General features: G+C 39.3%; 2 protein-coding genes and 1 long non-coding RNA gene across 3 annotated transcripts; 1 reads left to right on the top strand and 2 right to left on the bottom strand.

Annotated features, from left to right (window-relative positions):
• Positions 1-8,888: 8,888 nt before the first annotated feature.
• LOC140229651 (ubiquitin carboxyl-terminal hydrolase 25-like) lies at positions 8,889-55,131 on the bottom strand. Its single transcript, XM_072309893.1, has 23 exons — positions 54,979-55,131; positions 39,631-39,892; positions 37,705-37,849; positions 36,522-36,675; positions 35,284-35,376; positions 33,396-33,539; positions 32,234-32,322; positions 30,733-30,824; positions 29,813-29,961; positions 28,654-28,781; positions 27,460-27,555; positions 26,067-26,312; positions 24,857-25,212; positions 24,235-24,305; positions 22,638-22,866; positions 19,109-19,269; positions 18,305-18,485; positions 15,893-16,002; positions 14,721-14,902; positions 13,807-13,968; positions 12,145-12,268; positions 10,219-10,408; positions 8,889-9,079 (listed from the first exon to the last, which is right to left on the bottom strand). The coding sequence occupies exons 1-23, from the start codon at positions 55,021-55,023 to the stop codon at positions 8,889-8,891; spliced, it is 3,600 nt and encodes a 1,199-aa protein (XP_072165994.1). The 5' UTR covers positions 55,024-55,131.
• Positions 55,132-55,800: 669 nt separating this feature from the next.
• Positions 55,801-77,137, top strand: LOC140230020 (Golgi pH regulator-like). Its single transcript, XM_072310227.1, has 13 exons — positions 55,801-55,939; positions 57,349-57,408; positions 58,561-58,664; positions 64,505-64,611; positions 65,468-65,575; positions 66,631-66,751; positions 67,896-67,976; positions 68,461-68,567; positions 69,772-69,860; positions 72,330-72,518; positions 75,915-76,004; positions 76,464-76,529; positions 76,928-77,137. The coding sequence occupies exons 1-13, from the start codon at positions 55,898-55,900 to the stop codon at positions 77,135-77,137; spliced, it is 1,374 nt and encodes a 457-aa protein (XP_072166328.1). The 5' UTR covers positions 55,801-55,897.
• Positions 77,138-111,284: 34,147 nt separating this feature from the next.
• LOC140230156 (uncharacterized) lies at positions 111,285-115,425 on the bottom strand. Its single transcript, XR_011901362.1, has 3 exons — positions 115,328-115,425; positions 112,219-112,643; positions 111,285-111,519 (listed from the first exon to the last, which is right to left on the bottom strand). It is a non-coding gene; the product is annotated as an uncharacterized lncRNA (long non-coding RNA).
• Positions 115,426-144,179: the final 28,754 nt, after the last annotated feature.

Here is a 144,179-nt window from a genome sequence, read left to right on the forward strand (position 1 = left end):
CATTTTACCAGACGCATGGCTCAGTGTGGATCAGTAAAAATCAATGCCTGATAATTGACCAATCAGATTGCAGAGATTCTAAAGCTCATTTTACAAAATGGATTATGTTTTGTGCCTCACTATTTATTCTGTAGATAGGCATTCATTTGCCAAGTCAGTCTCCTGTAGCATTGTTTCGATGCTTTTAGATGTTGATAGCAAGATTGTGAGGACATTCCCAGAGTTCATTAGATTTTTTAGAAAGCAGCAGCAAAATGGGCACCCCGACTTTTGTATGTGTTCCTCATAATGGTGCGGGAGGCTGATGTCTTTGAATTGTATCAGTTTCCTTTGTGTCCTAATGTTTGAATTCAGTTGCTGCCTTATACATTTTACCGTTGTATTGACAGTCGCCAGTCTATTGAAAGTTCAAATATGTGTGATCATGAGAAATGAAGTGGTTGCTGATTTTTTATTTATTCATTTTTTTTTTTTGGGGGGGGGGGTGGGATCGGGTTGAAGGGTAAAATATAATGGTCAAGATCAATATGATTAATTTTGTGTTGCATATTGCATGTTGTGTCTCAAGAGGGATCTGATAGACTACAGTCATGCATGATGCAAGTGTAGTCAGTGACTGATACAATTCTTGCGTGGTATTAGAAGACAGCGATTGTATGCCTTCGTGTCAGAGGTCAAATGCCAGCTTGAGGTCAGAGGTCAAAGTGTACTGGAGTTCTTGACCTTTTTGCCTGTGTCAAAGAATTTGTGATGCTGTACGTATTAAAATTATTACAAAGGAATGCCCTAGGTATTTCATGATTGTTATCTTTCGATTGTGATTGAGAGATAATCCTTGTTAATTGATTTAAATTAACCAGTGATTAGACTTTTGAGGTGGCGGCTTCTCACAAACCTGTGGGTCATGAGGTCAGGTTGAAATGTGTATCAATGATGGAATCATTTGATAATGATATCACTGAAAAGATGTGGCCGAGGATATCACAAGTCTATGAGAGCTGAGTCAAGTAGAGAGAGATAGCTGTACGGTCACTTACTCTTGGGAAGATTTTTATGTCATTTCGAGCCTCGCTGAGTTTCTTTTTGTTTTTGTTCCTCCTCTGATGCAGAAAAGTGATCTAGTATTAAAGGGATGGTATAGTCTTCATTCAGATGAAAATTCAGACTTTAATGTTTTGCAAGATGATTAGAAATCACTCATGAAATATGAAAGAGCATGCAATTCCAAGAGGAATTCAAAAATTATTTGATGAAAATCGGTTTTGAAATGGCCGAGATGTCCAAAAATAAGGTCAAACAAAGATCTCTTTGTTTCTGGATAATTTGGCCATTTGAAAACTGTTTTTCATCAAATAAAAATCTTAATTTGTCTTAGAATTTTATGCTCATTCATATTTCAAAAGTGGATTGAAATTATGTCACAAAAAGTTGGAAACCTGATGCCCCAACTCAACCAAAACTAAACCATCCTTGAACAGCATTACTTGTTAACTTACAGCTTTTCTTTTTCTCCATTTTGTGGCAATATGTGTACGGTACAAATTTCTGTGTCTCTCCCAGAGGCTCCATTTCAACATTCAAGACTTACTTGATATCAAATTTGTGCATCAGACAGGTACTTGCCCAGAAGGTATTGTAATTTGTGGTTTGTTAAATCGAGATGTCTGCTATACTACTGCTGTAACGATGCACATGTAGACATTTTTGTTTCTCCGTTTGTCAAATTCTGTTTTGTATTTTCATATTCCAAAAAGAAATAATTTGCTATATGGTTGAGAAGTTCTGTTGTAGTGGCTCAAATAAGGCATTGCTCAATTAAATGCCTGCTGATCTGTTCCCCCCCCCCCTTTTTTCTTTTTTGCAAAAACACAAAACAGAACCTACTACCCTTTGCATTTTATTATTAATATTATTCACATTTGTAGTAAAAGGTGAAGTTTTAATGTGGTAGATGATTTGACACGAAAATGAAGGCAGAACTTTTTTTGTGTTATCATGACACATGTATGTAATATGATGTATAAAATGATAATTGTAGAATGGACTATACTTAGCTGTACTGTACCATGACTAGTAATTTTTTTTTTTCATTCTGTTCCTTTGAATAGAAATCCAAATATATTACGAAAGAAATACTTGAATTGTATCTGTGTGTTCTGTCTTACTGCAAAATTCCTAGTAGTTGTGTTGAAAACAAATTTGTCCTGGTTTAATCTTAATGGGTGTTATCAATGCAAAAATCTGATTGTAATTTTTGGGGGACATACTGTATAAGGAGTTGGGACCTGCAACCTGCCTGAAGTTGTGCTTTATATCCGACCTTTTTATGACAAGGTTCCTACATACATTTGCCTACATACACAAACACAAACAGACATATGGACACATACACATGAATTTATGCTGTATCTCAAAGCCAACATTATGACCACTCTCTTGAAATGAGAAGTTTTCTTCGAAAAGAATATCCTTTATTCATAATTTTCAAATTTATGAGTTATGTTAGCACATAAGGTTCCATAGCATACAAAAACACAGTTGTCAAAATACATCGTACATCATAAACAATGTAGTACATCGTAAACAATGCAATAAATCTTTTCTCTCGCTGAAAATACACCTAACTCTCAAATCACAGTAAAAAGAAAAAGTTTCAAAATCACAGGGAAACTGTCATTTCAGATCCATAATCTCCAGGGAAAGAAAGCGTCAAGAAACAAATTCAACATTTTAATCTTATTTTCCATGTGATGGTTGAGGGACCATAGGATCCTATCGGTTTATGGACTCCTCCACAGAGATGTACAATGCATTACTAGACGAGCCAGAGTATCAAAACTTGCAGTTTGTCCCTTGATGAAGTTTCTATTCGTGAATGGTGCACTAGTTCACCATTACAATGGCAGTTAAAAATCTGAGTCTTGAGACTGTGACACAACATCCTTCTGTGACAATTTCTCCGGTCTATTTTCTCCAATGACTTAGGGTTTGGCTTGTGTTTATAGGTAGAATTTATGTTTGGTTCTAATAGCATGCAGATATTTCACTGGCGCAATTGTCACAGGAGCAAAATCGTTGCTGGGGCGACAAGATCTCGTATCTACAAAATGTCAAATGTTCAGGAGAGCCAAAAAACATGGCGGCCAAATCACTGTATCAAATGGAATAGCCTCTCCTTTGACATGCCGTGAGAGAGTTAGGATTTTGACAGGACATCGCTTAAAGGGACTGTGCAGTACTGGTTGAGGTGGGGATTCATGTTTTGAACATTCCTAAGTGAGATAATGAGAAACCTCTTATGAAATATGAAAGAGCATGTAATTTTAAGAAGGATTCAACGTTTATATGATGAAATTGGTTTTCAAATGGCTGAGATATCTAAAAAAGTGATAATAATAAAAGACGACAGGCCACGCCTTTTATTACGATCTCTTTGTGTCACCTTGTTTTTGGATATCTCAGCCATTTCAAAACCAATTTTCATCAAATAAACTTTTGATACCCCTTAGAATACTGCATGCTCTTTGACATCTTATAGAGTGGTTTCTGAATATCTCGCAAAACGTTAAAAGCAAAATCCTCACCTCAACCAGAACTGTACACACCCTTTAACCGATTATCTGACCATTAATAAAAAAAAGTCATTTTCATGAAAATTTGAGATACGAGGTCTTGTCACCCCAGCAGCGTAATGTCATGGAACTGGCCTTTACTGTTATGCGAGTGACACAATGTGAAAGCTAACTTGCTTTTCTTTTCTTTTTGTGTGTGCTGAGAAATTAGTTTGTCTGTAGGAGGACACAATGTTCCTGTGACCAGATATATGTAATTTACAAAATTGGCCTTTAGTTTTTGTTTGATCTTTTGTTTATTTTTTTAAAAACACCTTGTGAGATACGATGGCTCATTCTCATTGCACAATATCTTGTGATCTCATGTACAAAATCTGCTTCCTAAGGTGGTTCGCTTAATGCTGAACTCATGATAATGGCATCTGGTATTCAACAATGGCACAAGGTGGGTGATATACAGTAGCCTGCCCTCATTCGGTGTATATAATGATAGTGTATTGCCTCTGCACAGGTAAATTTCCTACCTATAGCTAATGCCAACTTCCAGCATGGCTGCTTCAAACACACAGCTATGATACTCAATTTACATTTAACCTTCAAATACACCATCTGATAATTATTACACTGTATCGGCACAACTGCTGCCAAAGCAGCAAAATAAAATTCACTAAATCAAGTGGATCCCAAGTGATTAGGCTGGTATTTGATCGTAACTAATGTTGGAAAATCTATGACAAGGAAACAAATTGCACCTGGATCAAACAAAATCTACTTGGTCACCACATTGTTCAATTCTTCTGAATAATTAATAAGGAACAAATGTCTCCTTCATTTAACTCTTCAAAGTTGCATTAAGACACTCTACTACAATGAGAATGAGGGCAAAATTGGCAATTTGAACAAACTGGTGGAATAAAAAGTCAAAAAAAAAAAAAAAGATAAGCAAAACAATAATGCTGAAAACTGGCTGTAAGTCAAAGACTACATAAATACCAGTGACAACGATGCAAAATACGTTTTGAACACGCATTTTCTACCAGTGGCATCCCTGCTCTTTCGCATACCTACTTCAACATAATTTTGATACACCACTTACGTGGATCTCCCAAAATAATGAAATACGTTGTTGCCTTTGTCACATACCTCTTCCTTGGTGAGAGACTTCAATGAGTTTTTCACACAAACAAAACAAGAACAAGTACTTATGCTATATCAACCAGAATTATAATCACTCTTTTCCTCTTCCAATGAGAATATTCTCAAGAAGAGAAGGGGTTTGGGTTATGGCAAATTTTGTGCTCACAAAAAAAAAAAAAAAAATAGTATGATCCATGTCTTCACAAGCTCATTCTTAGAATGTGTTTTGGCAGAATTGCAAACACATACATGTACATGTAAAATCCTAGAGAATGTTAGCTGGTATATGAATTCGTATAACTGAATTCTAGAGGTCCAGAATGGCCATGCAATTTGCATCTTCCGACATAATTACAGTTTGCCTTCTCTGACCACAAGGAAATGTCAAGACATACATAATATGTTGTAGTTGCAAGTGTCACAAGTGTTGGTAAAAGTGGGTAAAAAAAATCAGGTTTGTTGTGGTGTTTCACTTGAATTAATAGCATGAAATAAAGACAAATCTGAAAAGGGAAGTAGAATGGAGAAATAAAATTAAAACGGGTTTAAAAAACAAACAAACAAACATTTGAATGCAGGAACATTGATAAGTTTGATTATTTCAAGTGAGCTATCAAAAGACAAGAAGTTCTAAGCCCCAATCTGAGTTTTCTGCACATCATGGATAAGAATTTCTGCCCTTCTACAGCAAAATGAAACAAGTGACAAATCGTAAACTGAGTTGATATTCTTTGAGCTTACAACATTCTACCACTAACCAGCATGCTAAATTTTGAGTATAATACTAATCTCACCAAGGGATAACGTATCTAGAGTGGGTTAAGATGTTACCAACACTGCCCTAACACCAATGTCAATTACAAATACATTTTGCCCATTTATATATGAATTCCATTTTTGTAACTTACTTCCTTCTTGCCAAAGTAGGACAGGGACATAGGTACATGATAATTACACGCTAACTTTTCGCTATCAAAGCACGTACAAATGCGTGCATGAGCTGTTCTGGTCTTATTCTTACCAGGAAGATCGACCACAAACTTACTCCGAAGTTTCTTCATGGGGCTATGGGGTGTGAAGTTGTAAAGTAGCTAAGAACTTTATATGCCACTGTTTGCATGACCTCTACGCAGCGTTAAGTAATTTCTCTTCCACATTTGAAGAAGACAAACAAACAAACAATGCCATTTTACCACTATAACAAATGAACTGTAACAAATGCTATGCAGGTGATGGTGCAGTTTGTCTCTTAAGCAAAAATGAACTCAGTTATGTCATCGTACAAAAGTGGTTCATCACATTTTGAAACAATAATCTTTCACGACCATACACATGGATTCGTATATGATTTCAAAATCTCATGAGTAGCTTTAGTGTCATCGTGTAAAGTGCTTAATACTCTCCTGAAAGTCTATATGAATACATTAGAAATTCTTTAATAAACCTCTGTGTGTGTTAAGAGCAGATTGGCACAGAAAACCCAATAGCAAGTACCCTCTGTTCAAAGTCCCTAACCCAGATAGGGTTAAATAAAAAAAACAAGAAATATAATCCATATGAAAGTTGTTTTGGCTCTCGGTCATGGATTCATCAGGCAGGAAAAGTGCCCTTTGACGGACGGTGTCATCACCCGAGTTAAAGTTTGTGCATCTCTTATAAAGTTAGCAAAATAAAATCACACCCTGCATGGCACCTCAAAGCAGCCAAATTGTGGTTAGCGAAAGAATAATGATGTGTTAGCATCTGAGACATTGGGTAAACATAGAAGCATGTTGGGTACAATTTACACTTGTGTTTCAGGCTTATTTCCTAAAAGATTCTGAGAACAGAGCACCAGTGAGTAGTAAATACCATTAATGCCAACAAAAAAAAAGTAACTCACAGTATGAAAGTGCAGAGGCTCAACATAAAAAAAAACAACAACAACAACAAAGGTTAGACAATCCCTTTTTACCATTTAGCAAAAGGCAAGACCCGTTTAGGAGCAATATACTACACTATGTAATAATACAACAAAAAACGATGGAGAGAATAGAATTGCATCACAAAGTATTGGACACCTCTAACAAGCTTTGGCAGTGGCTTTTTCTCAAAATCTTAGGAACTTACTGGCTAAGCCATGGCATGCCTTGAATTATGCAGAGATACAAAACAGCCATCACATCTATTTCAACAGCATGGACCCCAGTTTGGAATAAGATGGCTCATTGTGTTTGCAATGTACATATGTAGCAATGAGAAATTCCAATTCTTGCATTGTGGGTAGTCACATCACAGGTCACAGGTCAATTTCTCACTACAAAAATCCCCAAATACAGGGTAGCTTGGATATGGAAAAAAAAAATGGGAGAGGGGGGATGTACCCACCCAACTTCTTTTCAATTGTGTGTGCTTCTAATGCATAACTGTGGGCCTGGGACACTAGAATATGACTTTGATCTGCAAACAATACACAGAAACATGTTTTTATTTATTTGATGACAATCATCTTTGCTTTGATTGTGTCATGGTTTCTCAACATCTTAAACTCTCACGGGTGTATTAAAAGTGCTAAGACTGCCATTGCAAAATCAAATTGGGATAGTAAACATAATCCTCCTGTCTTTTCTTGTGGTGGTGTAGGGGGAAGGGAATTGTAATGAAGATCTCGCCCACAGTGGACTTTTTATTCTCTCACATTCAAATGAAGAACTATCACCTGCCAATGCTATCATTCAGTAGGAATATTAGAACATGTATGTCACTGCACAACAAGTATACACCAAATTATTGATTGGGTGACTCTACTGATGCTTCCGACCTTTGACCTCTACAGAGTGACCCTGTGAAATCCTGAACATTTTTTTTTTTAAGTTCCCTTCTGTCCTGTCATATGTTCCATGTATGAGGGAGAATGTCAATTCGGCCATTGCTTGCAAGAGAAAGGAGTCTGAATTTGAAAGATATTTTTGCAAAATGTCAAGACTGAGAGAGCGAAAGAGACAGATACAGACAGACAGACAGGCAAACAGACAAACAGACAGACTGAAAAGAAAAAGGAACAAGAAATAAAAAGCAAAGAACAAATCTACAACATATATTTCCCTCATAGTGCATAATTGTGATTCACATAAAATTAATTAAATAGTTGTACACGGCACTGTGAAGTCATGACAACAGGGACATGGTTGAAAAATCAGAATTGAAAGTGTGGCTTCACTTATATTCACAAGATATTAAAACATGGTTTGAAATTAACCTCAGAACATGTAGTAGAACCACATCACCGAAATGCATCCAAGCAAAATCTTCATGTTACACTAGATGCTTTTGTTGCATACTGCCCAGTCATTCAAAGTGTGACAAATACCTCTACACCGTTTTAGTTCCTTCTCCTACAAAATAATATAAGAACCGACAGAATATAAATAGGCAAACGTTGGATGACGGTTTCTATCAAAACATTTCGTTCATCAGCAATGCCAGAGTGGGTGGTCTGGTGTCGTTTCTGGTGGCACTGACGCTCTAAGTTACTGGTTTACAGAGTTGATGACCTCCACAGGCACTGGTGTGTATTGTCGACGTGGGCCACGCTGTATAAGGCATCTCAACTTCGTTGGTGGTGCCCAGCATTTTTTCCTTCTTCTCCTGCATGGTCTCCCATCTATCCTGTTCTGTGAAATGGAGGAGGTCACACGTTTCACGTTTCTGAACTCGTCAAGGACGGGCTGATTTTGCTGTAACACACGTTTCCTACAGACAGCTACCCAAATATATTTGGGACTAGTCTTCAACAGGCTAAATATTCATGCGGGCGTGGCTAGCAGGTCACTTTGATGCAACTCATGAAAGATGTCTTCAAATTTGAAGCATGACTAGTCTGAAGACATGTCATCCCTTCATAGAGTGGAACCGTCAGGGCCAGTAGTTAATACACGGCTTGACCAGGAGGTGTGTGGTCAGTTTATCTGCGTGGCTATGACGGTGCCGAACCCACACATCGCTTGACCATCACTGGAAAGGTCACCACTCTTGATCGACCTGCCACCTGCTCGATGCATCGAGTCCCACAAACGAAGCAATCAGTGCTGCATCTTGTACAGTCGATACTCTCTTTGCAAAGGTGTGGTCATCTAAAAGGGCAGTGTAATCACTCAGGCATCGCTGGCATCACTGATAGGCGAGGGATGGGGGGGGGGGTTATGAAGGCCCCGCCGCTTGTTGCTTCTGCTCCTGTTCGAAATGATAAATGAGTTTCATTGTCTCTATATACTGATCACTCAGATCTACTGTCTGTGAGGAGCTTACAAGGGGCGGGGTCCGAACTTTAAGCTCCGATGAGCCGTCCAGCAGTCTCTCCAGAAAGTCCTCCAGTTTATCCTGCAGCTTGCCTGGGGAGAGACGATGGTGCCAGAAACAATTAAAGCGTTTGATCCCAAAACGAATGAACTACATTCCCATAAAGTTGAGATATTTGAAATTAAAGCTGCTAAAAAAAAATACAAAAATAAAAAATATGAGACAATTTAAATTATAACTTCAAAAATAATCTCTGTTGTGTTACAAGTGATGTATGACAGAAAAAGGATTTATTTCACTCTATTTGATGATAGACTTAATGTTAAGATCAATTAAATGGCACTTAAATCATTTTACAATCAAACTCTTCAATTTTATCCTGCTATGTCTCCCCCCCCCCCCCCCACCCCTGGAGGAAAAAAACAAACAAACAAAAAACACACCAACATAAACTCTGTAAGTGCTCAGGCACTCAGCTTGAAGCCAAAACATAGTTCTGGTACGCCTGCAAAAGCTGTCAAATTTCGCTCCCAAATGTGCCTGTATGCCTAAGAAATCTGTGGAATAACGCTGTAATAACAAGATATTCAATAAGTAACGACGAAAATGCGAAATATTAACCAAATAAAATCGCAGTCTCAGAACTTACCCGATCGGGGTCAGGCTAAACTCGGACCCGGGGACAACTCGGCCTCGCTTTGACGGCGGGGCCGAGTTGTCCCTCTGGATTGTACAGTGTTGTACTATGGGAGCGGCCTGTAGCGCTTTGCGTTCTGGCTAGTCGCAGTTATGGTCCGAGTTGATACAACGCGTGCATCAAAGAACCTCTATTGCACGCATGCAAAATTAATGTGCGCCTATCAAGCACCTATGTATAGAATATGGCAATCACGAACTGCATGTTAATTGTCTGAAATAGGGCCGAGTTTTCCCTGAGACCGAGTTAGTCTGGATCCTTCTGGAATAAAAGTCAGTATACCAACACTTATTCTTATTTTTTAGCTCGAAATACTCCAAAACAGCTCATCATCCCCGCAAATCGCGTCAGCCACATAAGTTTCTTGGCAGACTCTTTCGATATACTGCAAGCAAATATGAAACGGTGCCAGATGGGTTCTCAAACCCTTTTTCAAATCCTTTTTCATCAGCCATAAAGCTGCATACATCGTCCACAGATCCATGTGGAACTGAAAGGGTTGAACACCATCTCATCCCCTCCAAGTCCACTCACCGCTGATGTCCTGGCCAAGGTACGTGCACCACTTCCCCCGAATATCCTGCACGGCGTCCGCGTCCGGCCCCTGGCTGGCCGTCAGATGACTGATGCACGGCACCACCAGTTCGCTCATCACCTGAAGACTCTGGCTCGCCTCCGCGTCGTCGCCGGACTCAAACGATGACATGCACTGCTCGCTTAATTGCTGCGGGGGAATGGCAGGAGGGGAGGATGTAAAGACCAGAGTATGTACATTGTGGTTCCATGACATTTGCTCCTTGGACAATTGCTCCAATAAAATATCTGCATGCTGAGCCAAACATGAATTCTACCCACAAACATAACCCTAACCCAAATCATAATCCTCACATCTAACTAACCCCATAACCCTAACCCTAAATCTTTGGAGGAAATAAGACCAGAGTGACTGTTGCAAGAGCAAATGTCTTGTCACCGTACATGGTATTTTTGTCCAGCACCTATGTACTCAATTCAGTCTTGCACCATATTCTACTTCACAGCAATAAAGTATAAGTCTGAGGTGCAAAATCAGCCCTAAAACATGAAAAGTTATCATTCTTAGTTTCCCATGTTTACATCTCATCTTGATATTGGTGGCAAGCAAGACGCAAATTAGCTGAGGTGGTGAAGTTATCTAGTCAGAACTCTTGAATCAGTTTGAGCACTGAAGTATCATAAAACCAAGGAGGTTCTAGAGAATGGAGTCACAGCCGTCTTATTTCCTTTGCTAGATGTTCGAAGCCGCCGCTCACAAATATTTGAAGCATGTGCAAAACAGGATCTGCCGCGCAGATAGGAAGACAATTGACTTGTGTCTCATTGCATAATCACTAGCCACTTTCAAAGGAAGATATTTCTTTGTGATGGTAATTACTTTTCGCTATCCCTTCTTATAAAAGGTAGATGGTACAGACATGAGGATGCACGAATAGAAATTGAGCAAAAAATGCTGAAATGAAGATGAAAATTACTCGACTGGGCATATGCGGGCACTAATCTGATATATCTATCAATAAAGAATTATATTTGAAGATTATTCCATATTAATTTCATTTGTGGAAACTAAGCGGAAAAGTGATGAAACCAGCTTTCCAGGATGGTACAGTTTTAAACATTTTCACATGATACAGCTCAGATTTACACTTTTGCGCAAATTTCTAGACGGAAATGTCTTTTGTTTTACATGCTTTATCATTAATTGAAATTTCATTTCATTTAATAAATAGATAAGCAAAATATGGCCAAAATTATGATAACGTTCAAAATTAATCTTCAGAATGCTGAGCAAGACGGCGGCAAGGAACATCGATCATCAAAGGCACAAGTGCACCACCTGCGGAATTCCTTTGTACATCAATAGAAATCTGACAATTGTTTGAATAATCACAGCCAGTTGGAACTCCAATGTATAAAACCTCCTTGATAAAACATAAATATCTATCTCTTGTTTTAATGGTACCTACGATAATTTGTCTCATTAGAGACTTCATTGTTGAGTTACACAACAAAAACTTGATGAGAATGACAAATTTCCATTTGAATTTTGCAATTTCTGGCATGAAGAGAAAACATTATTTCTGTGTGTGTGTGTGTGTGTGTGTGTGTGTGTGTGTGTGTGTGTGTGTGTGCGTGTGGGGGTGGGGTGGGGGAGGAATTCAGTACTCTACCAAATACTTCACATTTGTCATAACATACATACATTTTCTGGCCTTGTTGCTCCGTGGAGGAATGCATATTCGTTACTCCAGTGTAAATTTTGGCTAACAATTATCCTTTAGTAAAGTACATAGCGTGCCCTGGGAAGAATTTTTCTAATCTCCTGAAAAGGCGTTTATAAGCATAACGGTGCAGCGCTCTGTTCCAACTACGAGCAAGCTGGACCCAAAGAGGCCATCCCTCTCAGCTTCCTCCTTCACTCACCAGCAGACAGAGGCGTCGGTATCTGGCTAGGAGGTCTTCGTCCAGTCTCTTGTTTGGTTCGCTCTCCCCAAACTTGTCGTTCACAGCGCAGGCGTGTATCAGGTGCGGTAGGGCTTCCTGGTACCTGGAGGGAAGGGGAAGCATTACGGAGCTTTAGATTTTGATGCTCGGACGTTCAGAGGGAAAAAAAAATGTTCTGAGCATGCGCAGAAGCGCCCATCAAGTCAATCTATTTTTAGCTTGCGTCGCCTGAGTTTTTCACTACGCGTACTGGGCTATTTTTACGTCCGCACAGTTTGCAACGTAGAGAACTACTTCATGCACCGATCATATGGGGGCGCCATTTTATTTTTTAGATGTTGCGTCCCAGCGTAATCTAAAGCTACTTTTCAACGCGACGCAGGGGAGAGGAGAACGTCCAGCGCACTTGTCGTTTAAAACGTCCGCGCGTCAAAATCTAAAGCTCCCTATTCACATTGATGCCGACAATCACTCATCAAAATTAGGGAGAGACTCCATGGGGCAATCAGGGAGACATTTGCTTAAAGGAGACCTCCGGATGATTTTGAGACTTTTACATTTGTTCAACTATAAATTACTGTAAAACATGATGTATTCGCGGCATGAAATTTTCGCAAATTAGAGCTGACAGCTTCTTTTGTGGCATGAAATTTTCGTGAATTACCACTGGCGTGCGATGCATACAGTGTACACATGAACTTTCACGTGTATTTTATTTTCGCGAATCTTGGTGCTCGCGAAATTCGCAAAAATTAAAATGCACACGAACAATCCTCGTTTTGCAGTAGTCATACTGAGTACAAAGTTTCAGAATTTATAGTAATAGGGATGAGGAATAAGAATGTTTTCAAAATTTATAACAAACTGCAATGAACAAGGATGATGACATGGAAGCCTCACCATAAGAATGCATGAGTTGGGTTTTGCGGAAGCAGAACAAAAGAAGATGGCATGCATACATTCAAAACAGGTAAACTTGTTAAGCAAGTGGTATGGTAATAGAATTACACTGCTACATTTCTGAATTATGTGAGGCTCCTATGTCATCAACACTGTTCAGAGAAATTTATTTAAGATTTTTCAGAGTATTGGTTTCTCTGCTCAAGGACCACAATAGATTCCACAACCTATAGTATGGAGCTGTCCATTTACGTACTACATGATGTGAAATCATGAAAATCGTCTGGAATGCCCCTTTAACACATGTAACATGCATATCAATGGACACATCCAAGGACTCTTAGGCCCGAATTCACGAAGGTGGTACAAATGAAACCATGGTTTAAACCATGGACAAAAACCATGGAGCGCCAGGTGTCGCATGGAATATTTTGTTACGAAATCAGTGATTTTGTCGATGAAATGATTATTTTGTAACGAAATAACAACATTTTGTAACTAAATGAACATTTCGTCCACGAAATGATGATTTCGTTAACGAAGCGGTCATTTTGTCGACGAAATGACCAATTTCGTAGCGAAATATTCCGTGCGACACTTGGCGCTCCATGGTTTTTGTCCATGGTTTAAACCATGGTTTCATTTGTACCACCTTCATGAATTCGGGCCTTAAAGTCCTTGGAGAAAATAAGACTGGAGCAAATGTCCAAGTCACTGCCAGGAATGCCATCCGCTACATACATGTCGTTCTTCAGGCAGTGGCTGATCCCCTGGCAGAAATGTGCTGCCATCAGGCAGAAGGTGTCGTACTCCCTGACCCAGGCGTCGAGGGCGCCCTGCTGGTTGCGGTACTTGGGGTCGCCCTCCAGCTTGCGCTGGGCTATCTTCCCGATGGCTTGAGAGCTTTGAAAGAAGCACAAAGGGGATAAGAGTGAGTTGGAGACAGATATAAGGAGAGAAAGAGAGGGAGATATCAAAAGAGAAGGAAATACCTATTGTTGTACACTATTGAAGGGTTGGTATGGTTTCAGTTGACATGGGGATTAAGATTTTAACTTTTTGAGAGATAATTACAAACCACTTATATACTAAAAAGCATATAATTCTAAGAGGAATTAAAGGTTTATTTACAGTACTTCTTCCGACTTATTTTTTGCTTTGTTTTGTTTTGTTTTATTTGTTTATTTTCTTATCTGTTTTTTTTTTTTTTGCACAGTTGACCCAGAATGGCTTTTGACATAGCAGCCTTCTTTGGAAGTCCCTTTGGTGTCATCCAAGGTGACATGTACACTCAGGAGTGTACAACAACACACAAAGCAGTCTTTTTCTGCAGTCCCACACACAGCAATTCATGCACACTCATGAAATCCACCACTTCATATATAGGAGCTGTCATCAAAGTATAAAAACTACAGAGATGCTTTCTCAAGCAATTGAATAAAGCTGTTGCTAAAACATGCTGCCTTTGTGTGTTTTTTTTTTTCAACTATTTTTCTATGATTTATGTTGTACTTTGCTCCTTTCCTCTCATTCCATCTATACACACCATATTGTGCCTGTCTGAAATAATCACCTCTTGATTCAGTCCCACGCAAAGGAATTCACGTGTGCAAGCAAAACTACTCTCTTTTTAAACTCCCCCTAATTGGCCTTACCCCAGGTCATTGGTCCTCATGCCTCGCTTCTTGATGTGAAGCAGGATGCTCTGCTGCATCAGTGCCTCGCTGGCTCCGTTCCTCAGGAGGTAGATGGGCAGACCCTCAAGCCGCCGGTCCTCGAAAGGCGGGTCTTCGGTCTGGGCGATCTCGTGGCACTGTTCCAGCATCTGACAGTACAGCTGAATGCAACAAAAATGAATATCAAGAGATGTGACACAAGTCTTCGTAAAATTCTGTAATTACCTGAAAAAGGAGGATGCCGAAATCGGGAGAGATGGCAAGAAAACAAGAGAGTTGTTGCTGTGAGAGCTGTGAGGTAAATCCGGCCATCCCCATTATCGGGGACAGACCTACATTAACACTTCTGGTATGATGATGATGATTTTTACCATATGACACATACTGTATGCTGCTCTTATTGCTGTTAGTAGCTATCAAGATTGGGTTGAAATGAATACAATCAAATTTATTTTTTTTTTCTTTTGATATTTCCCCATAGCAGATGGTGGACATGCCCACGGAGATATAAAGTGCTGTTACACATTTTGAAGGATACTAATTCAAATTCACTATGGTAAAATTCAACCTGAAAGAGAACATATACAGTGGCTGTCACAACACTGAACTGTGTACCTGAGTACTTTGGATAACACATGTACATCTCACTTTTGCTCATTTACTGATACTCTTGCATAACAGTAGTACTCCTTTGTAGTACTGCTCTACCACAGCATCAATACAAATACAATGTTTGTTGGGGGGTTTTTTTGATCGGCAATATAACTTCTCAAGTGGTGAATTGGCAGGTTTAAAAAGTGTGCTCTATCCCACCTGGCTGTTAAAACCAATCGCAGTGCACTCCCTTTGTAACAAACATGGTTATAACAAAATTCTCCTTACATTATAACACAGTAAAAATTCAGGTTCCAAAATTATCATCTCAATATCTTTATAAGATTTACTACTCAGCTGTAACGCAATTTTGATATGATCAAGGAAAACTCTCAGTCCCAAGGACTTTGTTACAATGGGAACCACCTGTAATACCAATCAATTAGCCACCGCTCCCATTAACCAGCCCTGCCCATCATGGAACCATGGACTACCCCTTTAATAACAAGGAGGAACCCTCCAGAGGACCCCCCCCCCCCTCCCCCTTCTTCCCTTACCTTTCTCATGGCTGCCTCTGGCCCCCCTTCCCCAAAGAAAGGAGCAGCTGAGACGGGGCTCTTTGGCGTCTTGGGACTCTTGGGGGTCTTGGTTTTGGGCTGCTCCGGAGCTACAAGGATCAGGAAAAGGTAATGAATAGATTAGCATATCGGTACACGAAAGTAAACATGACTTATATAAACGCACACACACACACATACACATTGTTTACCTTGTACAGACAAATCCATTTTAGCTCCTATCCACAGGCCTAAAGTGCAACCGCTATAAACTACACCAAAAAGGAGTTATGTGTAAAAGTCCAGAGACCTTCTACTCAGTGGTCACCTGTCTAACATGGTCAGCAGATACCTTATTTGTCCCCCATGAGCAATATTGTGCTCTATATGCCACCTAGACTAAACCTGACAAGCTGTTGCTATTACAGTGCATATTACCAAAGGTAAAGTTCCTAAGTTTTTATAAGTTCGGTATGATGGGCAGAATGTGCCTATACAGAGGCCTGCCACATTAATCTTCTGTCCGTAGATAATATGATTCATAATAAATACAGCATTTGTAATGCGCCATCGATCTAGTGGCCTATTCTGAGGCGCAGAGGGACATATACAGAGAATAACATACATTGTATAGTTGTACATAAGAAGGTTGAAGAACAAGAAAGAGACAGAAATACAATGTACAGGTTGTATATACCTAGTGAGCATATTCAAAGAATATTCAATCAAAACAAGATGCGAACATATATGACTTCAGAAGCTTTTTAAATGTTTCAATGGTCTCTGCTGATCAGATCCTCAGTGGAAGAGCGTTCCAGAGAGATGGGGCTGCAGAAACAAAGGATTTTTCTCTGAGAGTCGAGATTGTTCTTTTATCTGTTAATTGTTTACTACTACATGAACGGAGATTTCTGCCAGGGATGTATTCTGAAACAAGGTTATTTTGTAAATATGTTGGAGCTGAAGAAAGTACTGCTCTCCATGTATGGAGCAGAATTTTAAACTCAATCCTTTAAGATACATGTGTGAAGTTTGTGCATGTACGACTCATAGGAGGGTCAATCCCCAAATAATGATTGCTTCACAGATATCCACAACAGTCACAGTGTTAACCCTAAAAAGACTGGGCTATTTTGGTAGCTCGACTGGGGGGGGGGGGGGGGGGGGGGCCTAAAGGGCCCCCCCTTAAGATCTCGGCCGTGGATGGCGCGATCGCCGCGGAAATTTGCAAATTGGTAGTGTGCGATGTAATCTACAAGATTGTCTATTTAAATTTTACAAAATAGTCTTCTTTTATTTTATTTTGATTAGTTATGCTAATTTATGCGAGAAATCAGACTCTTTGATCTAAATCAGTAAATAAAGCTCCAAAAGTGCTCATTTTTGGTCTAATTATTCTTTGTGGCATTCTTAGCAAATGTACTTGAAAAAAAATTCGGCATCAAAATCAATTTCTTATTTATTTTATTGTTTTATGAATTTCTTATGTATTTCTTTGTTTTTTGACCTTTTGTTTTTGTTGTTTTTTTTAACAAAATTTGTGGCAGACACTTTTTGAAGCATAATACTCCTAAAACAAATTAATTTTAGCCATTGAGAGTAAAAATAAGCATATTTATATAAACCATGTGAAAAAACTCAATTTGCATTGACTTTGTACACAAAATCACATTTTTGAGCCATTTTCGGCCTCACGTGCATGTACAAAAAGTTATGTAACTTCAGAACCGTACCCCCGGGCGTCACAAATTTGGTGTCAAAATGTGCGGGAAACTCGAAAGAAAAAAGTCATAGAGCATCGCGGCGAGAGCATTGCGCGTTGCAGAGTTATCGCGCGAAATGTCGAGGGGGGGGGGGCTTTTAGGCCCCTCCCCCCCCCCCCCCCCCCCAGTCTTTTTAGGGTTAAAGGTGTAAAAAGTTCTGGGGTTACTGTGAGAGTGAAAGAAAGGATCCTCCAATGGCTATGCCTCAGGTTATGATGTTAAAGGGATGGTATAGCTTTGGTTGAGATGGGGGATTCAGATTTTAACTTTTTGTGAGATAATTAGAAACCACTTACGACATACTAAAGAGCATACAATTCTATTTAAAGAGGAATTCAAAGTTGGTATTTGATGACAGTCGATTTGAAGTGGCTAAGATATTAAAAAACAAAGTAAAACAATGCGGTTTTCATAAAAGGTGGGTTCCACCTTTTGTAAGGAGCTCTTTGCTTTTGGATATCTCTGCCATTTAAAAACCAATTTTCATCAATAAACTTTTAATTCCTCTTTGAATAGAATTGTATGCTCTTTAATATTTCATAAGAGGTTTCTCACTATCTCACAAAAAAAGTTGAAAACCTCAAACCAATCTCAACCACCTGTATTCCATCCCTTTAAGCATCTCTCAGTGCTTTCGCTGTTCACTCACGTGCCGTGTCCATGCGGATCGGGCCTGGTGGGTGCGCCCTCCGCGGTGACATGGCCTCCTCCTTCATGGGCACGTCGTCGAGGGCGACCACGTCCCCGTCTCTCTCGCTGGGCGTGGTGCTGGCCCCCCTGGATACCACTTTCTCTCTCGTCCCTCCGTCAGCCTGCCCCCTTTCTCCCTGCTATAAAAGGAGAATGACAGGGAGCATTTCTCAGTATCTGAGCGTACAAGAGCTGAATCTTTCTGGTACAATCGCACATCATGCTCACAAGTTGACTTGCATTCATAGAATAAATTCACACAAACTAGAGAGGGAGAAGTTTTAAAAAAATCAAACATGAAATAAGAAAGTCACAAAATTTTATCATTTCATCTGTTTTCTCCAAACAGTGAAATTGGTCACAGCCACACTGATATTACCAGTTTGTAGTTATGTCATCTTCATAACTATTCCAGTTTCTTGTTTATGAACATATCATCAAAATAATATTTGTCATCAATAACTTAGCATCAACATTCCTCAACCTTGCAGTAATCATAGTAAATACCCAAAAACTGTGATCAACACCCCCCTTTTTTTGGGGGGAATGATGTATATGTACGTAATATGTGTACGATATCCATACTAGTCGTCTCAGTCAAGCTTTGCAAAGCTTATGACGATCCACAAAGCTGTAAAATAACATACAGCATTTCGTGTACAAACTATGTGCATATTTGTGAATAATGTATGTATATATGCATTTTGTGAAGAAATCAAATCAAACCAAATCAAATCAAATCAAAAACGCCCGCCATGCATACCTGCTGCATCTGCCGCTCGAGTTGCTGTTGCCGCCGTTGCTGGACCTGCTCGTCCCACTGCCGCAGCTCGTTCTCGAACTGCTGGTTGTCGCGGATGATGAGCTCGCGCAGGTCCTCCGCGAGACCGTCGGTGTTGATCAGCCCCGAGTCGTAGTGGGTCTCTGGTGGCGTGGCACAAACCAATCAAGGACAGAGGGTATCAATCACCATCAAGAGACACAAATTGTTATTGCTTCCTAGAAACCAGGGAGGGTGTGGTTGGAGGGATGCACGAACTGAAATGCATGTATGAATTCCTCCTCCTTCTTTTTTTAACACATTCATTTGATGAGTCTATGGAATCCTGACCAGATAATAGAGGAAGCATTTAAAGTTCTTAAATAACATCTAAAAAGGAGCATCTAAACTAGACTGCCGGTGTCGACCAGCCCCACCCCAAAGTGCGTGTCTAAGGGCGTGGGCCTAACCAACCAAGGGGAGAGAAAGGTAACTGCACTGAGTGACATGGATTGCCATTGGTTTTAGGAAACCATGGAGGGTGTGGCTGGGGGAACACACAAACTGAAAGGTGTGAGTGAATTCCCACTCTTCCAAAAACCACATGCATTTTAGAGTTTACGAAATCCTGACTCTATGGACAAAGAAGCATCCCAATGGAGGGCGCACAATTTGCCATCAGAGGTTTATAGCATTACTCATAACCTGTGTGAAAAGAGTTGCACATGATTGTAAGATTGAGACCAATTCAAAGAATGGGTGTATGCGTAATGCACCAAGGTGACGTACAATGGTAGTGCAGCTCTGTCTAAAACCAGGCCAACAATACTTCTATCACTACCTTTGAACACAATCACAAATCTTTATGGTGACTGATGTTGGTTTTGACCCCCCCCCCCCCCCCCCTTCAGATCTCGGCCATCGATCGCGCGATCGCCGCGAAATTTTGCCCGAAGATAGAGCTGGATGTCAACTACAAGTTTACATGGTCATACAATAGAAAAATATCGCCTTTCTATTTTTAATAAATTAATTAGGCAAATTTGTGCATGAAATCATATTTTCACCTATAACTCCATTAAAAAGACTGAAGTTTTGCTAAATTTTTGTGTCAGAATTCCTCAAGACATATCAAACAATTTTCATTTAAAAAAATAGCACAATCAAAATCAATTTCTTTTGTTTTTTATTGTTTTGTTAATTTCTAATGTATCTTATTGTTTTTTCGACCTTTTGTTTTCTATTGTTTTTTTGCCAAAATTTGTTGTAGGCACTTTTTCAGGCTTATCTACACTAGAATTGATTAATTTCAATGGTTAAAAGTTGAAATAATGTAATTTATATCAATTTAAACAAAAAACACAATTTGCATTCAATTTGCACACGATATCATGAATTTGAGCTGTTTTCAGGTTGACATGCAACTGTATGCATAACATTACGTAACTTCAGAACGGTGTACCCGGACGTCACAAATTTGGTCTCAAAATATGCGGAAGACTTCAATGAAAAAAGTCATGAAACGACGCGGCAAAATCTTTGCGCGTTGCGGAATCGTGGCGCGAAACGTCGAGGGGGGGGGTCAATTTGACCCCCCCCCCCCCCCCCCCCAGTTAGAATAGGGTTAAAGGGTGCCAAAATAAATATTCTTTTAAATGAAACTGAACTTATGTGGTAGGCATTAAAGAGCTGTTTGCTTTGGTTAACATTTCTCACTTTTACTGGTGAATGTGCATTAGTCATTTACATGTAAGGCCAAGTAAAAAAAGAAAGTAGTTTCTCGTCCGGGTTTTTTGAGCAAGGCGATGAGGGAGGTCCTTACTATTTGATATTTTACTATTTTTTCGAGGATTGTCAAAATGAAAGTAATATGTGTTTCTCGTCCGGTAATTCTGAGAAAGGTAACGAGAGAGGGCTTTACTATTTTCTATATCCAATTTATGAAATAAAATATCACTCTGGTAGCTGTGTTATGAGAGACCAGGTCCCAAGTGTATGTCTTGCCTGCACTCTGTGCATTTTCAAACAAATATAATGTACCATACTTGAAATGAAACTTCATGCATGCAGAAATACATTTGCTTTTTCTTTCCACTACAGATGTCAAGGGAAAATGACCATCTTAAAACTGGTATTTAGTGTTGTAATGGCATTTCTGATACCAGTGTACTTGCAATTCTGATGTATTGTGCTATTAATTGAAACAGGTATAAAACATGTCTTTCAACAAATGTACGACTGAAATAAAGTCCATGACATTCAAAACACTGCTTTATTTATCATTGGTGTTTGTGACTTTTTGTGTCCACACAGCTGGTATGTATCTGCATTTCTTCACAGTACAATTGTAGCACATTCAACTGGAAACTGGCTTGTACAATTGCAAATGGATGTCAAAATGATACTGATATGGCATTATAGCATTAAACATTTAAAGATGTTTCTTCATGTTCTAAAAAGACATTTGATAATCACTCATCATTTGGATGATGAATGATTGTATACCACACTACAGATGATACGACTCACGGCCGTGTCCATGAATTTACATCGTAAAGAAAAGTATCCCGCAGAAATATGAGACAAACCAGAATCCGAGGAAAATTTATTTATTTTGTAGATACACCCATTTAATAATTCTACATTTGCTGGAAAAGCGCATTCATTTTACCTTCAAAATATAATAATACATCGCCGTCAGATGCAACGTTACAGAGCAGAGTGTACGGGTCTCTACACAGCTACAGACACGCACACTTTGCCAATAAACGGTGCGGCGGCACGGCCACTGCATTACCGTACCTTCCGACACTGCACGCACATGCACATAGTCACAATGACAGGAAAATGTATACAAACTCCATACAATCCTAACAAGCATTTGTACAGTACCATTCATCCGCTTAAAATATGAGAAACGGGGAAAAATACGAACAATGCGCGAAATACGGGTGGAATATCAGCGATTGTTCGCAAAAATGTTGCCGCTATCGCGCTCACAACGTACCGAGTGCGCTGTACATCACAGCCCAGGCCCGCCCGCGGCCCGCCCATCCAACTACAGTTCGACTGCTTTGTGGAGCAGTGTGAAATGCATGCGTTATTACATACGCACTACAGAAGCTACAGCTGTACTACAGCTAAGTAGAGGACGCAAGGCGTAATTAGAAATGAGACATCACCATTGGTAGGTGAATATTATTGTCAATTTCTTTTTTCAGCGGCCGAAGAAATAGTAAATATCAAAAAAGTCGATTTGGCAACTGAAAATCGATGTGTTCAGGGAGCGGGCTGGGACGAGAATTATGAATTTCTTGGTATTTTCAGCGCCATTTTGAAAATAATAAATAGTAAAAAAATCGATGCGGCGGCCAAAATCGATGCGCGCGAGGACGAGAAACTGGTTTCTTTTTTTACTTGGCCTAATAACTTTGTTTGATTCCAAATGTAAGTTTTCTCAAACTAGCTTAACAGCACAGATGAGACCCAAATATGTGGGCTCCCACCAAAAGAAAAAGAAAATGTTTCCTACCTTCAAACAGCGCTCTGTTGCCCGATTCCACGTACATGACGCAGTAGGCACTGGCGTTGCCGTCCCCGCCTAGCGAAACACGCTCCAGCTCCTCCCACGTTACCTCGGTGACCGCGATGTCGTTGAACTTCAGCCAGACGTTGCGCTTGTGGTTCAGGATGTAGGCCCAGTAGTGGCCTGCCAGCGCCTGGCCCTCGTGGACTAACACAGCGTGCAGACGGTACTTTTGCTGGAATTTAGAGAGTGACAACATATTTCTGTAAATCACAAATTTAGATCAAAACTTAAAACATATAATATCAAACCTTTAATTCTCTGTGCCATACATGTAAAGTATTTCTTAATGTTGTTACATTGCCTCTCTGTTCCTGTGTATTATGCCATGTGTAGTTAATTGTCTGTATTAAAGTGCCAAAAATATAAGATTGGTGGACTTGTCTGAGATACAAGTAGCCACCAATATTTTCTACTATCATCATTATGAACTCATTGATACCTACAATATACAAATGACGCACAGGTCCAAGTGCGTCAGTCGGAATTGTGTGCATAAGGTAACTATGGAATGCTTAACCCACGAGGCAAAGCCGAGTGGGTTTAGGCTAAATTCCATAGTTACCACATGCACACTTTAATTCCGCCTGACACACGAAAAGACATGTGAGTCACCTGTTTTATAGAATGGGTAATTTTCTTGCCAAAAACCCATTTTTTTATCATGTTACCCGATGACAAATTTACTGGATGCATGTCCTTTTGGCTTGCCATAGACGAGAGCCCCAAAACCATGCATCAGTTTTTACTATGGACGCATGGTTTCTCTTCAGAACCATGCATCCAGTAAAAACTGATGCATGATTGTTTTAGCCAATAGGCGTCTCGTACTGAGTGCGCGAACGCTTGCTTAATGCGCGAACCTTTGTTACAAGTGCGCGTACTCTTGCTACAAGTGCGCGATGACATGTTTACCACTGTGACTCAGCATGCAGCCAGTACAGAATCAACACATAGCTCTCGACCAATGAGATCCCCTTCTATAATATACAACTGTATTAACAGTTGTCTGGCAGGTTCTACTTCATGAAGAGTTTTACACTTGTAAAGTAAAATACAATCATTTTAAAATTTTATGCATATCTTCACAACAATTGTTGTTCCGAATCTGAATGAAAGCTTGCCAGAGACTGGTATGACATACATGTACATATAGCAACATTTTATTCATAACGAGTGACAATGGATTTTAAGCATTTAGTATTTCAGCTTGAATTGCACTCAGTTAAAACAGATAGAATCAATAACTCAGGGCCCAAAGTAAAAAAAAAAATAAATGCAATGTACAACATTATAGCCATAACAGTATTGTAACAGACCCTACTTGCAGTACCGAGAGTTGAAGCTACAATTTGTAGGCAAACAACCAAAGAGTTGAACACCTGTCTGCTGAAAGTATTTCAGCTGTCGCTCTGTTGATTGCAATTATAGTAGCTTGCAGCAACTGCTAAAAACTTCATGAAATTGGGACTTGGAATGGTTAAGATCTACAAAAGATGGATGAAATTGACCAATCTGGTGGCCAGTCTGGAATGGTACTCACATATTTCAGGTCGCTCCCTTCATAGGCCATGTGTATCCTGTCGTCTAGCCTGGCAATGTCCTCCTGCAACTCTGTGTGAATGAAAATGGACAGGACATGCTAAAAGTCAAACAAATCGCCTATGGTGTCCTAAAATCTATCACAAAGAAGATAAAACCCAGCCCATGCTATTTACATTGTATACTATTCTTCTTTAGAAAAAGCATGTGCATGGGCATGTGCTGGAAACTGTACAAAGCTCTAATAAATTCAGGAGGGAGAATGAACAGATAGTTGTAAATATGGGGGCCTCAAGTCAAACAGAATGCCAGGAACTGTATCTGAAAAGAACAGCAGATATGAAGATTATCAGGACTACCTGGTATTTATTCTCATCATTTATTTAGATATCTGAGAAGTAAAACTTTGTTGACTGCCAAGAAGAATATGACACCATGTAACAGAAAGAACTAACATACATGTAAATAATTATATTTTCATGTGCATAAATACATTAATTATCTTTCTATCAACTGCCACTAAATAGCACGCCATCAAGCTGTACTCCCCAGGCATCATGGGATAAAGATACCAAGCGTGTATAGTGTGGTGTGTCTAAAAACTGATAAGACCAACATCTAACCTTTGACCTCTCCAATGACTTCCGTCCTCCATCGCTTGAGACAGCTCTGCAGGATGTCCAGTTCGGTGTCCGTGATGTGGCCGGGCTTGGGCGAGGCCAGGCTCTCTTTCGCCGCTGCCACGCCCGATCCTAACGCGCCCCCGCTGCCGGGGGAGGTCGGAGGAGCGTTGCCCGGGATGTTGATGGGCGGCGGCTTCTGGTAGCGGGGCTTGGAAGACACTGTTGGTGATGCAGCCGGAGCGGGCGTCGCCCCGGAGGACGTGCCCGTCTGCGGCGACGAGGGGCGCGGGAAAGTGACCCTGGAGGGACTGGGTGGGGAGAAACTCTGCTGCATCGGTTGAAGGCCAGGGGAGGAACTGGTGGGTTGCAAAGTAAAAGAGTTCAATTATAAACAATAAACAGGAGTGGAGCAGAAAAGTAGGAAAAGCCATATGATTTTGAAAGCACTCAGTCAAAAATGTCCTTACCTTGCAAACCTAGCATCACCATTTCTTTGCAGAATATATTGAGGTCGTCATCTCTATCTCTGGTTCATGGTAACAAGCTAAATATCCATTTCCATGTTGACATAGTGGGCTATCATGTACATGTACACTGTACATCGTTGTGAAGATCCATGCCAAGGTTGTATGTCTCCTCTCACTAATCTACTCTCTGACTCCAGAATGTGCCCCACCGTGTATTTGCCATCAATCTATTTCTATTGTACTGAAGTTAGAATGTCAAGTACGGAATGACATCATGACGTTGCGCCATATTTTCATTATGTTCATGTACATTCTTGAGTAGCTCCGCCATCGTAATGACAGGAATCCATAAGTATTCCAGGAGTACACGGTCTTGGGTTGTTGATGTGTCAACTAACTGGACATGAGCAATGGTCTCATTCACTCATTCAAAAGGTCATAATTTCTCTGGTAAGATGCATCGTATGTCAGAAAGATTACTGTAAAACCCAAAACATTTGTGGCATGACACTCTCGCGAACTGCAGCCCACTACCTTTTATGCAGCATAAAACTTTCATGACCTGCTGACCATGAGAAAACCATGAGAATACAACATGTATGTGGACAAAAACTTTAGCCTGCACCTTACTTTCACAAATCTTCGGTCTTCGCAAAATTCACAGAATTTAATAAGCACAAAAAATTTCTGGATAAACAAGGACATCCTGAAGGACATCATGAAAGGTCTACTCTGTGTCTCACCCTGGTCTTGGACTATTCCGGGCCGACCCACAAGGGGATGCCATCTCCACGTCCTCATTGGCAGAGTTGTTATTGCAGCTGGGCTGGGGCTGGCCCGTCTCCACGGCAACAGGATGACCGGACCGGTGGAGCGAAGGTGGAGGAGAGGTGGACATCTCGGGGCAGCCGCTGTTGGCATACTCCAACGTGTATTGCAGGACGTCATAGAGAGGCATGCGCTTTGGACCCGACCCGTAGCATAGAAACCTGGAAAGTATGCAGAAAGATTGTGTCAGAAACTGCGATCCTATAATTTTTTCTCCTTCGCAGTATTTGGCATTAAAAAAAAAAAAACATATCAAAATAAACCACACAATTAAAACAATGTAAATATTAATGCTGTCTGCACATATCAAAATATTACCACAATAACAACACTTTGCCGGACGGGTGAAAACGTTGGTTACATCTTTTGGTAGCCCAAACATAGGAGTGTAGTGCAATGTAATGTGTCTACGCAAAATAGAAATATTGTTGCCTTCAGCCTGTTAAGATGGGGAGTAAATGCAAAATAGGGGGTTTTTGCTTCAAACTTTGATCAATAATGATTGACTTCACTGCCGAGGGGGAATAGACACATTCCCATTCTTTAGGGGAATGAACCAGTTTGCAATCTTTTTGACAGTTACACTCCATATTTGTGTAATGCATACAGTGACGGATCCAGGTAGGGGTGCACTGGGCGCACGCCCCCTGCTATCTTTTGTTAAAGGCATAATTTACCATTTGCAGATGAAACAAAAACCCAGCATTAGCGCTTCAAAATAGGTCTAAAACGTGAGTAAGGGATAGAAAAAAAAAAAACACGGTAAAATGCTAATCAGTGTTAATCAATGTTAAGTATTGTTAGATATACAAAATGTGAACAATAGTTAGAATTAAAATGTTTCAAGACCAAACTGTCTACAGTAAGGATCTAATAAGAAAAGGAGTGATATCTCCTTTGTTTGTATTTTAGGCTTTATTGCAAAAAAATTTATATGGTAGGATGTTTTGTGATACAACTGACCTACACATATGCATCAAAAGTGATACCCTGAACATTTTTTTAAATCACTGCTCCCAAAGGTAAACAGGGCCTTTAAAACAAAAGAAATAAGAAGAAAAATGGAGGGGGGAGTATGCACCCCCCCCCCTTTTTTTTTTACAGAATTCCTGGATCCACCCCTGGTACATAAAAAACAAATATTTTCAGTTACAGCAACAGTAGCTTGCAACTCCCAATCGGCTGCCAGAATTCAGGGTTGCTGCAGCAGCAATATGCAATTGCAGTGCAAACCCTCGTCCACTCTCCTGAGCCTACGAGAGCTTACATCGCAGGATTACTGTCGTAAGACTTTGATTCCACACTGACCTATTCAGCCTTGTCTGCAGTTCGCTGTACTGCTGCCTCAACATGGCCACCTCCTCGCGCTTCTTCCTCACTACCTCCTGATTGCACTCCATGTATCTGGAAAGAAATCAGAAAATGGTTAAAGGGACTGTACAGTTCTGGGTAAGGTGAGGATTAAGCTTTTAACGTTTTGCGAGAAACCACTTTATGAGATGCCAAAGAGTATGCGATCCTAAGGGGTATCAAAAGTTTATTTTATGAAAATCGGTTTTGAAATGGCTGAGATATCCAAAAACAAGGTGAAACAAAGAGATCCTAATAAAAGGCATGGCCTGTTGCCTTTTAATATTATCACTTTTTTGGATATCTCGGCCATTTGAAAACCAATTTTCACCAAATAAACGTTGAATCCTTCTTAAAACTACACGCTCTTTTAAATTTCATAAGAAGTTTCTTATTATCTCACGTAGGAATGTTATAAACCTGAATCCCCACCTCAACCAGTACTGTACAGTCCCTTTAAAGCAAACTTCCTATAAAAAAAGGTATTGTAACAGCCTTTCATTTCCCTATCAAAAAAAAAAATAGGTGAAACAAATCAGAAGGGAGACACAACCTTTCATCAATACAGACTCGGTGGCCCACGGATACCATGGAGTGGGAAGGCTGGCCTGGCTTGGATACATTTGTGAATCCCATTAATGAATTTTTACAGCTTCATCACCAATCTCTCTGTAAGTACACACACACAGTCAAAGAATTTCAACTGAAGTTGACTGTTACCAATGAGCGTACACTTCAGTGCACTTGTATGCTGATAGGCGCTATTTATGGTTTTCGAATGTACCCCTGTGAAAGAAGATCGCTTCAACAGGCCACCTGTGTTTCCCCATGCCATCGCGTCCTTAAACCTTACAGACCCAGCCCCCACCTAAAAAAAAAAAAAGACACAACGGATGTATGTGCTATCAAATATTCAAGTGTAGACAAAAATGAATTTTCGAATAAAAAGTAGAGACACAACAATAATCTGTCAAAACAGAAGAGTGATTTTAAAACTAAAATGATATGAATAAACAGGTAATGCGAGAAACATTTGCCTGATTAGGTGGTACCTCATCCTGGACATAAGAGGCACAATGCAATTGAGAGAGTGCAATTGCAACTTCTGCATTTCTGACATATTGAATAAAGTCGTGGATAAATCCAACTCACCTATCCATGTACAGTGTGGGCGGGAACAGAAACTGGTTGTGAATCTTCTCTGGCCGCCCCAGCTGCTGGTTGAATTGAAATCTTGATAGCTCAAAGATGAGGACGTGGGGTAGCCGGGTGAACCAGTGCTGGTGGGAAAAGAAAACACAACAGAAAATGTCAGTGACAGAATGCTTTATAGTTTTGTAGCTTTTCACAAAGGTTGTACAATGTAAGTTGATTTGAAAGTTAACAACTTGAAAATGAGGCTGTCCTGAAAGTATTGTCAATGATATTCCAACTTCCAAACTACAATTTTTGGAGACTTATCATGGAGCAATTAATATACAAAAATGCAAAATAAAATAAGGGACAATGGAATCCTTCTACAAATTCTCATGTTAATTTGAAAAGACTTCTAAAAATTTAAATAGAACTGACCATGAAAACCTGTGGCATAGTACAATTATATGTAAAGTTGATTTCAAATTTAAGATTGTCCTCAATTCTTAGTGAAACACCTGCACCGCTGACAATATTCACACATCATCAAAATCAGGGAGGTTCCACTGAACAATCACGGAGAAATTTGTGTACTAGACGTATTTCAGAGAGCAAAAATGATTCCCACACCAGGGAGACTTTTGTATTCTTCTTTCAGATCAAGAGGAGATATTCCAGGTTTATGCGGCGCCTCCTGCGGAATCAGGGAAATTTGATAGCTTCGCCGGTGCAGATTCCAGTCTCTACCCTACACATGTACGAAAGTCTTTACTGCATCGCTAGAAATGTAATCTGCCACATGTGCAGATTAGCCGATAAAGTTTTAACTAAATTTTGAATACAGCAGGAACATTTGCTCCATAAATATTTACTGGTTTCATACATTTGTCCTTTTACGTGTCCAGAAGAGCAAACACGAACAAAGCAACAACAAGTAACCAACCAACAAAGTAGCACACAAACCAAACAACTGACCAACAAATAAACAAACAAAGAAACAACCATGCAACCAACCAAACCAACAAACCAGCCAACAAAATATTAAACTAGGCATCTTACTATCAATCTATATGGCAAAGAAACTGTGACATATTGCAATGTCACATAGCTCAAAGACTTACGGATGAAAGCATCTAAAAAACATATTTCATAAAAAGACAACTTGATATCTGATTACCTCTTGGGCTGACCGATACGTCGCATCCCCGTTGACCGTTTCTATCTCGCCCTTGGACATGGACGCCTCCAGACTCTGGTGCAGGTCACTGTAGCCGTTAATCTGAAGCGGGTACTGACCGAACGTCTCTTTGTTGCTAAAGACTTTGCCTGCATGTGTATCAAACAAGGTAGCACGCTTTTAGGGAGCAATATCTTTCCTTCATCAACATGCTATACAATGTATATGCTGAATATTTCGAAAGGCTTTTAACTTCGCAAGGTTTGTGTGCTGGTGCAATCAATTGGCAAATTTAAAAACAAATAAAAATATTGACTCTGATTCTGACGGGAACTTAATGCGCATGAATAATGTACATTTCTCTCTTCAGTATTGTAATTCACAAATGTGAATTTAACCACTCACAAAATTGTCGGTAAAGACTTGAATCAAGAAAAATTAGACCCATTAAATATATGGTGTATACAGCACACTGATTACACATCTGTCAACCCCAAAAATTCAGTGAATTTTCACTTTCACCTATCTCCCATTACACCAACAGCATAGCAGGTGTTCACAAGAACAGGAACACAAGGTTGCATGAACCTTCTTCTTTCATAAAGAACAGAAATGTTCATACTACATGGGAACAGTTGGAAAGTTTGTGATCAACCTTGTCCATATGCAAATTATTTTGCAGCATTTTGTTTTTATACCAATAACAAAACAGTTACATGTATGTGCCTAGTTGCCTCCTTTTGACGAAAAAAAGGGAACACAAAATAAAATTTATCTTTAACAAAAACAATTATAATAAAACACACAAAAAAAGACAATAGTGCAGACTAGCTGAGTGGGTCTATAAAACATTATATTTGTCACTTAATGGGGGTGAGTAAGTAATGAGGCCAGACATATTTATGTAAGAATCCACACACCTTCATTGATTCCAACAGCCTTGAACTGCCCATAGAAGAGATCCAGCATGGGGTTGGTGGTGGATGCGGTCTCTCCTTCGCCTCCCTCAGCACTGGAGGGAAAAGTGAAATGCAGATGGAGATTGAGATGGAGACGGAGCATCAAAGTATTTGCTGCTGTGATTCTATCTCTCTCTCTCTCTCTTTCTTCAGTTTCTCTCACAAGCTTCGTGTCTGTCTTCTTGCTCTCTCCAATTTCTTTCTTCCTTTTTTTTTTCATAAATCTTATAAATTTTTCATAAATTTCTTCTTTTTTTCATAATTTTTTTTTACTCCATTGGCTCTCCACTATTGGATAAGCAGTTTTCAGCAGCCTTTTTTTTGCTACACTTTTTTTTTTCTGACACGCTGTCCCTCGCTCTTCTTCTTCTTCTTCTTCTTTTTCTTCTTCTTTCTCTCCATCCTATTCCTCCTCCCCTTCTTCTTCTTCTGGTTAAGTTAGCCTCCTTCAATTAGCTGAAGATTCTTGCAGACTGTGTGCATTCACTGTAATTCACATGCATTTGAGTGTTATTTACATTATAATCCAGTTTCATTACAGATATTTTCAAGTATATAGATAGAAAATACGAAGAACAAAGACCAGCCACTATTATCAACCATCAGTTGATTACAGATTGCTCCCACAGATGGTGCTGCAACAATTTCCGTGGACAGGAAATTCTCTTCCATGTGTCTCTCGTTTCTGATTCAACTTTCTTTCACTTTCATTCTGTCCCAGTCTGTCTGTCTGTCTGTCTGTCTGTCTGTCTCACTCACTCTCTTCAGTACTTTCACTCTCACCACTACCCTCCTCCCCTGTCTCTCTTTTACACACACTCAACTCACACATACACACACTCACACTCACATCTTTTCTACAGTACAACAGCCCCTGTGTTTTCTTTGTCTCTCAGTCTCCACTCATTACATGCTTTGTGTTCCAAATCAAACTGACAATGGAAACAATGCTTCCATGTCTTATCATAGATGAAAAAAAGGATGAATCTGAATCTGAATTAGCAATCCTTCCTTTTCTGTCTATCTTGCTCTCTCTCTTTCTTCATCTTCTTCTTGGTGTTTTCTTCTTCCCTCTCTTTCATCTTGTCTTGAAGATTGAGTGGACTTTATTACCACTAAATAGCAATAATGCAGCAGCAGCAAAAAAAAAAAAAAGAAAAAGAAAAAGAAAAAAAGAAAAAGAAAAAAAGTATGACAAAATGGCCCAAATTTACAAAGGCGGTTTAAAACTGGTTTAAACCTAGACCATGGTGCAAATTAGTGGCTAGTTTAAAATATGTGTACCTTTGTGTGTATCAATGCTCGTTTGTTACTGGACGTCTGTTGGCATACGCAATCTGTCAATCGTAATTACGGTTAAGAAATTTGCATAAACCATGGTTTAAATCTGTACCACCTTCATGAATTTGGGCCCATATGATTTCATATGAAGATAAATAGGAAAGAAGATCTCAGTTTTTACCCATCCTCCAGTGGAGTTTTACTGGGGGCCTCTGTCTTGAATGCATCCTCCAGCCATTCCAGCAGTTTGTGTGTGAACTCACTGACATCCTGGATGAAGAATGGGAAAAAGGGGAAGAGGGGAAGGAGGGGAGGGGGGGGGGGAGGGATAGAGAGGTGGAGTGGGGGGAGGGGTGGGAAGAGGGGAGGTAGATGATTGAGGCATAATTCTGATATTCTGATTTTCTTACAAACAAACTAAACATCAAAACAACAGACTGGCTTCGTCCTATTCACTGTACTGAACTGAGAAAACTTGAGTCTTGCATACAATTTGTAAGTGTATGTTCATATAGAAATTACTTACAGGTATAAACTGGTGGATTATCATTCATCCAGTCAAAATGTAGCCTCCAAATTCTTATGAATCAGAAAATGGACTTGAAATTTAAAGGGATGGTACAGTATTGGTAGAGATGAGAATTGGGCTTTTAACTTTTTGCGAGATACCAAGAAAATACTTATGATATAGTACAGAGCATACCATTTTAAGAGGAATTCAAAGTTTATTTGATGGAAATTGGATTTAGAATGACTGAAACAGCTAAAAACAAAGTAAAACAAAGCGATCGTAATCAAGTGTGGGTCCCACACTTTATAGGAGTTGCTCTTTTTTTTTGATATCTCAGGCATTTCAAAACCAATTTTCATCAAATAAACGTTGAATTCCTCATAGAATTGCATGCTCTTTCATATTTAATACGATGTTTCTCATTATCTCACCAAAAAATTAAAAAACCTGAAATCAGGTCTCAACCAAAACTATACGATCCCTTTAATCCATTGAGGATGGGCTGATTTTGCTACAATATGTATTCCCCATAGACACTTCCACGAGTATACTGGGGACTCACTCTCAACAGGTTTATGTCATGTGATGTTTTACCAATCAACAATCAGCTTCTTTTGGCATCCTCCCCGTGGAAGAATGCTACTTATGATCAGGTACATGTATATTTGACAAAGGACAGAACACTAAAAATATCACAAAAGCAGGCTGGTTGGAAAGTCCACACATAACTGTGTAGCTATTGCTCCAGTCACTCTACTTCACTGAGAAAATGAAGTTGTTCACATATTCATATAGTAATCACTAGTTATAAGGGAATAGGGAAGTGTAAGACCTGTTGGTTGTCGGCTCCACCACTGCTGAAAGCGGCCTTCAGGATTTGGACCGACTTGGTGGGGTCAACATACTTTCTCTTCGTTCCAAGCATCAGTGCAAACAGTGCCCTCAGTTCGGCCATGAAGAGCGGATTTCTGTTCTCCTGTTCATATCGTCATACAAAGGATCAAGATTTAGTCACAAGATTACTTGTCTAGATTGTGTTACAGCATTAATATCTCTCCCCATAGAGTCCCTCATTGGGTTGATTAACACCCATTTTGCAATGGAGGAGTCACTGTCTCTTCCTGCGATGCCTTAAATTGTGAGGTGTGTTCACTCCTACAACAGGGGTGTGGCTGAGTTGGATCAAACAAAGTTCCCCTGCACAGCGGACTACCATAACAAATGCTACAGAAAGAAAATACTAGCATCAGTATCCAGCAATTCCAAATATTCTGCTCATACAAGGGGATAGTAATTCATATGCACATGTCTCTGTGTATCAAACACACCAGTATTTGAAAAATATTAAAAGTATTGGAAACACGGTATCTTTACCTTTACTGCAATAAACATGATAAACATGTGTAATACCGGTAAAACAACTGGAGAAAACATCTTTTCCGTAAAACATGTAGTATTTTGGAAAAAGAAAAAAGCTGTATTGAACACTGTTAGAAAAAAAAAAGAAAAAAAAGTAGTAACATCTGTCATCTCTGTTACATACATTTCAAATGGTAACTGGTACTGAAAAGCCCCAAATCAGGGTGGCTTTCGAATATATTCATTTGTCTGGACACCCACAAAAATAAAGGAATATATAAATAAATACATAGGTTTCCAGAGAGTCTCCTACTAAATTATGAAGACTTGCGTATAGTAGCTCTACAGAAATGTACAGTTCTCTTCTCTTCCCTTTAAAGGTAGGGAATCCCATTTGCATGCCTTAAATGAAGAGTTGTATTTTATACAGTGGTATGTTGAAGAGAGTATCATTTTAGAAACTCCCATAAAGTATTGAAAGTGGAAGGTAACATTTAGTACATTTTTATTGACCGTTAGATTTTGAATTGAATTTTTTTCAGGGCTCACCGTAAATTCCAGTACATTACTAGGCTACCTTTGCAGACCCATGCACTGCATGTGTGTCCATCATGTATATTTTGTGAAGAAAGTTCATCAAAACTTACAAACATTTCCATAACATTCTTGCCACACACTCTATATGTTATTACATCAGCTCTTTTTATACTTTAAGATTTGAGTTTATATACAATGTAGATAAAAAATACAGAAGACTGCAACAAAAAGACTTAAGTGTGGCTGACACACAGAACTACTGAGTAGTTGAGTTTTGTGCATTATTGAAATTGTAGATAACTGTTGACTTCCAAATTTCTCAGCAGTAGCCTAAACAATTCCCCTGAGGTTCATATTTAATGTTTTGCTGCATTTTGGGAGGTCTGTAAAAGGTATCCCCTACCTTTAAGATTCTATGACAGAAGAAGTTCATAAATGAATTGAAGATTTTGAAAAATCCAATTTCTTTTTTGATGTACATTATGTATATATGTTTTTGTTCTTGTAAGCTTTTGCAATTCTTCTTTCTTTTCTTTTTTTTTTGCAACAAGACAAGATTTAGAGCTTTAGAGTTGACTTATAAAATGGTCTTAAACCCAAGGCAGCCTCTTCAATGTTAGCACAGCTCTTACAGAGGGCCCTGTCATTATCATCACCCTAGCACTGCCAGGTACATTATACCCATTTATACACCTGAGTCGAGAGGGACATCGTGGGTAAAAACACCTCGTCCAAGGATGTAAGCACTTGGCCAGGCTCCAATTTGGGAGCTTCATTTTAAAGTCAAGAGTCTCATCCACTATACCACAGTGCCCGAAACTTACTGCATTGGACGCATCTCCGCTGGTCCCAGCCGCCGGCTGCTGGCTGTTAAAGCTGAGAACGAGGTGACGGAAGGCTGGTAGGTGGAATAATGACTGGACAAAGAGAGAGAGAGAGAAAGAATGAAAGAATGATACAAAGACAGGCTTTAAAGGGTGTGTACAGTTCTGGTCGAGGTGAGGATTTAGCTTTGAACGTTTTGCGAGATATTCAGAAACCACTCTATGAGATGTCAAAGAGCATGCAGTTCTAAGGGGCTTCAAAAGTTTATTTGATGAAAATCGGTTTTGAAATGGCTGAGATATCCAAAAACAAGGTGAAACAAAGAGATCCTAATAAAGTTGTGGCATGTCGCCTTTTATTATTAGCACTTTTTTTGATATCTCAGCCATTTGAAAACCGATTTTCATCAAATAAACGTTGAATCCTTCTTGAAATTACATGCTCTTTCATGTTTCGAGGCTTTTCATTATCTCACTTAGGAATGTTCAAAACATGAATCCCCACCTCAACCAATACTGTACAGTCCCTCTAAGGAGAAGAGTACAGCTTTTAGAAAGCAAGCACAAAACACCCTCCTCCCAGGTGCCCAGCAGTTGTCCATCTGAAAACAAAATTCACAATTTTCATATTTCTCCCAGGAAAGATTTTCCTCAGATCTGTTGTTGGTATGTGATAAGAGTAATATATTTTTGCATGTTCTCCTCAGTGAATAAGTATTGTCTCAGTCCAAATATTTGAGAAAACAAAACAATTTAGAGAGCTGCTGAAGACCAAAATCACACAGAGGTGTCAATAATCTTACTCTATAAACATTTACAATATTTTTGTGTGCCTGATTTTTTGTCCTCAAATTTTCATTGATTTATTTCTATGAGTTTTATGTTTTCATGCAAAGCAACATACAGTGTAATATCAAGATGGACTTCCCCTTTAATCTCCTCTGATGACATTATCCTTTGGCCTCTACATATAGATTATACTTTCCCACTTTCATCTTCCCCTGGATTTTGTTTTACTTCTTTGCCTTCATCTTTCATTTCCTTTCCACACAAAGTCATGTGCTTCACAACCAACGAGAAGAAGCTTAACAAATATAGTACTGCTCACCAATCTGCAGCCCCCGGCACATACAATGTACAAGTGTAAAGGGTTGAAGAATTGCCCGATTCACACCTTCAACTGGTTCAAGAGAAGAGGGCACACGCACACACACACACACACACACAGACAGACCAACCTGTATGACGGCGCTGAACCAGCACGTGTTGCCGACGTTCTTGAGCCCCACGGGCCAGCCCACCTCCCTCTGTCTGTCATGGGGGTTGAGGGGGTCCACAAACCAGCTGTTGTTGCGCCCCTGGCCCGCATCACGGATGCTCTGCTCCAGCACCCTGCAAATACACATTTCTCCTTTAACCATTGTGGTGCTTTCTTTGGCAATTTGCACAGGTGTCTGGAGACCAACTAATGAATTGAGGTTACCTAATTCTCTGAATATCTATTGCATCACCATGGAGTTCCTGTCAGACTAAGGCACTCTGATACACCTGAAAGGGCTTGCTACAATTTGTATCTGAAAATTGTTTCAAGTTTTGAGGAATGAACAGAATGCAGATGAAAAAGCAAGAAAATCACAGCTACGTGCATGAGCACACACAGGTCTAAACCCAACATTTGCACTCTTTTTTTGGTACTGCTCCTCCCTTTCAATTATACAACTGATGCATACATACAACTGATGCAGAGACATTGTATATACATGCATAAGCTATGCCACACACTCAAATTGATGCATGCTAATTAAATTCAATAATTGTGACCTGTCTCTGTTGTTGAAATTATGAAACTTCACAAATTTCAGTTTCAAGAAAGTCGTTGAAATATGAAAATTCTGGTATATTTCTATAAATATTTGTAATCATGATAGTGACCTGCTGTAAATGATTGCCTTGGGCAAATATTGGTCAACACTTCATGTACTATTTGTACTACCATCCACACCCTCTGAAGTACCAAATGTACCTTCTGAATTGCATGCTGATCCAGATATCAAAGTATCGAGTGTACATCTGTACCTTCTGTAGTGGTCGCTGCACCTCCTACTAACAGTGCCACCTGTGTTACTTTCATATTATGCAAGTTGTGCCTCGGCATTGCAGCACTAAGTTTTCAAGAGCCTGTTGCAAGACACTGAAAGTCTAAAATCTTACCAAACTGATTACTGCACTTTCTGGATTCTGTAAAGCTCTATTTTCCTCAAGACATCACCAGATTCTGTATCATTGACTGCACCCTCTGAACAGTCTAAATACACCTGTGAAGTGTGGACTGCACCTTCCGTGTGGCAACTGAGGTGCCTAGTGTACCCTCTGAAACCGCCCACTTAACACATGGTGCACCCTGAGTCTGCCCATGGGTACCTGCTGATGTCCTGCTCCTCTGCGGAGACGCCGATGCTGGCCTGGTTGGTCTCCTGTAGACTCAGGGCGATGGCGCGCTGCAGGTCCTCCTTCTCATCCCGATCCTGGGTGAGGTCGATGACGTCCGACGATTTACCCCCATCACCTGTGGCATTGGGCAAGATTTGAATCTTAGAGTGACTTTAGCCCTATTCTAACTGGGCTATTTGAGACCAAGTTTTTACTGGGGGGGGGGGGGGGGTCAATTTGACCCCCCCTTCAGATCTCGGCCGCCGATCGCGCGATCGCCGCAAAATTTTGCCTGAACATAGAGCCGGATGTCAACTGCAAGATTACATGGTCATACAATAGAAAAATTTTGATTTCATATTTTTTAATAAATTAATTATGCAAATTAACGCATGAAATCATATTTTCACCTATAACTCCATCAAAAAGACTGGAGGATTATTAAATTTTTGTGTCAGAGTTCCTCAAGACACATCAAACAATTTTCTAGTAAAAAAATAGCGCAATCAAAATCATTTTCTTTTGATTTTTATTGTTTTGTTAATTTCTTATGTATTTTATTGTTTTTTCGATCTTTTGTTTTCTATTGTTTTTTTGCCAAAATTTGTTGGAGGCACTTTTTCAAGCTTATCTACATTAGAATTGATTTATTTCAATGGTTAAAAGTTGAAATAATCTAATTTATATCAATTAAACAAAAAAACACAGTTTGCATTGGATTTGCACACGAAATCATGAATTCGAGCGTTTTTCGGGTTGACATGCATATGCAAAACATTGCATAACTTCAGAACGGTGTACCCGGACGTCGCAAATTTGGTCTCAAAATATGCGGGAGACTCGAATGAAAAAAGTCATGAAACGACGCGGCAAAATCTTTGCGCGTTGCGGAATCATGGCGCGAAACGTCGAGGGGGGGTCAATTTGACCCCCCCCCCCCCCCAGTTAGAATAGGGTTAAAGGCATAATTTACCAATTGCAGATAAAACAAAAACCAAGCATTAGTGTTTTAAAACAATTCTAAAATGTGAGTTAGGGATAGAAACAACCACTGTAAAAATTTGAATCGGTAAAATCAATATTAAGTATTGTTAAATATACAAAATGTGAACAATAGTTATAATAAAAATGTTGCTAGACTAAACCGTCTACAGTTACTTTTTATTGGGAAAAATACAGATATCTCATTGTATTTTAGGCTTTATCATGAAAATTTTATATGATAGAATGTTTTGTGGTACGAGAGACCTAAACAAATGCATTAAATGTCATATCTTGAAAATTTCTTAAATCACTGTTCCCAAAGATAAACAGGACCTTGAACATTTCCCTCACTTTGCCCTTCTGAAACAAAACAAACATGGATACCTCTAAACCAAGATCCCCTAGGAACTTCATACACAACAAAACATAATTGAATGTTTCTAAATTATCTGTGCTGACTGCTTTCTCAATATTAATTTCAGCATGCTTAACAGGGCTTGACACTAACTTTTTAACTGGTGGCCTGTTCGGGTCACTAAAATCTTTAAATCTGAAACTTTGGTGGCCCAAAAGAGATATGTAGTTGCCCAAAATAAGAACAAAAGAAACACTTGAATCTTAGTTACCTGATCAGGCCACCACAAGATAAATTTGATGGCCCGACACCAATTTCTAGTGGCCCTGGGCCACCAGGCTACCAGTTTGAATGTCCAGCTATGCTTAAAGATACATATTTATATGAATGCTTGTGATAGCTTCTGGACAGAGGTCATTTAATATCCTTTTACAAAATCAAAGACCAAACATTAATACTGGACACATGTTTGAAATAAGATCTTAATGATCTCACTATGGTCAACCTTCAGTGTAGATTTAGATGTAAAGCGAGGTTTGTCCTCTTGAGTAAGATTGCTCAATTACACTTTCACTTACCTTGAGTCCTATTCCGCGGGCCGCACAGGGCTGGGGCGTTGGCCGGCTGACTGACGGGCGCTGCCGGCTGGGCCCCGCCATGCAGGGCAGCGGTGTGGGACGAGGAGGGGGAAGGGTGGGCGGGGTCGTGGTCATGCCCCTCTGTAAGGAAGGCTATGGCCTGGCCTACATCCCCGTTGCTGGCTTCATAGGCGTGCTTCAAGGTATCGGGGTCTTGCACTCCTGTGATCTCCTTCAATTGGTTTATAACAGTCTCTTGGTTCTGGGCACATAGGGGATTATAGAGAGAGAAAAATAAAAGGAATTGTAGCCAATCAACAATGAATGAGGGCAGCAGACAGTTATCCAGCAGCTTAGCATTGAGGGCAGCAAACATCAGCAATGAGGGCAGCAAAGAAAACTGGGCAAGCAGATAGAGTAGAGGAAGAATACATACATAGGGTCCTAGGGAGGATAAGATTAAAGGAAAGAAGAAATGGATGCTAAAGAGAAAGAATAAAAGCTGATACCTTATGTAAAGTTAAACAGAGAAATACATTGTAAGTATGCTAAAGAAACAATAAAAAACAGAAGAAAAAACAAAACAAACATGGAAAGCATCAGAATAGGGGAAAGAGAAGGAAAGAGCTACACTGTAATAAGAATATAAAAACAATGAAGGGATTCAGATTAAAGAATGAAGAAGAGGACATGGGGGGGGGGGGGTTCAAAGGGGGAAAGGGGGCAATAGAGAAAACAGAGCAAACCCCTGACAGAGCACCAAAACATAGAAAAAAATAATGTCTCCGGCCACTTCGTTGGCGGAGGCATAAAAATGAAGAATCAAAAGGCAAATACAATGTATTCCAGCACAGGGTGCCCAAAACCCACATGCCCGGGGCAGGTGAAACTCACTTTTATAGGTGAATACTTCTAAAGTGAATGAACACTTGCTTGTGAGGGGCCTTTGTCCAATACCAAGTTGGGCAAGTAGCACAAGTATTTAGAAGAAAAGAAAAAAGAAAATGGGAAAATACAATCTTACGGTTTTAGAGTAGAAGGTCATCTGTATTTGTACCAAGATCATATGATTTAAAGTTAAGGTTTTGATCTAAATACATAATGGACTGGAATTTTCAGTTGTCAACCTGACACCTCTCATCAGCGGCTGCCCGACAAACTTCACAAAGTTTATGACCCACTAATTGACTGTTGCGTGATCAAGGTCAAGATTGGTCAGTCCACTGACAAAAGCTGCAGAGTAAGCAACTGAAAATTCTGGACGTAACTAAATACTTTGTACTGTGATGAAAATTGTATAACTTTAAATCAAAGTTTGTTTGTTTGTTTGTCTATTTGATTGTTTGTTTGTAATGCACTGAATACACTGAGGATGTACAGATAAAAGAGAGAGAGAGATCTTGTATAAAAATGGAGAAGACATTACAACTGTCAAGGCAGAGGGATGTAAGGCAAGAAAAGAAAAAAATGTATCATTCATTAAGAACCTCTTTAACAACATATATACAAAAAGTGTACCAACATCCCAACTTCTGTACACATAGTATCTTATATGTAAAGCTTTATAAATTGTACAAGCAGGACACTTAACTATACAAGTACACAAAACCACCACAACACTAGGGAGGGGTATCAGGAAAGCCCTACCAAGTGAATGGAGTGAAACTTTCTTCGGAGAGTGTACGTTGACTCCTCCTCCTTGTTCCTGTCGAGCAGAACTTCTCGCACGGTCATCGTCGAGCCTGTCTCTAATCCCCGATTGATATATAAATCCTCAAATATTGCTGTATGCTGAGCCGAAATTTGGCAAACTTTTGTCACACACAAAGAAAAAAACAACTGAAGAAGTTTATTACCCTCACACGAGAGTCACAGCAAGTTTTCTCTGCGTTGGCGAGGACATGGTGTGGAGATTACACTAGGAGCATGTTAAAAATAAAAGTTTGGTGCTGTCGCGATTACAACACAATGAAAGCACAGTATCCACGGATAGGAAGTCAACGTTTTCAGCATATGAATCACAGTCAGAGGTATCGCAACCAGACCTTCCAGAAAGCATGACGAGCGATCTCGCATTGTATCAATCAAAGCAGTCTTGGTTTCCACACTGCACTGCCCGCATTCATGACTACAATGACATCACTTCAAATAGTCTACATCTGTATGCTATTAAATTCAATACAAATCAATGATAATGAACACTCTTCCTCCCACTGATAAACAAAGGTTTTTGAAAGAAAAAGAGAAAGTTCAAAGGAGGCTAACAATGTATGGAAACCAGAGCTGTCGAAGGCACAATGGATAAAGTCATTGATATGATACCTACTGTAAATTTGCATTCCAGAGCAACACTGAACCCACTACTGGACTACATTGCAAGCGCACTATCAGTTTCATTTCTAAAGTTGTCAATAATTTCATGATTGCGACATCGGCACCAGCTGGTTTTGCAACATCAACAGTGACATCACTAGAGGGCATGATTCCACTAGAAATATGTTCAGGTCACTAAACTTTTTCTCCACATGGACATGTGCATCTCTCCCTAGCACTGACAGTTGATATCTTTGGCAGATAAGACAGCGTGTGCCAAAAATTCCCTGGCCACTTCATGAAATGCTTTTCAAAACCAGAGAATATCAAATTATGTACCGTGACTCCTTTAAGACACCACAAACAGCAATGATGCAACAAAATAGCAATGTGCCACAAGCACATCACAGCTCAACATATTCTCATCTCTTGACTTGGGGGGATAGCAAAATATCATCTAATGTCATTCATTTGAATACCAAAATAGTACTAAGTACAAGTACGTAGTAGCAACATTGCAATATAAATCAATAATTTCTCCTCCTTTTCTTTACTCGTGACAGTTTGACATCTTCCAGTTCGATAGCTCTGAGCTCATCACACTATGCTATCTAATCAAGCCAACCTATAAAATGCAGTTGTTGATTCATTTTTTACTTCAGAATGTCAGCACACGGCATTACGACGGGGGTCGTATCTCATCATGACAGTTTAATGTCTTCTCACATCCAAGCTGCGTGAAGGTACTGCTGAGCACAAACAACATCAGCAACAACAAAACAAGGAAAAATGATTACGAAATCATAAATGCTTTGGCAGTTGTTCGTGTCCTAATGCACGCAGCCAGCCAGCACAAGTCTCCCATTGAATCTTACACCATGAGGCAGCCAGGTATAGCTAGAGAGAAAGAGAAGGTGTCTGAATTCCACAAATTGCTCGGATTCCAGCATGTCTCTCATATCCAGTCAAAATTGACTCGGTCTGTGATGGCGGTCATGTTCTGCATGTCGGCGATCCGCATGTTACACATTGCACATGCAGCATTTCCTCATCCAAAGCATACAGATACATACAGTACATTATATAAGTGCAGTGTGCCCATGGGGCCGGTATTCAATGTTCTCACGTGATGGAGCTATTTAATGCAGGTATAAATGCGTAAGATCCAGCTATTCGTATCCTCTGCTCATATACAGCTGTACACACACACCACTCTTCCGCCGCTTTCCTGCACAGTGATGTAAGCGTACCACGCCGAGAGGAAACCCTACTCTCATCCGACCCTCAACATCCCGGTTGAACGGTCCCTTAATCGTCTCGGCGGATGCGGGGATTTACATACGTCCGACTCCAACTCCTCCTCCTCCTTCTCCTTCAGTGCCCAAATGTTGCAGAGGAAAAAAAAAATGATGAGGAGGCTTTGAGCATTTCCTTCCTAATAGTTCACTGACTGTCTTCTGCACATGCAGGACTTCTGTCTGAGAGTAGACGAGGAGCTATAGAAGCCAAGGGGGATGTGTTATCCCAGATAACATTCCATAGATTCTCTAAGGTCACCATTGGTGATGTGGAAGGCAGTGGGGTGGATGAGGGGATAACCGATGAAGGGGGTGCGGTGGGTGGGATGGGGAAGAAGGGGAGCGAGGAATGGGGAGTGGAAGGGGGCATGGGGGGGGGGGGGGGGAGTGTGGGAGGAGAGGGCAAGGCAAGGGAGGGACGGAAATAGCCGAGGCTTTCATGGTGATCTGATCTTGATTCTCTCCCCATCTTGATGACCCCATCTTGCTTGATGTGTACTCTTGTGTATTATAATGCAAAGCTGCCTCAAATAAAGTGATGCTGATCTGTGTATGTCAATATTCTATTTAAAAACACAATCTTCAACGATGAAAATTTTGTCATCCCAGCCAGGGGTTACCATGTGCATTACCACCTTTTTCATGGATGCAAAGGTCATAAACTGTATGTGTACATCTTTAACAGGTTTGCAAGAATGACATTCACCTGAAATCAGAAATAAATGTGTTAACTTGCCATGAAATATAACAACATTCATAGCAGTGTCATTGAAATAATGATACTAGTTATGAAAAATAGAGAGAGAAGAACTAGAAACCCAAATTTTAATATCAAATCCATATCCACACAATCTCTTTTAGTGTGTCTTATGCTCTTTCGTGCCACAGGACTTTCACAGCATATTTTTTACAGAGTTCTAGTGACACCGTCTCTGACCCAGTCCCATCGTAGGTTTCAAAGGGATCGTATAGTTTTTGTTGAGGCGTAACTTCAGGTTTCTAACATTTTTTTGTGAGATAGTGAGAAATCTCTTATGAAATATGAAAGAGCCTGTAATTCCAAGAGGAATTCATGGTTTATTTGATGAAAATTGGTTCTGAAATGGCTGAGACACCCAGAACAGAGTGATCTGAATAAAAGGTGAGACTTGCCTTTTATCACGATGCCTTTGTCTTACTTTGTTTTTAGATGTCTCAGCCATTCCAAAACCAATTTTCATCAAATAAACATTGAAATCCTCGTAAAATGGTACGCTCTATAGTATTACATAAGTAGTTTCTCGGTATCTCACAAAAAGTTAAAACCCCAATCCTCACCTCAACCAATACTATACCATCCCTTTAAACTAAAGAGATCATGTTTAAAAGAGATCATTTGTGTGTGATGGAGAGGGAGGATGGGGGCCATGTGAGTGAGTGAAGAGTGAATGGGAGGATGCGGGGAACCACAATGGATGAGAGAGCTCTCTGGAATCTTGGATGAAGGTGAACTCTCGTCTCGCCCATCTTTACTCCTGTTACAAGGGGGAAGGGCAGGGCACATGGATGGGGGGGGGGGGAGAGGGTTATGGGGATTGGATATTGATAATAAAAAAAATATTCAAAGGGTGGGAGAAGCAATGGAAAGGATGATGAGATGAGATTAAGGTCATCAGAGAATTTTGTGGACATTGAAAGACAAAACAAAATGTTTCCTTCAAATGATTTCATCGCTGCCTGCCAAATAGATCTATGCCTATATGTATGTCTGGCAGCTGCAGCACTTTCTTCCGGGATGTCACAGAATTACTCGCACCATTGAAGGATTAACTGTACCTGCTCCAGATCTACGCACTCACGGAGACAGACGAGTTGGGTAGATGGTACATGTAGCTTTGCACTTTCACAACACACTAAAGATTTTCCCATATGTGCACATACTGTACGATGGAAAGTGTGAAGCATACATGCAAAGATAATGTGTGTGTTTGTGTGTATGCAAGGAGGAGGGAGAGGGAGTTAGGGGTACTTTGTGTATGGTGGGATGGGGTATGAAGTCAGATGTCACAGCAATTTGTGGCGGGGGGGGGGGTGGGGGGGGGGGAGAAAGTGCCCTCCTCCCTACTGACCTCCTCACTTGTACTCTCAGCAGATACCACAGCTGGGTCTTCCTGTTGAAACATGCACATGAGAGCTCTAGGCAACAGACTACAGAGAGATTGACTAGCAGGCCTGTTGGGAGATACCCGAACAGATTTCGACATCATATACTCAGAAACAAGAGCTCATAGTATTGGCATTATCATGATCAAGACAATCATAATCCTCCTCCTTCTGTACTCCTCTTCAACGCATTTCCATCATTATCTCCACCGTTGTTGCCTTTCTCTTCATCAACTTAATTTTCATTATCATCACTGCCATAATGAAGTTATTTCATCATCATCATCATCATCGTCGTCATCATCATTATCATCACCAACATCACCATCACCATCATCATCATCACCATCATCACCAACAACATCACCACCATCACCATCACCATCACCATCACCATCACCATCACCATCACCATCACCATCACCATCATCATCATCATCATCATCACCATCACCATCACCATCACCACCATCACCATTATCACCTTCTTCTTCTTCTTTTTCCTTTTCTTTATCACTATCATTGGTGAAATCATCATCAATACAACATATCTTTTACATCCTCGTCATCTTCACCTTCATCATCTTGTCAAATTACCTCTTCCTTGTGAAAGTGACACTGCAGCTTCTGGGCCTCATTTCAACAAAGACGTTGGATAGCAACTCTTGCTGGAGTGGCAACTTCCAATAGCAACAGCTGATTAGGAAGCCAGATTCTTGTTGTTACCATGACAATTGCCATTCCAGCAAGAGTTGCAGCATGTACTGTATCACATTAACTTTTCATGAAATGGGGCCCTGGTGTCTGTATCTCGCAGTTTCTACTTTAATCATTCAATGCCATCAATATTATCCTTTCTTCATCTTCTTCCTTGTCTACATCCTTCTCCTCCTCCTTCTCTTGTTCCTCCTAGGCCCATTCCTCCTCGTTAAATCATCTCCTGATCTATTCTTTTTTCTTTTCCTCTCTTTCTCATTAGGAATGTTGACATATTTTGCATCACTGTAACTGTTATCATCATATCCATCATTGTTATCATTCATTATCATCATAAGCATCATAATCATCGTCATCATCTTAATTATCATCATCATCATCATCATCGATATTATTTTAGTTTGCTTTGGGTATCTGTGGTTAACCATTTCCCTCATCATCTTTCTACTGCAGGGACATGAAAAACCTGAACTTTGAAACTGCCAGGACCTGAATTCAGGCTTTGCCTGAAAACCAGCATCCCTGCTACTGTCTGACATTTGTTTGTTTGTTTCGTTGGGTTTTTCTTTCTTTCTTTCTTTTTTTTTTTTTTTTTTTTTTTTTTGGGGGGGGGGGGGTCATTCTAATCACCAACGAGGAAAACATTTTTACATTCAACCCTTGTCTGCCTGCTCACTGACGCACCATGTGAACAATGCACATTTGCACCATCACGTCTCCAAAAATACACTGGTTTTCCCTCGAGACAAGAGGGATGATCCATGAGAGGGATGCAGTTTCCGTGGATACCCCGCATCCTCCGCCACCATCCTGCGGGGTAAAGAGCCCAACATGAGTGTGTGTATACGATACTGGGACTGTGTAGTCCCAGCCCAAGATCTTCCAGGCGTGGTATGTGTGGAATCCGAGTCGACCTAATGCAGGCATCTGGCTCCCTCCTTGTCAGCTGTTATCAATGATCCCAGAGAGAACATTTTAAAGATCTGCTGCTGAGGAGTAGTCTCAGCTGCAGACCCCTCTCAGCAGTTTTCTATGCCACATCAGGCACATGCTACATGTATCATGCACATCCACTCAGTGACATCATCTTTATTTATATTCCATTCATTCTTCTCAGCCTAGCACCAAGTGATCAACTCATTTCATGCACTTATTTTCATTCTGCATGGGAATAGATGAAATATATAGATATATTGATTATATACTAATATACTTTTCTCTTTGAGGTTTGTTATTTCATCAGTTGCAACTACTCTTGTATATTAATCATACAAATGTCTTTCTCCATAGTCAGGGCAACCCTTATAGCCATGTCACGAATAACCTTTGCGAAGGTCATACGCACACAATTTGCATAGACTACTTGAGTAGTGTCTGGGGGGACATTGCATTATATTTCCTTCCCCATAAAACTCTATCTATAGAGGACGTGTGTTCCTCCTATGGTGTGTCCCAGTTTGGTTTGGTTTTAAATAAAATGTGTTGTGAAGGATTGGTGAATGCTCCACTGCAGTGTAGAGGTGCTTTATCAAAGCTGCTGGTCTTTCATTCAGAAGTGCATGGAGACATTTGAAGAGATTGATTGCAAAACAAATTCTTGTAAAATACATGTATGTGAAACATTTGCCATTCGTGCTTCCAAAATATAAAGAATATAAAGTAATAATAACATGATATGGGATATTTCAATTCAATACTTCAAGAGTACTTCTTGCTTAAAATGTAACAGGTGAGGTATCAACTGGAAAGATTACTATAAAAGTGGATATTTTCACGCAACCTCTAACTTTTCGTGCTTGGCCAAGCAAGAAGAGTTGTGTGTGTTTTTGATTCCGCAGAATCAAGACATTAACTACTGGAACATACAATGTGTGTACGGGCAGCAAAAATATTCGCATGCTGTTATTTTCGGGCTAGTTCCTGGTTGTGCGAAATGTGCAAAAATTTCAACATTGCTAAAATGTCCACTTTTACAATATTTATTTGGCTCTATCGTGATGAAGGAATTACTTGTTTTAAAATGGCACTTATGCCATTTTGCAATCAAACTCTTCAGACATTGTGGATAGATAATGAGTGGCAGAAAAAGGTGGAAAAACATGGAGTGTTCCTCAATGTAAAGGTTTGTGCTTCCTCGAATAGCATTCCATACATTCCCAATGACACAGGTGTACTGTAAAGCCATTATTTTCATTAGGGTTAAATCTTCTTGAATTTTCGCAAATCACTCTTGGACCGCAAATTCAACAACAGGGCCATTCTTACTTGGAAAAATCACAAAATGAAACTTGACAAAATTACGAGTGTCCTTTCACAATGCAGCAAAATTTTGCAAAGTTACGAACCCGAAGAGTAATTACTGAAACTTCGCATCGCATCACATTGAGCATGCGCGAGGGACAATAGAACAGGTTCAAGAACATGCAGTTTGGTTTGGCATAGGTTCGACTCCGAGCAAAACTCTTCACTTGTAATTGAATGGAACTGAAGCCGGGTACATACTAAACAATGATTTGTAACAACAATGAATAGAAGAACAATGTGTGTGCATGGAAGTACAGTATCGATGTGATGTACAATAATGTACATATTGTGGCCTACACAGTTGGTAGTCATGCGCAGTTATGTGTCATTCTTCCCTCCTACACTGAGACATTACATTGTGCATGCAATCTGTACTGCTCGCTTGCGCTATGATATCTAGTACAGTAGCGTCGCGAAGACCCCACATAAACCTTCACTCCCATTCACATTCACATTGTGCGCGCAGAGTCTCATGAAGCGAACAGGAAGTGTGCAAAAGTCACATGATAAACTTCGCTATTGTCACGTGACAAGCGTTTGCAATACAATTCGCAGCAGCAACTTTGCTCGGAGAGCGAAATTTTGCACTTCTGGCGAAGTTTTTTTTTTGGGGGGGGGATGTCGTCAAGTTGCCTAGCAACTATCTCCCAAACTTCACAAAATTTCACTGGCAATATGAACGGCACTACTACCAGAAAATATCGCCACCTGATCTTGATTGTGTTCATTTTGTGGCACAAAAATATTGGCATGCTCATTTTGCAGCATTTGAGGCGAAACCATGCCCATGGCTGGCCGGATACGCACATGTGTGCTAGTACATGTCTGTCTTCACGTCACGCGCATCCCTCCTTGATATATCAATAAACCTAAATTGCAAAAGGATGCAGTGATATTTATTGCAGTACAGTGGTGGTGTGAATGGACAGACAGTAGGGCACTCACTTGACACTACAGTATTTGTCCAATAGCCTCTGTGTCAATCGCGAAAAACAATATCAAGCGAAAATGTCTGTGACCTCTCATTCACTATAACATCTTTATTTTGAGAAATTAGCAGCTTTTACAGTAAGCCATTCTTGTACACCTACAACCATGAACCTTGTAAAACAGCACTGCAGCAATCTGAGGGTTGTTAGGCATATTTTCGGTGTCCGAAAGATAATTAGACACGTGTGTTGTAATACAATTTAGGGAAAGCAGTAGATTCCATAAAACCTGCTGAATTTTTGGTAGAAACCTGCACAAAATACTACAAAATTAAGTAACAGTTGGCATCTCTGTACCATCCATGCAAGTACAGTTGTATCTAGATGGATCAATCAAGGTAGCTTGCAAGAATCCATAACCCAAGTACATGTACAACTGTATGTCATTGTTTTGCATTTTATTTTTTCCATGTCTTTTTTTAAACAAATTTTTCATACTACCATTTATTCATACTCATGGATGCAGATCAATAACAAAATGTTCCCCTTGAAACTGGACACTATTTAACACTAAGCAATGAATAGAGTCAATTTAAATCAAATTGCAGTATGGGAAATTTCATGTGTGCACAGCATAATTGTACATGTACACGTAACAGGCAATTAAGCACATTCTGCATTCCTGTCAATGTACAGTGTAGAGAGCTTCTGTGATGAATTCAGATGTTGACAACAATCTCTGCCATTCAAATCTTTCCCTGGCACTTGAAACAAATCTACAATGTAACTATTCAGTTAAAAATATCTGTTCAAAAATGGAAACATTATATGGTACATGCTTCAAATAACTACAATGTAGACTTAAATTACAGCTGTACATGTACCCCGGTATACTTGAAACAGAGAATTTATGAGAGTGAGAATTTGAGTCTTTGAATCTAGAGATTCATCCCAGATATACAGTTTACTAATTTCAAAAAACAAAACAACCACTTTTCACTTCCGTGATTACTTGCATATCAAGTGGCGAGTGGTCAAAAGTGGTCAAAAGTTTCATATCAAGTGGCAGGAAACTGGTCAAAAGTGGTCAAAAGTATCAGTGAGCAGTCAAGTAGTTTTGTGTGATAGGATAGCCTATTAGAAACTACTGTGTTTGAGAGCTTGTAATAAGATGCTGGTTGATCATGTTACTGGCTGGCAAGCATTTTATGCACTGTACATCACATGTGCACATTGTGCAGTGTGCTGAAACAGCACACATTGCATTGGGTCACATTCTTTCATTTATTATACATTAGATGTACGGTACATTGTATGTAACATCGCAGATAATGTATTTGTCATTTCATGTTTTTCCTTTCCTTTTTCCTGAGAGGGGATAGTTTTTCAGATTTCTTTTACTTGCTGTTGTTTTCTTCTCTCTCTCGGGGGGGGGGGGGGGGGGGGGGGGGAGGAAATCTTACAGGTTTTCAGTATACTTGATGTGTTACCGGTACATTGAAATTTTGGGTGATATTGTTTCTAAGACGTACACTTCTTAGAAACAATAACACCCAAAATATGTGTACAATGTATGCGTTATGTACAATTGTACAATGTACGAATAATTTCATGCAACCTCTAAAAACATTGATAGCAGAGATGGCACAGTATTATAATAGAGAAAGGCAGCCCTAGGCATGAGATTATGCATCTCCCCCACCCATCCCCCCCCCCCCTCCCAGTAGTAATGCGCATTGGTATTCCAAGTTGTAAATCACATGATAATATGGTGCATACAAACATAATATTTTGGCCTAAATGCAGAGATTTTTTTATTTCTTTTTAAGTGGAAATTCTGTTTGTTTCTGTTTTCACAGTCTTTTTTTTTTTTTTTTTTTTTTTTGGTGTTGGCAGCATAACCAAAACAAGTACATGATGATACACCTCCACACAAAACTTCAGAAAAGTTTGTAGAGTGCAGACAATGAGACACTAAAAAGTAAATAATTTTGTGTAAAAACTACACAAGCAAATGGTGATACCACTAAAAGTTACAGGCAGTAAGAAGTTCAAATGAACACATTTCCATACATATGGATCATAAGTCATGCTGAGTTTGAATAAAATCAATCCAGAAATGCAGCCCATTGGCCACACACAAGACACTGACCGACTACAACATTGTAGATAGGGCCATTTACCCATCAACGGTGGAACACTGGGGCAGCATCATCAAAAAGAAAGACAAAAATTACAATGATGCACCTCCACACTGCTCCTGATCTCTTTTTTTTTTTCCCTTTAACTTCACATCAATTTTTTCGATATATTGAATAAGAGGAGTCAACAATAAGTTCTGGTGCTGTAAACACCTCTCACGCATCGGAGTGGACCAGGCCTCTTCAGGCTGAGAAATCTGCTTAACACACAGAGCCAGATTGTCAAAAAGATACAATCTCTCTCCCCCTCCCCCCCCCCCCCCCCCCCCCCCGAAAAAAAAAAAAAAAAATGAAGAAGCAAAAATCAGGTGGGAGGAAAGTTTCACTATACTGGACCTTGGACCCCTCATAACAAGTAATACGAAAATAAGCCAAAAAGATACAGAACTCCGTACATTTTGATAGATGGCATCAATTTTTGGGGCACAAATCGTACGCTAAAAAAAAATCAACAATCCAACAACCTCCACACAAGTTTTTTACATGAGTATGATGTAAATTGGTACATAACAATGTAATGTCAGTCATGTGCTGCCCATGTTTACTTAAAAATATGACAAAATTACAAAATGGGGGGAGGGGGAACCTTTGGTAAATTATTGTAGTGTCAGACTGATAAACAGCCCAAACCTTTCATTTTTATAATTTGTTGGTTCATCAATATTCAATGGTAAAAATCTCTAGCTACTATACAATTACAATGTACATTCACTCATCATTGCACATTCAGTTGTATGCTTGGGCAATATCAAATGCAAGACAAAATGACACCAGAATACAGTAATAACAAACAAACAAACAAGCTTTAAAAGTACTGCAGAATAAAATACAGTACATGTATTGTATGTTAGGTCTGATTTTGTTTTCCAGTGCTTTGAATCAAATCGACCAGTACAGTACACTGTAGGTGGAAGTAGTTCATGCAATCAATATCTTATTAAACCCATTTCCACCTTTTTTGTGTGTGTCTGTGTTCTTTGGTCTACAAGAACTTGAATGTTAAAATGTTAGTTCAAAAACCTGCACCAAGGTTCGATCTCCCATGCCAAAGTTTGACCGCGCGCAAATGCATGGGTTCTACATAGCGGGTGGTCAAATTGTTATGGTCAAATTGTGGGCAGTTTGCTTAACATAATCTAAACAGCTTGCGGTCAGTAGTAGACAAAGTAATCAGCCAGACACATATTGTACCACACAAGTGATTGCTGATGATTGATGATGAACACCACTAATAAGACAGTAACGTACAATTGTAGCCAGTCAATGCACACATTTCAACACTTCATGAATTTCTGAAGAGGAAAATGATCTATAGTGAACAGAGAATAATTTTCCTGGTATTGCAATTTGCTATGCATATTTTATAATATGATTGCTACACAAAATTTCTTGTGTGTAGCAGCAGGTTTTTCACATAGGAGATTAGGACTGTACTGTAGTCTGTACACAACAACTCTGACATGACATCGAAGTATTTTCCCATTGATCAAAACTGCTAATCAAATTTGAGAAGTAAAATAAATTCCCCTGGTAGAAACTACCTACAATTGTATGTGTAGGCCTACAAAAGATGAAAACAAATTCAATGACGAGTCAAAAGTGAAAAATGACATGTCCTCATTTTTTAACAATTAGAGGTCTAGAACTAATTGGAATTGCACTCCTGTGTTAGTAAACAGTTACATTTTAGACCTTGGTTTTAAACATTTAGATTTGGGAGCTCCTGAAGACTGCTGAACAAGATTCTGTATTTCATTTGTATTTGGAATACAAAAAAAAAAAGAGGTAAATTTAATGTTACACAACTAAATCGTTTACTAAACATTATTATAAAATGGGTTCAAGAACGTAGCCAATAGGAAGCGCTGAAATGAGTCACGTGGGCTTTGATTACTTTAGTACCATTGCACTGCAGTACCAGTGCGCACTCAATCAGTTGTTACAAGTGCGTCGCGCGCTACTATACGCGCTGTCAATACCTGTAAACAACTTCTAGTTCGGGCTGCGTATGCCGGCCGGCCTTTCTTGTGTGCATAGCATGTTATGTGGCGTACGTATACAGTACTCGATACGTACAGTACTTACATGTGCGGGATTTCCGAGTGCGACGTGCTTGACTCGACTCTCTCGAGCGAGTGCTACATGTAGCTGACTGGACTATTGACCCACAAAGGTACGTGAAAATGCTGTTAGTTTTCGACCCATTTTATAAAACAAATGATGCACAGGATTATTTCGTGGCGTTAGTGGAGATGCAGCTCACTCTCGGGTATTTACAATGTAGTGCAACATGCACTCAGCTTCGCCTCGTGCATGTTTCACAATTGTAAATACCCTCGAGTGCGCTACGCCTACACTAACGCACTCTATCCTGTGCATCATTTGTATAATTTATAACCACGGTACTCGGTAGGACATCCTATGCTATGTACCTCTAAATTTTACATAATTTTACATGTATTTCCTGGAAAATAGGCGCAAAAAAAAAAAAAACGATAATAAACATGCACGTCAAAGGCGAAGAATGGGAAACTGGGAGTGGAGATTTAGGTTTTGTCTAACTATACACAGCCCAGTCGCCGCTGTACATACGTAGCGCGACAGGGCTGTACCAGCGAAGCTCCAAACACGAAGAGGGTCCAACGATCACATGCGATCGGATTGAATTTTGATACTTTAGATCATTTTTTTGTCACTTCAAACTCATCTGACAAACAAAATGATAATGAGACTTCATATCTATGCTATGAATATTGAAATTTAGATTTAATAACTTACCTAAAATGATGGTTATATGCAGCATGTGTGAACGTTTCACGAACGGTACATCGTCTTTCACTCCAGGCCATTTCCAATATCCGGGAGGTCACATGATCTGAATGCCCTGTCAAAAGGTCGCGCTGTCGACCGTGCTGCTGCTTTACACCAACACTCAAGCAGCGCATCGCACGCACGCAAAAGATTTCGGCAGAGATCAAGGCGCCATTTTGAATTCTGCAACGATGAACCCGACGGTGTTAGGGAATCCGCCAGAAAGTATCATTTTTTGGTTCCACGGACTTATCACGAGGGCTCTCAATGGACTTACGAACCTTCTGTAATACAAGCATGCACTTAACGTGAGTAAACTTTAATGTTTATAAAGAACGTATAAATTTTCATAAGTTTTGTAGTTGTGTTGTGGTTCCCCACTTTGAAGGTGCCCGCTCGCTGGTCAGACGCTGTATTCGCGTAGCGTATTAACAGCGTCTGGTCGGGCTAGGTTTTGTCATGCATGTTTACTTTTGACACCTTTCCACACCACAGCTCACAGCAACACATGAAATGAAGCAGCGCAAGACAACTGCTACTCACGTACACACACGTAATAACACAAGTTGCAATGTTTGGGACTATGCACATATCTAAAGCGTCAAATGCCCATTACATCTCTTAGTGCCTTACCTTTGAAGGTCTGTGGGTACGAAGTACATTTTGTTCTACCGTCATTTTCTTTAAGAGTTACTCAGAATTAGCGTCTCTTCAGTATCAGTATTTGCCATCAGAATTATGGAATCTGCGACAGGATAAGCTACGACTTCTTTCGCAGTAGCAGAGACATTCATAAGCACGCATTCTTCCACCGGGTTTTACATATTTTCGTGTACAAAATACAGCACACTGCATGCATGCATGCACTGCGCTTGTGACGTACGTACACACTACACACTGCGATGGTTTCGTCCGTTTGTGAATTGTGTGTGATCTGATCTGGTAGCTGAATGAATGATAGGGGAGCGGAGAAGCTGTGTTGTTTACAAGACTTACTCCCAAGCATCATCAACTTTATGTAGATTCTCCTTGAATTCACAAGTCCATTACAGATTTTGGTCACAACCATTTCAGCAATATCAATTTTTTACAGGTATTCAGAAGAAGAAATGGTCAGATACACACAAAACTCAATATCATTGTCTAAAATACATGAAACTACAATTTCATTGCCTGATAACAGGAACACTGAAAAATACGTTTCAGCTAGTCTTAATTAGGTTCTACTTTTCTAATTCTGCCTGATGAACATGTTGATTTTACCAAGTTCTAAAGTCCTGAGACTGGCTATCTTGTAATTGAAATTAATCTTAATTTTTCTTATGCTTAATTTTGTGTGTTTTTTACCTAATCAATCCAAAGGAGGACCCTCAAATAACATCGAAGCCCTTTGAGAATGACAAAGGGTCTAGATCGAGAAGGACTAGATGTGAACCAAAATGGCAGCCCCCGTGTAGGTCAACAAAGTGTGATGTGCACCGTGGCATTGATTGTTGAGTGATGAATGAGGTTTAGCGATTTGAATTGACACAGCGGTGAAGTGCTAGACACGATGGCCTTCTTTCTCGATTCATTTGTAATGTTCAGCACTCAGGTAAATGGCATTTATAACCAACCGAATTTCCCCTATTCCTATTTTCGCTAACATTGAGCAGGAGCATCGAGTTCTCCTTGCTTGTCTGCTTGTGTGCATGTAGGTGTACGCCTGGCTGGCTGGCTGGCTGGCTCCGCTGCTGCCGCTGGCAGCGCGCTAGGCGCTGGGCCCGGGCCGGGCGTGCGTCGTCGGCCGGCTGGTGTACTACTGTGAAGTGTGAGCTGTTTCCACGTCCCACCAACCTCCTATAGCCCGGCCCTGACCGAAATGTATGCACATGTAGGCTACATGTACATGTATGTAGGGAGTCTTGCCTCTCAATTTGTAGATCAGTGACGTTACACTGTGTTCTGATCAAGTCAACACAGACAGGGTATCCATTTTTGTATGTACAAAACAATGTAAAATTATGTGTGTGTGTTCAATGTGTGTTCGATGTGTGTCTGTGTTTGATGTGTAAAATTTATATGTGTGGTATTGATTTGTATAATGTGTCTTTGTATAATGTAGGATTGACATTTTGTACAATGGTTGTGTATAAGCTAAAATGTTTTGTCTTTCTATAATGTTTTGTTTTTGCCTGTTTTTGTTTCTAGTATATTGAACGTGAATTTTTTGTGATATGAAATTGAACAGAATTCAAATAAAAAGTTACATAAAAAAGTGGTCTACAGAAAATGTTTGCATTAAGATAGAGCATGCATTCTGAAATTTGTGGTTTCTATAAAGTCAAGATTGTAGACTGTCTAACAACTAGAAGCAGGACAAGTCAATAACAGAGTTACGTGTACATTGTAGATCTGCATTTGGTTTAGTTCTATAACAAGGTCTAGAATTTTGTGGCATTGGATACCCATCATGTGAATTGACAATTTATAGTCTAGACCCTATGTTCGTTAAGGGAGCTACATGTACATCACAAATTCACACATTCACACATTTCTTCTTCTTCTTCTTCTTCTTCTTCTTCTTCTTCTTCTTCTTCTTCTTCTTCTTCTTCTTCTGTGATACTGTCAAACACCCCTAGAAGTAGGGGCCAACCAGATGGGGTGTGTTCTTGTTAATTGCGCAAAGAGAGAAGTTTAGGGTCTAGTAGTTGCTTTGCTCTTGGATGTATGTTATGAAGGATTGCTGCTTTGAAATGTAAATTTGTAAATTGTAAATTTGGGAGGATCAAGTCAGTGTGAGCCGTCCAAAATTTGACTGCCGGCTACATGTAGAATAGAAACCAATCCAATCCATTATACATGTTATCGCATTTTGGTATTTGATGGGTACTGATAAAGTTTCACAGAACACAACAGCGTATTAATTTTATGTACATTCACTGTCATATTAACATTGTTAAATCTTAACTATCTTATTTTATGTTTGTTTTTACTTCTCTTATTTTTTTACCCTTTTCAAAGATCCTCTTCTTTCTGGGTGGCTGGATATTTTTCATGCGCAAGCTCTTCAAAAATTATGAGGTAGGTGCATTCCTACATTATTTGTTGATTGCCATTACCCTTTACAGTATTTGCTAAGATTTTGTTTATGGCTTTGTTTTTTCTCTTGTTTGAGTGCTATGTGGAGTTATTGTTTCAAGACTGATCTATAATACTGTGAAGACCAAGTAAAACTGCAAGAAAGAAGGAGCCAGCCTGGGATTTGAACCTGTGTCCCCTGCTGCTTACTGGGCAGCAGCACTACCAGCTGTTAAAGCTGCAGCCAGTTCATGGCAGTGACATGATGGAGTTTGAATGGATACCCAATGTGTCGCCTCTCTGTCATTCTTTGCTGGTCGTGTCCATAATTCTTTATTCTCCAGAAAGGCATGTTATGAGAAGGAAATCGTCATTAGTTGTTGTTGTTGTTTTTTATGACTACAGGGTGGTCCACGAGGGGTTTCAGCATGTCGCTGCAACATGCTCAAATTCTAGTGCAACATCCTCAAATCTTGGGCAACATCTTCAAAAGCCAGCAACATGTTGTGCAAAGTCCTCAAGAATTTGCAACAAGCTCAAAATAAAATGTATTCAAACAGGTGCAAAGCATAAGAAACATCAAACTACCTGGTACTTAGATGTTTGTGTGCAAAACATGAGAGAGAATGTACTCATTGAATGTAAGCAGCGCAAAGAGATAAGCTGCAAAATATTGCTTCCTACATGCTCATGATGTGCGCTCTGTGCACATACAATTTCTGCAATATTCTCAGATTCTTAGCTTGCAACATGCTCAAATTTCAAGTTGTGGACCACCCTGAACTAGTAAGTTATGGGTGTTTCCTTTTTACTGATACTCACCGTAAATAAGATAAATAAGTAATAAGCAAATGAGACCGTGGCTGGAGAGTAACAGTGAAGAGAAATCATCTATGACTAATTTTCTCTTAAAAAAAAAGTACATAGATGAATTTGAAAAAATCAGAAAACAATTCCCTTCATTTATTCATGCTGTAACCATCTTGAACTCGGCTCCTTCAGATTTAGTTGTGATATCTTGCGAGCGGGTATCATTATTGAAGTACACGTAATTTGATCTTGCAAGAGGAATAGAGAAAATTATACCACGATGCTACAAAAAGTATAGCTGAATGCGATTCACACTGATTTCCCTTTCCTTTTGTTCTCAATCAGGTCCACCATGGCAGTGTACAGTTGACCTTTTCAGTGACCTTTGCCCTCTCCTGCACCTTATTTGAACTCATCATCTTCGAGATCCTTGGCATCCTTCATTCAGAGTAAGGGCATTTGTCTTCTCGTTCTGCTCCACAACAAACCCCGCTGTGATGCATGGTGTAGCGTACTGATAACAGTACAAAGACCAAACGAGTTTCAGAGTTCTGGAGGAAAAGAAACTTGATACAGATAGACTGCAAAGATGGGAAATTCGGACTGATGATGTTGACGCAACAATAATTCCAGTTACCTATTAGAATAGGGCATATGTGGTGAAGGGCGTTATTCAGTATTGGAAATCATTCCACAGAAATGGCCAAATGTACTCAAGGTAACATCTACATTATACCGTTATGTGATGCATCGTCACAAAAACCATATGTGACCATGCATCACAAAATGAACAAAAAGTCGCACCCCTTGATTTTATGTGAGGACTCAAAAAAGGTGAAATGGGTCAACTGAGTCAATCTTGAGTTTTTCATACTTTCTGAAAGAGCTATCCTTCTAAAATATTCTTTAGTTTGGGATCATAGCATGAATGGGAAAGTGTGTTTTCAGCAGTTTTTCTACAGCCCATTTTTGGGGGAGAGTAGAATGATCAAGTATGTCTCAGAGCCCCCTTTTTATTTCTTGAAATCCTTTGCAAACTCTTCACTTTCAAGTCTAATAACTTACAGAATGTGTTAATAGAGCATGCTCAATTTCAGCTTAATCTGATAATCCCTTCATTGTTGTTGCTCCAGTGGTTTACATCCTGTGTTTTGTCCCTTTCATCACCCAGCTAGCACGGCTTGGTAAAGATTAAGTGCTTGAATAGACTCTGTGCTTCAGAACCTCTTTTATCAATTCACACTTTTCCAGAGTGTGTGCTTTCTATCCAGTATTTAGATAGGTTAGGGGAGTCCATATGAATTGAGTTATACATCATTTTAAAGCTCAGAGTCTGCTCTTTCAGAATCTGCCCTTAACTAAAAATCCACGTCTGGCGATTTTTTTGTTGGTTTTGTGATGCAGGGTCACATATAATGTCGGGTAAACCATGTTTTCGTTTGTTTTTGTTTGTTGGTTGGTTTTTTTGTTGTTGGTTTTGGGGTTTTGTTTTTTTTTTTTTTGGTTTTGGGCAGATATGAATTCATTAGATGATACAATGTAGCTTAAATTGATTGCCCTATTTCATTACAATGACAATATTTCTGAACGGTATGAAGTCGGCGTTGAGCGCATTTCTCTTCCTTTTATGACTTTCAACTGTTCTTTATGTGGGTAACCTGATGATGCATCACAGTGATCTTCAAAGGACATTGAGAAGGGCAAAATGGAAGGAACCAAGCTCAGATTATATGATAATTATGCAAGGCCGTGTCACACCTTTCCGGGCAAGCCTTGCGTGCGACTTGCAAAGAGCATTTTTGACTACCCGGAGGTACCCGTAGATGATCCGCACATGACAGTACCTAGCATGTATCTCAGCCGTAGTCGCCCGGAGGTGCGCACGCATATATTTTTACCCGCAACTGTGTTTAGGCCCTGTCACACCTTTCCGGGCAAGCTACTCGGGCTTGTTACGTGTAGGGATTTTCTAGCATACCGGACATTCCTGAGGGCGGAAAAGGATTTGAGCGAGTCAGCGCATGTGTCTTACTTGCTGGACGCGTTCTACTTAAAGACACCCAGTCGCGAGGATACATGGACATATTTCAGCCGCGGGCGGCAGCACGTAAACTCGCTTCCGAAGTTGCTACGAAGCGAAATGTGTGTGTGCGCAAGACATCCCTAAAGCAATGTATCGCGCTATAGTATCTCGTTTGCTCGCTTGATTGATCTGAGCGCGGGGAGTACGTTTTGTGTAATGTGAATTGAATGTATGGTACGGTACTGTGTGATGCAATGTTCGCATGAGCTATAGTAGCTAGCTGCCTATACTTGTACGACTACAGTGTACGCCTTCTCTTCATCGCACCGTCGATCGTCGTCAGTCGTTAACTACACTGTAATCGTCAGATCAGATTATATCATAGGTAGGGTGGCCATCATGGACGATGACACATCGTCATGGGTAGCGGATATTACCGCCGAGTTGTCCATTCTGAACGCGGACGATTGGGTCGGAGACCCTGTGTCTTGTGTAGCCCTACTACATATCGACCACCCTTATTGAAACCGACCACGTATAATTCGCGCACTGAACACTTAGTACGCACTTCTCTGCACGCAAAGCACATAAAAATGGATTGGCTTTGAATGTAGATGAGGATGGTGTGGGAAAACGCGATAATTCATTGTTCATTAATGGTTTTAATCAAGGACAAAATTTCGAATGAATATTTTCACCGAATCGTAATGACAGCACAATGTAACGTCTATGGAAGTTTCTAAAAGGCTTCTAAAAAGTTTCGTACAACACGGTGTTCAATACAACTCGGTTTGCGTGCATTGTCAATGCAAAAACAGCGGTCGATCCTATTAACGCGATTTACCGCGGGGAGCTGAAACGAGGTCACGCTAGTTCGTCGGCGATATTTTTGCACTGAAACTTCGAATCGAAAACGGAACAACGGCATTTGATAGAGCTGGATTTTCTCAATCACGTAGGTCAAGTTTTTTTACGTGAATTTCAGTGTTAAATATTCTTATCAAGCAGATAAACATTAGGCGGTTGATTATTAGTAGGTCCAACCATACTTGCCCTGGCGTGTGTAAATTCAGGACGGGGACCGGAAGCGACTGTGCCCGTGCAGGGCCAACGGCCACAGTTGCACTGCACAGTGTAACTGTGGCCGTGATAACTATACACAGCCCAGTCGCTGTACATGGTACGTCGAGTTTTCGCATAGCGTAACAGTGTCTGGTCGGGCTATGGCCGTGATAGAAGGGGGCCGTGCACCAACCGACATACCTTCAAGTCGAAGTAGGGCCTAAACTAGAATCTATTATTGTTAGATCTATCATCTTTGAACCTTTAGTTCCCCTGTTTAAACGTTAGAGTTCTACCAGATCTATTGGGTTAGACTACATGTATGATGGAGCTTGCGATAGATCTATTCATTTTTTTTTTTATTTATTTGCAAATCCTAAATCATATTCTTGGGGAATTTGCATAACATGATTGATATGAAAAACTTCTCATTTAATGGGACTAATGACATTAAACTGACCCAGCAAATGTCATTTCAATTACGGCATTATCATAATTTGACATAAATGAGAACGCGGAATTATACATAGAAAAATAGGCCTACTTGTCGATCAAACGCAAATGCCCTAAAGTTACTGATACTAGATTAGAAAGAGTCATTCCACTTCAATCACTGATTCATGTGTAGACTTCTACTTACACATCATCTGGATCTGGAATCCTTGAAGTTGTTGACTTGGCCAGCTGGGGTTGCTTGATTGGCGTAAGCCGTGGCAACACAATTCCACCGTGCATGTCGTAACACAAATTTGCACATTCTAAATAAAAATTCCTGCAAAACTGTTCATGCAACTCCAGCAAGTGGAAAGCAAAATTTTCATCGGCACGCTGACGCTGAAGCCTCCCCCTCTGGTCTCTTACTTGTCCTCCAGCTAAGAACACGTCTCTCTGCGTTCTCCACTCGTCGATAGCGTCAAACAAGTAGATACGTTGCCTCGAGTTGGACGGCTGTTTGATCTCCATTATGAGGTTTCATTACTAAACCAAAGCCAAGGCTAAGCCGAAACAGTACAGCACTTTTTATTGCAAACAGTACTCGCATACCACACACAATATTGATACTGACATACCGGTACCGACGACTTTCTATCAACTTTGTTATGTTACGATCCGGCCCAACGTACTGTAAGCTGTACGTATAACACATGCAGTTGACGCAGCAGACAACATTGCACGATGAGATCATAACAACCTGCCATATGGCCATATGCATTGCAACTTGCTATACATGAAGCTTAGAGTTTTAATATTTCTTCATCAAAGCATATTTATAAATACCAAATATTAAACAACGTAATATATAAATAATTCATGATATTGTTATATAATATTTTCAGACATTTTTAAATATTATTGCCTAGATTGCTGAAATTGGCACCATAGTGCATATAAACAGAGACTGGAGCCAGATACGTACGTACGTACACCCTACAGCTCTCACTACTTGTGTCGCGGACCGGGAGAGATTTTCATGCGCATGGCTGTTGTGCGGTTTTGTGCATGCACCCATTCGGCCCCATTCGGTAGGTATTCGGGCGTCCATGTTGAAATTACAGTGGACAGCTCGCGCGGCGCTCGTGCCCCATCAGGTTTTCGCTGGTGCGCTGCGTAGCGTCGTGTTCGGCATTCGGTACGTACGGGGGTACAATAACGGGAGGAGCAGCTTGTCGTGCTTTTCTACTGAGCTGCGAATCGCCTGCGACGACCGGCTGCCTTTAAATTATACTTGCAAGTATACTGTGTGACCTTTGTACCAGTCGCGTGGGGGCTGACAACTCAGTGAAGGAATTCCTCTAATGGAATGGCTGAAATCCCACGGAATTTCATTATCTTGGCTGCATACGGGACTGCGAAGTACCTGCATGGGAGTTGCCTGGGAAGTGCTGCCGCTAAGGACCTCCTACTGGCGTTCTGTGTGGACCTCTACGGGCATTCCCACGACTCACCCGGAAAAAGTTTTGGTCATGCTCAAAACTTGGCTGCAGTTAAATCGGACTTGCGTGAGCACCTCCGGGCAACTACGCGCTAGATACTGTCAGGTGCGGACCAACTGCGGAGAGCTCCGGGGAGTAAATTTGTTTCCCCGCAAGTCAAGCCGCAGAACTTCCCCCGTATGGTATGACAAGGCATGAATGAAAATTGCAAACATTCTTGTTCGCCCGCTGAAAATCTTCTACGTGCTGGAAACTACCTTCTCGCCACAAGCCCGTGTAGTTTGCTTGGGATGGTGTGACACGACCTTAAGGGACAGATGGTTTAATTTAATGGTTGGAGCTTGAGCAGTTTAACACTTGTAAACATGTGCAAGTAACTGTCCTGGGGGTTGAATGATTTGCTTGTGTAAGACCAAACTGTACAGAGGCATATCTGATTGGTTCCTGATACATGTAGGTGTATAAACAAAGGAGTATACATCTTGTGTTTATACAGAACACACAAAGTAACTCTGTAGAAGGCATTGATCGTGATAATTTCAAATCTTTTGAGGTCCAACAGAAAGCATGTTTCTCACAACCTCAAAAATTTGCATTCTATTTATGAAGGTCACAAGAACATACATGTACTGTGTTTAGTGAGTTTCATTTAAAGTGTTTCAACTGTATGTCTTGGATTTTCAGCCTAGATCAGTGTGGAAGTGATTCTGTTCCTATCTTTGTATGAATAGAAGCATAATAATAATAATAATAATAATAATAATAATAATAATAATAATAATAATAATAATAATAATAATAATAATAATAATAATAATAATAATTAGCATTTTTACCGCGCTTAATACATGGTTTCTAAGCACCTTACACATATCATAATCATATCGAAACATAATCTTACATATCATTCAACATAACTACAAACTCTACAATAATTTACATTACTTAGTATAGCATAGGACCTCTGATTTAGATGTGGTGTAAGGAAGTAGATCAGTAAAACCAGACATTTTTTAATGTATGAAACTTATGCAAATTTGGCAAGGAGCCAAGATTTGCAAAGGTAAAATGCACACATTTTTTTTTTCTACATTAACCATTGAATGCCAGTGTCAATTCACAAAAGTTTTGTGCCACAATAAAGACCATTGACAGCTCTAATTCACAAAAGTTTCATGCCCGCCAATTGTTTCTGGTTTTCAGTACCTACAGTACCTCTTCTTTTGAATACTAATGACTACTTGTGTGTATTTTATCCCACCCACTACAGTTCACGTTTCTTTCACTGGAGGATCGACCTGTACGCCATTCTGTTCACTCTCATCGTGGTTCTTCCTTTGTACATAGCATATTTCCTCGTTAGTGGCATCCCTTTTGGTAAGAAAAACAATTCAGTTCCATTCATTTCAATTCAACTCATCCCAACCAAACCCAATCCACTTCAATTCACACTAAAATCATTTTGGAAATGCAGTATACAATGTTTACAAAGTGTAACAGATATGATTCAGTAAAAGCCAGTGACGTGTTCAAATAGGCTGTACCTGTATGTCATTGATCGGTGATAAGAAATCAAACCAATTGTAATGCAATTTCTACTTTTTTTTAATTGCAATATATACTTGCTGTCAAGCAATCAGTGGTTTCATGGGAAACGTACTCCATTGGAGAGAGAAAAAATTCTGAAAAAGGTAGTGTGGCATTTGAAGGAAAAACAAATAGCCCCATCCTAATGTTGTATAAAAGGTAATAATTGATGATTTATTAAAAAGGAACATCACACAGTTCTTGAAATGAAAGACTTACTGGTACACTGTACATTGATGTAATAAATGGGACCTTACCTTCTGAAGGACTGAAATGTTTTTCTAGTGGTGTTTGTGTTTGGTTTCGTGCATTGTAGAAAAGTCTTTGTATATTAAGAAGTCTTTATAAGAAGTCTTTTTAAAGTCGTTATAAAGAATTCTATTGAGAAAACTTGCAGTGAAAAGATATTGAGCAAAAGCAGGTTGTTACAGATGCTGGCTGAATTACCAAAAGTGTTTAGCTTAAATGCCAGTTTTCAAAAAAACAAAAATACTTTGTATTCAGATGAACCGTACTAACTTTCTCACTACATATTTATCCTGTAATAGGTTTGCTAGAAATCCATAAGAAATATAGCCTTGACCAGACTCTTGGTGCCTGCAGTGTCTGAAATAGTTTGATTTCACTTCACTTCCTTCGCCCTCAGTCGCCCAGCGGCGGATGACTCTGATCCTGACGTTTGGGGCGTGGTTTGTCTTCATCTACTTCTTCTGGAAGCTGGGCGATCCGTTCCCCATCCTCAGTCCCAAACATGGTGAGTGCTCTCCTCTTCCCACAAATTTGTTGCATCTGCTTTAACAATAACGATGTACATGTATGTTCAGCAGTTGCACTGTCTTGCAAATCAAGTTTATGTTTGGACTGTCAGTTTTAAAATGTAATATTTTTGGATTGGCATTTCTATTAAACTAGATAATTTTATACAACACCTATTTAGAATATAGCTATCCGATAGGTCGATTGCCCATCACGTGACATTTAGTGAAAGGTTCTCTTACACGCTCTGGCTGTCTCAGCGTGCAATTTTGGTTCGATCAAAATGTTCTATTGCACGCGCTCTGATGTCAAAATAAACAAACATGTGCCACGCGCACTCAACAACTACAAGCGCGTACTTTTGTCACTATTTTTTGTAAACAACTTCGTGTCGCATACGTACGTACACGTTAATATGTGCATACACAGTGACTGCGACTGTGAGGCTACTCCTTCGTCTTTCACGGAAAATGGTTGCCATTTCTGTGCTAAATTCAAGAATCTGTGAGTACCAAATTCGTTGACGTTCGAGGTGTTGTATAAAACAAATAGTGTATGGTCTTTACTCGTGCAATGGAACAAGATGTCGCACTAGGTGAAGGATGAGGCGCACTTTTCAACTCGGCTTCGCCTCGTTGAATAGAGCGCCTCCATCTTTCACCTGGTGCGAAATCTCGTACCATTGCACTCATGACCATTCACTATTTGTATACTAAAACACACTCAGAATATAACAAAAGAGACAGTGTAATCAACTGAAACATCCAAACCCAGTAGTACCTTCAATTTATTTCCAGGGCTGCAAGGAGCAATATACATGTATGTCACAGTAATTTTGCATCTCTGTATACCTTGAGCCATTCAACACTTAACTTAAAACCAGGCTTTTTCATATTTTTCTGACACATCTTAATTTTTTTATCGTTTATGTCTTGCTGTGTCGAGTGATTGTGAACATGCGATGTACATTAAGAAAAAATACTTTTTAAAACTGATGGACTTGACATTTTGGCTAATCATTTCGGATCTGCTGCTGTCTAATTTTGTTTTCAGGCATTCTGTCCATTGAGCAGGTCATTAGCCGAGTTGGCGTGATCGGGGTGACACTGGCAGCCATCCTGTCTGGCTTTGGTGCCGTCAACTGTCCATACACATACATGGCATACTTTACCAGGTGGGTGAGAAATTTTCTAACTCAAGGTGCCAACAAGTAAATCTGATGAAAGGAAGCGATAGAATTTGAACTAATATTTGTAACATGATGAAGGGTATGTAGTATAAGTCTGTGTGTCCCACAGTAGAGTAAATTGTTCTTTTACTGTTGTGAAAGAGAAGATTGTCATCTATGTTATGAACCTGTTTATTGGATGGAATAGGAGTCCATGGCACACTATGTCTTTTGACACACACTTCTTAAAAGTTCCATGCTGATGTTATCATTTCATTACGATACACCAGTAGAGGAAATGGGTTAGTGTGCAGCCCTGCAATAGGAATCATTCCTAATGCTTTGACAAGGTTTAGAAATGGGCAAGCTTGCCAGTGTATTTCAATTTGTGGACATATGATCTCTGTAAGGACATGGTAATTTGCTATTCCATCCACCAGTGCACTCACAGTGTACTGTATGTGGTGTGCATGTGCATTAATTCATGTATTGATGGTCTGTCTGCAAGGCAAGCAGTGGAAGGACTGTCTGTTTCTCAGGAACAACCCATCTTGCAATAGGTATACACAACATTTTAATGCATGGGTAAGGAGTCACAGAGACTTGAACAAGACTAATCGACCTAGAAGTTACCTAGCAGGGCTGACCAGATTTTATCACCATCATGCACTAGGTTTTATCTGCCCAGCCATATGAGAGCAGACTGCTCCCTGCGCATAATTTAATTGTTCAGTAATTCATTGATTTTTTAGTTTGTTTTTGTTTTTTGTGAAGTATTGATTTTATGAAGATAAGGTCCAAATATTCAAATATGAATGACGTGCCTCTCAAATTATCAGCAACAACAACAACAAATACCTTTTATGACAACAACAATAACATTTTCATTTTTGTATATGTGTGTTTTCTTGTTGTTGTTGTTTTTATCAGGGCCCTGTTGCATCAAACATAAGTAGGAAATATCAAATATGAGTCTCTGAATACTCAGTTCTGATTGGCTGACGATTGACTGGAGTTTAATTTTCTGACTAAAGGAATGTGTAATTGCATCTTTTTATGCAGCCGGTCCCAGATTGTATTGTTACATGTATGCATTGTGCATGCATCCTTTGACAGTTTGTGTTCTTTTTGTGTGTCGCTTCTTATCCAGGCCAGTGTCAGAAAGCGATGTCCACAATCATGAACGAAAGTTTATGCAGGTCATGGATATGATTCTAACCAAGAAGAAAAGGTATTTCACTTCATTTCAGATTCTGTCTTAAGTAAAAGGTATGGTGTAGTTTTGGTTGAGATTGGGCTTCAGGTTTCCAGCTTTTATGTAAGATAATAAGAAACCTCTTATGAAATATGAAGGAGCATACAATTCTAAGAGGAATTCAAAGTTTTTTTTGATGAAAATTGTTTACAAAATGGCTGAGATATCCAAAAAGAGGTCTCATTAACCTGTTGAAGACAAGTCCGGAGTATACTCAGGCAGGTGTCTATGGGAAATGCGTGTTGTAGCAAAATCTGTCCGTCCTCAACGGGTTAAAAGATGGTGCCCACCTTTTATGAGGACCACTTTGTTTTCTTTTGTTTGTTGATATCTTAGTCATTTCAAAACATTAATTTATTTATCTATTCATTCATTCATTCATTCATTCATTCATTCATTCATTCATTCATTTATTCATCCATTCATTCATTCATTCATTCATTCATTCATCCTCATCCAGGTTGGCCCTTGCACAGCGTGACCAGCTCCAGAGGGCATCGACAACACCGCGGGCCAGCGGAATTTGGGGGATGATAAAAAGTGTGACCAACACAGGAAACAATGCCAGTATCCTTTTTTACTATATTTCTATTCCATTGATGATATACTGTATATTGCATATGTGTACATTCATGCAGTTGCATAGGTCCTTTAACCCTAACTGCACTGGGGGGGGGGGGCTCCCAGGCCCCCCCCCCCCCCTCCATACTTTTGGCGATTGCATCGTGACCGCTGGGAATTTCGGATTCTTGCTTCATGACTTTTTCCCCTGAAGTCTTGCACACATTTTGATACCACATTTGTCCATATCGGACCTACCTAGGGGGTGTTATGGGCCAATTAGTGTGTGCATGTCATTAAAACGGCTAATCGCTGCATATATTTGTGTACAGTTACATACTGTCAATAGACCATGGCTTGCATTACTTTATAAATTTTGCTCAGGAATTGGTTTTCCACTTGGTTCATGCTTCTAAATTGTTCTGAAATAAATTGGGCAAAGCTTAGAAACAATGATATACATAAGGAATAGAAAACATAAGAAATAAAAACAATACAAAACATAACAAAAAAGTTGTTTTTTTTTTTTCTCGTTTTTTTTTCTCTCTCTCTGAGGGGGAAATTGAGTTTTTATCCACATAGATGATTCAAATAAGTCTTATCCTTATGCTGAAATTATGAAAATATCCCCCAAATGCATAAAATACGCATTATGAATAATTAATTAGCTAATTATGAAAAAAAAATTGCATAATTGATTAAAATAAATTACACCATCAGATTCAGCACGCAAAGATCTATCAGCATGCAAATTTTCAAGTTCATCGGACATTGCGTTTCCGAGATCAATGGGGGGCCTCCCAGCCCCCCCCCCCCCCCCCCAAGTATTTTCATGGAGCCAAATAGCCCAGTACAGTAAGGGTTAAAAATTACATTTGTTTTTCCATTGGATTGGCTAATGATCAAGGAACATAAGATTGCCTTTGCTTGTGCACCTGTTTCATGAACATCTTAAATTCCCAACTCCAGGTCATTGAACCCCAAATGAATTGAAAGTCTAGTCTGTGTATTTGAATATACAGCAAATTATATAGTATGAGGCTGACTATTGTTGTCCAAAGTTTGCTGTGGAGATGTTATGGTATTGTCACAATTATTGCTTCTTTACAACATAATCATTGTGTTCTGTTTTGTTGTTGCTGTTTTGTTTTACCATTTTTTTTTCAAAAATTAGAAAGAAAGCATCAATGACCTTAACAGCATGCCTCAGATACCAGCCAACTCCAGCAGGAGATAAAAGGCTATGAGGAGTTGTCACGGCAACTCTACATTGAGCTGGTGGATCTCAACAGCACAATGGTACACAAACTCTTCTTTCGTTTGCCAATGAAGATTTCTTGCCTCTCTTTCCTAGCACCTGTTTGAGTGTGTAGGATAGATACAACCCTCCTCAGAGGAGACTTTCAATTCTTTGATTGCTTCTTGTTGATTGGTTCTTGTTGAGTATGTAGAGTCTGCTAAATCTCACAAAGGCGTCATCTTCAACTTTTGTTTGTACTCTATCTCCCCTGTAATTAGCATTAAAGGGTGTGTACAGTTCTGGTCGAGGTGAGGATTTAGCTTTTAACATTTTGCGAGATATTCAGAAACCACTCTATGAGATGTCACAGAGCATGCAATTCTAAGGGGTATCAAAAGTTTACTTGATGAAAATCGGTTTTGAAATCTCTGAGATATCCAAAAACAAGGTGAAACGAGATCCTAATAAAAGGCGTGGCCTGTCGCCTTTTATCATTATCACTTTTTTGGATATCTCAGCCATTTGAAAACCAATTTTCATCAAATAAACTTTGAATCCTTCTTAAAATTACATGCTCTTTCATATTTCATGAGAGGTTTCTCATTATCTCACTTAGGAATATTCAAAACATGAATCCCCACCTCAACCAGTACTGTACAGTCCCTTTAAAGTTTTAGTACCTCTTCTCTAAAGGCCCGGTCCCACTGCACTTACGGATGCAAAGAGGATGTAAAGCGTACAAAAAATCTTGCCATCCGTTGGAAAACGCTACGAATCCGCTGTGTACCCATCGCATACGTGTTTCATCCGCTCTATCCATCGAGCATCCGTCCACTGTGATTTCATCCGCGCAAAAAGTTTTAAGCTGCTTAAAACTTTTAGAACGGATGAACTTTCCGTTGTGTACGATGTAAATCCGCGACATACGAGCAACAAACGTTGTATGTTCGTGCGGCATCCCTTAAACGTCCGCTGCATCCTCTCTGCATCCTCTGGGCATCCTCGCAACTCACATCCGCTGCAGCTAAAAACGGAAAGAGGGAGGAAAGATATGGTACGTGGAACGTCTTTACATCGTTAATAGCACGTTAATAGAAAGGATGTAAGCGTATGCATCTCGTATATAAAGCATTTCGAAAGCATCCCCTCTGCATCCGCTCTGCATCCGCTCTGCATCCACTCTGCATCCGCTTTTTCTGCTATGCGTCCGTTTCGCAATTATCTCCGGTAACCCCTTCGGAGCTGTCATCCCCTTCCATCCGCTTTCATCCGCTAGGCTTCCGATGAACATCCGTTTAACATCCCCGCTACATACTACCCACGTCCGTTCTATTTCCATTCTATTACCGCCAATTTTCGCCAATTTTGTCAATTTCTGGAGCGGATGAAAGCGGATGAAGCCATCCCCGAAATTTTGCTCGTCCGCTGTGTCCTTTCTGCATACGCTTTGTGTCCGTCGGCCAGTGGGACCGGGCCTTTAACTCACTTGCTCCGTAGGATACCGTAGAGTACTCTCAAAGACCAGTTCTTCAACCTGTCAGGGTGATTCTTCCCCTTACAATTCCGCGAGGATTTTATAGATAATGACATCTTTGACAAGTCTTAAATAAAACTGTTTGAAATCCTTTTCAACCCTTGAAGGTAACCTAGTCATTATTTCACCCTTCAGGATCACACACATAGAATACCCAAAAATAATCTACAGCTAGATAATACAATTGATGGGTACTTCCTCCATATCCCTATATCATTGACCCTTTGAGAGCGTATCAATGCTTTGAACACTCTTTGAAGACCCAATAGCATGGGGATCCATGGAGTGGGGAGGCTGGTTCAACTCACTTTGAGAATCCCGTAACAAATTATGCATAGCTTTATCACTGATCTCAATGTAAGAACACGCACAGCCGAAGATTCTTAACTGGAGTTAACAGTTACCAATGAACATATGCTTCGATGCACATATTTGCAGACAAGTGATATTCATGGTTTTGAATGCAGTTCCGATGGGCAGTGAATGAAGAGCGAGTTACTTAGACCACCCGTGATTTCCTGCACTAACCAGGTTTTTGAAGCTGTCCGTTAAAGGGATGGTACATTTTTTTGTTGAGATGGTGCTTCAGGATTCCAATTTGTTTTTCGATTATGATATTTTGAGATAACGAATAATCTTTTATTAAATGTGAAAGGGCATATAATTCTAAGAAGAATTCAAAGTTTATTTGATGAAAATTGTTTTTGAAATGGCCAAGATAGCAAAACAAAGTGATGCTCGTGGGACCCAACTTTTATTAGGATGGCTTTGTTTTACTATGTTTTTGGATATCTCAGCCATTTCAAAACCGATTTTCATCAATTAAACTTGGAATTTCTGTTAGAGTGTATGCTCTTTACCATTACATAGAGTGGTTTCTAAGTATCTTACAAAATGTTAAAAGCTGAATCCTCACCTCAGCCAATACTATACCATCCCTTTAAATCCTTTTTCTGTACTTATCTGTACTTCTTCCATATCTTTTGCTCTTCAGGAGCGGATAGAGTACTCCAAGACCCTCAAGGGCCAGTTCTTCAATCTCTCTGGGTACTTCTTCTCCCTCTACTGCCTCTGGAAGATCACCATCTGCACCATCAACATCATCTTCGACCGCGTCGGCAAGACCGACCCCATCTCCAAATTCTTCGAGATATCCATCAACTGGCTGGGGTTTGACTTTGATGTAAGCATTCTTGTGTTTAGTAGCTCACTGTAAAACCAGAAATTTTCACGTGCATGAAACTTTTGTGAATTTCACGAGGAGCCAAGATTCGCAAGAGTAGAATACGTGCGTAAGTGTTTGTCTACACAATGCATTGAATGCCAGTGGCATTTCATGAAAGTTTCTCGCCACGAAAGCCCATTCGGCTCCAATTTGCGAAAGTTTCATGCCATGAGTGTTTCTGGTTTTACAATTTTAAGTTTGCACATCTCTAATCCCCAGCTTTGCTAGTAGTTTTGCAAGAGGCCCTATTTCAAATCACATGTTCTATTCTCTCCTTTTTATGCATCCGCCACGAAGTGGTGCCGCAGGCATTATGTTTTCGGGTTGTCCGTCCGTCCGTACGTACGTCCGTACGTACGTCCGTACGTCTGTCTGCTTTCGTTTACGCGATAACTTGAGTAATATTTACTGGAATTTTACCAAACTTGGTCCAAGTATGAAATATGATGGGGCAATTATTTGATTAGATTTTGGGTGAAATCAGCTAAAGGTCAAAGGTCAAAGGTCAAGGTCAAATCATGAAATTGTATCCGTTTACGCGATAACTCAAGACTGCATCAAGCAAATTTCACCACTTTGTTGGAGGATGATGTATGATAAAACAATTACTTGATTAGTTTTTCAGTGAAATCGGACAGAGGTCAAAGGTCAAAGATCAAGGTCAAATCCTAAAATTTATCTGTTTACGTGATAACTCAAAACTGGATGAAGCGGCTTTCACCAAACTTGGTCCAAGGATGATGTATGATGGGACAATTAGTTGAGTAGATTTTAGTGACATTGGCAAGAGGTCAAAGGTCAAAAGGTCAAGGTCAAATGCTACAAATGTTGCAATTTCCCCCATATCTATGCAATGCCCCAAAGGTATTTTCTTGAAACTTGGTGTGGACATGTACTACTGCATAAAGATTCTCCAGAGAGAGTTTCATGTCATAAGGTCAAAGGTCAAAAGGTCAAAGGTGAGGTGAAAATGTTGCAATATCACTTTTCTCGCAAATGGTTCAATGTATCTTCATGGAACTTGGTAAATATGCATGTACTGACTGGCAGGGATTATCTAGGGAATTTAGGGGTCATGGGTCAATAGTCAGGGGGTCAAAGGTCAAGGTCAACTCCTCAAAATTTTATTGTGTCCCTCATATACTAGTATACTTCTATGCAATGCTTGCATTATTAGTTTCAAAACTTAATACATGCATTACCTAATGGAGATTCTCCGGGAAATTTCCAGCCAGAAGGTCAAAGGTCAGAGGTTTAGGGTCAAAGGCCAGGTTTCAATCCCCCCCCCCAAAAAAAAAAAAAAAAAATATATATATATATATATATATATATATATATATATATATTGTACCATCATTACACTCTTTCTTCATACCTTGGAAATTACTCAATGCATAAACTAATAAAAAGGTCCATCAGAATTCAAGTAAAAATTCTCAATTTCCCAAATATGTGTACCTGCACTCTTAAAAAAATTATAGCAAACCCAGATCAAGACATTTCTGACAGACCTGTCATTTCAATATTTTGCCAGTTATGTGAAACTGTCATGGATTACACATTGTGAAGACATTGTACTATACGCCTATTGGGAGAATCATGCATTATGGCGGAGGCATCAGTCGCCATAGCGACATTTCTAGTTTCTTAATTTCATACAGATAAGATGATTTCATCCATACAGCTAATTCCTTACATATGGAAACAGGACTTGTGCAATAATGCTGCAAGAATTACAGTATCTGGGATTTTGATTTGATTTGATTTGATTTGATTACTGAACCTGTGCTGGACCTACACTTGAGATTCGGTGGACAGTTCTAGCACTTATATTTACATACAAATACAAAATATAGACAAAATATACAGTAGATTATAATTAGAAAAAGGGGTCTATATAAGAGACTTATCTTTGATATCAAGTGAAATATGGGGGAACAACAAAAGCAGAGCTTGTATATGTGCATTCCAGGGAAGAAATAACAGTGTGAATGTGTTTTGCAGTGGAGATAGGACACAGATTTAATATTAAACACATAACTTGGAACAAATATTGCCAAGAGGGGGAAAAAAACAGGGCAAAAAGTACTGAAAGGAAAAAAGGAATGAGAAGAGGATGATGAAGAAAAGTAAGAAAAGTATACACACCTAAATATAGTCACTTTCGTAGCAAATTCTGATTCAAAAAGACTGTGAAAGTAAAACTTTGAGACCAGATGCAACCAGATGTACATTTCAAGTAAATCTGTAACACGTAATGTTGTTTTAGAAGAGCATCTATATATTAGTATACAAATAGTGAATGATCACGAGTGCGAAATCTCGTTCCATTGCACGAGTAAAGACCATACACTATTTGTTTTATACAATGTCCAAGTAGATCTTTGTTATTTGGTTGGAGGATTGTTGGGTAGGTCTAAGTAGGCCTAGAAGTCTATATATGTATGAAAAATATAGCCATACTTACATGTGGATCCACTGCGATTCTCTTTCTGGCTTGTGCAATCAGTGTAGATACAGGTCACAGCTACTCATACACGTACACTAGCACTACGTAGGCCTACATACGCGCATGCATGTACCGCACGCGTACACTGCGCTATAGCTGCATGTGATCCTCAATATGCAACACACAGTACATGCAGTACCGTACAATTTCTCGAACCGTGGAATAGAACGAAAAAATCGAACCAAGTTGCACGCAAAAATAGAACCAAAATTGCACGGCGCGTTGAATGGAGTACTTATTGAATATCACGTCACCAACAATCCTCCAATCAAATTACAAGGATCTACTTGGACGTTGTATAAATATTACTAGTCAATGCATTCATAATAACAATTCTAGTCGGGCAGTGTATAGTCTTTGAGTAGCAATAATTTGAGCTTTTGTTTGAAAATGAGGCTACAATGTATCTCTGAATAAGAATGCTTTATCACAAACTGGGACTTGCATGAAAATTCTGGATTTGTTCAGTTTGTGTGAATGTTTTCGGGTATTGAATATTGATTGTCTATTGCATTATAATAGGCAACACCGAAGTAGATAATGTGCATTCATGTATAGGTGTTATACTTTGATGTATTCCTAATTTGGCAAATATCAAGCAACTCCTAGAACTCACTGAGTTAAAACCACAGTGACATGTAATATGTTTACAGTGAATGAAAATTTTGGTACACTAGTCAACTGGTGGACATGCTAGCGACATATTGTATGTTACATAGAAAACAAAAGGAGAAAGGTAGTGTGGCCATAAGGGTCATGCAAAGTCCATATTGTTTGCTTTTACCTTTTATTTTTTGTGCTGTGATTTTTTTCTTCTTTTTCTTTCTTTCTTCTTTTCTCTGCAGGTAAAATTCTGGTCTCAACAAATTTCTTTCATTGTGGTTGGAATCATTATTGTGACACAAATCAGAGGATTACTCATCAAACTCACAAAGGTAGGAACATTCCTTCACATGGATGAGTATCCAATTCTTGTTTTCCCCTCACTCAGCAGTGCATGATGGACTTTGTCCTGTTGAGGACGAGCTGATTTTACTATAACAAATATTTCCTGTTGACATCAGCCAGGGTATACTCGGGACTAGTCTTCAAGGTGTTAATATATTGCATGACAATATTACCCACATATTTTGATAAGCAGGTATTGACCAATTTGAAAAGCAAGTTTACTGGCTTATTCAATTTTACTCCCCTGACAGAATTTGCAGCTGATATTACAGTTTCAATTTCCATATTGGGCTGAAATTTTCTCGTGCAGTTCTTCTATACTATGCATGTCTCATGCTAGAAACCAAAATAAACCAGAAAATGTTAATTTCTAGAATATAAATATACAGCTTTTGTCAATCTTGAAACAATATTATCTTGCTCCTTTATTAAACTTCCATTTACAGTTCTTCTACACAATGGCAAGCTCCAAGTCTTCCAATATTATCGTTTTGGGTCTTGCACAGATCATGGTAAGTTCCTCTCTCACTGTACTGTGCACCCTTTCTCCCTGAAAATTGCAGCAAAGTTGTAGAATAGATCTGCCAGAATCCTGTTCCATTTGGTCATTCTTTGTTGGCTCACAACCATATCTTGTCAGGATACACACAAAAAACGAAACCAAACAAACAAACAAACAAATATCTGGCTGAGTAATTTTGAATTTACATGTAAACTTTTATGGTGTTTTATTCTTTATTATGTGTGTGTGGTCTTTTTTTCTTTTTGTTTGTGATTGAATGTCTTATCCAACAACCTGTAAATGACACTGAAAATTATATACACTGTTCTACCAAAGCTCATGGCCTATACTTTTGAGAAAAGGCTTGTTTACATGCGTAGGCATCTTCCCCTCGCTCAATCCATACAGGGTATGTACTTTGTGTCGTCGGTCCTCCTGATGCGCATGAACGTGCCGCCGCAGTACCGCATGATCATCACTCAGGTGCTGGGCGACCTGCAGTTCAACTTCTACCACCGCTGGTTCGACAACATGTTCCTGATCAGCGCCCTCTCCAGCATCGCTTTCCTCTACCTCGCCCACAAGCAGGCACCCGAGAAGAGTGTTTCGGGGTCTTGACGACCGCACGCATGTGGTCGCGAAGAATTTCCTTCCTCTCTATTGTCGTTCTTTTTACGTCATGTCGTCATGTTGCTGCTGTTGTTAATGGACACTTCCCAGTGATTTTTATATAGATGTTTGCATTTGAACATTTAGACATTGGTTATACTGGTTGCAAAGTTTCAGGATTTATAGTGATTGGGATGAGGAATGAGGATGTTTTCAAAATTCATAACAAATCACAGTGGACAAGGATGATATCATACTGTAAAACATAATATGTTCGCGGCGTGAAATTTTCGCGAATTGGAGTCGACAGCCTTTTTTGCAGAATGAAAGTTTCGCGAACTGCAATTCACTGGCATTCAATGCATATGGTGTAGACAAGAACCTTTGCGTGCATTTTAATTTTGCCAATCTTGGCGCTCGCAAAATTCGCAAAATTAAAACGCACGCGAACATTCCTCATTTTACAGTATAGCTGCAGTACGTGAGAATGCATGATTGGGTGCCCAAGGAAACAGAAAAAAAAAGAAGAAAGTATGCATAAATTCTGCACGGGTGAACTTGTTGAGCAAGTAGTATAGTAATGGAATTACATTGGCGAATTACTAGAATATGAGAGCCTCCTATGTTATCCTTGTTCAGTGTATTATGTTTTGGGTTTTTCAGAGCATTGGTTTATCTGTCCAAGGACAACAATGAATTCCTCATATCTATACATGGCATTATCGATTCATGTAGTGCATGATGAGAAATTATGTAAATCATCTGGGATGCCCCTTTAGAATGTTAGTGCATATTGCACAGGTCTAAAGCTCTTGCGGAAAGCAATATTTTCACCTGCTTGAAATAGTTTGCTGTGTACAGAAGTGTTTCATACATGGAACATGTCCAAATGTTGTTGTTGTTGTTGTTGTTGTTGTTTGTTTGTTTGTTTGTTTGTTTGATAGCACATCATATTTGGAATGCACAGAGGTTTGTGAAGTGAGACACCCGCACCAAGTTCCAACCTCCCGTGCCGAAATTCAGCTGTGCTCAAAAGCATAGCGTCGCTGGGGCAACAAGACCTCGTATCTACAAAATGTCAAATGTTCAGGAGAGCCAAAAAACATGGCGGCCAAAGCACTGTGGCAAATGGGATAGCCTTTCCTTTGACATGCCGTGGTGGCTTCATTTTTGGAGTAAGATCGTTGGGATTTGGACAGGACATCACTCAATCCATTATTTGACCATTAATTGAAAAAAGTCATTTTCACCCAAATTGCAGATACAAGGTCTTGTCACCTCAGCGACAATAGGTTACTCATATGGCCGTCAGATGAATTTTGGACGGCATTATGTTTGAATTATGGGCAACTTGCTTTTTTACATTGTACATACAGCAACAGAATTTCCACAAAATGGTTTTCAGACAATGGCTGCAACAAAAATGTCAAGGGCAGGGACTAAAGCATCGTATGGCTGATCAGGAATTACAAGTCTACGGTACCACAACACCACTAATATGGTTATGCTGACCCTGTTTTTGTTTTGTTTTTATATATTATATTGTGATAGATTTAAGTCTCCAGGTTCGATTCAACAGCACTTGTTATGACATTTGACATTCTGGCTCATTTGTTTGTCCTTCACTTTTTATGCCTCCGCCACGAAGTGGTGCCGGAGGCATTATGTTTTCGGGTTGTCCGTCCGTCCGTCCGTCCGTCCTTCCGTCCGTCCGTAATGAATTTTGTGGACAAGGTAACTATCAAAACCTGTTGAGGTATCCTAATGAAACTTGGCATGTATGTGTATTAGGGGGTGAAGTTGTGCCTATCAACTTTTGGGTGCACATGCTCAAGGTCAAAGGTCAAAAGGTCAAGGTCAAATACATAAAATTTCACTATTTCCACCATATCTATTGAATGCCTGAAGATATTTTCTTGAAACTTAGTGTATACATGTATTACCCAATTAAGATTCTCTGGTGAAAGTTTGGGTCATGAGGTCAAAGGTCAAAGGTCAAAAGGTCAAGTAAAAATATTAAAACTTTTTTTTTCTCCATACCTTGGAAAATTGTTCAAGGTATCTTCATGGAACATAGTATATACATATACTGACTGGAAGTGATTATCTAGAGAATGTAGGGTTCATGGGGTCAAAGGTCAGGGGTCAAAGGTCAAGTGCAACACTTCAAAATTTTACTATTTCCCTCCTATCATGCTATGCCAACAGGGTTATTTTTTTTTACACTTGGTGTATGCATACATGTGTAACCTAATAGAAATTCTCTGGAAAGTTTTTTTTTCTTCTTTTTTTGCCTCAAAGGTCAAAAGGTCAAAGATCAAGTGAAAGTGCTGAACTAACTTTTTCCTCCATATCTCGGAAGTGGCTCAAGTTATCTTGAAACTTAGTACATATTATGCATGTTCTACTTGAAAGTGATTATCTTATGAATTTTAGGGTCAAGGGCCAGTTGAAAATGGTAACAATTTACTATTCAATTCAGAAATTGCACTTTTTCTCCACACCTGTACCTTGAAAATTACTCAATGCCTAAATGTATGAATGGGTCAAAGTCGAGTTAAAGTCCTTAAATCCCTAGATACATGCTCTCCTATTCATCCAATTAAACCTAGGTCAAGGAAGGTGAACATTCAACACATTTGTGACAAACTTGTCATTTCAATATTTTGCCAATTTTGTGAAAATGTAATCGCAGATTGTCCACATGTACTATCTGGACCTATTGGGAAAATCATGCATTATGGCGGAGGCATACCAGTCGCCAAAGCGATATTTCTAGTTTTTTAAAGAAAAGGAGGAAGAAATATTAAGAAATATCTCAGTTGGAAAAGCTTTTGATGGGTATACCTATGCAGTGTACTCCAGGTGCCTGTTTCCTAGAAAATGATTTGCCTGGGGGGGGGGGGGGGGAGAAACTCTGCTAGGAACTAAAGACTCAGGTTATTATGATTCTGCCATTTGCTTTAATACCAGGAAAAAAAAAAAAAAGAAGAAATTCTGTTAAAAGGTAACTTAAGTTTTGTAAGATAAAAAAAAGAAGCAGGCCTTTGATGGTGGAGGAAGGCATGGCTTGTTTTATATTTGCCATAATTCATCTTGTGTAAATGCTCCTGCCACAATATAAATTCTTTTTTGATACTTTCCTTGTCCATGGAAAAAGGGCAGATACATTTCTCTGAGAGGAAGTGATTAATAGTAGGATGTGGTACCATCATCCCCTAGTAATCGCTAAGGACGTACTGAGCATTATCTGCAAATGTTAAAAGCCATGGATCTGCCAATGATAATTTTAGCGATATGCACTAGGTATTAAAGTGCGCATTACATCTTCTTTTTTCGTCATTCGGTAAATCTTACAAATGATCCAGCTCAAGCTGTAATCCCATGCATGTCTATGTACAATGTACCTGAAGAGTCCCAGCTTTTTTTTTTTTTTTTTCTTGTGTTAGGTTGGAGGGAGATGGGGAAACCCCCAATTCTCCCCATGCCATTGTATTCAAATTCCCTGCAGGTTAACACACATCTGCCTAATCTGAAGGACGGAATAAGAATAACGGAGTGTGATAATGTACGTTTATAATTCTGAATTCTGACCTCATCGGTGTGGCATCATATTATTGTCTACTACTAGCTGCAAGGTGGTAGATGTGCAACTCATTATTCCACATGTTTGGTTTTTTGCAGTGTCTGCATCTTTTTAGACGTAGATAACAACTGTTGCTTTTGATGAACTGTATCAAGTGAATTTAGCATGCTACATGTAAACACAATTTTGATAAATTTTTTATTGGTGTTGGCAAATCAATGTCAAGAATGTTAATGTTAATGTTAATGTTAATGTTAATCAATGTCAAGAACCATGCTTATACATTCAATTTCAAGTTTTCAGCATGCACAATTGTAATGGTCAATTTTGCAAAATGACAAGTCACTGAAAATACTGTATCAGACAAAAAGGATATACGTTTGTACAATGAGAATCTATTCAGCAGAATGTGTCACTGTGGACATTATTATTCCTCTATGTATGTGATCCTGCAACGCAAAACCAACAAAAAGTCGCCAGTCACGGCTTTCTAGTTAAGAGCTGACTTTAAGCTTTAAAATCATATATAACTCAAGTCAAATGGACTCTCCTAACCTATCTAAATATTAGAAAGAAGGCACACACCCTGGAAAAGTGTGTCTTGAGAAAAGAGGCTCTGAAGTTCAAGGTCTATTCAAGTGCTTAATCTTCACTAAGCCGTGCTCCCTACCTTGAATGGGACAAAAGAAAACAGGATGTATAACCTCATAGCAACAACAATGAAGGGATTATCAGATTAAGCTGAAATTAAGCATGCTCTATTACCACATTCTAGCCATGAGTGATACAAACTTTCAAAGTAGTAGCATCATCCTTTCAGAACTTGAAGAGTGTTTAAAGGGTTTTTAAGAAATGGAAAGGGGACTCTAAGACACACATAATCACACTATTCTACCAAAAGAGTGCTCTAGAAAAATTGCAGAAAACACATTTCCCCATTCGTTTTTATGAGCTCAAACTTAACAATAATGTGGAAGTAGTACTACTCTTGCAGATAATGTGAAAAATTCAAGATTGACTAGGTTTTGACCCATTTCACCCATTTGGAGTCACCACACAAAATCAGTGAATATGAATTTTTTGTTGCTTTTGTGATGCAGTCACATTATACAAATGATGCACAGGATAGAGTGTGTTAGTGAAGGTGCAGCGCGCTCGAGAGTATTGACAATGGTGCGACATGCACGAGGCGCAGCCGAGTGCATGTTTGCAACCGTCAATACTCGAGAGTGCGCCGCACCTTCACTAACGCCACGAAATAATCCTGTGCATCATTTGTTTTATAAAATGGGTCGAAAACTAACAGCATTATTCACGTACCTTTGTGAGTCAATACCAGTCAGCTACATGTAGCACTCGCTCAAAAGTCAAGATGTCCGAAGATGTTCGTCCCAAACATTTACGCACATCGCACTCGGAAATCCCGCACATAAGTACTGTACGTACGTATAAGAGTATACGTACGCCATGTGTTATGCACAAGAAAGGCCGCCGGCTGTTGTGGCAGCCCGCGGCCCGAACTAGAAGTTGTTTACAGGATTGACAGCGTGTATAGTAGCGCGTGACGCACTTGTAACAACTGATTGAGTGCGCACTGCTAGTGTAAACATTGTGACGTACGTCAGGCCAGGGAGGTGGAAGACAGACTCTTCTTAGTGCATTTACTAAGAAATTAATGCACGCACACGTGACTCATTTCAGCGCTTCCAATCGGCTACATTCTTGAACCCATTTTATAAACATGTATATGAAGACTCTTGATCTGTGAATGTGAACTATGAATTGTTTCAAATTGATAATGAGATATCTTTGCTGCTTTATAGTGCTATCGAGTCCTATGAAAGAGATGTACGTACATATGGTAGCATTGAAGTATATTGAAATACCATATCACAGTGTCATCTTAGTGAAGATTGATGTTTCCTCAGCTAGTCACCTGTCATGTGTTGATGTATAATTATGTATGTGTGTGTGTGTGTGTGTGTGTGCAGAGGCCACAGAACTTCTTTTTTTTTGGGGGGGGGGATGGGTCAAAGATCACTGCTTCAACTGGGCAAATGTCCAGATGGAACATTTGGAAAGTTTGGGGGTTTTGTTGTGATTTTTGTTTGTATGTTTGTTTGTTTTTATTTAGATTTTTTTGAACAGTAAAAATGTGTGTTTATGTGTGTGTGTGTGAGTGTGTATATGTGTGTGTGTGTGTGTGTGTATGTGTGTGTGTGCATGTGTGTATGTGTGTAGATAAGTGCAAGTGCAGTGTGTCGGGGTGTGCACCCATCTTTGCGACCAGATCTCCATCGTGCAGACTTTGGCGGCATGTTGAAATGTTTGCTTCGTGCTTGGCAAGCAGACACTTTTTGAATAAGGTTTGTGAAACTGAGGGTATGCCATTTGTGTTGGAGGATGGAACAATCTGTTTGAAATACATGTACTGTATTAAATCTTATTTCCCTCACTTTGTATTATCTATGAGTGATTATTCAATGAGCGGTTTCTGCAAATTTCTTTTATTTATTTGTATATTTCATTTTGAGTGTGACGTGAGAATTTACACTTTGTGAAAGTGATTACACTTCTGATATAAGTGGCAGAAGTGAAGAATATTTATATGTACAGTGGACTCCCGTTATAACGAAGTCCTCGGGACCGGCAGTTTTCTTTCGTTATAACGAAATTTCGTTATAACCAAATGAATAAACAATAAAAATACATAGAGTTGATAATGTTGCGGTCCTAAATTTTATTTCGTTGTAACCGGAATTTCGTTATAACCGTGTTCGTTATAACGGGAGTGCACTGTATACATTTTAAAGTTCCCACTGCTTTTGCAAAACCACTTCAGCCAGCTTTCATGTGTGTCAAGGAATTTATAGACATGCTCCTTCATATGACTCTATTCTGATGAATATGTTTGATCAGCAAATCAAAACATGTGGTAAACCACGTTTTTGTTTACAAAAAGGGAAAATTGCACATGGCTAAATGAAGTTGAAGAAGAAACGTTTATGATTTTCAGTTTCTTGCTTTGATGTAGGGAAATAAACTGAATATAGAGAAAAGAAATAATCTAGTTGGCAGCTTTGTTGTAACATGATTTTAGTGCAATGAGTTGTATAAAATTATTAACCATCTTTATGATAACTCTTCATAATCATTGTTTTTAGTGACTGTATTAGATCCATAGTTTTTATATTTATTTTTGTTGTGTTTGCATACTCAACAACAAGGTTCCTTATAACATTGCTCACATTGTTGATCAAACGGTGAACAAGATTAGCAGGTATTATTTTCCTGTGGCAATTTTGGAAAATCATTTGCACAACAGTAATATCTGCCAGATAAAAATTTCCACATGTTTGCCTCTGTAGAAATGCAACCTTCTCCACAGTGCTGATAGTTAGACAATCACATGTTGTAGGATATTCAACAGTTATTACACACATTTTGAATTGCTTGAGGGCACTTGGCATAACAGTTACTTTATGTGCAACATTTGCACGCCTGACTCGGTCGATGGCTTGCCAAGTTGGCATATTTTGCTCAAACGCACCACCCTGCCAAAACTGATAGATAAATCACCAAACACCCGCAATTCCATTCTTCAAACAGATAGCTTGTGTTGTGCGGTGATTATTTCTTCATGTGCCATGGTGGAAACCCCCTTTGTGCCACACTAACGGTTTCATGCTTTGAGAAAACATTTTGTTTTTAAAGTCTATGTAACTTTATTAGATTTCTGTTAAGTTGGGGCAAATCATGAGTAAAGTTGTAGAGAAAAAGCAAAGCTTTGCTTTGATGTATTATTGTATGACAAATTTATGATTGTTTTTCTTTCACATTACCAGTAGCTACATTACTGCAAAGGCACGACTTTTGCTCACAAAACAGTGACAAAAACTTAGAAATTACTCTCAAATCCAGTAGAGAACACCTCTTGATAGTCAATCACTACATGAAATGCAAGCTATATGTGAGAGTAACGGAAGCGCGAGAAACACTTTCATTGTACCGCGGCATTTGGCGATTTATCGATCGGATTAGGCGGATTAGTGTGTTTGAGCAGAAAATGCGAAGTTGGCACGCCGTCGACTGAGTAGAACGTGCGAATGTGGCACATAAAGAGTTAAGTAGTGGTGTTCTGTAAGGTTGGTTTTTTTTTCCTCCCCAAGTAAATTCTAATTTTCTATCACGGTTGTTCCTTATATGATGTCGGCATTCATTGTCTTCTCATCTAGTAGTGGCTATACCAAAAAACAAAATCATTGGTTTTAAACACAATTATCTGATTTTCCTCATACTTCGCTGATGTGTTCTTCTAGTAATGCTGCATTCACTCAATCCACACATTTATTTGGGTTCCATTTCCCTTAGTAATTTTGAAACCACACTGGGCACCCTGCTCCCTCTGTTGAACTTCAAAGCTTCAAGTTATATCTGCATTGTCAATCCATTGCACCATTCAGGAACTGTTAGATGGCAATACCCTTTACCATCTGCACTGCATGTTGCAAGTTTAACATCTAAACTGTATTGTTATAAAAGTGATTCAAAAAAAGAAAAGAAAAGGAGAATAAAGGAAAAGAATGAGAGTTTTGTCTTCATGTGTTCCTTGTCCATGTACAGGTGTAGCTCCATATATGACCCCAATTGTGACTGTTTTATTAAGAGTTATCTGACCCAGACTTTCCTTATCAACTCTCTTCAATCACTGTCTTGTTTGACAAGAGATAATCTGCAAATCGCTCTTTCTCGATGCCAATGGTTCATTCATCAGCTAATCTCCAGGTAGCTGAATATTAGATGTCTTCGTGAAACCTTAACTGGCCCGAATGTCTTCGTGAAACCTTTAGTGGCACCATATCTTGATAAGCATAGACATACTATCTGACATTTGACTTTGAAGTTACTACAATGAGTGTGCTGGGGCACCCTTCTGCTTCAAAGCACAATTACAAGTTATATCTACATTGTCAGTTTGTCATGCCAGTTAGGAATTGGTATGTATGTGGCAAGTGTAACATATAAAGTGTATTGTTTTAAAAAAAGTTATAAAAAACAGGAAAGAATGTTGTCTTTTTGTGTTTGCTGTCCAAGTAGCGTGAAATATGACACCTATTGTAAAACAGGAATGCATTGTACTGTCAGTAGTTTGCTTGATGTCAATACCCCGCCTCCTGCTTTCAAAGCATCCAATCACATTCATCTGAAAAAAAAAAAGAGTTTCCATCTTCTACAATATTATATTATCAGTCATATATTTTTGTTTCAAATGAAAAATCAATGTTCCTGAAATACATATCATTATTTCTGATTCATTAGGGATTTTTTTTTTTTTTTTTTTTTTTTTGGGGGGGGATAGTTTTTTTTTTTAAATGACATTCAAACTTACATGTTTTTCCCCTTCCACAGAGATATATGTATTTTATATTCTTCGTCACAAATTCAATATTATTCAAAACATGAGTTTGTAGTACATGTACTGTATCACTTTTGTTTCATATCTCAACAAAATGAAATGGGACACTATTAAACAAAATGACATGCCCGTGTCACAAAACAAATAGACCGATTACCAATGTAGTCATGTTTTTATTTTTATATTTTTTTTTTTTTGGGGGGGGGGGGGATGGGATACAAATAGTAACAAGCTTTCAATTTGTGTTCCTGATGAATAAAATTCATGAACTTGGAATCTACCCTGACTACATAAGTTGTACTCTGTCAGGCAAGCCTCTGGAAAGCATTCTGGTTGTCAGGAACAATCTTTGTGTTTATATATATATATATATATATATATATATAAATATATAAATATATATATATATATAAATATATATATATATATATATATATATATATATATATATATATATATATATATATATATATATATATATATATACATATATATATATATATATATATATATATATATATATATATATATATATATATATATATCAGTCTATATGCATGAAATTTGAAGGTTAGTAAACTGGCATAATTATTATCACAAAATAATGTTAAGAAAACATTTCTAAAATTCTGTTGGACACACTGCAACACACTTTTTCATTATAATATTCCCAAATGATATTCTTGCACAAGTGAAATTGTGGTACAACAGTACACTGAATTATTATTTTAATACTATTATTTTTTTAAAGATATCAAGTATACTCAAGATGTAGTACTGCCCGTATGTTTTTTCTTTAATCCAGATCTGTATCAAATCCTACCCACCCTCCCCCCCCAAAAAAAAGGTATGCACACACACACACACACACACACACACACACACACACACACACACACACACACACACACACACACACACACACACACACACACAACAAAAACAGCATGTAAACTTTACAACACACTCGGTGACCAGGGCGTAATAAGGTGTTATACCTTCCTGAGAACTAGCCATGTGGTGCTATATCTCAACTTTAAATCGCTTTTTCAATACCTTTCCCCTCCTTCTTCTCAGATAATACAGCACACACAACAATGAATGGCATACAGAACCTGTTTAATTACAGAACTACAGTGTAAACACTTCAGAGGTACTTCAGCATAGCACATCCTGACACACCCGAAATTTGACACGTGACCCGTAATGGGTTGTGAAAGCTAAAGTCAGTTTCAATACTTAACTATCAAGGGCGGCAGAATATTTTGATTGTATCATATGAAGTGTACCCATGCAGGTATACTTGAGGTCATTATCTTTATCAAGTATCTGCTTACATGACAATGGTCTCCTGCATTTCTATTACATGTACAGCTAGATTTGTTTAAACAGCAGGTACGTTAAATCTTATTTTTATCTAATGTGTAAAAGACACATGCCCGTAATCATTTTGTATTATTAAGAAAATAAAGTGCTGTACATTTAAGTCAATCACCATCACTATTTTCCATGTAATTTACTGTTCAAAATATTAGGTGCCTCGGAATGACTTTGTTCAATTTGCTTCCTGTTATATTCTTTGTATGAAAAAGGAATGTTGAAATAAAGCAAAATCATATCAAATGTGTCTAAAAGAAGAATATGAAAATGTGAAAATCAGACTGCGCTCTCAAGATGAAAATGTAAATATATTTCGCCCTACCTTGGTCGCCCCCCCCCCCCCCCCCATCCTAGGCCAACCCTAGATCTGCCATAACTTGGAATGACAGTCACTAATATTAATCTGTACTTACTCATGTACTGTACGTAGCACTATTTACTTTGCTTAGGCCTTATCACTTCTGGTTCTAGAGAAGACGATTTGATTAAAGAAAAAATAGTAATAAAATAAAATAAAAATAAATATTCATTTCAAGGCAAGTGGGGGAGTATGTTGCCTATTTATGAGCCTACAGATATCTATGCCTACTTTATCACCTTAGCTGTAACACCTGGCACGTTTGGTAAAAACCTGAAAATGGATTTTTAAAGGGATAGTACAGTATTGGTTGAGATGAGAATTGGGCTTTTAATTTTTTGCAAGATACCAAGAAAACTCTTATAACATACTACAAAGGATACCATTTTAATAGGAATTCAACGTTTACTTGATGAAAATCGGGTTTTGAGTAACTGAAACATTCAAAAACAAAGTAAAACAAAGCGATCGTTACAAAGTGTGGGTCCCACACTTTATTAGAATCGATCTTTTTGGATATCTCAGCTATTTCAAAACCAATTTTTATCAAATAAACCGTTGAATTCCTCAATGAATTGCATGCTCTTTCATATTTTATATGACATTTCTCATTATCTCACCTTAAAATATTAGAAACCTGAAATTAGGTCTCAACCAGAACTGTACGATCCCTTTAAGAAGATGAAAATGGACAATTTGGGGCCCCACTTTGGCATGGTGCCCATTTGAACAAATTGAGATCCTATGATCCCAGGTATGCTCTCTACCAAATTTGGTGAAAATCCGTCTTGGGAGTTTCAAGAAGAATCTGAAAATCTAAAAAGCTTAGGCATGATGGACGATGGACGCCGAACGCGACGCCGGACAATTAACCGGTAATATCGGCAATATACTAGTACTTGTAACTTCCCTGTAGCTCAGCCGCTGTGAGGTGATCGAAAAAGGAACGCATGCAAAACGATTCTTCATGTTTTGAAGTGCTGTAGCGCCATCTATTGGCGTACACTACCAAACAGATTATAAGGAGGGTCCGACTGCAGCGCATAGTAGGGCCTATAACTTACAATGCCAGGTGTTATAGTCCATTCTGAAATTGAGAATAGCGGCTGCTATCATTTCATCATTCAAAACATGCAAAACGACGGGGGGGGGGGGGGGAAGATAAACTAACAATGATAGAACAAGTACGTAGTCCACGTACTCATACAAGCAATGATAACTAATAATTAGTACGAGGGCAATTCGTTTGGTGAAAGATGCAAACTTCCATATGGTTGCAGCTGTGCCACGTTGTTAATTACTACTTATTACGAATTGTTTTTAAAATCTTAATTTACCAAACTGCCAGCCATCTGGCAAAACAATAAACATGCACCTCCCAAAACAGCTACAAATTATTGCACAAACAAAAAGAATGCAGGCGTATTTTATATTTTCCTTTTGACACTGTGACGTGCTTATGTGTTCTCGCCATAGGACGGAGAGCAGGCAGGTGTAAATACTGACTGCATTCCAGAAGCCGTGTCCCGCGACAACTTTTCTGCTTCGGCGCGGCACCTCTCAACACGTTATACTAATCTTGACGATGGGATGGAATGTCATATTAATTAAGGAACGACCTTTTACCCCGGGATCTCCCAAACAGTGCTCATACTTGTGTTTCACACGCGCGATAAGAACAGAATGCGGCGGCTTATATTAATTGTAGAACAATATTGTCGGACTTGTTTCAGGTACGATTCCACGCCACGTTGAAGATGGGCTTGAATTAATAGAGTGACGTCAACCGAAGAGCGTGATAGAAGTTCCATCATTTTTTTTTTTTTTTTTTTTTTTTTTACATAAAAGAAAGGTGGAATGTGTCAAATTTTGCAAGAAGCGATATTGGTCGAAACCATGTAGACAAACTTGGAGATGACGTCACCCCATCCCCACTCTCTCATTGATCAGTACTATAGAATACAGTGCACTCCCATTATAACGAACACGGTGGTTGTAACGAAATTCTGGTTACAACGAAGTAAAAATCCAGGTCGCAAATTTATCGGCTCTATGGTGTTTGTGTTGTTTATTAAAAGTGTTCGGTTAAAACGAAATTTCAACACAACGAAAGAAATCTGCCGGTCCCGAGGACTTCGTTTATAGGGAGTCCACTGTATCGTCATTTCTCTTCTTCTTTTTTTTTCTTTTAAGTATAGAAACAAAAGAAGAAGTTCTTCGCCGGATATCTCGGCCCGCAGTCCTTTCCCCATCGTTGTAGGTTAAAAAAAAGGGACCACAGAAATTCTATGATGATATTCCACAAAGGATCTTATACACTCGCCTCGTCTATTCAGTGAAGATTAAAGGGTGTGTACAGTTCTTGTCGAGGTGAGAATTTAGCTTTTAACGTTTTGCGAGATATTCACAAACCACTCTACGAGATATCAAAGAGCATGCAATTCTGAGGGGTATCAAAAGTTTATTTCATGAAAATCGGTTTTGACATGGCCGAGATATCAAAAAACGACGCGAAACAAAGAGATCCTAATAAAAGACGTGGCCTGTAGTCTTTTATTATTATCACTTTTTTTTGATATCTCAGCCATTTGAAGACCAATTTTCATCAAATAAACGTTGAATCCTTAATAGAATTACATGCTCTTTCATATAAATCATAAAAGGTTTATCAGTAGGTCAATTTCCTTTTATTTTCTTTTTTTTTCTCAAAACATTTTCCCCCTTGGCTCTGTTTTACTTCAGCAAATTTGAACGTAACACATTGCATATTGTTATTCCTCTCTCTCTTCTTCTTCTTCTTTCTCTCTCATTCTTCGGCATTTAAAAGGTTTGACATTAAATAATATCAGTATGAAAAGGAAAATCACAAACCCAGCTCAAATAATTGTTTGACTACTCACTCTTATTTGAATCTCTCGTTGTGTTCAGAGGTGCGGAAAAGTACGATTTTGGAGCAAATTCTAGGGCATGCCATCGGAAGCTAAAACATAATAATTATTGTCATTAAATAATTTCCCTACACGGCTTTCAAAGTGACCACCATTCGACACCATGTGGATGAAAAACGTGCCTTGATACGAGTCCGGTTTGTAGCTCTTAAGGAGAAATGGGGATGATGTATAAACTAACAGTGAAGTAAAACAAACGGTGAGTTTGGTCAATATAAATCATAATAAATATATAGTATCACTCCTTTGAAATTCAAGTGAAGGGGAAAAAATAGAAAGAAAACGATTAAATCTTCCCCGTTTAAAGTTTGTTCTAATTTGCCTATCTGTTTAGACATTGCTATAAGTATTATACAGACGATTGGTCTTTACGTCATTGTAGTGGCGGATCCAGACGGAGACGCCCCCCCCCCCCTTTAATATCATTTCTAAAAACAAAAGACATAAAAAGAAAAAATGGGGGGGGGGGGGGAACGGGCGCCTCTTTTAATTTTGTAAAGGCGCCTCTCCGGACGGAATTCCTGGTTATGCCCCTTTATGGTCCGACAAGAAAGGGACAGACCAGGGAGGTGGAAATCCACCTCCCTGGACAGATTATTGCTATCACAGAGTGTGCGTTAGAATTCGGTTTACGCAATCGCATCGGATGAAACACGTGTGCTGTCTGGCATTACGTAATTTCATTATCCCATGTCTAGCCGGTTAATTTGGCCAGCACAGTTATATGGTAATCGCCGTCCACGTATCATTTGTCCAGGAAACAGAGAAAGGAAATAATTTACGAGCATCCTCGACAAACTTAGGCAAGTACTTCGCGGCTATTACGCGATGGTCCGACAAACCCGCAGGTTTGTTGTGAATATCGCTGGCGTGTCCTGTTGATGAGTCTAGCACCTATAGGGTCATTGCCCTTTGTGGAACCATGCGGTGACCCGAGTTTGACCCCAGCGTGGACTGAACTGCGGGATGGTCCTGTTCAAAGACCTATTCGAAGTATAGTAGGCCTATCAATGTATGGTAGAATTAAAGAAGACAGGTCTCGGGAGACCCCTGCAGAACAGCACAGTTATGTACCACGACACACACACGGTGTACTTGTATGCCTCCACGATGTACATCGTTACATGCAAGGCTCGACATTCATGGTGGACCAGAAGGGCCCGGGGCCACCAGAAATATATATTGGGCCACCACATTTTCAGAAATGAATTTATATGTTCTGTGAGTGCGTACATAGTTTTGAAGGTGTCTTTTTTTCCCTCTCATCCAGAATAGAGAATATATCAGCTCCCGGCCCATGCAGTTACTCACTGCTTGACAACTTCAGCAAGTTGCCGCTACAATACCAGCGTTGCCAGATTATTTCGCTTGTCGGCCAATTCGGCTGCATTATCTCTTTTCTCTCCAACTCTCTCTCACGACGAAATACATCAAAATAAATAACAGAGATAGGACCAGGTGTTCCCTTCTGCCAAAACAGTTATTTATATAAGGCGTCCTTATTTACAAAAAAAAAACAAACAAACAAAAAACAAAAACAATTTCAATGATGAATATGTCGGACTTTATAAACTTTGTCACAGTAGGTAGCATTTGAAGCCCTTTTTCATATTTACAGTTTTATTCTGCTTTATCGATTGATCTTATGATTATGTTTTCCCTACTTCTTCCAGGGCACTGAATATATACAATATATATATATAAATATATATATATATATATATATATATATATATATATATGACGTTATTGCAAAATGAGCTATTATGTTTTTAAACATTTTAAAGTAAGTCCATCATAATAGAGTAAATACCTCACTCATGATATATAACGAATATTCTAGAAGTTATGATTTAAAAAAAAAAGATCTCTATTTTCTTGTTCTTTTTTATCACAAATATCTCAACAAGAATGGAGTATTGTGATAAATTTGTGATAAAACTCTCTCTCTCTCTCTCTAATATATATATATATATATATATATATATATATATATATATATATATATATATATATATATATATATACATGTGTGTGTGTGTGTGTGTGTGTGTGTGTGTGTACACAATGTATTATGTAGTTACCTTATACCTTATGTTGGATGAAAATGAAGTATAATTGAATTGAACTATTATTGAAAACCAAGGCCCTGTATACTGTATGTCAACCACTGAACATTAGTTCAGCCTCTCTTACTCTGTGGGGGCGCTGTGGCATAGTGGATAAGACTCCCGACTCCCGAACGGAGGACCTCGAGTTCGAATCCCGCCCAGTGCTTACATCCTTGGACAAGATGTTGTTACCCACAATGTCCCTCTCGACCCAGGTGTATAAATGGGTACCTGGCAACGCTAGGGTAATAATAATAGCAGGGCCCTCTGGTAGAGCAGTGGCAACACTGAAGAGGCTACCCTGGGTAAATAAGACCTTATTATTATTATTATTATTATTATTATTATTATTATTATTACTGATTGTGTGTGCACATGTAACGAACATGCACACATACATAAAAAAGTATTGCACACTGATAGCACACACACACACACACACACACACACTCTCTCTCTCTCTCATCAAACAACACTATCCAACCATCTCCGTTGCTCAGCAGCTTTCATATTTCACTTTTATCTCCTGCCGTGAAACAATTTTTTTTTTTTTTTTAACCATTATCTCACAGTGCTTAATACTCCGTGGCATTTATCCATCTCGGTGCATAAAAAGCCGGACCTATTTTTTGTGGAACAAGTACTAGTAGCCATAAAAAGAAAATGATTCTACAAGTACATTACTTGCCTCTCCATAAAAATACTAATGCGACACACTCACACGCAATAGACACAAAAGAATGAAGGAAAGCACCAGGATGCTCATTGATTTTTCATAGGCTTGTTATAGGTCGCGTCTTTCGCGGAATTCCACATCGCATCCCCTGTTTTTCTTACTGCAAACTTGTACATTATTACATGTGCCTTCACAGAGCAGATAATATGTTCTGCTATCAGCAATTCCACAAATTGTATACTAAGTATATCATTTTCTCGTCGCTTTCAACGCTCTACACTTCTAATATGGCTAATAGTCTCTGTTGGTTTGATCTTGAATGTATCGATTGATTTAGGCTTTTTGTTTTTAGTTGTCTCGTCTCTTTATTTGTATTTCTGCTTCTTCCCTTTCCCCTTTTCCACTTTTATTTTTCATCCCGCACACTTGTAGTTAAGTTTTCACTTTTTTTTTCCTCCTGTGAGGTGCCCACGTTGTACAAGCATAGTCTTTTGAGTGGGTACCTCCACTTTTTTTCGCAGAATGTATGTCTGTATGAAAAATACCTAACTTTGTAATGATTATTGACAAATGTTATTCTTTGCTATCTATGTATCATTCCTTATCAAACGCATGTCGAATCTATATTTTTTGTACATTCTGTTGAAAGAAGTGAAAATAAAACCTTTGAATTGAATTGAAAGGAAAAAAGAGAGAAAACAACAACAGCCTTGGAATGTCACTCTGGCGACTGACCGCCATGTCACGTTTCTCCCATACAGCTTGCCTACACGTGGATATGCTTCACAGGTGATTGGCAATTGATCACTTTTTGTATGGTACATAAAAATTATACCACATACACATATTCCCATAATACTTCCAGCTTTTCGTTAAATATGGGTAACAAGTTGATTATAGCATTTTCACTTGACCTTTGACCCATGACCCGATTCTTTCCCTACAGAATCATTATCCAGTAATGCATTGTACTAAATGATCAAGTGCATACCCGAGCCATTTTGAAGGTGTGCAGAGAATACTCCTATTTTAGCATATCTAACTGAACTTTAACCCTTGGCCTTTGACCCAAGACTTCCTACGGGAATTGTCAGGCAATTTTATATAGTAGAGCCCACAAAGTTTCATAGAGATGCCTTGAACCATTTCCGAGAAATGGCGGATGAAGTGACATTTTAGCATTTTCACATGACATGTGACCTTTGACCCTTTGACCCCAAACCCTTCGCAGGGGCTCTTTAATATTAATTTATCATGGGGGGGGGGGGGAATAGGAAAATTGTATAATTTGACCTTGACCTCTGACCTTGGGCATTTGCACCTAAAGTTATCATTTATAGCCCAGCAGCTCGTCCACTCATACATTCACATGACAAATTTCATTTAGATACTTCAAATGCAGGCTTCAAATGATTCTACTACAAAAGTTACATCGATCACAAAATATATTACAGCTTGAAGGATAGACGGACAACCTGAATGCATTAAGCCTTTGGCGACACTTCGTGGCAGCAGCATAAAAACTCACAGGATCCTCACAGAGCTTCAATATAGCCAAGTAGTAAATCATATATTAAATCCGGTCCAAATATAAGTTACTTTGATAAGAAAGAGTAAAATATTAAGAGTTCAATAGTAAAATTTTGATCAAAATCGCGTGAGAAATATTAAAGGAAGTTATGACATTTTGAAGTTTCGCTAGTTTTTCAAGAAACAGTTCTTGAACGGTCAATATAAATACATGTATATGCAAATAGCAAAGTGAGCATGTCATCCCCTCACAACTTGCCATATAGTTTGTACATAAAATTTTGGAATTTTCAGTTTTTCATTCAGATGCAATTATGCCCGAGGTTCAAATCCTAGAACATATATCGGAACTGATCACTACTTAGTATTCTGAAGTTATTCAACAAGGAATAACATCATTTTTCAGGTTTGAATGATAGAAACATTACATTTTTGTCATTTTTTTTTGCACTATCAATGGAAAATTGTGGTTATGACATGGTCAGCTCATTATTGCACATTCATATCCACTGTACAATCACTGTTTTGCAGAAATTAGTAGTAATTTCAAAATTTCATAACTTCCCTATTTTTATCCGATTTCAGTCAATTTTTTACCATTGAGGTCGTAGATTTTACTCTTTTTTATCAGACTAACTTATTTTTGGACTGGATTTCAAGTGGATTGGTATGGTTGGCTATAATCATGTGCGAATAAAGATATTGAGTAGGTAGTATTTCTCCATCTGTCCAATTAATATATATATATATATATATATATATATATATATATATATATATATATATACATACATACATATAAACATACATATTTCATAATTTGTAGTCCACGTTTTGGTCACATAAGATCATCAAGAAAAGAACAGAACTCCAGTAATGAGCATGTATCATGCTGGAATACTAAAAGTTTTTAAAATAAACTGTTGGTATTGACAGACGATACATGCCCATTTCCGAAGTTCTGTTCATATTGTTGATACATTGTAATATATACGTATTTTACTGTGTATATATATATATATATATATATATATATATATACTACAATCTGTGTGTGTATGTGTGTGTGTGTGTGTGTGTGTGAGTGTACGTGTCATAAAAATCAGTGTAGTATTGGAATGAAAAAGTTCATGATAATCGTAGTATACCTTGAAATAAGATGACACAACCTACGTAATGTCAGATACAAAATGGTTCATAAAATACATTATGGTAAATTTCTAACACCCTGCCTGAGTTTTGTAGGTGCGGTATAAACAGACTTCACCCTTCATTAAAAACAATTACAGTGACACACATACACCCACACACATATATATGCACACAAACACACACAAATTAAACCTTTGTAATTCTTTGTTTCTTCGAACACATACTCTATTTTATTGTTGGAAAGATATAACTTCACTACGAACAGGAAGTGGGTTCTTACTGGCAAATGACCAAACATACTATGGCAGTCCTTTCCATTATGATCTCATGACAAAGGACTGTTCACACACAATCAGGGTGGTGTTTCACAAAGAATTTAAGTCGAACTTATATTTTAAGATCAACTTAAAATTATGGTAGGCTGTGTGTGACTTCAGTAACATTCTAACTTTCAAATAAGAAATAACATTTTGAAGACTTTTTAATACAGGTAATAATTCACAAAATACTGTAAAAGTGGAAATTTTTGCGGTGTTGAAATTTTTGCGCATTTCGCGCAACCAGAAGCTAGCGCGAAAATAAAAGCACGCAAATATTTTTGTGTGCCATATGTTCCAGTACTTGATGTCTTGATTCCGCGGAATTAAAAACACGCGAAAGTCTTCTTACATGGCCAAGCGCGAAAAATAAGTCGCGCGAAAATATCCACTTTTACAGTAAGGGACAAAGGCTTTTATTCCTGTAAATTTTGATAACAATTTGAAGTGGATTCTAAAAATGTTAGATGACTGAAGAGAGAAACCAGCAGCATACCATATTTCTAAGTCGATCAGAACTTTTAAGTTCATGAAGCACCCCCAGGTCCCCTGTCTGTACACCTAGTCTGTTGCATGACATTTACACATATCTTATAAATTCCTACAAAAAACTTGACAAGTCCACAATATTTCTTTTTTCTTTCCTATACAGGCTGGAAAAAAACAAATGAATACAAAACGAGTAAAGTGATATTCATACCTTCTTTACATTTGATGACCTTGTGCCATTCTATTCATAGGGACACTTCAGACGATATCTATAATTTCACGTCATGTAGTACATAAATCGATACTGCCATGCATAGAGACTTGTGGCAGTTATTGTGGTCCTAGAACAGATAAACCAATACTCTCTGAAAAACCCAAATATATCGACAGTACTCTGAACAAGGATGATGACATAGGAGGCTCACATATTCCAGTTTAATATGTAGCAATGAAATTCAATTACAATATCACTTGCTTAACAGCTTCACCGGTGAAGAATTTATACATGTTATCTTCTTTCATTCTACCATAAAGCAAGACATTTTCGCACCATGAAATTTTCGTGAATTGCCACCGACATTCAATGCATATAGTGAAAACAAAAGCTTAAGTGTGCATCTTAATTTAACAAATCCTGGATCATGTGAAATATGCAAAATCAAAATGCACGCAATATTTTCTGGTTTCACAGTATGTATTTTTTGAAAGCAAACAAAAATGTGGCATTCTGTGAGAACCCTGACACAGTTTTGGTCACACAACCATGGCATTGCATCAGCTGCTTATGAAACCTTATTTCTTTTCTGCCGACCACAAAACTAGACCAGGAGACCGAGCTGAACTTGGCGTGCAACGGCCAAATTCCGCCGGTCTTGCTGGATGCAAAGACGAGCCTTCCTCTCTCAAGCCTCTGAGCGCTTTGAGTGCCGTTTGGCACAAAAAACCCCATGGCGTTGCACACACCGTCCACAGTCCCTGGTACAGAAGGGTTTAAAGTCCAGTGATTTCCGAGTCACTTTCTCTTTTGCTGTTTAAAGTTTGGGTGTCCCTTTTGCAACCCTGAAAATTAGATTCCTTTCACATATTCTGGCATATTGCACAGGTAGAGAACTTAGGCCTTTATTCAGAATGATAAAACTTGAAACTTCTTTATGAAGAGGAATTAAATACAATGTAAATGAATGAATAAATACTATATTTTCAGTGAATATATTCCAATCCTGAACAAATTCTGTCATTCTCTGTACAAAAAGGGGAGCATATTTTCAAGAGATACGGCATTAGTTTTTTCCTTTCTGTTTTAAAAACTCTGAGATGTATTTCCATAAGATTTCATACATGGTATCGGGAGACATTATTCTTCAAACATGGAAACTTTTGTAATGTTTGCACAAGGGATATAAGGTTGTATGAACTTTTAAAAAACGAGACAACCAGCTGATCACTAGCACTCCAATGATGTCATTCTCATGGAAAAAAAAATCCCCATCACACGGATATCAACCCCATCAAGCTGAGTTTACTACTTTCATTCTGCAATTAAAAAAACGAAAAAGAAAGGAAAGGCAGGACAGAGATAAAATGTTATGGCTACAAAACCACATGTGGAGTGGTCGTAGGGAAAGGCAACACTGACAAGAAAGCTCAGTGCTGCGGATTCTCGGCCATTATCATCACCGTAATAAAAAGAAAAGAGGGACGAGGAATAAAATGAAAGAAATGTCTGGGCGGAGGAATAAACAAGGAGTTCGAGGACATAATAAAAAGTGCCTGCCCTTCTTTCGCTTGAACCGCTGTCACAGTTTGCGTGACCTCCTCCAAGTCTGTTTTGACTTTGCAGCAACTATTTCATATCAAATGTGTCTGTCTACTGTGGCCATAGGGCTGCCCCCCCCCCAAAAAAAAAAAATAAAAAACAATAACAATAAGCAAGGTATATCACCGAATGCTAACTGAAATATCACACTGTCTATTATAGACAGTGTGATATTTCAGTTAGCATTCGGTGATATACCTTTCTTATTGTTATTGCATACACAATCCCAAAAGTATTTTTGCTTTGTTTTGTTTGTTTGCTATTTTTTTCTCTTTTTTTTTGCTTTTGTTTTTGCTTTTTGTTTTGTTTTGTTTGTTTTTTTGCAGTGTTTCAAGCAATCTAAAAGGTAAGATTTGGTGTCCTGGTTACATACATTTGGTAACAGATATCAATGCGACACATTGGAAGACAAGCTTGAATTATTTGTAGCTGAAACCTGCCTACAGCAGCATATTGATAAGAATTTAAATAGAAATCACTACCTCCTAGTACAGAATGTACTGCCATATTCTACACTACTGTTACCACACTAATTCTACAACTTTTACTACAACTACTTCAGCTGTTACTACTTCTACAACCACTACTACTGCTAAAATGTACTTGTACTACTTCAGCTTTCTTTACTACATGTAGGTGTACTATTTCTTACTTATTTTATACTACTTCACACCTTCTACTTTTACCACTACTACTTTTACTCCTGTACTACTACTGCTAGCAATACTATTTCCACTGCTAGTACTACTTCTATTTCCATTGCTATTAACCCTATTCTAACTGGGGGGGGGGGGGTCAAATTGACCCCCCCCCTCGACGTTTCGCGCCACGATTTCACAACGCGCAAAGATTTTGCCGCGTCGTTTCACGACTTTTTTCATTGAAGTCTCCCGCATATTTTGAGACCAAATTTGCGACGTCCGGGTACACCGTTTTGAAGTTACGTAATGTTTTGCATATGCATGTCAACCAAAAAACAGCTCAAATTCATGATGTCGTGTGCAAATCCAATGCAAATTGTGTTTTTTGGTTAAATTGATATAAATTAGATTATTTCAACTTTTAACCATTGAAATTAATCAATTCTAGTGTAGATAAGCCTGAAAAAGTGCCTGCAACAAATTTTGGCAAAAAAACAGTAGAAAACAAAAGGTCGAAAAAACAATAAAATACATAAGAAATTAACAACACAATAAAAAACAAAAGAAATTGATTTTGATTGTGCTAATTTTTTTCAAGAAAATTGTTTCATGTGTCTTGAGGAATTCTGACACGAAAATTTAGCAATCCTCCGGTCTTTTTAATGGAGTTATAGGTGATAATATGATTTCAGGCACAAATTTGCATAATTAATTTATAAAAAATAGAAAGGCAATATTTTTCTATTGTATGACCATGTTATCTTGTAGTTTACATCCAGCTCTATCTTCAGGCAAAATTTCGCGGCGATTGCACGATCGGCGGCCGAGATCTGAAGGGGGGGTCAAATTGACCCCCCCTCAGTAAAAACTTGGTCTCAAATAGCCCAGTTAGAATAGGGTTAAATTAATCATTGAGGATGGGCTGATTTTGCTACAACACACATATCCCATAAACATCTTGCCCAAGTATTGGGGGGGGGGGGGAACTAGTGACATTCTTCTATGAGCTAATGTGTATTCAGTAATCCATACAAACTTGATCTACTTGTAGATTTGCCCGCGTACTCAGGAGTAACAATGTGCATCAGCCCAACACAAAAGAGATTAAAGGGGATTAGGTAATCTCTATAGATTTACAATGAAGGTAGTTTACCAGACACCTGTATCAATGGGCAGAAATAGGCACTCAAGTGTGCGTTCCAGTCAATGAACAAAGCATATGTGACCCGCGACAACGGTTTCAGGCAAAAGTCGCAAGAGCAAATTCCCTCCTAGGCGGGGTAGAAAGATTTTGACCATTATTTTTGTCGATTTAGGTTTTTTGCAGAAATCGAATCTGTGATATGTTTTCTACATCTACACTAAATTTTTATAGCATAAGACTAAGTTTTTCCTATCAAAAATGGAATTTTAAGCACCCTATGTTGGATCGCACTCGTCAGTTTCGAGCTTCTTTCGAACGCCACGCCAATATCCCCAGTGTTGCTACGGCGCAGGGTCTCGCATGTGATTGGCTGGTGCGTCGCATACATTTACATAATTCAGCTTTCGAAGACGGAGGAAGGTGCCGGGAAATTTCACTCTCCCAGTGAGCCAATCAGAAGGCGATGTGGTTGCTAGAGGCGGAGCTTAACATCAATTGGCACCATCGTACGGATGGGTGATTCTCACCTCACATCACCGCTCAGACATTGTCTTTGAGAAAGAGGTGAATCTTCAAAGCCTGTTTTCTCGCAATTCTGTCAGGCTAACAACTTAAAAAGTGCATTTCATTTCTCTTTCTCTGCCCACTTATGGTGCCGAAGAATACAAGTGCTTTACATCAATGCAAAGCTTAGGAAATGGGCAATGAGATTCAGTGAAAAAATAAATTTTCAAAATTCCTGACTTTTGCCTGAAACCGTTGTCGCCGCTCACATATTGTTGGCTGACTTGTCAAGTCTCCCTTCATTGGCTTGATCAGTAATCTATTTAAACTTGACCTAGATATAGCTGAAGATTAGCAAGCCCCCACAAGATTAACAATGTGCATCAGCCCAACACAAAAGAGATTAAGGGATTAGGTAATCTCTATTGATTTACAATGAATGCAGTTTACCCAGACACCTGTGACAGTGGGCAGAAATAGGTACTGGAGTGTGTGTTCCAGTCAACTAACAAAGCATATTGCAGGTTAGAGGGACTGTACAGTACTGGTTGAGGTGAGGATTCAGCTTGTAACATTTTGTGAGATATTTAGAAACTATTCTATGAAATGTTAAAGTGCATACAATTCTAAGGGGAATCAAAAGCTTATTTGATGAAAATTCGGTTTTTAAATGATTGAGATATGTAAAAACAAGGAAAAACAAAGAGATCCTACATGTAATAAAAGTTGTGGCGCGTGTCAATTTTATTAGGGTCGCTTTTTTTGATATCTCAGCCATTTCACGGCCAATTTTCTACAAATAAACATTGAATCCTTCTTGAAATGACATGCTCTTTCATATTTCATAAGAGGTTTCTCATTATCTCACCAAAAAATGTTATAAATCTGAATCCTCGCCTCAACCAGTACTGTACAGTCCCTTTAACTCCTTATGTGCCACGGTGTAAACTCTCTGTGTGCCACATTATTCTGAGAATGCAACATAGTCATGATTTGGAATACATTCTGTTACTTAAATCAATCTAACTTTTATACATACAGTGGACTCCCATTATAACGAAGTCCTCGGGACCGGCAGTTTTCTTTCGTTATAACGAAATTTCGTTATAACCGAATGAATAAACAATAAAAATACATAGAGTTGATAATGTTGCGGCCCTAAATTTTATTTCGTTGTAACCGGAATTTCGTTATAACCGTGTTCGTTATAATGGGAGTGCACTGTATTTGTTACCCTTGACATGCCATGAGCAAAGTTGTGGAGAAAATGCCAAGCTTTGCTGTGATATTAAAGGGATCGTACAGCTTTGGTTGAGACCTAATTTCAGATTTCTAACATTTTTGTATCAGATAATGAGAAACCTCTCATGAAATATGAAAGAGCATGTAATTCTATGCGGAATTCAATGTTATTTGATGAAAATTGGTTTTTGAAATGACTGAGATACCCAAAAAAGAACCATTCTCATAAAGTGTGGGACCCACACTTTATTACGACCCCTTTGTTTTACTTTGTTTTTGGATGTTTCAGTCATTCCAAACCCGATTTTCATCAAGTAAACTTTGAATTCCTCTTAAAATAGTTTGCTCTGTACTATATCAAAAGTGTTTTCTTGGTATCTCGCAAAAAGATAAAAGCCCAATTCTCATCTCCACCAATACTGTACCATCCCTTTAACTGTATGACAAATCTAGGATTGTGTTTCTTTCAAATGACCAGTAGCTGCATTATTAAAGAGGCATGACTTTTGCACACAAAACAATGACAGACACTACATTGTAAGAATCTATTCAAAAAAGTCAGTAGGAAACACAGCTTGATAGTAAATCACCACATAAAATGCAAGCCACAAGTGACAGGAACGGATTGGGAGACACTCTTTCATGGCACTGTGGCATTTTGCGATTTTATCAATTGGTTTGGACTTGTTAGTACGTTGGCACACCATCGACAGAGTTGGACATGCAAACGTGGTGCATAAAGAGTTAGAAATATAAACAATGACAGATTATCACTCCTGAAAATTTTATTTTAACCACAATCAAACTGATTTTTCTAGGTTACACACTTCAAGTCAACATCGAGTGTTACAAAATACACAATATGTTTATGGGGGGTACACATCTCATGCCAACACTGTATCACATACATGATAAGGCAATATTTCTGAAGATGTACACTTTGAACATTACATACCATCACTTCATTACAAAAGGGTCAATATTTCTCTGGCTACAAATTCGATACTGAATTTCTGTCTTCAGGTAGGGAAGAATTTTGGGACTGAATGTACATTTTATGTCCATCATCAGATCATACCTGCCAACATTTCAAGACGAAATATCTTACTTGTGGATTGCAAAAATCTTATTTTATATGCAAACTGAAGTTAAAAATCTTACTTTTGGTCAAATCTTCAGAAAATACACATGATGGTATATCTAAATATTTTTTAAAAATCTGATTTCTCTGACAGAAAATCTGATTTTGCTATTTTTAACGTAAAAAATCTTACTGAATCTGATAAAATCTTACTAGTTGGCAAGTATGCCAGATAGAGCAAAATATAACTGCTTCAGAGATACCTCACCTGTAACATAACAAGAAATAATGAATTATTGTTGAAGTTTTTATATCATAATTATATTTAATTATTTTTACTTTTTTTTTCTTTGCAGCTTTAATAACAAATATTTCAACAAGAATGGAGTTAACTCAGTTTACACTCAAACTCCTCATTTGTGATGTGTCATCACGAAAGTCATATAATGTCAGAAAAATTATTTTTTGGTTTGGGAAGATATTATTTCCCATGCTTTCTTAAAAGGACAATATCTTTGAAATGAGTTAAAAAGTCAGAAAACTGTAAAGGTTAAAATGCCAAAGTTGGTACCTAAGTGGATTTTTTTTTTTTTTTTTTTTTGGGGGGGGGGGTCTTCTTATGATCTCTGCCTTAACATGGGTAATGTGATGATGCACCACATTTGAATATCAAGCAAGCAATGTTACGCACAAGTAAGTCCAGCACATTAAATTTCTGCTAGAATTCATTCTGATGATTTCAAGTGTCTTATTCATACAGGTTCAGTACGTGGCAGTACGTGCATTGAAGAAAATAAAATTACCTTGAAACACATTTTTGCTAAAGACAGAACAACAGTGGTACCATTCAATCATCAGAACATGTAATGTTTCTATATCTGGTGCATAGAAATACAGTGGACTCCTGTTATAACAAAGTCCTCGGGACCCAAAGTTTTCTTTCGTTGTATTGAAATTTGGTTACAACCGAACAAAATAAACAATAAAAATACATAGAGTGGTAAACGTTGCGGCCTGAATTTTCATTTCGTTGTAACCAGAATTTCATTATAACCGTGTTCGTTACAACAGGAGTGCACTATACTGTACAAGGGGCTACATCATAGGGCCATATTAGGCATTTTTCCACCACACCCCCAATGAATATTCATGCTACCTGTCATGTATTCCTCGTGTTGTCCGGCGACAAGACATGCCCACCAAATTCCTGAGATACTAACCTGTGTGACTTCACGATATACCAATCACAAGTTAGGGTCTCAGGGACTCGGGGTAGCAGTCTCTTTCTCAATCATTCCTATCGATTCCAATGCCAGCTGGGGAATTGGGAGATGGGAGGAGCCAGGAGAAGAGGGGGAGTCATGAGATCGAGGGGGAGGGGCAATGCAAAGTAAAGGGGTGGGTTAGAGGGAGTGGCTATGTTAATGTGATGTGCTCAGACAGACTGGAAATGAACTGAAGGAGAGAAACTACAGTAGGACAGCTCTTGCATGAGGGCAGGACAACATATTGTGATGTCACAGAAAGGACAGGAAAACATTATGACGTCATGGAAAGGACAAGAAAACTGATCGTGATGTCACAGAAAGGACAGGAATTCAGACTGTGATGTCACAGAAAGGGCAGAAATAGATTGATGTAGAGGAAGATATTTTGAGTAGTGTTCACTTGAGGGATTGAAATGATGTTGGAGATAATATGGATTGTGATAAAGAGGACAGAATTATATTATTACACCCCAAAATAAGAGAAAGTATACATAATTTCTTCAATTATTTCCCTGGTCTCATTTGTTCCATGTCTACTATACGAATATATCGATAAGATGGTGCGATTTCAAACAGTGGTCAAAAGAGTGTAATTCATATCAAGGATCCAGTGCAAGTACTAAAGCCAAGATATTAGACAGTTTACACACCATGATTAAACATCTAGTTTTTCTAAGTCCAATTTCAACATCAGTGTGGGTAGCAGGCCAACAGTGTATAGCCTTTCACTCTAAAACCAGCCGTGCAACATTCTTTTCCCTCCTTTATCAGACTTTGAATGGAATAAACAGCAAAAGTGAAAGTTAAACTTCTTTTGGGAAAAGTTCACTGTCAAAAGCGAAAGTGATAGGGTGTTGACAAAAGTAAAACAAAAAACAAATCCAAAAACACTCGACCTCAAAGCAAAGCAATCCAGAGATAGTCTGGTGTCGGAAGTGGTAGAAGAAAGAATGAAAGAAGTAACAGGGACAGAGTACCATGGTAATGAGGAGAGTAAGTACATTGTAGGAAGGGCAGAATTGTCCATCCGTTGACTCGGTGAAGAGCGATTTCCACACAATCCACAGGCGATGGGGTAGGCGCCCTGCCACCACGCGACGTCACGAAGACTTGTGCATGTCCCAGGGAAAGCTAGCAGGCTGTATAGCTATCGCCATGTGGTGTATCTCTTAACTATATAACCTACTACCTCACTTGAAGACCATGCATTGGACGGACGACCGGTCAGCAGGATCGGGTGACCGCTGATTCAGATTTCCTTGGCAGGGTGCATCCCACTGGACATCCGTGTGGACAGTGGCCAATCATTCAGCTTGACCGGGGTAAAATGATTGCCAAGTTCAGTTCTGACTTGACAACATACACGAGTGCACATAATGCATGTCCAACTCCCCAACAGTGCTTACTATACACACATATACTTACAAATCATATGTCTTAACTTATTTCGTTAAACAGAAGCAAAAGTTCCGTTGGATATATTAATTGAAGCATACCAATCAAAGTATCAAATCAGAATATAAATTCTGGTAGGTGATGAAGGGCCTTATATAAAAAAAATATTTGCATCTTATTGGACACTAGCATTCATACAGACAAATTGCCCACTAGTATTTGAATATATCTACCATGGGCATTCATCACACATTCACGGATGTACTGGTGTGTACACTAAGACAACTACCAGATGTGAATTCTTTCACAAAAGCCATACTACTTGATATTTCAAGATACTGAAAATGGCACATATCCAAAGGGCTTTATATGGCAGACTGCCGGCAGATGAAGAAAAAAGCGCGGACGGGCAGCGGAGAATGGACAACGTACAGCGCCCTCCAGTGACGTCCTAAATGTCAAGAGAGATTCCTGCGGCCACCTGTTGTCTGCGATAAGAGGCTGTTTAGCCGTATCATCCATCACGATTCGGGAGAAGCACCGGCGCTGTCCCGACACACAAAGCCCTCTTGCATGTGAATGATCTTGATAAGCCATGGGAATGTCTTATGAGGCTTTCTGAAAAAACAAAAACAGAAAACAATAACTACAAAATAAAACATAACAACAGAAAGATGGTGGCGAAGGGGGGCAGGGGAGGGGAGGGGAATAGCGCAGCTGGTTCATAGGATGCGACATAGAAATACACTTATAATTTGTTTCCCCCTTTTTGGGGGGTTGGGAGATGTAAGGGAAAGAGGTTGCTACAAATTAGCTCGAGGGAAAAAAAGAAAAAATTAGCAGGATTAAGGAGGGGGAGGATGTGGAGTAGGAAAGAGGGGAGGGGGGGCAGATCCCAAGAGAAGACCGGTAGGTTGGCCACTGGAGGGGAGGGAGTTTGGAGGGGAAGGATGTAGAGAGGAGGGGAATTGCACTCCTGGGAGGAGGGCAACGTCTCGCCCTCCCCGCGCTCCCTCCGGGGAGGATGTTGTTTCAGAACCAATCGGATGCGGGCCGGGGAGGTGTGCACTCCCACTTGGGGCGCAGGGGGAGGTCTCCCTCGGACATAATCAATTACATCACCATGGCAACGAGACTCCCATCTTTTTTTCTTTTTTTTTTGTTTGGGTCTTTTTATTACAGATAACTCCACTAGACTCTATGAAGGCCCCGCGGCGGCGGCATCCGATGCACGTGTTTCGGAAACCCCTTGCTCAAAAGAAGTTAAAATATCTGCAGGGTTCAAGGTGAGGTCAGCGTGAAAAAAAAAAAAAGGGAAATTATAAAGTTACTGTGGAGCAATAAAAAGAATTGTTTTCCTCTCCTCTGTTTTTTGTTTGTTTGTTTGTTTGTTTGTTTGTTTGTTTTTTTTTTGGGGGGGGGAGGGGGAGAAGGGGAAGGAGAGTAAAGTTTTAAGGGAAAACTGTCATTATTAGGTATGATGGATATGTGGGCGTAATTGATATTCTATGATAAACATCATGCCCCATGTATCTATGGAGGTACAACGATGCTAGGAGAGGTTCTCAATCAAAATATATCAATAAAATCTGGACGAGCGTGAGTTGAGAAAAACTTTATGACCATTTGAGATACATTTACAAATATAACATTACTACAGCAACTGATCATTTCAATTGAAATTTAGTGCAAACTGCTCATTTAGAGCCATATTCAATGATTTCCTGCTGATTTTTTTTTTATTTATTATTATCATTTTTTTTTTACATGATGAAGTAAATAAAGTAAAAGACAAAGCATGGATTTAAACCAAGGCTTCACCATGGTAACCGGGTACACACAATCAAGATAAAAGTCTGAACATACGGACTAGCAAGCACTTTCGGATGTCACTTACACATACATTGTACCTGCTAACCTGCAGCTCTTTGACTAAGAATGAATGGGGGTAAACTTTGCAATATTAGGAATTTTCATCTATTAAACTCCTCATACATCACTTGAGCAGATGGTCTGTAAAATAAATACACAGAGCATTTGGTAATGTCTCTTCCCTCCTGAAAAGAAACACAAATCAGGACGATTCCTTCAGCATAGGAAACACTTGTCAGTTTTTATAAATTTATAATGCAAAGTCCTACTGACAATCCAGCATTTCAAAATGTGCCAAGTCAGGACAATAAACAATAAGAAAAAAGTAAAAGAAGACCAGGGCCCCGTTTTATCAAAAGATACAATCAATCATAAATTTCCTTTCCACACAGGCTGTCATAGACTTATAATAGATATCAACAATATAAGCAATTATAACTCTTCATAACACAGGCCCCTGGAATATGATGACAATCATACTGAAATGAAGACACAAGGAAAGACAGGCAAACAAAACAAATAAACGAACAAAACACTCTTGCATGGTCTTTATAAAGGCAAGGCTGGATTGTATAATCAGGTGAAGGGTCAGTGACCTCACACCATGACAACCCGGCATTATGTTCTAAATTCATTACTTGAGCCGATCACCAACATGTGCCAAATGGGAAGTTTTAGCTCTCGGGCAAGTTGCAAAACCACAGAGGACCTTTTGATGCTTTCCTCGAAAACAAGAAACAACATTTAAGCTCCAAAAACTTTCGTAGCTCACAGAGGCAATTGTACACGATGACAAAAATCTGACTTGAAAAGAATGAAAAGCTGTCACATCTGTATGCAGATTAGTAAACACACGCTACACTACACTTAATTGCAACAAACATCATGTTGTGACGGTAAGTTTCTCAGTAGTAATCCAGCTGCCATTGTGCCCCTTGGATCATGCGATGTGGTCGTGGAGGTCACATGACTGCAATCCAACTTGGCTGGCAGTCTTGGATTGTTTTGTGCAAATGTCAATCAAACACTTTTCTTTTTTATTTTTAAACGTATAGAATTCGCATGACACCACCTACTTCCCTTTGTGGGATGTGCAAGGGTGATAATGGCCTAGATACATCGCGTCAGCCATGTCGAAAGGAAAATACTTTCTTTCTGAAAGCAAAATATGGAACGTTTCCTGTACAAAACATGTGACAAGCACTTGGCATGCAACACCACTACAGTGTTGGTGAACGGCTATTTTAAGAAGGGACTACTGCAGGGCCCTATGACTTGCTGCCATTATACTGGTCACAAATGTTTCAAATTCACATAATAGCACCCAGCTGTTTGGTTTCGTTTATCATTCCCCCTTCAACTTTTTATTCTGCTATCAAAATTCTGCTTTGGCAAGAGAAGACTAGAAGAGAAACTTCTTAACAAGATAGAGAGAGTCTCAGTGAGAAAAGCAATTGCTGTGACAATGATTCTTTACAGTGTCATTTCAGATATCATTATGTAAGAGAGTGGACACCCTTTGCCCCTATTGTGTTTTATCCGTCAACCAAACGGACGACTTCCTCACTTTGAGATGTCGCCGCGATAACGCAACCATCTGTCCCCGGCCGGCCGTTTCCAGAAGGTGTGTCCTTTGGAGTGGGCGGTCAGTCTGTCCTGTCGTTGTCTTGGCGATTCCCCCCCCCCTTTCCCCCCCCCCCCCCCTTTCGTCTGGACTGGACAGTGCCCTGGAAATCAATTCTGCGTCGAGTGACCACTGTAGTGTCGACTCGTCACAGCTGCCGGAAAACAAGTGGGAGAACCAGGCAGACACAACGTGAACAAATGGATGAGGTAAGCTGCAAAATATGTGTCCCCGCTCCAAACTGCAGTTCCATACCACAGTTCTAACACAAAGCTGAGCTACACAGTATGCAATTACCTTCTTTCAGTGTACAGAAAGTTTGCATTCTCTCTCTCTCTCTCTCTCTCTCTCTCTCTCTCTCTTTTGCATCCCCTTTGATATATGCAAATGAGAATTCAGTCAAGTTAACAAAACATCTGCAACGCAAGCGCTAAGACAATGCAACCTCCTGGGTTGGACAATGAGAAACAGCTGTCTTGCGCATGTGCAGGACACCATTTTTGGCCTAAGTTGCATTGTCTTAGCGTTTGCTTCACAGATCTAAAGCTCACTGTTAATAGAAATAGGAAACAGCAAAGAATGCGATATCATAGATCAAGAAAGATATTGATCTCGTGCAGCTGGCATTATAAGAGATTTGTCTTCCCATCAAACCTACAAAACAAAAGAAGAGGAATTAGATAGCAAGGCACAGACAGTATCACTCTTAGTCCCCATTTGCTATTTAACCATGATCACCATGAAGTGATCTTTGCGTGTGAGGCCTCGCAAATAATTATGGCACACTAAGTAAGAATTAAGAAAGAAAAAACACATTCTCCGCATTCATTTCCCCCTTACTTTCGCATTGGAATCAGTTTCATAATGCACAATAAATATGAATCAATAAAGAAAGAAAAAAAATATCTATACTTACATTCATTTCCCCTTTACTTTCACATTGAAATCAGTTTCATAACGCATCCATAATAATTCTGACCATCATAACTGACATGCCACTGCTGCTATTAATAGCATCCTCTCAAATGCCCAATCAGGAATCTGCATCTATAAATACACCAGTGCCAATGAGCTCAAGGATTGCAGGGACTACACAGTGAGTTGTTCCATGTGCAGGTAAAAGACCGATATTTACGACTTCTCAGATGTTCTCAAGGCGGTAGTGACCAGCCCTCCCAAGTGCTGCCCCCATTCATAACAAATTTCGCAAGTATCCGGCTCGGCCAGATTACCAAGCCGGCCTGAAGTGTCCAGAACATTACCAAAGGCCAAAGTCATTATTCATCTAAGAATAGAGCACTCACATACTGCTTTTATTACAGTAGCTAAAAGCGGCCAGAAAGTGTCTGACAATGACCGGGAAGGAGAGAGAAGAAAAATTAGAAGAACATAAAACTGCGTATCAAGGTTTTTGTTCTTACCTCTCATTAGGATTGAACAGGAGATAAAACTTCACGAGTCGACGGCTGAGGAAATTTGATACTGTCAGTAAAAACGCAAAAAAAAAGAGAAAAAAACAAAAGGAGACAGGAGAAAGAAAAGGCAGAGCACAACACAGCAGACGTCCGCAACATTACATACCAGCACAAATTGGAAGTCATTTTGATATTCTTCTGGCCAAGTGGGGTTGACGATCCTGAAAATGCGAAAAACTCGGTGCTGGAGTAGGGGCCCCGGCACGGATGTGGGTCGGGTGCTTGTCTGCAGCACGGCGCAAAAATCAGGCCCCTGTCTGTTGCCATGGCGACAGCCGCCCACCGACTTCGACCTTGGTCTTCTTTGCCTTCTAAAAGATCGCTCATCTGCATGCCTCGGGCTGACAAAGTAGACAGAACCAAAATCTGTCACAGATGAAGGGGACCGACATTACATCGGCTAAGATGACACTGTGTAGATCAGTATCCAATATATGAAGAGTTTATCACAACGAGAGTTTACTCTTTTCTTGTCACTTTGAGATACATTGTACGTGTGAGTGAACATGCTAAAAATCAAAGAAAACAGTAAGAAAATTATGGGATATCTTTAATCAGATCCATTGTTTTTACTGTAATCAAATGTATGGATATATCTCTCCAGCCTTCGTTGTGTAATGCCAATACAAGGAACATGTCAAAAACATCCTAGTTGACAGACATATTTCTATATACCGCAAATGGATTTGACAATATAGCTAGAAGTAATACAAAGTATACCGGACAACAAGCAATGAAGTTAATTCAGTTGGAGAAAGTAAGCTCAATTTCTCAATTATCAGGTTGTGGGATAAAACCAATGAATCAAAAAGACAAAACAATGTTCTCAATGTGTCAGTGCATAGCGGCTAACATGTCTGTGTACAAATTACTCATCATTCCTAACAAAATTACCAGTAGTGGGTTGTTTTGCATACAGGCACACATTACATCTATCACAGAAAAGTACTAATAAGCAGAATATTACATGGCAAAAGCAGTAGCCACACATACTGAAATTGGTAATAATTACTAAATTTTACAAATAATTCGCTGCTATGTTAGTATGTAAGGAAATTGGCCTACCCTTCGAAGCTGCAGAACATCCAGCATCCAAACATCCCTAGCTGCCGCCTCGTGCTCTTGTTTAGTCGCATCCAGAGCGATGCAAGCCGATCCACCTTCCTTGCAGCAGGCACGGCCCAAATGAAACACATCATGCACAAAACATAACTTTGGCCTCTGTCCAGAGCACAGATGTGTGGAGTTAGCTGCCAACACCTTCCATTCTTCCATCCCGACCCAGCCTGCCACGGACGATCCTTGCCCAGGAATGGTCGGCCGGTCCTCTCCGCGGCTACGCCCGACGCCCATTCAGCACCATCGCTGTCACCGCCGCCGACCTTTGCCAAGAACGCAATTTCTCACCTACGAGGAGACTATCTCTCGACCTCTGTCTGTTCGTCTGCCTGTCTGTTTGTCTGTCTGTCTGTCTGTCTCTTTCTTGCATGCTTGCTCAAAGACAGAGGGTTACAAAATACAAATTGTACATGCACACATTTTGTGATAGTGGCAACGGCTTACCAGAGCCATGCACTGATAAACAAATCCGGGGCATTGCACCTCTCAAACCTTGTGATACATACAAATTTACACTTGACTAGTCAAACTGAAGTTAAAAATCATTGCCCTCGGTGTATCATAGCCATTATCTTTGGCTATAATTTTGTTTATCAACAATCAACTGAAACTGTTCTTGCACATATGCCTTCATGCGCAATCCTTGAGGACTGTGCAAAAAGATATGGCTGGATACAAAGCAAGAGAGCCATAAAAAGCAAAGTGCTCCTCAATAACAGGCATTGGCATCATACATGTGGCACAGACTTATGAGCGCACAGCAAAGATTTGGCTGCGCATTGTTCTAAGCCCATAGTTTTACGATGTCTACTAAAGTGTCGTTAAAAGTTTATTTTGACTGGGAGAAAACAGAATTCACCAAGAGTCTTCATACCATGTGTTCCACCATAAAAGAACCCTTGTAGCTGACATTTCTCACTTATTTATGACAATTTTATTGTGCTTACCATTATCATCATTCTTATCAAATTATTACTATTACCAAAGGCAAGGATAACACTGTAGTATCTGTGGTACAAAGCATTCAAATTTGGTTTTTTTGCTACTTTCTGCTGGATGGAAATAAAAGCTGAAGTGAACTAAATTGAATAAAAAAAAAATGTGCTTGCCACTTATTGCCACACAACCGAACAATTCAACACTCACTATGATTTTTTTTATTTTATTTTTTTTTTTTTAATCTTCACTATCTTCACAAGGATTTACTACCAAACAACTTTCTTTTTTTGGTTTAATCAATTAAACAAAAGTGCCTCTGCCATATAAGGAGTGTAGACATAACCCCACAACACAGAACACAAAACTAAGACAAGACGATTCAACTGAAGAGATAAAAAGCAACACAAAACTAAGCAAAACAAAGAAGCATGTTTGTGTGTGCCGTATCTTTTTACAAAACAACGACCTACATTCAACGCCACCACCACTTGATTGTTTTGAGGACAGCAGAAATAATTACCAGTACACATGAACGAGCACAGATCTGATCAATCTCAGAAAACACTATTCAGAACAAGAGTGAACTACAGGGTGAGTGGCCTCCCCCCCCCCCTGTTTTTGTTTTGTTTTGTTTTGTTTTGTTTATGGGTTTTTTTTTTTTGGGGGGGGGGGGGGGAGGGAGGGACATCCTTCTAACAGTTAGTGGTGAGTCATCCATAGTCACAAAAGTACACAGGACCATCAAACTCAACCTGCTGGTATGACCGACCTCTCTCTCACAAAAAAAAAAAAAAAAAAAAAAAAGGAGGGGGGGGGGGGAACAGAAGTCCTACAATTTATCTCAAGGGCATTTGTGTACCCCTCTCCAACAATAATAGTCTTGCTCCAAGACAGCGGTGCCGTCTATCCCAGCCTTCATCGAGACAAACGTCAAAACAAGCCTCCAACGTCTAGAAAGAGACTATATTCACCCCGAGACCCAACATGAAAAGTTTAACCCTATCAAATACACAATTTGGGAGAAAAAAAAACAACCAAACAAAACACCCAATACTCCGAACTGTTGGATACAAGCCGACTGAACAGGTGTGAACAGTGTGGACTTGGCATCAGTTCCATTGCAAGAAGCACCACTATCATATCTTCTAGATTTCAACTGGAGGATAAGTCTCTGCTTTTTCTTCTTGGCTCACGACTGCATCTATCCGCAGAAACCCCTCCCCCTCCCCCAAACTCTCATGACCCTAATCCCCTTTACCATTTTCTTGTCAGATTAGACTTGACGAACAGACAGATTTCACCTGCTTATCAATTCAGCGCTGTCGCTGTTTGGCCCAAACCGAAGTTCACCGGTGCGCGACGGCAGCGGCTGCAGCGACGGTCGATTAATGAAAGAAGCTTTTGTCGCTGTCACGCAGACGTGCCACTCAAAGGGAGCATCCTCCCCTCTGTTTTGACTGGCAAAGAGATGTTCAATTCACGCCAGCAACAATGAACATGCACTCCCTTGCAGATAGATTTGTTCCCTCGCCCGTTTTTTCTTGTCTTCCCCCCCCCCCTTCTTTTCTTTGCTAACAAGAGAGGTAGCCAAATATGAGCAGGTATGATTATAAATGTCCATAGATGCCTCCAAAGGGTTATATGAACTTTGGATGCCAATGATGGAATCCCTAAAGTCTGTTATCATTCAGACTTCAAGAACACTTGCTGTCAATGCCAGTTACCTAACCCAATCTATAAATAGCCTTCATGGACGTGCCCTCCCCCAAGGAACGGCCGGAGAACCAGCCTGTTGACTTGTTGTATGTTAAACCCTCTTCTCTATATGCATCAAATGAATAGTTTAATGCACATCACTGCAGATATAAATCACCACTTGGGCCTTGTAATTCCCAAGGACAAATTATATGCATCTTCTAATTTGGGAAGCATGCATGTAATGCGAATCTTGATGGTGGCATATGGCGGCAGAGGTAAAATGGAAACAGCAAGGTGTCGCATCACTACCGGTCACTTGCATCCTTCCTCTTCCATTAATCCCTCTCTTCCAGTTCTCCCCTTTTTGGTATTAGCTATTTTAAAGATTCACATAAACTTTTAACTTCGGATGACTTACACGCCTTCTCGCCAGGTACAGGAGCCAAAGGACCAATAACTGAGGAGGCGAACTTCAAGTGGTGAAGATTCCCGGCATCATGGCCCTGCCCCCTTCTTACCTAACACTCCCTCCTGCTGGCCGGCAGACCTTGGTGTCCGGTAGAGCTTGATGACCAGTGACAGTTACCAGAAAATCTAGTTAGACGGCAACTTCCGGTGCTAGAGTTGTTGGTGGGGGGCTAGGTAGTGTGGAAAACAGGACCGCATCACAGAGCAGCTTGATGGAGGATAGTGGTCGTCACGGCAACCCACTGAGAGTTGACTGCAGCCACCATCTTTGCAAACTTCTAGACCAGAGAACCAGCTAGGTCACGCGGAGGGGAGTTACCTGTAAAACAGATGATGGTGCAGAATTGAACACTTTTATCAAATGAAGCCGACTGAAAGACAGAGCTATGTGAAGATACTTATCAAAGGAGGATGAGTACTGTAAAAGTGGATATTTTTTTTTGTAAGTAAAATCTTGCACATGGCCAGGTAAGATGAGTTACAGATGTTTTTTAATTCTGCCGAATCAAGACATCAATCACTGGGACAAATGGCAAGCAAAAATATCTGCGTGCTTTAAAATTTTCGCGCAAGTTTCTGGTTGCGCAAAATTTTCCACGCCATGCAAAATCTCCACTTTTACAGTACTCGGCCTGATGACAGCACTGCAACCAGTATGATTGATACATCAGTAAACAAACCCCACAAGATTGTTCAAAACGAAATCAAGGACGTTTTGGGAACTGTGACTGTGAGTCATTCAAAAAGAGCGACCTCTGTGGACACCACTGAATAGCTGCCATTATCAGATCTCCACATTCATGCGGGGACAATTTGTTCTCTCCTTTGAAATTTTACCGGTACTAGTCAATCATTGAAACTGACAAACAAGTTGTATGGTATTCAGCTCAGCCATACAGGTTTTTCTAAATCACAATGGCCCGTGGACGACACCCTTTCCATGTTAGGAAATGGAAAGAGCAAAGTGAATAACCATAATTGAGATGTAACCTCTACACGGGCCATTGTTGTCTGTCAACGTTTTCTGTCAGCCATTGCAATAAAACCAAACATGCAATTTTCACAATGGCAACAATGAAATGATGAAGATTATTTTGAAGTTTATGAACTTGCTAGAAGAGGTACAGTCTTTCTCTACTGAAAGTCTTGTTTGCTCTCCCTATACAGGGAGGAGCATCCAAGATAGAAAGAGCCCCTCAGGAACTAATTTTCGGGGTCTAGCCTCGACCTTGGGAGTTATCAAAATGTGATCATAATTATTACCTGGCCTCAAAATTGACTGCACAGCCCACTGATTAGGCCATTAAACGTCTTCAAGCAATCAATTAAGACAGTCACTTCCCTCTCTGGGCGCACGTCGAAAGGTAATATCACACCAGCATCAACCAGGTTTATTAAAGCACACGCTCTCTTTTCCATCTGTAGGAGTCGGTGGGGCGAGTAGCAAGTCTGCATTGTTATTCAAGAGGGGGAATTCAAGTCCCCTACAGATCTATACAAAGAAAAAGAAACAATAATCATGCAGCAAAGAAGTGTCTTTCAGACAAAGCCTCTACCCTACCCTATCCTCCTCTCTCCACAAAGACCAGCAAATCAGAAATCATGAATGTAGTGGTTTTCTATAAAAATATTAATTATTAATCTGAATTTATGTATAATACATTTGTGATGCACCACCACACTATCCTGAAAATGAGACTTTCTGATGTAAGAATTAGAAAATTGCACTTGAATTGAAAAAAGAAGAAGATATTCACAGAACAAACTCTGGTGTTAATTCTTCTGAGAATGCTTAAAAATTCAAAGTTCTTACAGGGTAAAAACAGTCCCTGTCAGTGGAAAACTTGTCATCTGGGAAATTCTAACGATACCAAACTCGGAAAAACTGATGTCTAGTTACTCAATCAGGCCTTTGCTGGAATTCACCAAACATATATGCGCATATAAAAATGCTAGTGTGGGGATGGGCTACGTTTTAGTAGACCGAAAAGGAAACAGATGCAGGTACATTGCAGATACAGACAAATATATATTTGCTATGGATTATTGATTGCCTTCAAAAGGACCAGAGTTCACTCGCTGCCCTCCTTTTCTTCTTGACATACGGGTGCGGGACCAGCGGACCAATCAATTTGCTGAATCTCTTTCCAATACATTTTTAATACTGATACTCCAGTCCCCAGCTCTCTCTTGACTCACAAGCTCGGTCCGTTGATTTTCTCTGTCAAGTTCGATACCGAAGAGCCCAGGTTCGTCACTGGAGGGCGCTGTTCGCTTCTCCCTGGCGAGGTGTGAACCTCCCGTTGTTCTCCGTCGCTGCAGCATCCACAGGCTGTGCATGTGAGAAATATCAACAAAGAGAAAAATAACATGATGAGATTGGACTGGTAGGAATGCAATCATTCATTTCTCTGATGCAAAGTGAATTTTACATTAATTATTGTATTTATTATAACTGCATTTCACCTCCTATTCTAGGTTGGAGGGTGGGGGGGGGGGTAGTGAAGGTTTTTTTTGAATTTATGTATCTTCAGTTTCTGAATGGTAAAATATTACAGAAGATATAACATGAACTTATATTGACAGTAATTATTCAAAGCAATAATATCCACTTGAAAGCCATTCAGAATAACCTTGCATATTGGTAAAGATCAGATAGAACTGGTCAAATTCAGAAGATTTGCATAAAATCACACATAAATTGACCAAAAAAAAAATGTGTTGATTTGGGAGGGAAACAAGAAGCGCAAGCTTCTAAAATATGTTGCCAATTTCAGATTCAGTTATAAATTTAGTAATGACGAGAACTATGCAACTGAGACTAAAGGCGCAATGGAAGATCTTTTTTTTTTTTATTCTACTTTGAATGAAACATCAACATTAACAACAATGATAAAACAGAAAGAATAAAACTACTATAGAGTGTTTTCTGAGACTTTGTGAGTAACAAAAAAAAAATACATTACTCAGCTAAAATTTCAATTCCTTGATCACGTTGATGAAAATCATAACATTCATACTAATCATGATGACAGCAAAACAACTGAAGAAATCCTATGTAGAGAAAAATCGGTGGTAACATACACAGCTTACTACCAGACACACAGATTTTGCAAATCAAGTACAGTTGAACCTCTCGTATCCGGACAAGTCGGGACCGGGGCTCATCCGGATAAGGGATTTGGCCGGATACGGGAGACTCAATGCTTTATACATAATACACATGTACTGATGTAGCTCATTGTAGTACCACATGTAGTAATGTGTATACTGCAACCTTTTCATTGTTACATTTGGGGATGTTTCGGGATGTTGAAATGTCTGAAGGTAAGCAATTTGGAAGGAAATTTGATGCAATGTATGTTAATCATATTGGAAGTAATATGTAATTCATGTGTGTTTGGGTAGGAGTTCTCAAGGAGTTGGGAATTCCCCTTTCTTCCCGTAATTATTAAAAAAAATCACGGCGAGATTGCGTCCAGATAATAGAGAGATCCGGATGAAAGGAGGCCGGATAATAGAGGTTCAACTGTAATATATTTCACAACAGGCACATATTCATATTTCCATTTTCAGAAATGAATTTGCAAAAGCATCAGACTCATAAGTCAAGCAGAGATAAATGTTCACACACACATACATGCACACAATGTGCATGTATGTGACACACACACACACAATGCAGACTCAGCACATACATACATCCATCCATCCATACATACATACACACACAAACACATACACACACAAACACATACACAGAAAAACATATACACACACACATAAGAGAAAAACAAAAACATTGATACATGCACAGAGAGAAAAAAAAAACACACACGCATACATACAAACACACATTCACACAAATGTACACATGTGCATAATATACACACAAGGCAGAGGTTTTAATCCAGGCATACAAAGCCACTTGTTAAAAAACAAAAACAAACAAACCCACTACTAACTATCCATATTGTTCTCCACCCAGATGGTAGACACATCGAGCGAAAAGGCTGATCAAACCGACGGCGGAATACATGATTTCCTGCCGAAAATATTCATGATGTCATCTCTTCCGGGCTCTCCCTCCTGTACATGTAAGATTCATCCGCCAACTCGTGGTTTTTGTTTTGCGCTGGCCAGTCACATACATTGTAAGCCCAACGTGAAATCACACTTGTGGTATCTGCCAAAGCCGTCAAACTGTAAAAGTCAGGTGCACTCCCACCATAAAGACATTTACCTACAGCATGTAATCTGATCATTCCCCACAGGTGTAAGCACCCCCGCTCAATATATCTCATGTCAATATATGTCGTCAAGCATTAAAAATGCTTGCAGTCCGAGGGTCATCTACTGGTCAACCACAGCTTTCTTTACAGGACTGTGTTGGGGGGGGGGGGGGTTGACATTTGATTAAATGATAACTCAAGCATATCAGGGAATATATGGCCGAATATGAGCACAGATTCAAGACTAGCATAATTGGATGGGTATCATTGATTGGGAAGATAACAGTTGTTATGCCCCCCCCCCCTCCTTTCCTTCAGCATACACCTCACACACACACACACACACACACTCTATGTATACAATACTCTACGTGTGAACACTACACTGCATTCAAAAAAACCCTAGCACGCCCTACCCCAAGTGGGTGCCTAGCAATCTAAGGTCCAAAGTATGTAGACTATGCGCCAGGTGCACTGTGTGCATTACCAGCTCGCACTGTCTGGTGAATTCTTATTATGTCTATTGTCTGGGGCAGGGTTGCGGCATGACGCCTAGTCTCGCTGCTCAGACCCTGTTTCTCTCTTTCTCTTTTCTGCGGCAACCATAAACAGCGGGGCAGGTGAATCAGGCTTGTGAAAGGGTGCTGTTTTTTACTGCAAGCTGCTCTCGCGTTGGACCGGTGCACAAAGGTTCTAGAATCCTTCCTTCACCTTATTCTTTGTCTGCGCTGCTCGGACGGATAGCAGGGGAAACCATTTTTTCATGACTCCAACAAGCCTATTTACATCCGCCCTTTCTACAAAAGTGCATACATACGTGCAATGTTGGAATGCAGTTTATTGGTACTTGAGAGCAGCATGGCTACATAACTACATGTAAATCATTCCTCATTATCAATAAAATCAACACAGGTATAAAGGTTTTAGTTCACAACATGCTACAAATAAAATGTTTCTGAGCTATTGTTAATCTCTGTATTCAGCCAAATGGTAATTAAAATTTCTGGGATTGATATAAAAAAAAAAAAACTGGGTTATTCTCACAGTAGAAAGAAACTCTTGGCTTGAAACATTGGTATGTGCATTCTTATGGCAAAGGCTGACTTCAGATCTTGCAATATCATTCTGGTGAGAACATGTACATTTTTAGGAGACAAATTTGAACAGAATTTGCTCCGATTGGTTGATTGTGCATTATTCCTTTTCAGGATCTCTTCCGTTTGAATAGACACCGACACGGCGTGGAACTCAGAGCAGTCATGAATAAGCAACAAAACTACAAGGCCCGCGCAACTGGAGGTTTTGTACTAAAAATCAGAAAGGTCACACAATAACTAGGACACTGCATGGCGATTGAAATATTTGTGAGTCTGTTGGGGGGGGGGGGGGGGGAGATGAAATAAGTCATGTGCCAGTACATAAAACCACAACACAAAAGCAACATAAAAATAAAGTGCGATAGAAAGGGACCCCCTTTCTATGCCCTCCATATATATCATATGTCCTCTTAATGACAATTTCATATGGATGCATGCGGCTGCGCATACAATGTATGAGAATGACAACCGCTTTCGGGCCACAAATTGTTTCTCCATATCGAACCGGGTAATGAACAAAGTTGTCCTGGTGTTAGGCCTATACCCTTTGCAGGTAAAACAGACCATGCTAGTTCCGAAAGACTATTGGGGGGGGGGGGGGGACATACTGTAATTGCACTGGTATTCAACACTGACTGCCAGTATTCTTATACATCTACTTGCGGTACATGCAACTATAGACCTATAGATATGTTTGGTTGCTATAGTGATAAAACAAGAGGGCAACTACAGAAAAACAAACAAACAAACAAACACACACACAAGTTATTCCTTCTGCTTTTTTTTGGGGGGGGGGGGAGGGGGTGGGTGAAATGGTTGGGCACAAATCATTGTTTTTGATACAATGTTCTTATTAAGTAATAATAATGGCCTAAGTATGCCTTTTACACTGCAAACCAGTTCTTCATGCCAAAATATATCATAATCACATTTCCTATTTATTTACTTATTTTTTTTTTTGGGGGGGGGGGGGGTAGAGGTTGAAATATTGTAACATTCAGGCTTGTTAAGTGTACCTGTATCTTGCATAATCCACAAAACCAACAAAATAACATCTTCCGTGCCATAATTGGCAGACCAGTTCCGTATTCATCAAGCCGCCGCTGTATAAATATTTGCTTGCCACGATACGCCTTTCCTCCTTCCCCTCCCCCCACCCTGCGGGGCGAGACGTCGTGCAGCTCCGCAGTTTCGGTTTGAAATCGTTTCGATGAAAATGTCGGGGAAAAGTACGAGGAGTCACGTGGGATAGTAATTTACATACATTTCAGACACTGCTAATGGATCTGAAATTTAGGAGACTTACTTTTTTCGCCAAGTTATGTTTTTACAGTACCAGGAAATATCACTTCCGTCCAGCCAATGTAGATTACACGACAACTTTGTTGCCTGAGACTTTTCATGGGTAGGCTTTGTCTATCAAGAGAATCTGAATTATTAGCAAATGGGCTATAAAATGGAAACAGTGCGTGATGAAAATTTTATTTTTCCAAGAATCCAGGGATCCTTAGTGTCTACTTTCATAACTTTTTTTTTCCCCTTCAAATGTCCCAAGTTTCCTTTTGGTGGTCATATCGAGATGAAAAAAAAAAAAAATCTTTTTACAGTATCAACTGTATCAAAACCAGACACTCGCTACTTTTTTGAGGTCGTTAACCCTCACTGCTCTTCATTTACTGATTAGCGTGCACTCTTTACTTTCTTCGCAGACTGGCATAGATGTCTGCATGAATGAATAGAGATTACCTATTTCCTTATATAGCCCTGCTGTGTTTAATACCATGGCCTTTGCGTTGGGCTGAGGCACAATACTACACCCGAGTCGGGGTGCTAACTTTAAAGGAAAAGTCCAGACAATTTTCATAATTTCAAATCATGTAGTACATGAATTGAGCAGAGACCAATACTATGAAAAACACAAAACAAATTACACTATTAAGGATGATGACACAGGACGTTCAACATATATCAGAAATGTTCAATGTAATTCCATGACAGTACCGCTTGCTTAACAAGTTCACTTGTGTAGAATTTATGCATGCTTCCTTGAGCCCCCACTCATGCATTCTTAAGGTGAAGCTGCTATGCCATCATCCTTGTTCCTTGTAATTTGTTACAAAATTTTTAAAAACATTCTCATTCCTCATCCCAAGTGCTGTAAATTCTGAAACTCCGCAAGTTCTGAAACTCTGCACCCGGTGTAACCAATTTATGATTGTCCAAATGTAAAAGTCTGAAAATCATGCGGAGGTCTTCTTTAACAACAGGGTCAAGTTCACATGAACCATTAAATGCTGATGAAAAAGCTTGCCAACTCAAGTGTAAGTGCCTGAGCACGTAAGGGGTTACACGTACGTAGCCATACAAGTGGTGATACAATGTAGTTTTCCATTGCATGATGGACATTGTACAGGGGGACGACCCATAAATATTTCACTTTCAAGTTCCTTAATGCCTGCTGCAATATTAGAATCTAGTTTTGAGTTTCCATACTCTTCATAGTAGTAAATTCTCAAATGACACATTCCATGATACAAAGGAAGCTGATGTGGTATACACGAATATATACTGGGCTGGTTCACACCGAACCCATCTTTCAGAAAATTCCTTCCTGGAAGATTCAACTTCACGGATGATTATGAGCAGGAAGATTCAACTTCACGGATGATCATGAGCAGGGCAACTATGAATTTACTCAGAAATTCACAAAAGAGAATCTTTCACGTCCAGCGAGAGTTCCTACTTTGAAGAAGGATTTTTTTTTTCAAATAATTTCAGTGGAAATTTACTAAGAAATTCGCAGTGAGAACCTTTAACTTCTAGTGATAGTTCCTATTTCAAAGAACAAATATTTTTTCAAACAACTTTGGTCGAAATGTTTGACGTTTCCCTTCCGGAAAACGCATCATTCTGGTCCATTGTGCTTTGTTTATGATTCGACGGTATATCCAACACCCCCTCCCCCAAACTTTTAACACACTGCAAATTTCCAATGGTTTGGGGGTTCGCAGTGTGAGGAAGAAGTTTGAGGAAGAAAACCACTTCGCAAAAATTTGTCTTTAGAAGTGTGAACGCAACTTTATGTCATATCATTACTGCGCCACAGCTGTAATCATTTGGTCGCCAACCATGAAGTGTATGTGCATCCTTCTGATAAAACATTCCCTCTGTACGTCTTTGATCTTGTACCCCAAAGTTTCTTGGTCCAAGTGTGAGGGGCCATCCAGATGTTTTGGGTCTACTTGCCAGTTTCTTCTGCATCCCCGTGCTGGAGCTAATCCCAGATCGATTAAACTCCTTTTAAATTACAAGAGCGCTCCGATGTGAAAGTGACAACCCAACCCAAGGGAGCAGCGAAGCGCCCTCTTGAGCCATGCCATGGCCAATGTGCGTGCATCCCCGCAGCCCTCACGAGCGGTGTTATGGCAACAGCAAAAGAGGCAAATGAGGCTACTGTTAACCATAGTAACCAAAAGATCAAGATTAACCACGGCAACCAAACGATGTACACTCCCATAACAACGAACGTTTAAAAATAGATGGAGATCACACCTATAGATTTTTGTGCAATGTGCACCAATCGTAAGTGTAAATGGGGGGGGGGGGGGGGGATGGAGTTATAAAACACTTTGGAGACCAACAGTATGGAACATGATCACATCATGAATGTGAACCCTGTGTGGTCACATCAAAGCACTGAGATCACCAATCTTTCTTAATCGAGGAAGGCAGGTTTCTGGAGGACAAGAGAGAGAAAAAACAAAGAAAGAAAGAAAGGTATATTTGAGAGATAGAGAGAGAGAGACAGAAAGAGAGGAGAGGGGAAAGAAAAGAAAGATTAAGCCAAAGAAAGAAAAAAGAACAAAAAAGAGAGAAAGAATGGGGGGAAAAAAAAGCAAAGGAAGACCAAAAGAATGAAACATGCACTCTTTCCGTTGGCAGTCGGCCGGAAGTCGTTGATTCCGTGCGCAAAAAAAAAGAAGAAATAATAAAAATTGCCGGCTTACCTCATCCCCGTCTTTGGGAGTGTGAAAGGTGTTTGCGGCTAATGAAATCACGGCATTGGAGGGGGAGGAATGTACTCAGATGATATTCCTAAGCAAACATCGGGGCAATTACTGAATCATCTTTAAAAGAGGAAGTGCGTCCTTTGTGGTACTATGCGCCGACTGCAAGTATGAAATTTACACTCGGTGGGCGGTTCCCCCCCCCCCCCCAACCCGCCTCCTGTCATTTTCTGATCTTTGACTCCTGAAAAGAAGATGAATCAGTCCGACTCTTAATGATGAAAACTACAACTTTCTTTCTTTTTGAGTTGAGCCTACAATTGTAGTAGGTCCCTGCTCCTCAGGATACCATATATGGGGCCCTGACAGTACTGCTGGCCCAGGGCCACTGAAATTGTTGGATGTTGGGCCACCAATTTTCCAAGAAGGGTATCTTTTGGTGGCAAAATCAGGCAACTAAAGGTATGTTCGAGCACTCTAAAGCAAACCAAAGTGTACCATACTACTTAACCCGTTGAGGACGAGTCCCGAGTATACTCGGGCAAGCGTATATGGGAAATGCGTTTTGTAGCAAAATCAAACCGTCCTCAACGGGTTAACTGTGAAAGATTTAGAGTGTTCGAGAGCTCTGTTGAGAAAGCGTACCTCACAAGTTATTTTTAGAGGGGGTTATGCATTTTGCAGCAAAAGGGTCATTCACCTGGCATGCTTAAACTAATTACAGATGTCTGGAACAAAGAGAAGAATGCTTTGCATTACGATGTATGTTTATGTTACACACATTCTTCATGGTGCAGTACATTTTAAGAGCGTTCAAGCGCTCCTCTGGCGTGGGTAAGGTACGGTACAGTTCACTTTAGGAGATTACTTGAATGGACCCTAAAATTAAAAAGGGACTGTTATGTTGCCTTTCATTTCGGGCCAATACATTTCTACTTCAGGCCACCAAAATTTCAAATGTAAAGATTTCAGTGGCGCGAACGATCCCACCAGAGATAAAAAGAGTGTAGTGTCGAGCTCTGCCCATGAGCTCTGCCCTATAACAATTCTACTAAAAATCAGTCTCAATCACTTGGAAATGTGTACAGCACCCCATGGTGTCACAAATCAATGTGTACTGTATGTGTGTGTGTGTGTGTGTGTGTGTGTGTGTGAGACAATCCCTTGTACAATTCTATCCCTCAAAATCCAAGAAACATATTGACTTTGGATAATAATTTTTCCTAAAGGTCACATGGTTAAGACAGAATTTGGGCTGTCATGACAATGTCACATACACTGCGCCCCATCTCCACAGCTTGTGGGCAATATGAGTGATTAGTGCGCAGACAGACATGCAGACCGTTGTACAACACAGGGCCATTGTTACTACTGCCATCTACAACACAACATCTGCACACAGTATACCCAGTTATATTATGGTGTGTGTACTGGGGGGTGGGGGGTAGAGGGAGAAGGGGGGGGGGGGAAGGGCACAGTATGATAACATAGCATTATAAGCCTTTGTTTGAAGGGAAAGTGTCCCTAGGACGTATTTCGAATTATTCAAGCGGAAATACAACAAAGAAATTAATCTTCTCCTGGCAAAACTGCACATACTCACTGTGACATACAGCATGTTACAACAAACAGCTTTGCACACGCTGACTATATGACCACTGCCACTACTACTCCAGAAAAAGCAATAGTCAATCAATGTACATGGATGACACCTCCAATACTAGGGCACTGTTTTCTGCTACGGCGAGTGACAGCTCTCAATTTTCTTGTATCCACACATTATAGTCTCCGGCAAGTTGAACTCAAACACCTGGAAATGTCGACAAAGCCCTGTGGTGACATTATGATAATGTGTCTTGAGTGTGTGACAGATCACCCTCTGTGAAAAATGAAACAACAACAACAAAATCTTTGTGCAAAAGGTGTGATGTCATAATAAGTCTACGATGACTGCATCGTGAAGATGACTTCCTCTTTGGAAAAGAGAATGAGGGGAAGATACAAGAGGGATTTGACAGCGGCTGCATGGTTTGACACAGTATCTCCAGAAGGAAACATTTTACACAAACAAATGATGGGACAAATTTTGCTTGAGCAAATATGTGGGCAGATCGCAAAGATTTGTGTGGGAGAGCCCGCTCCTTCAAAAAAACACAACTTAGAGAAGAAACAGTCATTTCACCTACATGTACAGATACAATCACAGTGAACAGGAGGTGGAGGAGGAGAACTAGAGATACTTCGCCACTAGAGGGGAGGATTCTATTTTAGTAATGACACCCACTCGATGCAGACTTCGGCCTGGCAGTGGTAGGGCAGGAATAAACATCAAATTGAGTGGGGAGCTCTATTAAACAAGTGGCAGTAACATTCTAATCACTCATCACTAGATATGCTTCCCCCTTCTATCCAAGCAATATGAAAAAAAAAAGCAAAATGTAAACAACCTCTATTATATACTGGTATTCACTCCTACATATTTCCATATACAGTTGTACTCCCACATACATGTATTCCCATACAATCCCACATACTCTTGTATATTCCCAAGTATACTCCCAGGAATAGACCCCAAATATTCATACTCCCATGAATTCTCATACTCCCATATTCTCCCATACATTTCCATAATAATTTAATATTTTCCCATATGTTCCAATATACTCCTAGATATAAACATCTATATGTATTCCCATATACTCCAATATAATTCCATATATTCCCATATACTCCCATAAACTTCAATATAATAATATCATTATTATATACTCCCATATATTCCCATTTATTTTCATATACCACAATATACTCCACAGAATGAGAATGGGAACAGGAGGAGACAAACAGGAAGCATTGAGATACATAGATTCAAAAGCATTCAAGTCTTCACTGGACACGGTAATAATATTGTATTCCCATATGTTCCCATATATTTCCATATACTCCCATATATTCCAATATATTCCCAAATATTTCCATATACTCCCATATATTCCAATACATTCCCAAAGATTTCCATATACTCCCATATATACTTGCATATGCATATTCCCATATACTCCACAGAAGGAGAATGGGAACAGGAAGAGATAAATGGGAAGTCATGAGATACATAGATCTCCAAAAGCGTTCAAGTCTTCATGTACACCCACGTGCAACTACCGCTGGGGGCGTTCATTACCGTGGAGTATTTGAAACCCATCATTACAGAGAGCACTGCATGACTAAAATACGTCACAGACTTTAAAAATGGCGTGCATCACTGAAGCTAATGACCTGATGGTTCTATCAGATCAGGGATTTCAACCTCAACGACACATTCGAAAAACATACTTGAGTTGAAATGCAACTCCTACGTACGCTTTGGAGACGGATTAAAAAACAGGAAAAAACATGGAAAGAACCCACTTGTTGATTAGCATCTTGTTTTATGCAGGATAACTTAAATGCATTTCGTACCAGGAGATTATAATATCTGCCAGGATCCAGCAGAAGCTTGGATTAGTTTTAATGAATTTCATGTCTCTCTGCAGTTTAAGTTCCATGTGAAAATGCACAAATCTCAAGATATTAGATATCATCTCGCGAGAGTGTCTTCCTGCAAACTTGTGATGTCGTTGGAAGCACACTTCAAGAGGTAAAGGGTGGTAAAAAAAGAAAGAAAGAATGAATGGTATAGAAATTGTCCTCGTCTGGCATTCATCAAAGCGCTGTCTTTGTGCACTCAATGTCATTCTGTAATTAATTAAAACATTGCTTGATTTTTATAATAAAAGTAAATCTAGATGCTTTTTACAGCCCACGATACATGTGATTGATAGCAAAGTAACCATTGCAGGAATAAAAGATGACAGTTACATCATGGAAAACAAATGTCTAACAAACCAATGTGAATCTGATAAATATAGCTATACTGACCCTATGCTTATGGGAACTGTATGTGCCCTGCATTGACTCAATTGTGAATTGAATTAGCTGTGACGCCATGGGTAAAGGAACCCATAATGCACTGCAAATGCATGATGACTTGCGGTGAGTCACGATACCCTAAATGTGACTTATGTGGTCAAACGAATATTTAATCACTAGCATGTGCTATTTATCTTATCATTTTTCCACTAGTTTTCTTTGCATAACTTGGATATGCTCACCAAAAACAAAACAAAACAAAACAAAATCTTCCACACCAAGATTCTGCCAGTGGCATTAACTGTCAATCATGGCTGAAGGACAAATATAATTAACAATAACAGAAGATATTAGAATGCACCTTCCCCTAGACTGCGTATAACTTGTACGCTTGCTGAAATGATTACCAAAAAGACGTAGCAGTGATTGACAGAATGATGTCATTGACAGAATCTTCATTAGGAAGACTTGTTTGTGGACGTATCAAAGTGATCTGAAGAAAGTTATAAAACATACGGCACAAGTTTATATAATTTGTCTCTCGACACATGAAGTGATGACCAGGGTATTGTTAATCAATATAACTTATATAACAACCAGGGTATTGTTAATCAATATAAGTCAACATGCATTTGCAATGCATAATTTCTTGAAGGTGGGGGGGGGGGGGTGGGGGGGGGAGGGGAAGAGGAGGTATAAAAATCCCCTTCTCCATTGGTGGTTCCAACAGAAGAAAGAAGAAGAAATGGCACATTTGAATTGAACAGTGTCGCAATCGCTCATTTCCGCATTTCTCATGAGAGAGTACCTTGAATGCAAAGTCTGCGTAACTCCAATGAAGATGGTGTGATGTGGACATAATAATGGTTTGCATGCATTTGTTCACTCCAGCTCTTGCTGGTCAGTGCAGTGCTTGCATTCATTATTTTGACCTTTGCTGGAGGAAAAACAATACTTGACCTACTTTTCTCTTCTCAGCAGACTTTCTGTTGCGGTTTTCAGCACACAAATTGCCAACAAAGCCTGGACTTGACTGAAGTAGATGCCAGGGCCACAGTCGAAAGTGAAAGATGTATCTATACATCACAACACTTCAGCAGACGCTCCATATTCTTACATTATTTAACACCTCACTTTTCCCCCTTTTTTTTTTAATCTCCCATTGGAATAAAAAAAACATAAGGAAACATTTTGCAATTACAGGAGTTAACTTACTGAAATAGTGTCTGTTTGTCTGTTTCTGTCTGTTTGTTGCTTTTTTTTTTGTTTCTTTTTCCAGTTTCAGGTCATTACGCTAGCATCCAAAACCAAAACCAAAAGCAATATGACTAAAAAAAGAATGAAATGATGGACAATAACCTACTGCAAGCTATCATATTCTTCCCACTGTAAATTTAGTACAATAATGACAAATTTAAAGATTTTAAAAACATAATTACAATGATATATTTACACATTCGTCCAAAAGAAAAGTTTTACGTGTGAAATGATGGATTTGTTAACCCTGCAAGGCCTATTATCTTGAAATGCTATTGACATTGTGCACTAAACTGAGGTAACAATCGAGTTAAACTGAAGAGCTGGTACTGGAACCAGTTGCTTATGTTAAATACTTACATTCATACTCATGAAAAATATGTTGTAACTGGTCTGTACTGCTCAGGTAGCATTCTGGGACTAGTTGAGTTGAAAATTGCTGCCATAAGAGGCAGGGAGATACAGAAATAGAAAGTCAGAAGACATTTGCAATGGTGTCATTTTTCTATTATATGCTCAGGCCTTCTAGCATGACACTCTAGGAATCCATTTCATATATTACTGCACAAGTTCCTTTTCTTGTCCAATTGCATCTGGGCAGACACAATTATATACCATTATGCACAAGTTTATTTTCTCTGTATTTCCTGATAGCAAGAATTTCAAAATGAAGGACAATTATCGTCAAAACTTCTCATCTGAGGATGTGTCTTGAGAAGAAAACATTACCACAACTATCAGATTTGCACACAAACAGTGTAAGCAGTAAACTGACAATAGACTTGAGTGTGAAAATGAAACGACCAGAGGCAACTAATATCATACTTCTACCGCCAGCTCCCTTATGTAGCATGAATAATATTCTGATTTCTCGGCTGCAAATTCATCATTTTTTGACAAGAGTCATGGGACTGCCATCTGTGGAGTAATAAACTAGGAACTGTTTTTGGAGAGGATGGGGGGGGGGGGGGACATGGAGGAAAGACTTTCATGCACAAAATAGTACAGATTTTCATTAAAAAATGAAGATTATTTCCATATACACACACACACATACATGAAGCTTTGAAGAACTCCAGGTAACCATGCACGAATGCATTTCATAATATATTCTCGTGGCGAACACAAAGGTAGAAGAATGTAAAACACGGAGATGCTACTCGGTCCAACCAAGGATAATCCCGGCGATCGGCCGATAAGACAGGCATGCATTCATCCCGTCTCTCACACGCACATGGCAGCTCCTATGCAAGGTCAATGGGCTGGATATAGAAGCAGCCCCCTCGCTCAGCCGAAACGCGTGGCTCTACTGACACACTCTGACTACTGCTTTGTCTCGGGGATAGAGGTTTGGGTGGAGGGTGGGGCGTGAGTGAGACCCAATGTCTGTCTTATGCTCCTCCTTCCAATCCCCCAACATCCCCCCCCCAACACCACCACCCATCCCCCCCCCCCCACTCCACACATAATTTCCAGACTGCGCTCTTTCGCGGCTAGACACCCGCAGACAAAGCGTAACAAAGGGCGCTCTATTTAGCGAATCAATACGGGGAAAGAATAGGTCGCAGCACTGTGCAGAGCCACTCAAAACCTCCCATAGATCATTACCTCTCACCCCCACTCTTGCCATTATCACATTCCCAATTTCGACACCTCGTCTTCCCAACTTCTCTATTTGTTTTTGTTGTTTTCTCCCACCTTGTTTTCTTTCACACCTCTCCTCTCCTACTGTCTTCCCCGACCTCACCCTACATCACACGCCCTTGTCATTCTGCAATGTCAATGTGCTGTGGGCTCGTGCTTCGGACGCTTGCGTCAACAACGTGCCACATCCGCAATTGTCCGCGTGTGCCTACGCGACAAGTGCCAGCACATGCTCGGCCAACTGCTACACGTCAAATTCAACCTCATGCCATTGCCTCTACAAACAACACACATTGAATGATCAATTGAAAATATAATTTGGAGAGCAGTATTACACTCGACCATCTGAAACGCTTTTGCTGTACAGCACTGGAATAGACAATACCTACATAAAATATCCAGTGATATACTGAATCATATGAAATGCTCTTATTGTATCAAACAAAGCACTTGAATAGATCAGTGTACTTACATACTAAAATTTAACGCATACCTTTATGACAAAGACACTTTCCCAAACAACTTGAAAGCTTGTCCTGGGTTTGCCCAAGGCTTCCCAAATACAGCAAACTACTGCATGCGAATGTGCATTTCAAGCATATATATTTGCATGCTGGAGAGGAAAAATTTTCATGAATTTGAATACACTAAGTATCAAACTGGTCAAATGTATTGTTGCTGTAGTGTAATATATCCAAAGTTTAAAATAGTCAAACAAGCGTGTAAAATATGTTATTCAGATTCCACTGTGCCAATCTATGCTCTCAAGCTCCACCTATGCCATTACATTTAGTTACTAATACTGGTACTATACAGTAACATATAAGCATCCATCTGTCTGGCTTGATAATAACGAGATATTAGGTGTACACTTGATGAGGTGCTCGATCACTGTATGCCTACGTGCAAACAAAACTTAAAGGTCCAGACCACATCACACTAAACCTGATACATGGACATTATATGAACACACAAAGGTAAAGTTTGATGGAAATAAAAACTTTGTGTGAAATGTCTTGAGAACATGACTACCTGGATGGGCACTGTTTTCATGAAAGTTGCCAGCCCAGACAAGTTGAGAAAATTTCAGCAAAATCCTTGTTTTTTATTTGCTGAGAAGCTCTGGTCACTATCTGTTACCATGGTGATCAGATTGTCAGAGTCTGCTAACTTGTCAGGGCAAACAACTTTGATGAAAAGGTGCCCTGGTCTCTTGTGAGACAGAAAATTTTGACTTGCATAAAGACGAAGAACCAAATGAAAACAGAGGTAATGTGAATATTACCATAACTGATAAATCTGATTATCATGAAATGACTACGATGGCAATGGTACTAAGTAAAAGTAGCAGCAGCAGTAGAAGTACAGATGTAGTAGTGGTATAAATGCAACTGCCATAATGACAGCAAACAACAGGTAATAAGGTTGCACAAGGATGTGGCTGAAATAATTCTAATAGATGGCACAGATGACTGCTGTGCCATAGCCAGTTAACCCTTTCTGTACCAATAACATAAAATGTGTACAAATTTCACACTCATCCTTATGGACAGGACATTAATGTGCTAGGCAACGGGTTGTATAAAAAGGATGATACCACTGCACAGACATACTGGTGACGAGAACAGGAGTTGGGGCTATGAGTATGACATTTAGCATCATGATTAACCCATTGAGGACAAGTCCTGAGTATACTTGGGCAGGTGTCTATGCGAAATGTGTGCTGTAGCAAAATTAGTCCATACTCAACGGGTTAAGAGGAAAACATTTGTAGGATCACATCTGAAAGGAGACCCAGACAAGTCCAGGCACAAACTTGGATCCTTAAGAGTTTGATCGGAGAGACTGACCGTTAATAAAGGGGGAAGGGGTGGTCATTTGGACGGATTACAAGAAGGGCCTGAAGGGCCCTCCACAAAGGGGACGAACAGGATTAGAAGGGGATAACAAAGGCCCCAGCCAGACACCATAGTATGTGGGGATTAAAGCTATCCTCTGGCCACTATACATCCTATCCCCCCACCCCCACCCCCTTGAGGGTAAGTAGGGTTGGTGGGTAACAATGTACAGGGGGCGTGGGGGACAGGGCAGGACAGGGCAGGACAGGGCAAAGATCAAATTGATTTGGGAATCGTCAATACATCTACACCTGGACAGTATCATTCTTTGGAACATTGATTTTTTGTTTTTATTCATTTCTTGACCAGTTTGTCATAAAGCTGCAAGAAAACTTTTGAAACTTGTTTTTCTTTTTCCCTCCATAAATTTCCTCCACAATCAGGACCTTCAGAAGTGAATGACTGCATTGATATTCTACAGAGAAGTAACATGCATTTTGGGGCTAGTTTAAATATGGGTGTGTTGTTGTTGTTTTTTTTTTTTTCTTCTTCTTCTTCGGGGGGTTGGGGCGTAAGGAGTGTACAGTCAAAATGTATTATGTTTTATGTATAAAGTATGACACTGTTTGAGGTAAGGAGACAGTAAAAATACTGATAACTTGATTTTTTCCATTATAGGGAGAGAAAAAAAAGAAAGAATGATAATGACGGGGAGCAATTCAAAAGGCATGATAAATTACCACCTGTCATCATACAGAGTAAATAGAAAATATTCAATCAACGTGTGCGACAATCTATCAAAAACAAAATAATACAAGCAGAGAAGCAGTCACAGGTATTCATCCTTCACTGACACAAAATATCGTGCACTGAAACAAACTGTGCAAATCATAAGCAAAAAAAAAATAAAATAAAATGAACAGAATAAAAAAAATCAAATGTATTATAAACGAAAACAACAAAAGACTGTGGTAAAGATGCATCAGAAACAAAATGCAACAATAACAGGAGGATCTGAAGCATAACAAAAAAAAAAAATAAAAAATCCAAAACGGAGTGGCAGACGTGGGCATGCAATGCAGTGTGGGAAGGCGTGAATCCCAGTCTGGTACCCGAAGCCCTAAACCTGTGGTGACCTTTGACCTTTGACACAGCTTTAGACCTTACGGGTCCAGACGGGGTCACAGCAACGTAAATGAGGAGAACTAAAAACAACAACAACAAAACGGAACCTCGTTTGCATGCAGACGATTGACAGCAGAATCATCACTGGTCAGCGAAGAATTGAAAGTTGTCCCTCCCTTGTTATAAGGAGTATTCCTTTCGATTTAATAATATCTTTGGACAAGTTTGCTCATTCCTAGGTGATTCCTGTAAGAGGGCTTGCAAGCACTGAAGTTACTCAAAATTTTGGTGATGTTTATTAGCAGAAGTGTACACGTCACAAAAATATCATACAACTCATGGGCACGTTTTTCACATATTTTCATCTTTCTTTTTTTTTTAGGAAAAAGTGCTAAAATCACTTCCCTGATTTAAGGAATTATCTTTTAGGTATATTCTGCAAAAAAGAAAAGAAAAGAAAAGTTTGCTCTCTAGTCAAGGGTTAGAAGGTATAAATATCAATAAATGACGTTTTCAAATATGGGCTTATTCTTCCTACGAAAAACGTGTATGATACATGATACACTTTTCCACAACATATGTCATTATTGGTACAAAGATAGAAACAAACAAACAATATGTGCATTACTTTTACTTTGAAAAGCTACTTGACTGACGAAAATGAAAATCGCTTTCCACTCGAAATGTCAACATTTTCCAAACATTCTGAACAATGCGACATCTATGTACACAATCAAATAATAACAAACACTGTGATGAAATAACCACTGAGTCATACTACAACAATGTAAACAGGCATTCCTCAAACAATGAGAAATTTAACGATATAAACAAACGCAGTCAAAACATTCCTCGAACAAAAAGAAATAACAATATAAAACATAATGTCGTCACAACATCACAATACTTGATATCTACACTGCCATGCAAACACAAGACACATCTGGGGCCCGTTTCATAAAACTTGTCATCAGTGACAACTGCCACATTTCTATGACAAATTTGCTCTCAGCCAATCAGATGCAAGGATTTCAGTAGCTTGTCACATCTAAGACAACTTGTCACTGATGACAAGTTTTATGAAACAGGCCCCAGGTTATACCTATTGAACATAAATGAAACAGAAAAAAACAAAACAAGGCATACATTTGCAGGTAGGTAAAGACTTACTCAAGCTACACTATCCGAGCAAATATGGCATTTACAAAATACGAGCCTTCAAATACTATGAACAATAAAAGCAGGAATATACCGTCCCAAACATCACATATGACCAAAATAAGCTTGAAAAGAATTCAAGTTTGGATGTTAAACATTGGCAGGCCTTCCATATTCTTCTTGGAAGACCTTTGACATATCTCTTTAATACCATCATTTATTTGCATCTTTATTCTAAAATAAGAAGGCTCGAAAAGAATTCTGATGTTTGGATGTTAAACATTGGCATGCCTTCCATTTTTCTTCTTGGAAGGTACATTTCAACAGCTCTTTAATACCATCATTAACACTGTATAGTAAAAAGTTATGCCAAAATTTCCAAAAAGGAACAACATCTCCATCTCGACACACATTTATAGCATTTCCTGCCAATTTGCGAGGCATATGATTTGCTCTTCATGTATTGTGCAACATTCAAAGCACCATAATCAAGAATTTTAGATAAAATAATATGGCAAAGCAAAACAATGTATATTAATGTGAGCCCTGCACAGCGAATTGATGGTTCAGGTAAGAAGATACATGTGGAAGAAAGATATTCCAATCAAAACAAAACAAAACATGATATTCGTACACGAGTATGGAAACAAACTAGTCTCTAATTACACATTACTGCAACTCGATATCATTGGCATAATGAGATGGACATACAAATGTACAACAAATGAAAATATAAAGCAAAAAATTATGAAAACTGCCAAGAGGGAACTTTTCCACCTCCCTCCTGGAAGAATACAAAACAACAACAGCACCAGAAACATAGCCCTTTCTGGTTTGTAGCCAAAATATTGGTGTCACTTTACCACCGACAACTGCTCGAGTATCACAAGCATGCCTTGTGGAGGATTTGTTTCGCGTTCAATCTGTGGCATGTACAACAGCAATATCATATCTCCATCTCCTATTTTTTTATCAGTTTCATCCTGCTTTTTGACACTATTGGAACATCTGACAGGCTGCATATGTTTTGGTTTTTGGCACACACAGTGGAGTGAAACAGAGGACCCAGTTAGGTATTAACAACATTTTCAAATACGCAGGCAATTTTGGCCCGCAGTAGCCTGATACGAGCTACTTCACTCTGTCATATACCTGCTCATTTCAGTCATAGACTCTAGACTGATGTGGCTAGGCCTTTTTTTCTTTTTTTTTCACCCAAACCTGTACCACACTAGTTGCGACAAATGATGTCAGATCAAGTTTTGGTAATGCTACGGACGTAGAAGGAAGAGGAAAAAGCCTGCTTCAAATTTTAAAAGCATTGATAAACTGGCCTATTGTGTCTGTATGACATTTGTAGTCATTTAAGTCCCACATCTTGACTGTTAATCAAATATTAACAGAGGACACACCAGTGCCCAAATTTATAATTACAAGGAATTCCAGTGACAGTGACACAAGAGAGGTCTTTCTAAGTTTCCTTGATATCTTGCCTAACATAGCAAGAAGAGCTGATTACAATGTTCCCAGGGCAGGTCTAACTCTACTGTAGCTTACGAGGGCAACTTGTGTGACGTCGAGAGGTTGTGACTACAACAGTTGATTCAGTTACATTCTAAAACCGAAAGTACTAAATGAATACTACCTTTATACTTTTAATAACCCTTCAAGAACCAACATATCTATTCATCATTTGATAGCAGTCGAACAGATTGCTGATGATACTAGTTACGTTCAGACGACAAGCCCTAACCTCGGGGTTAGGAAACCTTGAGGTTAAGCTCTTGCAAGATCTCGAGGTTTCCTAACCTCGAGGTTAAGGCTTGTCGTCTGAACGTAACTATTGACAGAGTTAGGTTGGCTACAACACACTCAAAACATCATAATATGAAATATAAGCACATGGAATAGAATTTTGAGAATGGGTGCATTCTTTTAATCCTTTCTCAATGCTTAATTTTGAGATTTTAAATGCTACTCTTAATTCACAAAAGTGAAAAATATCTGAAGAATTTTCATCTTAAAAAAAAAAAGAGAAAAGAAATCCAGCATTCTGAAACAAAAGGTTGAGTACCTTTAAACTAAATCTGCCACTACAATCAACATCAGCAAATATGTGACGATTACGGCTAGACCGTTGTCATAAGTATAAAGGAGGTGAAAAAAAGACAAAATTGGGGGAAGTACCTCAGCACAGATCACAGAGGATCTTTGGTGTTACATTCCCCTTACCGAGTCCCAGTAGTTCCTATTTGTGTGGTAGTGGTTACTTCCTTATTTGTGCCTGCTCACTCTCGTAACGCCCCGCCATGGAATTCGCTGGGAATGAACCGGACCTAGCTTCGTAGCACAAGGCTAAAAGAGCCATTTCTACCTCTACAACCATCAGGTTTTCCATACGAAGGTAGAGAAAATCTTCCAAGTTGATTACAAAACTTTCGACCAATCACAATCCTTCTTGTAGATGACCAATCACAATACTTAGTATAAAATCTGCTTTCAGTTTTTGGTGACTGGATATATTCAACAAATCTTTTGCCTCTGCCATATTTGTTTGGCTCAGCTTAAATAATCACTGAAACTGCCATTCCAATAACTTTTAAAAATCTGCTTCCTTGTTGAGTTTTGGAAATAATTGGTTGACCTCAAGTAAATTAAGAAAATAAAAAAAGATAATAAACTCTCAAAATTTACACTGTGTTCTCTGAATCAAAAATAAGATTTTGTATCACGCATGAGCCAAAATCTTTATGGCTGGTAGTCAGATTTGAGTTTTGTGCAGCTGCCTTGATGTATTTTGTCAAAACCTCTTTACCTGCTTATTGGAGCGGAGAAAGGAAAATCTGGTCAATCCTCTTACCGGAGCAGGAAGGTTGTGAAAAGAATGCTTTTCCATTAGTACCAATATTGCTACGTGGTCCACTCTGAAACTCAAGCTCAGCAAACAATTGCTTTACAGGCACTATACTGGTCATTTCCTTCATAATGAATGCAGAATTTATCAGTAGACGGGACTAAATACTCCATACTTTTACCATTAGTGCTATACATTGTATCTAGACGGAGCCTCACAAAAGCAAAGAGTCTGTAGCCTCGTCGTTGTGTCATCCACTTTAATTTCCAAAATAGCCTGTTCCCATGGTATTGAAATCTATGATGGGGATTTCATGGAAAGAATTGATGAACATTTAATTGTACAACCAAGCTATGGTATGACAATTAATAACACAATGTGCGAGTGCTCAACGCCTGATAGACTAATGACACTTTGCCGAATGAGAAAATGATGAAATATGAGTACACTTACGACAAAATATGGACAATTAATAGAATTAAAAGACATGAAGCAGAAATTAGTATGGGAGGTTGCACATTCAAAAAGAATGTATAATTTGGTAAGGCACATGTTCTATGCCACTCAAGTTAATTTTGTTAATCTGAAAGCCTGCTTGAATCACACATACACAAGAATAAAATAATCCTCAAATTGATTAAAACGCACAAATAATTTCTCTCTCTCTATCATTAATGTATCCAAAGAATGAAATTGCAGACATTTATAAAGAAAACAAGAGACATAGATGGCCACACAAACCTATCAGTGGCACTAGCCTAACATCAAGGGTGAACTGAGATCTATAAAGTCAACTTGCGATCGAAACCAAGTGATTTTCACATTCAAGAGACATCATACTGAGTAAAGAGATTTAAAAAAAAGAGAAAAAAAAAAACATTGGCTGCTGCCACTTCTTACTCAAACCTACAATATGAAACGAATGTGGTCAATTAATTCACAAGGGGGCCCCACACGTTTTTCCGATTCATTCCGCCCTCTGAGTTGCAACTTCTGACAACACATTCACGTTAGAGAGCTACAACCTCAGACAGAGGACAACTGCCACTACCTCAAGCTATGCAAATCCACAGAATAAAACCCCTTGCTGTTTCTCTTACTCTCCTTCCTCCTGACAGGTGTATAGCTAGATCCAGAGCTTTGTCTGACATGTTGTCCAAACTAGTGGAGAAAAAAAAAAGGGAAAAAGAAAGCAACCTGCGAATCCATGTAATGTAAATCACATTAACACTTGGGAGCTACAAATATCAGTGCGACATTCATGGGCGCCCACCACATATTAAAGGTTAACAATGTCAGCGTAAGAGGGGGGTTATACTATGAGAGGGACTGAGAGCAAGAGGGACTTTTTTATCTCCAGTCGAGGACAGGTCTGTCCGGCCTGCTACCCTAAGGCCATAACCTGTGTATTGGCGACATCAGCACAAGTTAAGACCTTACGGGTTCAGGCCGACCAGCACAGATAGGCCCCCGTCTGGTCCGTGGGTCAGCTTCCAAGGTCCAGTGGTCATCTTCCCTGGTCCAGCGGTCATTTCGCTTGTCCATTCGTCCCTTCTCACGTCCCAACCACCCCCACCACTGACCCACACATCCACAGGATGCATGGAAGGACTACAGTTCATGTTAAGTGTTCCACTCCTCCAACAACACACAGTTCAATCCCAGTACAGCTGGGTGTTATATCTTTAAATAGGCGACCTCAATTTCAATATGATATCGCCTTTGAAAAAAGATGCTTCATGTCGAGAATCCACTATTGTTATGATGAAAAAAAAAATTGCGAAAATGTTTGAATGTTTTGAATTTACTTACATATGAAAATACGATACTGTAAAAGTGGAAATTTTTGCACAGATTTCACGCAACCAAAAACTAGCCTCAAAATAAAAGCATGCGAATATTTTTGCATGACGTGACGTATTCCAGTAATTACTGTTTTGATTCTGCGGCATTAAAAACCAGCGAAATTCATCTTACCCAGCCGAGTGTAAACCCCATCGAGTGCGAAAAATTACTCGCACGAAAATATCCACTTTTACAGTATTGTCTCGACGCTTGCACATGAAATGACCTGTTTTTGTTTCCCTTAAAGATCATACTGAAAACAAGGCTGCTATAATCTCGCACAACAAAGAGCCGCAAACACAGCTGCAAACCAGACTCTACACGTCTGCTCAAGCAATCAAGAGCTACATGTATGGCCACTGTATGAAGGTGGCCACAGTTCACAGGTTGTCAGAACTCAAGACACAGAGAAACATGGTGTCGACATCGTGGGTCAGATGCAATTGAATAGATACAGAGTCCTTCCCATTACTGTACTACGTCAATGCTGGCAAGCATAAGTTCTTAGCGGTCAGTTTAACGGAGTGACCATTGTCAACAGAGAGGATGCAGAAATGATAATCTGACCCAGTTGTGACTGTCTATCATGGTGCCTGTACCAATACGACCAAAGCTGCTAGTCATCGTTAAATGACGATATCATAAAAGCCTATTTGTGTTTTGCCCCATAGATGCATTTTGCTTTCAAAAGAAAACAAATATAAAGGCAGGAAAGCCATATAAACCTTGGTCCAACAACAAGCACTGATCAACAAATTTGGATACAGGAACTATTAGTGATTATTGGTGACGCACCAACATAATCTAAATCTCTAAAAATAAACCTACTTAAGACAATAGAAATCTATGATGACAAAATAAATCTTCAGAATGCGCTGGTCAACTTGCTCCCAACAAAACAAAATCACACACAAGAAAAAAAAAAAACAAAAACAACAAAACTATAAGTATGAGGTACAACCAACACTGTCTGACAAGAACAAAAACAATAAAAATTCTATCCTTTAATCTGTTAAAGAAAGTCCTTTATGACATCACTCTCAGGCAGTGACATTTTTACCCAGAATAATGGATATTCATATAAACAGACTGTCTCCATAAGTATACTCACAACTTTACCAGAAGAGTAAAGTTTTGTCTTCATTATTTTACTTGAAGTGTTGGAAAGGGACACTTGAAGAATGTGATTTTCTCTGTCTTTATTCCCAATTTTCTTTAACTGCTACAGTTAGGATAAATGCCTAAACAGGCCTGGCTAAATGATAACTTCTCTGAAATTCTACAGGCTTTTGATGAGATGAAACAGGTAATGCATTGCAAGGGTAACACCGTTCTCTATAACATATAGTCTCTGAAGCCAATTTATACAGGGACTATCAAACATCATCATAATGAAGTGGTCGGGACAAAGTTATGATAAAATCATGTAAATCAAATCAATGCCTGCACACTTCACCTCTGCTAATGTGCACAAAACAAGGAGTGGGGAGGTTTAAATTTGAAATAAATCTTCATGACCCATTTTCAGATGTGAACTAGTACTATCTGCATCATTGGCATCTGCACACACATAATATTCATTTATAAATATAAATCTATATCTATATCCCTCACAAATTATTTTGTAACCTCTCATTGGTGGAAAGCACCAGTGACTTCAACAACACAATTTCTTGGGGGCTGTGCCCCTCAGAAAATAGTGCCATAGAAGTCACTTCGTGCACTAGTTTTAACCAGAACCTCTCAGGCCTGGTATATGATTTGTATAATTTCTCACATACCGTGGACTCTCATTTTAACGACGTCCTCGGAACCAGCAGTTTTCTATCGTTCTATCAAAATGTTGTTTTAACCGAACAACTAAACAATAGAAATACATAGAGCGATTAATGTTGCAGCCTGAAACTTTACTTTTAGTAACTGGAATTTCGTTATAACCGTGTTTGTTATAACGGGAGTGCACTGTAAATATATAAAGGCACACAACTGCCTCTTCACCTCTTTACTGAAAGCTATTTAAAATCAATTCTTCAACGCCACTCTTAACCCGTTAAGGACAGGCTGATCTTGCTACAAGAAGCATTTCCCATAGGCACCTGCCCGAGTATCCTCGGGACTAGTCTTCCAACCGAACAACATGCCTGAGTAGCCTTCGGCCAAGACAAGTCGAATGTTCTGCTTTTCATCACATATTCCCTCAAGATTTATTTAAAACTGTATCGATACACTGCAATATTGGATGCAGCCAAGCAGATTCTATGTATACTTTTCACACAAAAAATATAGAGGGGCAAAAAAAGAAGGGAAAAAAAAAAGGGAAATAGAACAATTCCGTTAATAAAGACAGTGAAGACAAAATTGCGCCCGAGCTGAATATTAAGTTACACTAAAATAATTGCATACAATAAAGCATCTGATCACTGGATTTATCAAGATATTGAAACTGGGAAGGATTGGCTGGCCTTAAATCAAGAGCTTTGCAAATCACAGATTGCTGTAAAGTATTATCCAAGCGAGATTAAATCTCTTCTTGGAGCACCTGAGCAAGGGGGGGGGGGGGGAGGGATGACAAATAAGGTGCTGAAATAACACAGACAAAAAAAAAAATGTACACACAAGGAAAAAATGAAGACACACACACACACACACACACACACACATACACAGACAAAAGATAAACAGGCTTGCAGAGAGACTAACGCCGGGACTGTCGCGTCAACGTGATTAAAATGATCAGACATCACACCAAACTGGGTTGTGGATTGGCGCAAAAACTATGTCGTGCTCATTTCCGATTTAACTATTATCTCCTCGAAGCAATTCATCTGCTCTTCTTCGGCAGAGAGAGGGGATTACACTTCTTTGTCCAATAATAAATTTTCAACTCACACTTTATGGCAGTTTATAGAAAGGAACAAAAGAAAAGGACAGGGGAAGAATGAATAAAAGAAACTTGCTCATCTGCTTCTGCAAGCACCCAATTTGAATCTAAGCTTTGTAGCACCAGCAGTGGCCATACAAATTTGTATTTATAAATATCTTTGGTAAGACATTGCCAAACATTACCATCGATATCACCTCTATTGGTTGATTTGACATCTGATCGACTTTTATTCAAACTTTTATGATAATATTTTCCTAACAATATTTTCCTGACAATGTTTTACACAATGAAGCAAAAAAAAAAAAAAATAAATAAATAAATAAATAAATAACAAATAAATCAGAAGGTAACAAAATGCTTGTTTTGGGACTTGCCAATTAACCACATCTGAATCACTTCGGTACCATTTTGCACCATGTGAGACACAGCCTACTGTCATGTTAGGGGTCACCATCAAATTTGAGTGGCCTCGGGACACTGGGCCACGACTCATGTCCATCCCTCTAAGGGTCACTTCAATCTTAGGTGTCTACCTATCAAGATTGAAGGGAAGAGAGATGGAAAAAACACTGTAAAAGTGTATATTTTCGCGGGACTAATATCTCGCACTCGACTGGTCAAAAGAAGAATTTTGTATGTTTTTAATTCCGCGGAATCAAGACATCAACTACTAGAATATATGGCAAGCAAAATATATGTGTGCTTTTATTGTCGCGCTAGCTTCTAGTTGCACGAAATGAGCAAAAATTTCAACACCACAAAAATTTCCACTTTTACAGTATTCAATAATTTGTATAAAATGTCACTCTCAGAAACTAGCGCAAAAATAAAAGCATGCAAATATTTTTGCTTGCCATATGTTCCAGTACTTGATGTCTTGATTCCGCGGAATTAAAAACACACAAAACTCTTCTTACCCGGCCGAGCGTGAAAAATTAGTTGTGCGAAAATA

This window comes from Diadema setosum, chromosome 6 (assembly GCF_964275005.1).
Source record: "Diadema setosum chromosome 6, eeDiaSeto1, whole genome shotgun sequence".
NCBI classification, from domain to species: domain Eukaryota; kingdom Metazoa; phylum Echinodermata; class Echinoidea; order Diadematoida; family Diadematidae; genus Diadema; species Diadema setosum.

Excerpts from the sequence above, each read along its gene's own strand:
- LOC140229651 (XM_072309893.1), bottom strand. The coding sequence starts at position 55,023 with ATGACGGTAGAACAAAATGTACTTCGTACCCACAGACCTTCAAAG. Across the intron at positions 35,377-36,521 it reads GGTTCAGCGCCGTCATACAG|TCATTATTCCACCTACCAGC; the intron begins GTTGGTCTGTCT and ends CTCTTTGTCCAG. Across the intron at positions 30,825-32,233 it reads AAAACTCCACTGGAGGATGG|TGCTGAGGGAGGCGAAGGAG; the intron begins GTAAAAACTGAG and ends TTTTCCCTCCAG.
- LOC140230020 (XM_072310227.1), top strand. The coding sequence starts at position 55,898 with ATGGCCTTCTTTCTCGATTCATTTGTAATGTTCAGCACTCAG. Across the intron at positions 65,576-66,630 it reads CATCCTCAGTCCCAAACATG|GCATTCTGTCCATTGAGCAG; the intron begins GTGAGTGCTCTC and ends TTTTGTTTTCAG. Across the intron at positions 72,519-75,914 it reads GGCTGGGGTTTGACTTTGAT|GTAAAATTCTGGTCTCAACA; the intron begins GTAAGCATTCTT and ends TTTTCTCTGCAG.